The sequence below is a fragment of the Harpia harpyja genome, chromosome 3 (genome assembly GCF_026419915.1).
Source record: "Harpia harpyja isolate bHarHar1 chromosome 3, bHarHar1 primary haplotype, whole genome shotgun sequence".
NCBI lineage: Eukaryota > Metazoa > Chordata > Aves > Accipitriformes > Accipitridae > Harpia > Harpia harpyja.
In genome coordinates, this window is record NC_068942.1 from 76,630,982 (window position 1) to 76,752,877 (window position 121,896).

The following is a 121,896-nucleotide window of genomic DNA, read 5'->3' on the forward strand; positions in this document are numbered from 1 at the left end:
AGCCATTTCACTTCTCGTGTATGCCTTTGTCTGTCAACAGGATTACAAGACTTGGTTCCCCATGGAGGAAAGTTTAGCTCAGTGACCCAAGAAATACTTTCCAATTGAATGCTGTCTTTGCCCTGCTCTAAAAGGTGAGAGAGGAATTTCACATTACAGCCTGGAACTGAACCTGGCATGGGACAATCCTGGGGCAGGGATTTTGCTGCTGGGATAAGGCCAAGTTGAAGAGCTGAAGAGCATCGGTAGCAATTAGTTTGAGTCCGCCTTCTCCGAGAGATGTTTAAGTGACCAAGAGCAAAGGACTTGGGATAGAACTTCATTTCAGCCTCAGATTCAGGGGTGGTACAGTGATCTCTGAGCCAGTTTCTTGCTGAAACCTCCTGATCATGAAATACTGCCTAACTGTGCAAAAAGACAAATGCCATAACATACATTCCTTCAATAGACAGAGTCCTAAGTATCTAGTATCTCACATTTATACAAAAGATGGGGAAGTAGAAGGGAATTCTCCACTCCAGAGAACTATGTCAAAGTATGGCTTTGCTTCTTGTACAACAGGGAAGACCACTGCTGCCTCTTGGTCTCCCAAAGGTCCTCCCATCCAAGCAGGAATCAAATCGCTCCAGTCCCTGATGTCTGCTACGACTGGTAGGAATTCGGTAACTTCCAGGTAAAATAATGGTTAAACCTCCCTTTTTACATGGTTAAACTTTCACACTCCAAGGGAGTCCCATGCTCAGTCATCCCTCATCTAACACTGGAATTGATGGAGGCCGTGGGACAGTCAGAATGCGGGGAACTGTTCAGACAAAACTTCCTTGGACTGTGTGCAGAAGATGTCATGCAGATACAGATGCTCCCAGTAACTCTGCACTGCCTACCTGGGATGATGAAAGGAACTTCCATCACTTGCTAGATGAATTCTGCCAGCACTTCTGAAGCCCTAACACTACTAGCATTTAAAGGAACTTATAAATATTATGTATTATCTCTTTGGGAAACTTTTTATAGCTGAACCTCTGGGAACAGCCACCTTAATCCCCTGTTCGGTCACTAGAGACACGAGAGCTGTGAATGCCACTGCTACTGCTGAGGATGAGACCTTGAAGAGAATGGCCAAGGCAAGTAGGATGGACTATTATTGATCTCAGAAGCAGGTGGGATTTTGCTTGCAGGCTACATGATGGCAGCTCTGAGCGCACTGTGTAAAACCAGTTTTTAAGAGAATGCATGAAAGACCTTTAGACTATCTTCTCTCCAGATTTCCGGAGATGTATTTATACTGGCCTAAAATAAATGTAACATAGAGGAAGGGAGAACGGCTTGCTGCATATGCCACAATACAGATCAAGTCAAGCGAAAAAGCCAGTGTTGGTGGCACATGAAAAATTAGCTCCCTGAAGCAAAGTAGGCAACGACTTATTTATGCTGGCTGGAAAAACTGCTTGTTCCATACACTTGTTCTTCTCCTACCTATAGCTCTTCCCAAGTAAGGCTGACTAGCCTGGTGATTTTGCCTATCAGATCTTTTTATTAGACATAATAATGTCTGTAGATGCTGCCTAATGTAACATGTGTGAGTTAAAGCACTTGGCAGTGAATCATGGGTTAAGACATGTAACTCCATCCCCAATTATCCTCATTCTGATAAAGGGAGGAAAAGCAGTGATGAAATAATTGTGTACTCAAATGAAGGTTGTAAGGTCATGTTCTGATCCATATTTAGCAGTGTTAAATTGCAAAATAGCACAACGATGTCTGCTTACATTCAACAGAAAACTGGAGAAAAGTGTTTGCCCTAATGTCCAACCTCAGAGACCTGAGAAGGGTTGTACAGAAGAAGAGAAACAACTCAGTTCTTGTGTCTGTACCAATGCCAGGAGCTGGCCCGGCAGTGAACTGAGACTGAGATTAAAACACTAGAGCTGCTTTCAGCATACACAGTGAGTCTGGTAGGACCCCGGCCACTGCCTCTGCTTTGCCTTCTCCGTGGCTGAAGACTTTGTCCAACATGTAGACACGTGCATGACCCCCACCGAATGCTTCATGGCATCGCAGTGTGCAAAGACCCCATTCGAGACCCAAGGGCTGTGCAGAGGCAGGTGCGCTCCTTGCTGGGAAGACCAACTGGTTGGTTTGAAACCTGCAGAAAAGAACCGTAGGGTGAGGGGAGCGGGAGGGAAGGGTGAGTGCAGTTGGATGTGCAATCTCTGTGTCCCATTAAGGGAAAGCTAGCTGAATATTGCTAAAAATCACAGCTGGAAAAATGAATTTTAAACATCTTTATGTGAACTCACCTAATTAGCGCACTGTTTGTCTTATTGGTTGGAACGTCTCACTACTAACCAAATCATTTCTTGAGCTATTTTCTTGCTAACATATAATTACTCCCAGTTCAGATAAGCCCAAAGGTAACAAAACCCCATCCTTTCCACATTTTTTTTATTTTGATTCTCCAGAGATGAGGTCTTCTAAAGGTCATATCTTGACAGAATTCCTTTTTTACCCCCCTGTTGTGCTAAAATAGATCAGTATTATTGACCTTGACAACAATGCCTGAAAGGTTTAGTGACAATCTATTCTGTATCAATGAGCACATAAAACTGCTTTTATGGGCTGGGGCACTCTCCGTGCATTTGATAGCAGGCAGATCGGCTTTTCTTGACAAGGCATCGAGTAAAAAGATTTAATGTATCCATCTCAATGTGAATTGGATCGTACCCTCCTGACATGAGATCCCCAGCCCCAGGGAGAACCGTGCTCAGCGCTGTGTTGCTGCATTAGTCATTTGTAATGGCTACACGAAGAAACAGAGCATGACAAGAGCTAAATAATGTTGTGAGTGTGGAAATGTCCAGGTTTCCCCAGCCTTGCTGCTTTCCCAGACTTTTTAAACATGAAAAGCAATAGAATGCTTTTAAAGGGGGCTTATTTTTCTTTTGAAACTAGTCTTTTTTGAAGCAGGCTTTGTAAAGGTAGATGTTGCACGATGAATAAGGCAGCCGCGGGTCCCGTTAAGGATCTGACAAGAACTCTGCATTGGCTCTTTCAAGTGGCTTCAGATTTGGGGTGGTAAAGCAGCTGATCCACTAACGTTTAACTGCTCTCCTGTTGCTGACTCCGGTTTCGAAGGCGCCAGTCCTCAGCCTGTTGTATGCTCTAACACCTGCTCTGGGGCAATAGGTTCCTCTTAACTGAATTTTTCTTTTCTTCCAAATTCTTTTTTTCACTGATGCCCACTCCAAAATAATCAACAAAAATAGTTTAATCTCTGTATTTGGTGAAATTATGGCCCAAATGAAGGCAATGCAAATGTGCCAGTGGTGTGAGTGGGGGCAGGATTTCACTTGTTTAGTTAGAAACAGGTTTTGCCAGAATCCTGACTCTTTCCCCTTGAGTTATGGTGATTACTGGGGGAGAGGGGAAGGGGGAAGGGAGAGGGAAAAACTGTGATAGACATATAGATGAATAAAAAATCACACAGTGGGGAAATGTACAATGACTATTGTTATTCTGGTGTTTTATATTAAAATTTGAAAAACAAGGCACATGAAGAAAAGAAGACAAGATGGAAATTAAGAGCTTTGTTTCGGAATTTACATTTCTCTGGTTTAAGGGGTTATAAATAATCCTTCCTAATGGGCTGAGTTACCTCCCATCATTAGTCTTATCTCCACAATGCCTGTTCTATCATGTTGTTCATTTCAGGGTCAAAAAATTCACCTGGAAGAGCAGCAACACACAGCAGATTTCCCCGAACCCAAGCAGGGAAACTTGTTAACCAGCCCTTTCACTACTCCACTACTGGGAAGTCAACCAAAGCTTTGTGTATTTGGCTTCAGGGGGTCCTCCCCTGTATTACCGTGTCTAGAAGTGGCATGGAAGCATCATGGCAACTCTTCGTGATCTCTTCTGGAAATGCAGGATTGTTGTCCAAGGATCAACAGCTTCTGTATCAGTACAAAGGCAACTGGTATAATTGAAAACATTTGGAGACGAAAGGTGTAACTCACTGTGGCACAATCCTCAGGACCGGAGAAACACTGAGTACAGGTACACCATTCTTCCCACCTGTGTGGGGACAAGGGATGGAACTGGGATGAATGTTTGCCTGGGTGCACACACATTACTGAGCATCAGGGTTTATGCAGAGACCCCTAAAAATCCCATCCTCCTTTCCTTTTCAAAAGAAAGAGTACAGCATTTATCTCTCAAGAAAGGACGTTCCTGTATTTCATATTTGACCCATATGAGCATGTTTGATTTCCGCAGTGGCAGAAGGCACAGAGAATTGCCAAAAAAGAGCTTTGATCATGGTAAGCTCAGCTGCATTACACATCTCTGTGCATGTCAAGGACCACCACCACTGCTTACAACATCAGTTGAGTGCAGCACAGTTACTGCAGGTCTAAGAAATCCAGCTCAGATGGCTGGTAAAGCAAAGTCACTGGCATTCAGATTCCTGCTTCAATCATTTAAAGGGCAGTTTGCAGATCAAAGGGGTCTTGGAAAAAATGAAGACACAGGTTATTTGAAATACAATCTTAGTTGGAATAAGCCACCGTGGGGTTCCTTTCTGAAGGCAGCCCCTACCTCCAGGTGTTGCTCTGGGAATGAGAACAAAAGGGGGAGGTAGTGGAGGATGAACAAAACCCCGCAAAAGTCAAGGAAGGAATGAGGAGGAAAAGACAAAAGATTAATCGTTCCATCACCGGCAGACTCCTGAGCAGGTCATTTGTTCTTCCCACATGAAAAGTCCTTCCATTGCCATCCAAAACAATCACCTGGCATTTAGCTTGCCTTCAGCCCTTTTCCCCCATTTCAAGCACATAATTATTTACACCAGGTGCATTGCTTCAACCCATCTCTTATGACGTCCCCATTCACAAGTAAAGGATTGTAATTTGCCAGCCTTCACTGAAGTTTCTTTGTACAAGTCTCCTACCCTGGGTGTAACGTTACATTGACAAGCGGCACGGCACAATGGAAAGGGAAATAGAATTTACCCGGTGAACAAAGGGCATTAGTGCTCCCTGCCTCTAACCCCAGGTGACTGTACAGAGCTGACTGCAGGGTCTCTGGTGACAGAAGGCTTGGGTCATATAAAAACCCTGAGCGTGGCAGCAGTGCTGGCAGACAGCTACACCTGCGGCAGCCCACGGCTGCACGCAACCACGCTGCTTTGTGCCGTTACTTCGGGTAAATGCTGCCGGTCCTATTTAAATTAATGAAAGATTTTAGCTGGCAGGGTCCTCGGTGCTGATGGAGGGTATTCAACTCAAGCAGCGTTCACCCCCTCCCTTCCCAGCTGCTGACAGAAGATTGCCCCATCGCTGCTTGATTCACACTGCGTGGTCTGGCCTTTTGTGCACGGAGTTGCCCTGAACTCTGCTGATGGCTGCATTCAGGATCAGGTGCGGTAATAGAAATGCTGTGAAAACTCAGGTCTCGTGGCACCCGTGACGCTGCCTCTTTGTTTCACTGAAGCTCCCAGAATTTGCCTGTTGCACCCACACGGGGCAGGACCTGTCCCTTTGTGTGCGGCCAGGAACTCTCCCTGGCCAGGGCTGATCCATGACAGATGCCCCTGGGCTCTGCTGTACAACAAATAAACAGCGACAACAAAAATGAGGGGAAAAGTGAGAAGTGGGATTATTTTGGTTTGCAGCTCCTGTCCTTTGATTTGGTTTGATGTAGCAAGTCCAGGCATGGATGAACCCGGGAATGAAGGGAGTCTGAGTGCTCCCCACTTCGCCCTGGCTATGTAGCACACATGCCACTGCATGCAAGGCTGCTTGCAAGCACAATCCCTTTTCACCCATCTAAATCAAAGGTGTCTCCCATCTTTCCCTCCCAGAAAAATCCCAAGGTCATGGACCACACAGAGATGCAAATTATAATACTGAGACAATGATGCCAGATAAACACTGTCTCTCTCATCACTTCTCATTGCTTCTTCTCCCTGAAAAGCGTGCACAATAAGCTAAACGAGTCCTGGATGCTAGACAGGAGAAATTCCTGCTTGTTCAACTTCAGCCTACATCCCCCAGCCTCTGTGGTCTCATCCAGACTTAGAGTGGAGGCAGTGGGAGCCCCGGTCTCTTCTTTTCAGAAGCAATTCTGGTTCCCAATGAATATGCGGCGTACTCTGGCCATGCCTTCTTGTGATCCTGCCCAAATTTGCTCTTTTAAAAATGGCAGTCCACTGCTCCTAGTCTGGCCTCCAACCAGGAGGCTGGAGAAAGCTGCACTGGGGAAGGGTCACCACACCGTGACTCACATGTCGCGCCTGGAAAAGTGGTGTACCCCAGGGGTTGATGGAGGGGCCAATACTGTTTAACCTCTTCATTACTGACCTGGGTGAGAGGAAAGAGTGCTCCCTCAGCAGGTTTGAAAATGGTATAAAATTTGGAGGAGTGGTTGATACACCAGAGGTCTGTGCTGCTGTTCAGAGGGACCTTGACAGGATGGAGAAGCAGGTCAACAGCAATCTTATGAAGTTCAACAACTGGAAATGCAAAATCCTGCAGAGGGGATTAAAAAACCCGCATGCACCAGCACAGGCTGGGGACTGACTGGCTGGAAAGCAGCCTTGCACAGAAGTACCTGTGGGTCCTCTTGGACACCAGGTTGCCCATGGGCCAGGCGTGTACCCTCATGGCACAGAAGCCCAACAGCCTCCTGGGCTGCCTTAGGCAGAGCGTTGCCAGCAGGTCAAGGGTAGTGCCACCCATGAAAGGCTGGTAGAGTACGGGGAAATCTGTCTCGGACAGGTAGGCTCGCTGGGAGCTTTGTGGCAGTGGTGGCCCTGCCTCAGCAGAGAGCTCTCAGCTCTGCTGCCATACACACTGCGCAGACGCTTGAAGATTTCCAGTCCCGCCACAAAACCTCAGCCCTGCTGGCAGCTGCATGGCCATTAAACCAGAGGTTACAGGCAGCGCTGTAGGAAAGATACCCAGCAGGGGAAGGAAGGGTTGGGTGTGCTTCTGCACATGTAAAACCCCATTTTTAATAATTTTTCCATTTCTTTCACTTTCTAATCTGTTGCCAGATGCACAAAGAAAATTCAGGGGAAGGCAGCAGTACAGAAGTCGCTTCCTCTGAATGTCCCCAAAGCGGCAGCTTACAACAGACTTGGAGAACAGCATGCTGCTGGCTGCACCGGCAGGCAGCTTTGCCGAACTCAGCACAACCTTCTGCTAAGGCCCCTTCTGCTGTCTGACTTACCCTTACTAGACCACTGCTCCTTCTGACACGAGCGTGCCCGTCGCTGTGAAACACGCTACCGAGGCACCTTTCTGCTCTTCCTGCAGATGCTTCTGACTCGTGCTGATCTACCAAAGATTAGGGAATCCAGCTTTTGAAGTGCTCCGAGACATGTGCTTTGAAAGAAAGTAATTAATTGAAGCAACATTGGTCCAAGCCCTATCAAGGCAGAAATCAGACAGAGGCAGGAGGAATGTCCTTGAGCCTTTTTTTCGTGGCTTCCTCTGACCCGCAGGCTGGAGGAAGAAGTGGGCAGATGTTTCAAATGGAGACATTACATCACTGGGTTTTTATATCCTCCATCTGTATGAACTGTAAGACATAAGCGGGGCCAAGCATAAGTATTCCTAAAGAAATTAAGGCATGAGCAAGGCACGTGCACAGCCCCAGGGTGTAGCCTGCAATATGGGAGAAGTTTGGCTGCCCTCTGGGCCAAATGAAGATCTGTCCCTCCTTCCTATCACTTCCACCTTCTCCCTATAAACCTGCAGTTGCCTGTAGAGCTCCCAGGACATCTGGCCATGCCCAGGACCACCTGTGCCCTCACTGAAATTGGTGTTAGTGAGTTAAAACCAGGAACATTGGAAAATAATTTTCTCGAGGGACACTTCTCTTCTAGGGCATTTGAAATAACAGCCTCAGCCTTGCTGTTTGATGCAGTAGGTATTTCTCCCATGGACAAGTTATTTTAAATTGGAGAGAAATAGCATAAAAAAGTAATAAAACCTGCCTACCTCCAAACTGGACTTGATCCAAAGCACTGCAGAAAATGGGCCCACCAGTGGGATGAGGATCCTATTCAATATGCAAGCCCTCACCAGGCTTTTGCTTGCCTGTTTCTCCATGGTTTCCCCAGGTCACCCCACAACTACCCTTACAGGTTTTCCTCAGTTGCTGAAAAGAAGAGCACAGAAATGGGTGAGAGGCTGCACCGCAGCATTTTTGGAGTTTTCAGGTTCACTTGGGTCCCAGACATGACAACAGCACGTCTGTGTGTCCCACCCCACCACCTCTCACTGCCTGACTCTCCCAGAAGAGGAAGCGCTGTTTTACAGCTGAAGAGCAGAATCAGAGACATCCTCCTCTTGGAAAGGCTTTGACATCCCTAGGTGAAAGCTTTTGCTCAGTAAGAAGCATTGCAGACTGCAGGCGTAGGTTTACTATATTGCAACATCCTGATTTTTGAAGCACACTGCAAATGCAAGTTTTTTATCAGAGACTACAGATTTAGCCTGTAGATAAATAGGAGACCACCAGCTTTTGATTTTCTATTACCTTTTTATTAATTCTACTTGATTTTCTATTATCTTTTTATTAATTCTATTTGATTTTCTATTAACTTTCTATTAATTTTTCTATTTTGATTTTCTATTCCATTTCCTCTGCTATTTTTTCATCATTCTGCATTATAATTAGTTGAGATGAACAGACAGTTCTGGCCTCTTCCCATTCATTACATGGTATTGTTTTGGTTTTCATTAACTTCTTTCTCTCTCTGCTGCTTTTTGTTCTGGAAAGCATACCCTGCCTGCAAAGAGAAAGAGAAGGTGGGTGCAGCATTTTGACCCCCAAATTTTTGTCCAAATTTCTACTGCTGAGATGTCTGGACCTTGACTTCATACCGGCCGCATTTTCTACTGCTCAGTTCTGCAGCAGCCAGACTTGGTGGCAACAGCCCAGATCCAGCATTCACCACTAACCAGGAGAAAGAGGCCATCCTATTCTAGGACATCTCCCTGAGAACAGGCAGACAATTATTTGAAGCACAGGAGGAAAGGGGGTGAGAAAACTTCAGTAGTGACAGCCTATTTTACAAGCATCTACAAGTCTCATTTACAAAAAGGAGATTACTGCAGGAAAATTCAGTGTTCACAGCTGGCTGGAAAAATCCCTCAAATATAGTTTCCTTTGACTCTCCCTTCTGCAACAGTTGGGACTCGGTCTGAAATTCAAATTAACTTTCATACCCAGTCTACAATTCCATTTTGTGCCCCAAAGCAAAATTTCCTGCATAATTGTGTGTATTTAGGTCAGTTCTCCATTGTTCGCTTCTGCAAAGAAAATAGCTGATTTGCTAGTGGAGAAAATTCCTAATACAGTTTTCAAAAGCACTTTTGCAATTAGAGATTGTGCTCCTAAATGAGACTGGAACGTAGGCATGTATTTGCTTCGGTAATGTCTTGAGACTTTTTATGTCTGTTTTTGACAGCAGGGTGACTCCGTTTAAACACAGACCATTTTTGACATTTATACAGGAATAAGCTGGTTTGCCAAACTATATTTTAACTTCTATCAAATATTAACCATAAGTACGTGGTATGTGCAAATATTAATCTAACTAATTAACATTTAATCTAGAGAAATAACACTTACCATCTTTTCCTGTTAAAAGGTTCTTTTCACTGCAGATTTTCCCTACGCTTAATTTGTATGAATTTCTTTTGTTTCTAAATTTCTCCTGTGAGAAGTACTCTGTTAGTATCTTCTGTTTATGTTTGACTGTAAAGCACCAGCCACATGCATGGACAGATCCGTATAAACATTTTAACTCATGCGGGTATCAAACTAAAACAAAATATTCTGAGCTGAATGTAATGACTAAGAAAGCTCTCTTGAATGCTCAGTTAATTGGCTTAGACCACGGATCTACGCAAAGCGATGCCTTTATCTCTGTATCTTGCAATGAAGCAAGGAGCACGACTCAAAATGTGTATTTTCTCTACATCTTAGAGACCCATGGTCTGATTTTGTGGCTTCATAAATATTTTTGTGAACGTGCTGCCAGAACAGGTCTGAACAGTTTGAACACATCATGCAAAGGCCCCATCAGGGCTGTAATTCAGGGCAATGACACCAAAGGTCAGGTGGTGGAAAGCCAAAAACTGATGCTACATGTAGATTTCTAGGCATTAATTAAAAAATCAAATCAAATCTCTACCACCCCACCCCTCCAGACACTTGCGAGGGACAACAAAGCGTGGCAGATCTACCTCAGGATGCTGGGAGAGAGGGGAAAAAAGAATCAGGTCAAAGCACACAATATACAAATCCTTGGGATGCCGTAGGGCACAGTATGCAACGACCTCAGACTGTTTTGAAAATCGATTACAGAAGGCCTTCAGCTGAATGGAGTCAATGACCCTATCTATGCATGGCAAAAGGAAAACAGCTACATCTTCTCTGAGCTAATATGCACGAGGGTTCCTGGCCCAAGAACATGGTGGCTAGCAAAAGGAGACCTATGGAAACAGCTCCTCCCAGCTGTTCTTCTTCAGACCAGGAGAGGAAAACATTGGCTTTCTTTTCATAAAGATTTCATTTCCATGAGATCAAAATAGATGAACCCCAGCTTTCCTCCTCCCCTTCGAAAAAACATCACCAGCTGTGCTAAGGGTCACGATGTAATAGACAAAGAACGTGTGTAATTCAGGAACTGCAACTGCCTAATGAAATATATGTCAAAAGAGACAGCTGGCCTGAAGGCTTGGGCTGCCCACTGTCTTTGTCTTAAGGTTTTCTCTAGCTAGAAGTACAGGAGAATTAGGACTGGTGAAATGGGGTGAGTTTTATCCGGTATATCCAATTGCCAATGTCTCCTTTTTTGCACTTAAGCTTGCACCCTTCAGGATTTGTAACTACTGTCCAGTTAAAGCTGTTCTGCTTAGACAGCGTAAGCCATAACCAACACGTGAGAACGAAGGGTTTTGCTGCCGGTGAGCAGAGCATTCAAACACAGGAGCGAACCATTGAGTGTGATTTGGGTAGCAAAGAAGTGGCAACATTAAGACTCGTGATGCTCCAACAGACATAGAAAAATGAGTCTTATTGTGTTACTACTTGGGAAAGACTCTGCTTCTGATAGCTGTTTCCATCACCCTCATTACTGCAGGAGAACTAGTGAAGTTCTTCATTCGGTGACATGCATTGAGTCTGCACTCTCCATCAGCACTTAAAGTGCAAAAGATATTTATGCTAACTGTATAAAAACACTTTTAAACTGATAGATGAAAGAATTGTATCAGAAAAAGTGTGGCCAGCAGGACTAGGGAAGTGATCATCCCCCCCCGGACTCGGCACTGGTGAGACCTCACCTCGAATAGTGTGTTCAGTTTTGGGCCCCTCACTACAAGAAAGACATTGAGGTGTTGGAGGGTGTCCAAAGAAGAGCAGTGAAGCTGGTGAAGGGGCTAGAGAGGATGGTGAAGGCTCTTATGAGGAGCAGCTGAGGGAACTGGGACTGTTTAGTCTGAGGAAAAGGAGGTTGAGGAGCAGAGACCTTATCGCTCTCTACAACTACCTGAAAGGAGGTTGTGGCGAGTTGGGTGTTGGTTTCTTTTCCCAAGTACCAAGTGATAGGACAAGAGGAAATGGCCTCAAGTTGTGCCAGGAGAGGTTTAGATTGGATATTAGGAAAAATTTCTTCACTGAAAGGGTTGTCAAGCATTGGAACAGGCTGCCCAGGGAAGTGGTTGAGTCACCATCCCTGGAGGTATTTAAAAAATGTGTAGACATGGTGCTCAGGGACATGGTTTAGTGATGGAGTTGGCAGGTTCACAGTTGGACTTGATGACCTTAAGGGTCTTTTCCAACCTCAACGATTCTATGATTCTATGAATTGGGAATAAGGTTGGAGACCACTACTTCTAAAAAACTTGTAAATTGGAGCACAGGGATTACATCGCTTAAAAACATAGACTCTTCAAACACGGAGAACATGATACACCAGCACCAGTTCACTAGACTAAACACATTTTCCAAGCAATGGTGCAAAAACCTTTTGAAGTCAAGCAATACTGAAGTAAAAAAAATAAAAAAGGGTCAAAAGTAGCTCCATGAATTTTCTTTGCCTTAGCTAATGTAGACCGTACAATTGTGTGTTCCTTTGTTTCTCTTTCTTCTCTCAGAAAAGCCCATAGCAACAGTAGAGGAAATGAATTGTGGGTTTAGTGCCACAAAAACATACGAACGGACTTACTTTTAAGCACGCGAGCAGCTCACTGGCTTCAGCTGGGACTGAATGTTCAGCATATGCTGCAGGGCTCTGCCAACGTGGGACCTACCAAGTGGAAATGGACTAAATGTCTACGTGCGGTCAGATAAGCTGAGACAAGGTATTCACACTACAGCATAAGTTAGCTGCCTGTAGAGATGGTAGAAAGAATTTAGCTTTTTAGCAGTGCACCGAAAAGCCTCAAACCCTATTAGACCAGGTGGTGTAGAAAGAAAGTGCACACTATTCCTAATATGAGAAAATGTAGAAAATGCACACAGAAGATGCAAGAGGGACTATAACAACACCTAGAGGATTTGCAGACTTTTACAGAATAGTCTGGCAGCTTCAGGCCAAAAAGAGATGCTTAAGGAAGAAAAATCAAATAGATTGGGCGTATGTGAGAGGTGGCAGAAGGAATGCACTTCACTGCGTGCAAAGCAAGAACCAACCACAGAACAAGACCCAACTGATTTGTGTACATAGAAAATACAGAAATTAGGCTAAAGGTTACGGTCTACCTAGAAACAAGGTGATAAGGTGAGTACAGCCCCTTATCAAATTTTAATATGAAAGCTTTGCCTTAGCTATCAGATAATAAAAGCTAGGCTGTGGCCTGGAGCAGCTTTCTTCTAGCATTGAACTCATACCCATGCCAAGGTTTTCACGTGCCGGTCAATTGAGACCCTCACCCTCAGCTTAACATTTGAAACTGGGGCAAGGTTTAGCCTATTAGGATGGTCACCTATTAATGTTTCCTAACAGAACAATAAAGTTTTCATATTGAAATTCCTCTAAGTTTTAAGAGTGTAAAAGCATTAAGCTAATATATTTCTGCAAGTAAGTATTTACATTACTTTATTTCAATTCATGCTGTACATTTCATTGCTAATATTTTCAGTAAAAGCCTTCTAAAATCAGCCTTCTGGTTTTTTTGTTGGTTCCCCTCCCCTGCCCCGAAACTGATTCCTGATAACCTGCCAGTCTCCAGTTCATTACTGGGAGTCCACAACAACCAACTGGAGGGTGACTTCACTTACTTTCCTATTCCGATTGTATATAGTCTTCTAAGATAGCTGAAGGTAAGCATTAAAATCCCCCGGATAAACAAAACATTGCAACAACAGCAAAAAAAGGCCAAAACCACTCTGAAGTGTACACTTCAGGTTGCTTATAATATGAAGTAAAACATATTAGGATTAAGACTGATTTAGGTTGATTGTATCACAGACTCCCACTACATACATGCCAGGGGTGAGCACCACAAAAGCAATAAAGGACTCTTCTAAAGGAATACTTCAAAAGGCTTCTGGCCTTTTGGAAAAAGTAATTTGGGTAAGTAGGAAATGCAATAATGAAAAAAAAGCACAGCTACAAAAGACCTGGAGGCTAGCTATGTCCAAATACCCTATTTCTACTGTCTAGATCTTAGTCTAGGGACTCCACAGGTTATTTTAAAAACAGACCAGAAAAGCTTGTTTCCTTAAATGCCTTTTTTTTTTTTTCTTTCTGCATGCTTGTAACATACTTTGAATTATTTTGTTGAAGTAAATTATACATAGCTGTTTTATCCTGTACCTTCTTATAGTTTATGAGACAGGATTCAAGTTTCAGAGAAAGGTGACTGTTCTCACCAAGTTATACTTGGTATTCACAAATGAGCAGCAAACTCTGACATACTATGTCAGAGTAAAGGGGAAGAGGCATGATGCAGCTTCGGCAAGATGGTGCTTCCTAAAGAGAATCAGCAGGACACTGGACAGTGTCACAGACACTTCTACTACTAAGGAGTAGAGGTAAAGACAAGAAAACACATATAGCTAATTGTATTTACTTCATATCTGCTCTACTGTACAAATAAAGTCACTGGTTTAAATGTCTATACAGCAAACTTTTCATTCAAGACAAGCCTAAGTGATAGGTCACAGCAAAGTTTTCAGTCCTGTTTAATAGGATTAAAAACCTGGCTAGCAAATATTTTCTTAGACGATGAACACCAGAAAAAGTTGCTAATTGGGAAAAGCAAATAAATCTCTCACAGCTGTCACTCATAAGTAGGATCTTTGAAAGGTTGCAGCTAATTTTAAGCTCTCCCACTTTCTGTAAAAACATTGGAAAGCTTGCACTAAAATTGGTAAACACAAATTAATTTAATCAATATATGAATTCTCATTATACTGATGAACTTCCAGTCCTGCAAGCTCACAAATGAGAGCCATACACCAAGTTCACTCAACTCCCACAGACTCTCGTGTATGCATATTTGCAGGGATAGTTGTCTTAGTTACTTCTACCAGGAACTGTAAACAATTCTTCTCGCTACTCTTTGCCAAATTCACCTTCATTCCTTCGGAACATGACATTAGAATAAACTCTTATATTCTGAAAAATTGCTGAAATCTAAAATTGAAATGGTTAAATGATTTAACTGGGCTTCAGAGTTCTACCTCTTTTGAATTAGCCCACATAAATGTTGCTTGATCAAATTCAGCCACAATGGACACCTTAAGTTAGCTTAACCTTCCTATCTAAACAGCTCTGATGACATTCAGATTTATTATTACACATCAAGATTAAAAAAAAAAAATTAAATTAACTAATAATGCTATTCAGAAGTATAGTATTCTTTGGCTTTGAGAAAAAATACACTAAAATGTAAATTTCCAATTAGACAGAATAAAACATTCTTTTTATAAACTTTGAGCTGGAAAACAAAAGGGATATACTTTGTCTCCCATGTTTGCTCCATTAATGTGAACCAAGGCTAACAGTCAATCATATCATAGCAATTTCAGTTTTTTAATCCACAGAAAAGATTCCCTTATTTTGCTAGACAATGCAGTAGTTCTGATTTTTTTATCCTTAAAGAGACGGGGCTGAATCTTGAGAAAAGACAAGTTTGCTCCAGGTCCCGGGTGACGGCAGAACACCCTCCTGCCCGCTCCCCTGGTTTAATTTGTATATTCCATGTCAGAATCCTACCAGCTCTCTGTCTATAAAGATTTCCAGGGAACCAATAACATATAGGCTCATTTTCCCTCCAAATCATACAGGCTAAAACCAGTGTCAAGATTTATTTTAGCCTTTAGCATCCTTAAATGCTTAGAAATTATATTACAAAAGTCTATCCTGTATTTTACAGTACTGAATCGGGGCAAAAGATACAAATATATTTTGCTCCTGTGCGACTTGGTTTTCCAAAAGTTGGGCATCCTAATCAATCCCCAGCCCTCTTGAAAACCCCAGACCAGGTGGCCTCTGGGGAACACCGTGGCTGGAGCCAAGCGCACACTGCTTTATCTTGGAATTTCAACATGTAAGGGGGAAAACAGTGAAAAGGGGGATTTTTATTACTGTAACTAAAAATTATCAAAATCGGCACTCAATATTCCATTTTAATATAATTAGCTTGAATCAGAAAACTGAAGGAGGCCTGGTAAGTTTGTAAATTAGTGACAATAAAACAGATAGGAAAAACACTTTATAGCATACCACTCAAATACACACACACGATGTAATTGCCTGTTTTATTTAGTGGAATCACTTTTGTAGATCAGAAATATTTCCAATTCCCATTTACTCCAATGCAAGCCTCCACCATTGACAGGCATAATGCAGTTTGTTCAAATGATTCCAAAATAAAAAAAAAAAAGAGGAAAAAAAAAAGTACAATCTCAAAAGTTAAGTTAGAAACTAAGTTCACACATTTTCTTTGGGACCAGGAATCTGTACATAGTACAAAATATACATTTATTGAACTTTCTGTAAACACACAGTTTGAATTGTGTAAAACTGTAAATAGTGGGTGAACTACGTGGAGAATAATTTATTATATATTGTTATACATTCTACTTAAGGAAAATAGTTATGCTCTTGTATATTACTCTGTTAAATTTATAAATTCCATAATGAAGCTGTGTAATCTGCAAACATGCTTTTCAAGCTTAAATCTCTCCATTCGTAACACACATTTATACAGGTCATCAATGAAAAAAGTTACACTTTCCACAAAATAGATATAAAGAGGTCATGAATTTTCTAAAAAGACAGGCACAGCATGTCACTACAAACGAGACTCTTATGATACGATGTGGGGTCAATTCTGTGAGAAGACAGGTGAAAACTCTCTAATTCAGCATGTTTGTACATGGTCTTAGTAACAAGACAGATGCTAGAAACCAAAATCTCTGCTTTGAAAGATTTATAAAGCAGCCAGTTCTGGAAATCAAACCTTACACTTTTCAATATCCAGCATTCCCTGGTTAGGAGAATCTAGGCTTTTGTCTCATATTAACCCTTCGTCACTAGTAGTTTAGTTTTCTGAGTGGTGAACTACCCGGCACGATTTGCCAAGAACATTTGCATAATTCAGCACTTACTCCAAAAACTAGATTCCTGGCACCAAAGAGTTAGATCTGGTTAATAAATGCAACTTAACTCTTGGTACTCAAGGTCATCGTGAATCACACCATCAGCAATAAAACGAATGCTAGGAAATCCCAACCTCCAGCATCAAATGGTTGCACGGCATTAAGCCGCAGAACACGTATTGGCAGGTACTGCAGCACCTCATGTTCTGGGGACTCTGTTGTATAATGCCCAGTTTCCAATTTAAGAGTCTGGAAATTTCAGATTGTAGCAGACTTGCCAATCTAGCATCAAACACTCAGCAAGAACAAAAAGTTCCTGTGAAACCACCAAAAAAGCTCCTTTCAGTAGGTCCATCACTGGACACGGAAATAATGCTATGTAAATTCAGCACATTTATTCCTAGATTTTTAGGGTCTCATTGTTTTTCCATCCTGGGTAACTCATTTTGGGATTCATCCTTTCATTTATTCTCTACAGCTAAAAGCACTACATCAAAGGCCAAACCTCTTAAACTGTGCCCTTCTGATGTTTTAAAAGAAAAAAGTGCCAACTTACATGTTTAAAGAATTATGATATTGTTATCTCCAATTAGTCTAACATTTTGCTTTAATGTTACCACTTTCTTCCCTTTGGCTTTGAAAAGCTTTTTCCAAACCAAAACTGAATACAGGTTACATTTCTTTTTCAATCCAGCAAAAAGTGGGACAGTTAAGGCTCCAACAATACACATGTAAACTTTATGTATTGGGAGTGAAGCTCCATCAACATCAGCAGGATGTAAAGTTAAATACATGCCTGATTTTCCCAAGACTATCTTAATTTAATTTTCCCCTGTAGTTTGAACAAAAATACTGTGCTTCAGCCTGAAAACCCAACAGTGAAAATGAAATCAGCTACTCAGCATTGCCATTGCTCAGGCTGGGTTGAATTCAGTAACGCAAGTGAAATTAAACTCTGGACCTCAGTCTGTAGGCATTGACAGAAGTAAAAGCATGTAATGTTTTATGACCTGCCAGTCTGTTTTCTCATTTTTCTTCTCAAAGATATTTCTCAAAAGAAACAACAATGGTACCTCCTTCAACTCTGGAGGCTTACTCACAATACGTATGGAGAGCCCTGTCTACTTCAGCTGTAAAAAAACCATGCTCCCACCAGCTTTTCAGAGCCATACAGTTAATGGAAGCAAAAATGAATTTCAGTTTTAGCTCAATGTTACTGAGTGAGCTGAGAAGTGCAGATGTAGTGCTCTTAAAGGAGAATGTTACTATCTGACACAGCACTCACCCTTCCAAATAAATGGTTGGTTACATAGTGGTAAGGACCATTGGTTTTATTTCTCTTTTTTTAGGGGAAAAAAAAAAAGTAGATATCTAGCGATATTATAAAAAGCATTTGAGCAGGAATCAGTACAAGTTAAGCGTAAAAATCCAGCTAGGCATAAAACAATGTATAGTCTAGAGATCTGACCCGTCATCCCACCTCTACGGAAAGTTTTGACACTTTCAGTATAGAACCATTTCATTAATTCTATAAAAGGCATTTTTAAAGTTAAGCCCACTTCCCCAAATTTTGTGGTTGCAAAGGTCAGGGGTTTTGCTGTTGTTGCTGCATTTAAAGCAAGCCTCCCCCACAACCCTTTCCTAAGAGACTGTTATCACTCCTGTTCTCTTAGCTTGGAAGCAGACTTTAGAAGAGAGTCTACAGGGCGGGGGGGAATCTCGTTTACTGCTACTCAAAAGGAACATCAAATAAAAACATAGATAAAGCAAGGAATATGCATAGAGCCTAGGTCACTATAGGTCAACAAATCCAACACAATCAGAAGATTAAAGCTCCAGACATTTTTTTCACATATTAAGTAAATAGTAGAAATATTTGTAGTTTTTTCTGGAAACAAGTTTTCAGTGGGAGATAATGTAAACTCAACTTTTAGCATGTGTTATATTTTTTTTTTCTACTTGAAAGCATTTAGTGGTCCATGAGAATAAAGACAAGCTTTAGTTTTCCTACAGCTTCCTGGACTTCTGTGAACAAATGCCATGACCCAGGTGACTGCTCCCTCATTTACAAAGCCACATTATTAAGCAAAATAATGCTACAGAGTGCTTCAGAAGGTGCACACCTGGGTCTGCAGAGACATGCAGACTGTGCAAGCACTCCAGAGATTGCTTAGCAAGAGCTCACCAAAAGATCGGATTCTCTGACAGAGAGCCTCTTCGCAGACAGGTCAGCCAAAAAAAGTACTTAGCCCCAGATTGTTACTTTTAAATTTTGTTCCATTTTTACAATTTATAGCAGGAATCCCATTCATATTATGCACTACAGCATCCTAGAAATCCACACGTGGAGCCTCTTTTTACCACTTAAAGAGTTAAAAAAAACCTATCCAGCCAAGCAGAGACTTTACACCCTGTATTGGTATATGAAGACTCAGGTTATGATCTCAGACACACGCAGCAGTAGGAACAAGAAGCTATACTAGTTATCTAGGAGACATTATTTTCACACCTCATAAAGCTTGGCACAGAGTAACAATTCTATTTTCTACAGAAAAATGTAAGGTACAGCTCTATAGCTCTACAGTTTTGCCGTTTCTGAACCTAGGCAAGGTACATCAGGTTTGTATTAAAATATAGTATTTGCCAAATGATGAGGAAAAGGGTAACATTTTACTAAAGGTTAGCCCGCTTCAGACATGGCCAAGTTTAAATATCAAGAAATTTAAGCACACGAAGTCATTTGCACATAAAAGCAATTCAAGAAGATGCAGGTAGAGATGAAGGTGAACATCTCAGCATGAAATCCTGATGTACATTGAAATAAGGTAAACTGTAACAACCGTATCATTAACTTAATTGTGGCAGCCATGCTGTCTATCCCACAGCACAGAGCTACGTATGTCTAGAGAAAGCGAAAATATGTTTGTCAGCATGTAACTCATACACAAGATGACATTAAAACCAAAGTCTCACGATTCCAGTTTTAAGAAGAACGTTTACCAAAATGTTTGTCTTAATTATAGAGTGGAGAAAGATCTGCAAAGGCTTCGATACTCCCTACAGAGGTCAATCATTTATCTGTTTCGGGTGTAGTTTCCCAAACTGTTGCAGAAGGGGTGGTGCAACCATTCCCTTGCTCTCAGTCCTGTCTCCCCCGTCTGCATCTTGCCCTAGTACCGGCATCCCATAGCTGGATTATCAACTTACCCAGATGAAGCGTACAGATTTTTTTCCTTTCTCCTAACTGCACGGCCACATAAGCATGAGTGCTGGCACAAAAAGGGCAGCAGGGGCAAACTTATAGCAATAGTTTAGTCTTGATATTTGATCATGAAAGCACATCCTTAGTTCATAAATTACTAAAAAATGAAATGCAATAGGAAGTCTATCCTATCCCAGTGTATCAAATTAAGATGGGATTCTTACCAGGGAATCAATTGAAGTGAAATTTTGTTAAATCACCTTTTTAAGTTTCCAATTCTTGAACTGAGCAAAATGACTCAGAGTTTAACCTATATAGCTGAGACAGTACCAGCTTTGCAGTAATTTAATGGACGCTGAAGTCAGTTTATCGTAAGTACATGTTAAAATGATTACCTTTGGCACCTGCAGGAACTATCAAGGTAAGTGCTACCATTACTCATCTGCTGCTTAATATTCATCAGGCACCTTGCTAGTATGACACAACCTAGGGTTACTGCAATTCAGCATAGTTTAATGACAAGCAGATGAAATTTCTCTCTCTGATTCTGACTTTTGCTGGAAGATTAAAATGAATGATGGCCACACATCAAGGTCTTTGTGGGGCTGCTTCCCGGCTAGGTAAGAGCAAGCCAGCTGAAAGGCCCTGGCTTCACAACTTGCACAGGACCCCCACATTTCTGCCCTACCACGGGTACCGGGGACTCTATTGATACAACGGGTTTACAAAGCCTTGCAAATCTAGGACCCTACTTAATGTAATTGCATTTAGTTAACCTAACATTGGTTTTGAAACACATTTTAGAAGCCTCTGTCTTGAACATATTTCAATGCTGAATTAGTGAGAATTATTTGAAACACTTGTCTATAAAGCAGTACAGGTATTCTCCCAGAATGATCAGTGAAACATTTAATCTGACTATAACAAAACTCACAGAAACTGAAGCCAGTGAAGCTGTCAAATGTAGAAGGAAAACAAAGTCGCATGGCATACGAAGCAAAGTAGCTTTACAAATGTAATTTCCTTTTAAGAACAAGCAAATTGGGACCATCCTATTTGAACATGTATTTAAAAATACATCTTTTAACATCACACAATTTTCATTTTTGTCACACAGGAATCTTTTTCCAAGAGGGAAATAAATAGCACACAATACTTAAAAAAAAAAAATTGCTGCCTTGCCCCTGAGGTGCTCATGTTTTTTTAGCATTTAAAAAAAAGTTTCTGGTGCAAGAAGGAGATGCACAAAGGTGCAAAAGTGCCTTTTCCTTTTCAGAGCGGTGAAAAGTACAGCTTGCCTCTTTTCTAGGATGCTTTATATACTTAGTTCGCATATTTTGTAATCAAAATCTGTATCTAAAATGGCAGTGTTTATGCATACATAATAGATTCAGTGCTCTGACCTCATCAAAACGCTGAACATAGGCGGGAGAAAGAAAGGCCTGAAACGGGCTTTCTTCTGCTACCCTCAAACCTAGTTACATCGCCTGTAGCAATAGCAGAATTATGTTCTTTCTAACCTTTAGGAGACCTCGTAAGAAGAGGCTTCAAATATATCATTTGTCACTGAGACAGTTTAAGTGATTATGGTTTGAAGTATGGCTTTTCACACCACAGTTTTGCTTCCGATTTTTAAAGTTTAAAAAACTAAAAGGTTCCACAGTCCAGTTCAACGTTTTGCAGTTTCCAAAACTAAACTTTAGTCTCTATGAAAAAAGGACAGAACTTTATCTGCCTAGTCCTAAATTAAGTTTAGCTTTTTGCACTAATACGCCATGTATTATTAAATATGCTTGTTAATTAGGTGCCTGTGAAGCTATAACTTAACATTATTATAGTTTTGCACTCTACAACAAAATTAGACATTTTAAGCATTTATTCATAGGTAGGTAAGGAACTGGTTCTTAAAGCAAAAATTGCTATAAATTTATAAATACAAATAGTGCTTATGTTTTCTTCATTCATGCTTGAACAGATTACAAACTGAATACAATGAAGTTACGTTTAAGCACCCCACATAGACAAGAGGGATAAAAGAAAAGTTTGCTGGTATATACTATACTTAGTTCCAAGACACTATAAGTTACTTTTTCACTGTTCAGTGTTCCCTAACTCTGCATTAGTTTTAAGGCTATATATACAAATATGTATATTTCAAAGTTAGGGAAAGACAAATATAGCAAAATGCATTGTACTACATTTTCCTATCAAAAAGTAATTATACACCAAGTTTTGATTCTGTTTAACTGCAGTAAATGTTACAATCTACTTGTTTTACTGATCTTCCTTTTGGGGAATCTGCCTACTAAATGAGTAAACTACATATTAAATACAATATTCTCAACCAAAAAGACAATACAAGGTGCACAAAACAGCAGTTTTGCAAACACGACTGACTTGAACTTAATTTTTGTATGCTCAATGGGAGAAAGCTAAGCTTAAATCAAATTAGTTTATTATCTTATAAAATTTTAAATTAGAATTTTAAACAACGAACAGTTAAATATTGTCAACATGCTATATCTCAAATCACAAGTACTGTTTAACCACTAGTCTCTCATTCTAAGTAAGTGGGTCAATTAAAAACACACACCATAAAATGTTAAAGATTGTCAGGCTTTGACAAATGTATTTTTATCAAACAGTAGGCAAATTCAAACCAATGCACATCTTCAGTGGGGAGAAAAAAAAACACAACACCAAAAAGCCTGAAAAAACCCACACTTGTAAAAAATAGGGTAACGGATTAATCCCACATCATCCTCTAGCATATGGCTATGTCTTGGGCAATAATCAAAATCCTTCCCATTTTAAAAATGGGCTACCAATTAATAAAAATATTCTTCCACAAGTAAAATATCATTTACAATGGCACCAACATTTTAAAAGGCAGGAAAAAAGGAATTACACATTTATGGATAAATTTCTTGTTTGTTAAATCAAGCTTTATTGATAAAATGGAATTCAAAGTATTTTACTTGGAACAGCAGCAGACCCAGCCAATCAGGATTGTAAAAATGCTGCAGACTCCTACTGTATGTAGAAAGCTGCCTGTTCGTGCTCAGTGATTAGTAGTTTCAGGTAAGGGTTAATGAAAAAAGAGGTGCAAAGAATCAAGGCATTCTAATCCCAAGGTTCATACGTGTATGAACATGATACTATTAATAGGGCATGATTTAACTCCCACTGAAGTCAAAATCAGAACTCCCTTTAACTCAATGTGAGAGCAGGAGTGTGTCCAAGAAAACAATATACATTTGTTGAAGAATGTGCACTACTCTTAGTTATTTTTCCATTGCCAAGCAAATTCACACACTGTAATTTCTGGTAAGTTGCCCACAAGTTCAGCTTTCATATAAAACAAAAAGTTATCTTTACAGTTTTGTGCACCTCTTGAGCACCTAGCTGGCTAGGCTGCTGCTCCTTGCAATCCAAAACCACAACATGAATTTAAAGGGATATATATTGTTGCATCACACAAGCCAAACGTTTCTTCTAACCTTTATAGTGATTTAAAGCAGTTCATAATTAAATATGAGCATTTTGTACAAAGACAATTGCACTTTACAAAAACAAAATCATACAACATAAATTGCTGGAGTCTGATTTACAACATGAATTATGGTTTGAAATCACGTTTACAGAAGTCTGTTTTACAAAAAAGATCAGTTCCTGGGCTAGATGTCGTACTGCTGTAGTCAGTCTCACCAACACATCATATTCCCTTCTTTAATTAAGGATGAGGATGGATGTTAAGAAGGGTCACTGAGGTTGGGCTGCACTTTCATTTGAAGGATGAAACGTGAACTCCACAGCTAGATGAGCAGTTTTACCACATATCATCAGTTGAGGCAGAATCCTTAAAGAAAAAAGAAGGAACCCTTTAAAGTCTGGAGTGCCCACAGTTACAGCAGTTTCTGGATAATCCAGACTGAAAAGGGTAAAGACTTAAATCATTTTAGAAGTCTGTTTTCTCCCCCCTTTCAGAAATAGCATTTAAGAAGTATCTAAAATCCACATATGCTTAATTAATGAAGTATTAGTACCAAGACATTTCAAAATCTGACCAAGTGTTTTATAATAGCCTTATCAATCCTCAAAATAGTATCCTAGGAACATTATTCAAAATCATTCTCAGAGTAGTCAGAAGAAATACAAAATGGATACACTTACTACACAGGTGCATTAAAAGAGCAGGATGTGCCTCATGCCATTTGTTACTATCATTACCATCTTTTGTGATTTCAGCCCTCCCTCACTGCATAGGAAGATAGTCATCAACTGACACTGTGTTATAATTCAGATCAATTTTAACACTTGTAATTTAAGGTTAGAAAAGTGTAGTTTGGGCAACTGCAGGAAACCCTAATTTAGAATAGTAATAAAACCGCAAGGAGAAAAAAAAAATGTATATAAGAAAAAAATTGGAAGCAGAGACATGCCATGCTCTAAATCATAACCATATGGCCACACAACATGGTGTTAAACCATGCATCCAATACCTGAGTATCCCTAAAATTTGGTCCATTTAGGCCCACAGGCAACAGTGGATTTTGTGTAACTACCACACCCCTGAATAACGTTTAACTGATTCCTGCTATCAGGTAAAAAAAATCCTAGTACAAATCGAATATTTAATTCTAGTACATGTTTTTAACCCATTTGCCTTTGTGTCATGTCTGTTTCCATTTCCCTTGCTTAGATTGTTCTATATTCAGCTTTCTCTAACTCCTCATCAGTAGTTGGGTACATAGGTTAACACCACAACTAAGAAGGGGGACCACAGCTCGGTAGCTGAAGCAACAGCTAAATCAGTAGCACAGGCATCAGAGCAAACTGCTTCTGTACAGCAATCTTTGGTTGTTTCAGCATTGCCTGCTACCTCCCCCCCTAAGTAATTAAGGGCCATGATGGGCTTTAACAACAGTTTATGCTGGTGCTTCCACAGCTACACTTCTCTATCATTACTAGGACTGCAGGAGGCAGAAATATTACTCCTCCTTAAAAGCACTGCCTTACTGATTCCTTCGAGAGAAAAGAGGCTAAGTCTCCAGCAATGCCACATACGACAATTTCTTAGCACTAAAGTTCTGCACCCTTCATTCAAACTTGCACACAGAATTCCTTACAAACCATAAAGAAGAACAGTTGGCACGGAGGTATAGTAAAAAAAAAAACAAAAATGCAAATCACTAAAATTACCCTTTGCAAAAGCACCACCTCCAGTTTTTTTTTCAAGACCAGAAGTAGCAAAGGAGAGCAATTATATGAAAGACCAAAATGGTTGTGTTTGTTTCAAGTGCAAGGATGAAGAATAAAAGCAGTAGTGAGTAAAATAGTGAGCTGCGTGCCAACTATTCAGTATGCAGATTTCTGTATCCAAGTTGCCGACATCATCGCAAAACAAAGAAGTTTGTGTACTGTACATTTGTAGAACAGTAACATACTATAGAATGTATTTTGAAGGTGAAGCACCCTCTTTCAGCCACTGTTTAGGAATTTTTATGCTAAAGATATGAGAACTGCCAAATAAACTAGCACTCAGTTGTGAAGCCAATACACAATTCTTTAAGTCTGGATGCATTTCACTTATGTCACATCTAAGCATGTAAGTGATTTTTGCTGATAGGTAAAGGACCAATTTAACTACTTTATGAAGTACAGCACTTCCGGTGACAGAACATTGTTTCCAGTGATCTAACTGCAACTGGGATCAGTGTTCATATTTTAGAGTTTTGCGGTGGTTTTCCCTGCTGACAGTGGCTTCATGTCACTGCTCACTGACATACAAGAACCTAAACTGTATGCTTGCTGTAAGATGCTCTACGCTTAAGAATAAAAGTGCTTATGCAGTCCACTTGTAAAGTTAATATATCCTTAAAGCTGACAGTTACAAATCTGTTTATCCTACAAGTATAGCCTTCTTGATATTTGGGGAAAAATGTCTCCCGTAAAAGGGGAAAAAAAAAATATACATGACTCCACTGCACCACTGGGCAGGAAAGAATTTGGAAAACCAGGCAGGATTCAAATAATGAAATTCCACGGGACAAATGAATCAACCATACTGGAGTTTTGAGACTATGATCAGCAGAAGGCAGCAGAAAACAATTCCAAAACATAGTCCAAAGAGCACAACGTTGCTATTGCTTCTTTGTGGGAAACTGTCTTTTAACAAGAACTAGCAATATGTTTCTTTACAAAACAGCTAAAATAATTGGGGTGGGGGGAAAGATAATGTAAGAGAAAGGATACTTACAGTATCATCATTCCTGTAGGGGTTCAGTCTGTTATAAACAGCTTCAATCACACTCCGTCTAGAGAAAAAAAAAACCAAACCCACAAGACTTTAAGGTTGTGTCTTTTTTTAAGTCAAATTCCCTAAGCATAATTTTAATTTAAAATGCAAACTTTAAAAGGTTTTAAATTCACAGAACCAAGTTTACTGCAAGTTATCACTAAGTGTCATTAAACATTGAACACAGCTACTGTATCCTTTAAAACCTTTAAGTTCAAGATTAACAAAGCTGAATACCACTCAGAGTTCAGCAGGACGGAGAGCACAATCTGGCATTCAGATGAGGCTGCAATGCTGCTTGGTGCTACGTCTCCTGACTTTGAAAAAGGGTGTCAGAAAACTTGATGGACATTGAACGCCCTGGTTATTTGTGTGTCTGATGAACACTGCAGTAGTACTTCATGTATTATGGCACTTGCATAGGGGAATAGAGTTTTTTTTATTTTCCGGATGCACAAAAATTGCATTCTGAAGTACATTTTTGTTCGTGTTCTATTCTGAAATGTACTTTCCATATGCAAACCTGGAAAAATTATTTCTGAAGCAATACCCTTTTAACAATAATATACGTCCAATACTCTCCTGCAACTTTTCTCAAAAAAATTTAAACTGCAAATAGCAGTCCTACATATCCTATCTTTAGACTGAGAAGAATTTTGTCTGGTAAAAAAATATTAAAAAACTAATTCAAGCATCTTTAGAGTTTCCTCCTTTAAAAAAATGTGCTTAGCATATTTAAGATAGCTTATAATTAACTTTTATCTCTGGAATTCTCTGCTTTTCTAATATCAATGGAAAACACTGATACAATATTAATAGAAAAATTGCAAACAACATGTAAATGAGCAACATGGGGGGTGTTTGTGGTTTTGTGTTGGGGTTTTTTTTGTTGTTGGTTTTTTGGTTTGTTTGGTTGGTTGGTTGGGTTTTTTGGGGGGGGGGGGGGGTGTTTCTTTTACACCAGGTGGAATGGTTTTCTTGAAAACTGATACTCAAACCAATGTGAGCCTGAAGGAAGAGGAAGCCTTTGCCTTACCCAGCATATAAGGAAACAACTTTGGAGGGGGAGCAGGAAGGAAAGAGGGGAGTAAAAGACAGGAATTATAGATTGGACTTTAAAAGCAACTTTCTTCCAGATCCCCTTCTGCAGAACCAAGTATGACGAAGTAGCAGACCACAATTGTGATACAAAACAAACTTCAAAGAACAACCTTTTAACTGCTCATGAATGCATGCAGAGCAATCACAAAGGAGTGCATTAGAAGAAAAAAAGCAGATGATAGGCTTCATAATCGTCCCATAACACTGAAAAGTCAGGAACTAACATGCAGCAGTATAAACATCATAGTGAACTAGTGAATGATTATAGGGCATGGAAGAGGCTGAATTTAAAGCGATAAAAACAAGCAATTACACACAAAGTACATTGCACATATGAACTGGAAAATTTCCCTGATCCTTCAAGAAATAGGTATCTTTGATTCTAAATTAACACAGGTTTCTTGAAAAGCATTATTTTCCTTCCAAATTGGCAGTAGTGCTTTGAGTTACACTAACATCCAATTAAATCCATACTTCTATCAACCCCTATTCAAACTAGCATCACTAAGACACGAAATCCCACATAAGTCAGTCACTTCAGCATTTCCTCATAACCATGATGCTACTGCTAGCCAAAGGAGATTGAGAAAAATCAGTTTGTATGCCGTATTTCATGAGTAACTGACTCATTGATACTTCAAGACTACAGCAACACATCCTAAATAGATGCTGCTATTACATATAAAATGGGCATCTCTTCTTTTCCTAGTCAAACAGTTCGTGTAAGAACAATTTTGTTTTGCAGAAGTCATCTACATTCATTTACATACCTAGCGTCTTCATGTTCTGGTGTAACAATACAAAAACCATACTCTGAAGGGTTAAAAATATAGTCTGTGCCATATGTGCCCAATCCATTTTAACACAGCGCAGGTTCACGATCAATCTTTTGAACCAAAACGCACTTGGTTTGCTGTGCAAACGAGCTAAGCACATTGCTTCCTTTAAGACTGAACATCAATTTGAGAAGCCACAGAGCATCAACAGAACTCTTGAAGGACAAAGCCAGACTATATAAAGCTGTACATTTAACTTTCAGCTTTTGTTTTTTGATAGACTTCTATCTAGTTTTCAGATTTGTCACAAGCAGACAGATAGAGAAGCAAACTTTGAAGCAATTACAACATTGCTTTAGCTACAGACAAGAAAAGAAAGCTGCCAAGCAAAACATCATGTACATATCACTTCTTGTCAAAGTGCAGAACTACATATCCAAGTAACTACTAAAGTCAGGGCATTATTTTGGCATCTTCAAATGTAACCTCCCACCCAGAAAACCCAGTTAATTACAAAAAAACAGACACACTCAGGCCACCCTTAAAAACCCTCAGTCCTTCCCAAAACTACAGTTTGACATTTAATTTTAGTAGTGATTCAATTAACTCTGTTCTTATGCTTTTCCTTTTCATTCAGAACAACTGAGTAATAAAAATCAGAAAACAGATCACCACCTTTTGTCCTGTACCCCTCTTCCCTCCCCCCCACTTTTAAGAGTGGCCTTACAGTTAAGTTTTGATTTAAATCAAAAACCACATTTACACTGATGAGAACTCACTTGCTTGCCAATTCACCCCCTGGCGGGAGGTTTGGGATGCTCTCAGTTGCTAACGTACGCATCACGTGGACTAAGTCTGGGACTCCTTCACCCTGCTTCTTTATGATCTCTGGGAATCAGAAGTACTTTTTTTGTAAGTGCAGTCCAAATTTAACTTAAAAAGATTGAAACACTCAGTTTTATAAAAAGGTAGCTTAACTTCTCTTAATATATATATATACAAAAAAAAAATGACAGACCATATTCAACACGGTAAATGTTAACTTTGGTTCCATAAGAAAAAGAACCTGTAACAGATTTGCCAAAGACATACTGCTAACTGTTAACATGCACACTGGTTTTAGAAATACACAGCTACCTAATAGAAGTGGGAAAAAATTCTTTAATGGCTTTCCTGCTATACATTAGATATAATAGAAGATGTAATATCTTCCCAACAAAAATCCCTGGGCATGAGGCATATTATCATCAGCTTTATCGCTGCAACAGAAGATAAAAGGTTATCGCCATCATAGAAAGCATAATATTTTCAAGAAACAAAAGGTTAGACACATTAAAAATAACTCCCATGGCTGTATGTATATTAGCCAATACTTGTACCTTACTGCATTACAGCAACATGCACATTTTAAGAACTATTACATACAAATTAAAAGCCAGGGACATTACATCTAAAAGACAGTTCCACCCTCAACTCGCTTAAGGGATATGTGGATATTGGGCAGTTACTTAAAGCTGATCCACTCCAACTTCTGGGTGAAAAGAATCTGTACTGTAGCCACAGTCACGTTTGCTAAGAAATTCATTCTTTAACTTTACTCTTAGGCCATGGTTTTTTTTAATTTTATTTTTGTTTGGTTTTTTTTTCTTCCAAGTCATAAGCACACAATTTTATTTGAACTCAAGAGATTTCAGACCATACCACCCCTGAAGAGTCACTCTTTAAATAGGGATTTTATGAAATTTCAAGAACAAGCACATTTTTTAAAATGCATCTCATTGATTTCTCTGTAAACATGAGCTCTTAGAAATTGTAAGAGATAAGAATTATTAAGACCTGGCACTGTTGATCTTCAAGTGAATACTGCAGCACACATACAATAACGTGTACATATGTGCATATATATATAATATATACATCCACATATGTACATGTACACTATTCTTCATGTAATAAAGCATTTACGCAGCTTGAAGAGTAGCTGGAATTCATCAGTACCACTTTTGAAAAATACTCTAGCATTCAGTTTTTGCCCTAAATGATAATTCCAGAAAAGCATACCAAGTTTCCATTTTATAATTTCATTAGCAAGATAAGGCACATTAAAACCTTTTAAAGCCAACATGGATCCAGTCCTTTCTAGTTAAAAAATTAAAACCAACAATTGTAAATTACTTTTTGTGCATGTAATAGTTTTTCAGGGCTGTGTGTGTTTACAAAAAGCATCAGCTCTATTTTGCAGTCAGGCCATGTAAATTCTTTGCAAGGTACAGTGGAAGCACTGTCTAGCCCTTAACCAATGTCAAACTCTGCAACACAAAGCTTTAAGCTGTTTACTTCAAAGCCTACATTTTAAATACATGACACCACACACCATAGACACCTCAAAAACTTGCCATTTCCTCAAAATCTATAGCCAAAATTCATTTTACCATCTAGTATTTAGTAAATAATCTAACACTCTTAAATCTGAATAAGAAGCAAAGATCTCAGATTTGGTTTGCCAAGTTCCTTTATTGTGCAATTTTGAACATCTAGTATATTCTACATTGTGCTAGTGCTAAAGTTCTGCTGTACAAAAATAAGGAATTTATAGTTTACCTATACTACACAGTTTCACAACCTGTAACTGCAGTACATTTAACATACAGTCTCCACTAAATGAATACATTTATATTTTGATAAAACTATAGATACAGACTGAATGAACACTGAAGACACAACAAATGGAGTCGGCCTGCTAGCTGTGTTTAATTTATTGGAATTATCCTCTTTCAATACATCTTACAACCCTGCCCCCAACCTTTAATTTACTTTTAAACCTTCTACACATTTTCATGGCATCAAGTACTGGAAAAATGTACTTACAACCCTAAAATAAAGGATTCAAAACATATCTGTTTTTTCATATTCTGAATGGGAATTCCACACAAAGTTTAAAAAAAAGCCAGAGCTTTGATTTTGTGAAAACATGGGAAGGAACATGTAACAGCTAACTTAAAATTATTTATCTCTATCTAGGTATAAATATTGCAAGGCTTATCTATTACGGAATGTTTTTATGTAAAAAAACTGAGAACAGAAAAAAAGCTTAGACAAGTTTCTTTTTAGAGTCAACACATCAATAACACATATTAGTGCAAATAACAGCAACACATTTTGGAATGACTGATTACTTCTATCATGAAGTTCACATGACATTTTAGGAGTAACACTGATTTATTGCAAGTAATGGCCCAGAGATGCTTCTCCACACTTGCTTCTTCTTCCACTATTACTTACTGTAGCTATGAATCTGGACCACAAACACATCAAAATTAGTAAAAGGTGTGTCCTACGTGGCATGGTAAGCAGAAAACTTTCTACATTTTTTAAAATCTGAATCGCCTCTCCTTATTCAAGATGACCATAAGTACTACACCCTAGTCAGTCTTAAAGTTTGCACTTCTTAACTACTTCTTAATATATCTTAAGGTATATTCTGGGCTGAGGGAATAAATGTACAACCAGAAAAAAATGCACATTAGTAAGCATTAAATCTTATTACTTGTTGGACTACAATGAGTACTGAAGTGCATAAAAATACATAATATGCATTTTCACCAAGTTCCCATTTTAATGAATTTTAACTTTAAATTGATATTACAGATTAGTAAGATCATTCTAAAAGTACTCTTTACATTTTCTAGTTACTTCAGCTGAAGATTAGGCTTTTAAAGTTAAGCACTACTATTCTTAAAGTATCCTAGGATAACAGCAAGATTATTCACTGTAGTGTTGTTAATGAAGTTAAATGTAACAAAGTTAATCAACTTCTGTTCTTGAAGTTCTCCTTCAGTTCAGCCTCTCAACTTCCCTCATGAGTAAGGCCAAATTCTGCACACAGCTGATACAAATCACTGCTGGGTTGAATAGTGTTTACTACATATTCATTAATTTAAATAATATCTTTGTGCAACAATAGACAAAAGATTGAGGACAACTCTAAAAAAGAAGCAAAGACCCTTGAGGGGAAGTACAATGTATTTCCTGAAGTTGTTCAGACATCATCCCATTAAATTAGTATTAAAGTGCTTTATAACTACATACAGAACCCTTCTGCCTCTATGCAAGTATGACACTTAGCTCATTCCTGAAATTTTGTATTTGTATAAATGCAAAGTACTGGCAGCCAAATTCATTGTATGTACCATAACAACATGCAGTTCCAGTGTTTAGGTTCTTCATTTATAAAATGAAGTGTCTGTACAAAAATGTCACCTTTCCTCATTGTAATATTCCTGGGGTACAACGAGGCCAGCCTTAACTTGAACATATTTTCATATTCTAGGTCATGGGTTTGTCTGAACTCAGACAAAGTATCTAAGATACAAAGGTAATACTTGCCCAAATTAGGAGAGTTAGCATGCTGTAAATTAATGTGTGAATTTACAGCATACTTGTTCTTCACCAATTCTGTGAGTGGACATACACAGTAAGCTCTTCAAAAGCCTGGTGCAAAACTGCTCACTGCTTTGACATGCAGAAAGCCATCTGACATTTAACTCATGCAGTGTTACCATGCACTTGGATATTCCTGCTATGCTGTCAAAAAGATTCACAGTATTGCTTACTGTGTACCAACTTCGCCTATTAGGCAAGTGTTAGATTAAAACACGGAAATGTCTGTCAGGACGTTTGTTCAGGGGCAGAACAGATGTAGTTTGCCAAGACCTTGCGAATGAGGCCTTTCAAAAAGGTGCTACTTTCTGAAGGAGCACCTACACGGGTAGTAAGTGCTTTAAAATTGCACATTAATTTGCCTGAACTCAGAATTCCCATGTAGGCAAGTTCTCTGTGAAATTTCTGAAGCTGCACTGTGTTATCTTCATGCAAGTTAAGGAGGAAAAAAAGTGCACAATATATTCCTCTAACTTACTAATCACTGATACCACAGTTCTGAATAACTCTGTGTATCGTGCCCTGTGTGCTATTAAGGATTCTTGGGAGTATATACACATAACTAGACTTGTAACATATAGGTCTAGAGGAGCCCACTTCAAAAATAGACTTAACCTATGCAAACAATGCATACAGCATGTCTTATGTTTCATAAACAAACTCCAAGCTGTGGTTGTTTTTAAATACCAAAAGGCACTATAAATCCAGTTTTAATGATAAATCTTTTAAAGCAAATTGATTTCAAATATCATTTTTAGTTAGGTGACCCAAAATGCCTAAGACTTGCAGTTTCAGTCTAAAGTTAAAGAACTCCCAAAATACAAATTTAAAGCAAAATTTTTAAAGTAAGATGACCTCCCAGCTTTTGTTCATCATGAATGCTTAAAGATAAGCTTTGACAAATTTCTGATGTACTTTCAAATAAGTAAATATGTTAGCAGGTGCCTTAAAGATGGCAGTAATCAAACTGTAACCCTACCATAATTGGATAACAAAATATTATGGCTAAGTAATTTGTACATAACTACATAGAAAAATGGCACTCAAACTACCATCTTCACAGACATTTTGCAAGATATTCTGATTATTTCATTTAACTCCATATAACAGGAACCAGGATTTACTGGTCAGAAGTTTGCACCGTCAGCGGACTCATGAAGAACACTGAGCACAAATGAATTATTTCTCTGCCACCTGAATAATTTTCAGGGCTATAGGCTGCTGCAGTTTCACAGCCGAATTTTTTCAGGACATACAGCAGGACTATATGAGTGCCTTTTGCAGAGATGTACACTAGATGGCCAAGGGCACTTGAAGGTCTATTAAAAAGCCTGTATGTGTTAAGAGTTTAGTTGTTGCAAGGGGAAGGGGGCCAGGGGGTCTGTTTAGAAACAAAGTTACTTATTTTTTTTTAAATGATCCACCTTCTACTCTGCTTTCCAGGTACTTGTCCAACTCTGCCTCTCTTTTCACCGCCTCTGGCGATACCTTTGGTGCATTCGGAAAACAGATCAATATCACACTCATGTTGTCTCGACTTCCCTGGTGGAAAAGAAAAAGTGATTTGAGAATGTATACACACCAGGCTAAATACACATCAAAGCATTTTACGCACAAAAATTCACAAATCATATGGTATTAGAATACAACTTTTACTACTATGGATTAATATTATCATTAGCCTTAACTTCCCCCCACACCCTTAGAGAATTCCAGAAGTCTGCCCATTCATTCAGTACAACTTTTAAGTCACTTTGTTCTTCCCTCTTTCATGGTCTAAAGACTATATGGAGCCAATTACAGACAGCCCATTGTCTCTTAAAAACTGACATTACTAACAAGCAACGTGTAATTACAAAGTTGTGTTCCATCTTGTTTTAAGTACTATCTAGTAATTTTGGGAAAACAGCTGAATATTAGATGGGTAAACAAAACCATTACTGCTTAAAAGCACTAAGTAGGGAGGTGTTGAATTCAGACAGTGCTTCCACCTAAAATCACAGCTATTAGGGGTTTTTTTCCCCCCCTTTTTTTTTTAAAGAAGAAAAGTTACAAGTGAGAGAATGTGTTAAAAGACCAGCTGGAAGGGGCCCAGGCCTTTACAAAAGCATTCTTTGAAATGGAAACATTTAAAAACTCCAACTAAACAGAACCCTAATACTTGAATACCTTAAAATACAAACACATTCCGCTTATGAAAAGTAACTGTTTAGCTTACTTTCAATACCCTTGTGCTCTGGTCTACAAACACGCATGCACATGCTTAACTTTTAACACCAATTAAATCCACTGAAGTAAGCTAGATCAAGAACAAGCCAGTGTTTAAAACAAGAGTATATGGGCACATGGGGAGGTGCTGACAGTGGGCTACTGCAAAGCTTACAGCATCCACAAGCCACTATTCCTTCCCTGGTATTTGTTTTCAGGACTACCAGACAAAAATTGTAAGCAAAAATATATGCATTATCAATCTGCCAAAGTGTTGGAAAGCAATTACATTTTTCCAATAGGGAAACAATGACCTTGTTAGTCATGTGGCAAGAGCAGAGATGCTGTCTTGTCTCTTTAGTATCAAAAATGTTGGCTTTTTTACATTATGACTTATAGCTTGCCTTTGGAAAATTAAGTGTCAAGCTATGAAACTCAATAGTTCAAATCTTATCCATAACCTTACCATCCTACAACTTACTAATACAAAGTAGAAGTTATTGTAGACAAAATTACACAGATTTGTTAAACAAAACAGTCCCATCTTCTTCTACTTGAGCTAGTTTCAGAGCTGTATCACACAACACTGAATAAGAAATACAGTAATTAAACCAGAATAAAAACTAACTTAGGAAGTCAGATCTTCGTGTAGTCAAGAAGAAATTTTAAACTGCAAAATATGAAGTCAAGGTTCATTCATTCTGCATTTATCTTGGTGTAATTATGACAGTTATGTTACTACTATATGCCCAAGAAAGCATAGGCAGATTAGGAAGGGAAAGAATATTCTCTAGCTTGATTTAAGTCTTAAGAGTTAAGGTTTTGTAAAGTATGTTGTGAAACAGAAAAGGGCAGTTACTGTCCTTGGCTTGCCCATAAATTCCCATCAGCTTCTAGTTTCCCAATGATCACAACGTATCTGTACATGATTTTAAACTCTTCATTAACCGAAACCACCCACAAAGCCATACTGTTTCTGTTGTGTGTTTGTTCCCCCTCTATCACCATTTTTGTGGGAATCATGGTAATGACTGTCAAAGTCATGCTAACATAAACCATTGGATACTTATAGACTGGAATCAAAACTTATTCTTAACTTGTTCATAAACTTCTAATAGTGAAAACACAGTAAACTTCTTCTCTCAAGTCTGGCTACCTTGTACAAGCAGGTGTCAACTATCTCATTGCAAACTTTCTCAAGGTCATCAGTGACTTCAAGTCTGGATCTTACAAAGTCACACAGCTCTTCATTTCCCATAACATCCCAGATACCGTCACAGGCCAGTATGATGAACTGATCATCATCTTCTGATCTCTCAATTTCATAAACTTCAGGCTCAGGTGAGACTAGCTGTTCTGTAGGACCTTTCCCATGGACACATTTGTAATCAAAGTCCCCAAGTGCCCTTGAAACAGCAAGAGAGCCATTCACACGCTGAATCATTACAGAGCCACCTGCATTCTGTATACGCTCTTTCTCCAGTGGATTACTTGGTTTGTGATCCTGTGTGAAGAAGTGAACCTTCCTGTTTCTACAAAGTAAACCTCTCGAGTCTCCACAGTTGATGAAGTATGTATGTTGGGGAGAAATCATGACACCCACAGCTGTTGACCCACTTCTGTCTGCACCATGTTTCTTCTCGGAGATGACTCTCATGTGTTCATCAATTTGCAGAAAACCTGTTCTGATGCCACTCTTTACACTTTCCACAGATGGTGGCCCATCTGGCCCTTTAAAATCCTGGTTGCTCGTGATGTGATCTAATAAATGCTCACAGCAGTACTTGGCAACCTGTGATCCAGCGTGCCCATCATATACAGCAAAAAATGACCATCCATCAAGTCCATTTGGCAAACCAATCACAGCCGTATGTGCATCCTCCATTTCAACTCGCCAGCCTTGCATACTACTCAGACCATAACGAAGCCCATTCCCTTGCCCCTGGGCATTATGCTTCTCCATCTTTGGCTTGTCTAAGAATGCTCCCATGATGACACTCCTTCAGTTCTAAAAAGAAAAAAAAAGATTATTAAGATATTTCTTAAACATCTCTTGTTTAAACATCCTATTGGAAACTATTAAATAATAGCCCAAATAATGTTAAGATGACAAATATACACAGATATAAAGCTGACTTTTCTGTGTCTCAAGCCAAATTTGCATTGCTTTCATCTAATTTAAACAAGGACACTGCTACTAGCTGAACTGCACTTTTCATATTTTTGTTAGTATCTTCAGCTGTTTTACTTGAAGAACTTATATTCCACTATCATTCATGGTTCTGAGAAAAGCCTCTAGTATAAGTATGTACGAAATCAGTTTGAAACATGACTTGTTAACTGGCACACATCTGAATAGCTATGTTCCTTGCGATTACTGAGCCAATGAAAGAGTTCAATGTTTGCAGGTCAGTGGCATTCCCTAGATCCCTACCTGCTGGCCACAAAGTCCTGCTCATACTCTGCTTTTCCAATGGCGATGGGGAAACGAAAGCAAACTGATTAGGTTTTCTTTTGGGGTAGGAGGTTCGGGGGTTTTTCTTTGGTTGGTGGTGTTTTGTTTTGTTTTTTTAAACAGATAAAGTTATCTGAATGATCAAGATGATGCCAGAGTCTGCATAAAAGAAGAGGCAACAGTGGATAACTAGGAGCAGGACTCAGAAGAAACACAGCAGCTGTCCCTTTAGGCATCAGCAAGCCATTAGTTTGGCTCAGCCATCTTGTGAAAGCTCATCCTTAGATTTTTCAGTTAAATTACGGAGCAAGCTTCTCAGATGTCTGTGCTGCAGATTTACTTAAAACCTTAATGTATTCATGCTTCACTGAAAGACAACTGCCCCTGACAAGTCTAAGGAAATCTGTTTGGAAATAAAATCACACATATTGTAAATTCATGCTTCCTTACTCAAGTCAGACCGATATACTGCACACCCTATCCTCCTCCACCTCCCATCACTGGGATGTGATGCATGCTTAAGAGAGTAAGAATTGTATTTGCAGCCAGTGTAAACTGACTGGTTTATCTTCATGGCTTTCACACCCTAACCATCCAACCCGCCCTGCTAATCCACATCAGTTTATTTGTGCATTCATTATTTAAAAAAATCATACAAAATAGGTCACACATTTTACATATTTGCAAATTCTGCCCTGGGAAGCATCAAAGAGTGTGCAAATCACTGTTATACAATACAAGGTAATGGAACAAGACTACGAGCTTTTGTATTTGAAGACAGTGGACAAAAATTAACTGAGTCTCTGAAACAGATTTTACGTGAGGCCCCAATTAAGCAGCTGCACTAGCAGAAAAGTTAGTACAATAGGGATTTTAGAAGGTTTTAACTTGTGGAATACATTTGATCAGTTTTCTAAGTGATAACATCACTTTTTGATAACATGCTTTTATTGAAATACAGCTCCAGCTATAAGTGACACTATATATCCAACAAAGCTTTTCAGATTGTCTCTTCCAGCCACTATCAACCTTTCTAAAACATCTGTACTTGTTAGAATAAACTGTCAAGAAATATTTATATTTGATCTCACCACAACAGTGATTCAAATGTGAGGCACACGGACTGGATATACATGCTTTGGCTCACATGCTTTGTTAACAAAAACAAAAGCCACACATACTTCAGCTGTATGGAGACAGATGTCAGCAGCAGTACACCTCTGCTTCCTCTCACCCCAACCCCTGCTCTTAAGTTCTGTCTCTTCTCAAGTGAACACAAAATATGCCCACGCAAACTATAACTAGCCAACAAAATATATAGCGTACACTGACTGGTCTTGTATCCTAAGCACATGCACGAGGTTCACATTACTGCAGTTGCTAGGAAAAAAATATGACTTAAGACTTTATCTTCACATGCAACTCTAGTGAAGTCAGAGTGATCAAAATAATTACAGAATGCTGCCATAAATCAAATGGGGAGTTATTTGTAGAATAATACTTTTTATTCATTCCATGATAGCAGCAGAGTTTAAACTAACACTTAACACTTTCTTATTGTCAAAGAGATCATAAAATAGAATGCAGATATTTAATTATTTCACCTTAATTTAGAGCACAAAAAGCAGAAACTGCCCTGGCAAATGCCACATTTTTGTGAAGTATTTTACATTATTACTGTGTTAAAACAGAAAAGCATTAAGAACAGGATACAGTTAAACTGACCACAAGCACTGTCAGATTTGGACTAAAAAAAGGCAGTTTTCCTTCTAATCTCTCACATTACTAGGCACACAATATTCAGAGTTGTGCTTTGTAAGCTGTTCGTCCCTCTCAGTAGTTTGTCATGTAAACCACAATTAAAAATACATACAGACAGGTCGTATGCAGTTCTAGCAACTCATACAGAACTGGTATAACACTTCAAAAATTAACAAATCCACTCTCCATTTAAAATCAAGTTGCTTTATCCCTCCCTAGAAGGTAAATTGAAAGCTGTTGCTATTCTAAATTAAGCCTTGTAGGTGAGATGTTGACACATGATTCTTCAAGGGTGCAAGCTACCCACCATAGAGGCGAATGCAACCAGACAGAAGGATAACCACAACGTGGTCACATAACAGCTTCTTAGGAAATTATTCACAGCCCATAGCATAAAGTAATCACCTTCCGAAAACTGCAATAACAAACTGCAGTTTCCTTCCTTGCAACACTCTAGCTAATCATACTTTCACCAGAATGCCAGTCTAAACCTGTAGGAGAATAGGCCAAGTTTTCAAAATCCTCACTGTATCTGAAGGGAAAGCATAGTTTACTTGTGGATAGGATGAATATGCCAAGCTTGGGCAGGTTTCAATTTTTGTTCAGAAAAATTTGTGTTTAATATGACCAGTCTGTGAATTCTTATGAATCGGAGGCTACCTGCTACTTCTGCCCCCACACCCTTATGTGTGGCTAAAACCTGAAGAATTTAAAAAGTCTTAGTTATAAGAAAAAAATATCTTATTTTTAAAAGGGACACACACACACAAAAAGACTAACATACGTGCCTCCTTCCTACTAAAAATACCTTTTAGACCTGTTTTTGAGTCCATGTCTACGGAAACATCTTTCACACATCAGTGCCTACCTAAATGACGAGTACATTCTTCATTCTTTCATGAGGTGGTTTGAGCACTATACTGATTAAGTTGGAATGACACCTTTAGTTAAGCATATAACTCTGCATGCAAATCAGATTAACCTATAGCAGTGCAAGCGCCCAAGTTACAGCACGACTTTGTTATGTAATAACACTAAAGAGAGAAGTCAGACCCAGAACAGTCTGCATGCATGATGTGCAATAAAGCAACAGATCCTGAACATGGTTTAACTTAGCCCTCTCTTATATTTCTTTAGTCATCTTCCTGAACAGGAGTCCTCATCTTATGACCCTTATTCTCCAAATAATTTTACTACCCTTCCCCTTGCCTTTCTTAACCCAGCCACACATTTCTGTAATGATGTTAGAAAACTGCAGTCTCATAGCGGGAGGCAGAACCAGTCCTCTACTCTGGAAGCCTCAATTTTTCAGGATACTTGAATGATGCACATGGGTGCTAAAGGAGACCGACATTCTTCCTATTCCCATTAAAACCAGAGTAAGAGAAAATGCACTTTAATCATGAAGTTCAGTGGCAAATGTACACCACACTTTTTTTTCTTAGTGAAGGGCAATTCTGAACAGTACTATAGTAGCAGTGCCCTGTAAAAAGATCAGAGGTGCAACATTTTCTTCAGAAATGCTAACTCTAAAACATCATCTGGCACTGCAACTGCCACAAAGATTAGTCCAGCAAACTTCAGTTTTAAGCTAAGATGATTCTTGGTTCACCATGTCCGTATCGGTGACTTCCATTAGTTTCTCCTAAAAGAGAAGAGCTTTCTGCAGTCAAAGTTCCTGGGTTTTGGCTCTGAAGAATAGAGAAGGTTCTGAACAAAACTAAAAGTGAAAATGGACCCCTATGCATAAAAACGAACATGCAGGGGACATATCTATGCATCTGCGAGTGCATCTAAACCATGACTTCTGAAATGCTGATTTTGTGGAGGTCAAACTGAAGGACAGCCTCTACAGCAAGTGCACAAAAAAAAAAAAAAATCAAAAAACCCCAAACCTCTCAAGTTGCAGTTTGCAGACAGAAAAGCAAGAATACCGTACAGGGCCTAGAAAAATCAACACAAGTAACAAGATCTTGGATAAAACACAAGAGTGCCAAAATTCAAAGGACTGCAGCATTAGAAACAAAACTGAAATAATGAATGGAGCATGCTGAAGAGTCACTAGCTAAACTCCTTGAAAATAGATGCAAATGGAGAACAGAGTGGCAAAGAAAAGGAGGGTAATTAGTATACCGGACCATGGACAACCATGGACAACCACAGATACATCACTGGAATGCATGAAATCTCTTTGCCCCTTCATTTGTCCCTCAAATTGTGCTATCCAGACAGCACAACTGTAACGCCTTCTGATACACAGGAAAATAAATTTTACTGTTTTGCTATTTGCTTATTCATTTGCTTGAAGGTTCAAATGAAGGTAAGTCTTAAACTGTTCACAAAGGACAGTTAATGTAACTCCATGTACCCCTGTAAAAAGACAATTTCTTTTTCCAAGGAATTCAGACAAGGATTTGATCACCTTGTCCAAGAAAACCAACCACCACCATCTGAAACTTGTACTTTAACAGTATGTAATTTAATAATCCTTTTCAAACAATGTTCAAGTTGTATTCCTTCCACTAGGATAAGCTGCTTACATGAACCACACTGAAGTCATAGGCACTTGTTCAAACTAAGCTGAGAAACGACCCCATACTCCAATTTCCTGGAACAATTCTCTAAATGACATTACGCCCTGTGTGTTGTAATGAGCACCATAAAGAAAGATTACAACCTTTACTTGAACTACGGGACACAGAGCAAGTCACCAAATTATACAGACTGCTACTGAATAGAAAAAGGGCATCTGATCACTTCAAGTCCAATCTGATCCGTGGTACTTTGCCCCCTGCCTTAAGCAGGCTGGATGCAGTAACGAGTCAACATGTAATTGTGCAAATGTGGACACATATTCAGAAGTCAGTGCCTGTTGAATGAAAAACTGACAGTACATTCTGGATGCCCCAAATCAATTAATGTTAACAAACAAAGTGTCAGAGATCATCCCAGGGATCGGAAGAATGACTAAAATAAAACAGAACACGCAGATGAGGAGACATAATTACACCACAGTCATGGGCTGAATGAAGTCATGAAAAAGCTTCTTGCCAATGAAACTATTTAAAAACTATTGGAGGCTATATGACTGAGTTTTGGCACTCACAGTTCAACAACATCAATAAAGTACTGAAAATTACAGTTGATGTTTCTGAATGTGTACTTTCAGACACAGGCACACATGGCCAACTAGGAGACATGAATTGTCTATGAAAAATAAGAAATAAAATACAGAAATGGCACTATTTTAATAAACATGGACTAACACACAATTTCCCCATCAGAATACTTGCTTCTTGGAGATGCAACTGTAGCCTGCATTATATTTCAGTAGGACAACTGCAAATAGAAGAACATAAGAAGAAATTACCCACAGGGGTAAGAAAGTTTGTAATAATAATACCAATTTTTTGGTTTAGGACAGATGTAGGAGCTATGGCATGTGGCAGATAAAGGGAACAGGAAAAAGTAGACAGCTGGAAACATTAGTTTAAAGAAAGTAAGGAGAAATATCAAAGCTCTCAGAAACAGGCCGTCAGACAGGCAAGAACGTCTATACATGGATGCAGGTGAGAGACAGGGCAAAAAAAAACCCCAAACATAAGCAAATTAATGACTCTGTGTGTACAAGGGAAAGTATGAACTGTTTCAACCTTTCCCCACTTACCCTCCCTCTCTCCCTGTAATATGCAACAGTGATTACAATTACAACTTCATACCACAGCAGAAAATCACTAAATCACTGCACCTCTGATACAGACACCTATGAGCTCTGACCTCTTGATAGCTGGTCCACAGGCACTGCCTTTTGCTGAGCTACATTGTTTAGTGAGTTTTCGTTTTTAAATGTAACTTCTCTTCTGCTTAAAATCCTTTCTCCTTGCTAGGAGCTGACAGCCTTTCTGAATGCCTCCCCATACTAAGCAGCAAAGTATTTTAGCCCACTTGTTTTCCTATGTCAATTTATTTTTCGTGTGTGTGTGTACGGCAGGGTAGGTAGGATTTTGGACAGGATTGCTAGAGCCTCCAAAAGTCTTCTGGAACACAGAAGGTAACCATTTCTAAGTTAACACCCTCCCCCCAGCAACATGTTACAGCTTTTTCTTAAAACACCTTTTTCTGCTCCTACCTACCTACCTTTCCTGCAGACAACTAAACCTGTTTCAAGGTTAAACTAGGAGCTGCTATTCTTGATATGAATGTACTTTGGCTGAGGTTCAAACTCTCTCCAAAGGAGATGTATGTAATCTGATTTTTGAAAAAGAAAGCCCTGGACATTGAAAAAGATAATTCATCTCTCTAACAAATTGTTCCTGCAGAAATCTGAAAGATGGTGGTGTAGTTTCAAGATTTCTTTATGGAGTTGTTTTCCTTTTGCTCTGTGGTCAGTTACTGAAGAAAATAACTTCCTTCCAGAATCACTAGGACCACTGCTGGGAATAGAAAAATCACTACATTGATTTTGAGAGGAGATAGAACTTGCATCCACAAGTACCAGTCACTCATCAGGATCCCATCATGACTGGCACCCTCAGAACACAATTAAGGTAATACTTCTTAGCCCAGATGAAATGCTTGTTTCTTTCTAAATATTTGTACTACAAATCACAAGTGGGAAAGCATAAGAAAAAAAAACACTAGGCAGCAGTATCAAAGTACAAGCAGCCCAATCACTATGAAAAACTGTAGACAACCAAAATAGCATTAAGAAGTACTATGAAAATCAATGAGGTAGCTCTGCATAAATTCATATGCTGCTGTCTGAACAGTAAGAGAATGAAAAAGCCAAGGTCCTTGCTTGAAAGCATTAATAAGCAGGAAACATGTCCATGCTGGTGTTCAGTTCAGCACCCTTCTGGTTCTACTTCATTTTCCAAAGATTTCTTACTTAAAAGTGTTGGAAGATAAAAAAAAGACACCCATTTTAGACATAGAGATTAGACAACTGCTTTGTTAATAGCACACAAACTCCTGCAGACTCCAGCCAAAATTCAAAGCCCCATTGAAGCAAGCACTGTAAAAAGGAACTGGAAGATCCAAGGAAGCTGCTGTCTATGTAGACAGAAGTCAGGAGAAAGAAAGGCCTTGCTTCATTTTATATATCAATGAGATACATTAAGATTCAATTTTTTTGAAAGAGCAAGGCAAACAAGTGAAAATAAGAATTCCAACCAAACTGTTCGTATCAGAAAGAGTATACAGTGCTATGCAGCTATTCCAACAGAACTATGCACAGCAATAGTTTCACCAGAAAGAAAATATGGGCGAAAAGGAAACAGAAAAAGACAACACAGAAGAATGGAGTTATAGTAAGTCATAAAAGCTGAATTACCATTTTTTTCCCCAGTATTTGTAATACCAAGGGTGCTCTGCCACTGCCATCTACCATCATAACAGAATATTACCCCACTTCTGGACATCATGGGCCTAATTGACAATTCTTACTTGAGTACAAGCCACTGAAAGTCCAAGAATTGAACAGATCTGAACATATCAAATGCTTCAAGCAATAGCTAAAAAATCCCGTTCTTTAAATTTCATTTTTTGGATCTCTCATTTACAGCTTGAAGCCTCAGCAACTTCGTTCACTGCTAGTACTATCAATCAATCAATACCTACCATTAAAAAAACAAAAAAGTTGATGATTCATAGAGGAATGCTTTCTTTAGTGGACGAATCACACTATTCCACTGCTATTTCTGTGTCAGAAAGAAAAAAAAAACCCAACCAACCAACCAAAAAGCATTTGCTTTTTTATCAAGTTCAGCTAAACCTATTCAGAAAAATCAAGACAGAACTGGAGTCCTAGCCCATCCTGCCACTACCCAAAAAAGAAAGTGAAGTTACTGGGTAAAGAGCCTCTAGACCAGACTGACTTATTAGAATGTCCAGGACTGTTCAGGTTGTTCAAAAGCCACTGGAGTGAAGTCAAGCTACCATCAATTTGTCTTTGTCAGTGTTTTAGCTGAAGTGTTAAAATAAACTAGGAAAAAGATGCTACATGGAAAAAGGTCGCAATGGGATTATTCACTGAGACTCCAAAAACAAAGGGATGCTTGAACTACAGTAATATAAAAAAATCAACAGAACACCAGGTGCATTAATTGAACCATTCCTGAAATACGGCAAAAAAATTACACTCGCACACACTCTCATCTGTGGTGATGAAGTTCAGGAAACTGCCACTTTTTTACAGTTAACTTAACTTGGTATTGTCGCCTGTGGTAATATGTATGAATTCTTACAGAATCCCACCATCCTTCTGTCATACTGCTTCACTGATAATCTCCCCACAAACATCTTAAAATCTAAGTTAATACAGTCCTATAAACCTTAAAGAAAATTGAACACATGGAATCATCACACTACCTCCTCTTTAGTTTTTAGACTTTGTGTCTCCAGTTGCCCACCATGGCCACTCATCTTCCTTTAAAATAACTATTTAAAGCTTTCGAACTTCAGATCTTCCTAACTTCAACAATAAGCATCAGCCACCTATTTCTGATTTGTCTTAGGAGTAATTTATTTATCAATATAGAAAAATAAAAGACAAGTGAAAATAAAGTTTATACAGACAGTGCTTGGGAGTAAAATAAACTATTTAGAGAAAATGCAACCAGTATGCATGCTCCCAATGATGAGAAAATCATGTTTGCATGAAGGCCCCAAAATTTCCTGTTTAGCCAAGTACTCAATATTATGAAATAATTCAAAGAAACATACATAAGCAACTTCCCAGTCCCTTCATTTTACGTGAAAATATTTGTGGGGTTCTAATCTCAGGAACATGACCACTATTCTGGTGAGGATATAGGAAAAGCAGCATAGAGGAGACTTAAAACCTGATGACTAGACATGAGAATAAAATGGGAATAAAATAGGAAATGTTCTGAAGTGTACAGCTGTAACCTGGCTTTGCTTGCAAGGAAATGACATCAAAACTATGCCAGAAGCACATTAAGACCTGGAAGTCAAATCCTCAAAGCTTAGGAAAAGCCGGAGTTTGTTCATTTGTACACACACAGAGCTTTTATTTACAAATCTATTTTGCCCTCACATCCCCAGCATTCCTATCTCATTAAAAGAACAAGGATAGAGCATGGCTGCTGCAATAAAGTAGATTTTTCCCCCAAGACTACATAAAAATATAAAAAAAGAAACCAAGGGAAAAACCCTATTGTTTTAGCCTTTTATGCAGACAATAACTTTCAGGACAGAAGGCTTTCCTCTGAGGGTCACACTGATTACCAAGTTTACTTCTGTCACTATCAGTGCAGAGCTGACAGATTAGCTTATGATGAACAAGGCAGTAAGGTGCTCCGAGTCCAAACGTGAGTTCATTGCAGCTCTAAATAATCTGGTCACTGAATGAGGGCATTGTCGAATTCACCTGTTCTTCAAAATATAAGCTACGAATGCCAGCATTTCCTAAGCTTACAGGGCCTCATTCTGCAGCCTCAGAATGGTTCTTTACAGAGGGAAGCAGTACTAGATTTTTAAGAAGGGTCTGTCCAAACACTTACTCTAAGTGTTTGGGGGAACCAGAAAAGTATTTACTGAAACTGATTCCTTCTTCTTGAAATGCTCCTATAATTTAATACTAACCACTTACCTGCCCGCATTTTTCTACATTCTGCACCCCTTTCCAAAGATTGGGTTTTACTTAACTTAGTGGACAGCTGGAGAATTCCTTAAACTCATCCCCAAACACAAAGAGCTTAGGCACAGTTTACACAGTTCTCGTGGCTATTGCATTTTAGGGTATTGCGCAAGTAAAAAATACAACGGAATTTTATGCACAAATAGCTGTGATATATGGTCAAGAAGAATACAGACTACCATTCAAATTCCAGATTGAAAGTACAGCTGGCAGTTAAAGTGAATTGTATGCACAGATACAGAAAATCCTTAAAAGTTACAGCTGAGACCCAAACATGAAAGCACATTTCATCCTCTAGGTCACAATCTGGCAAGGCATTTAAGCATGAGAGCAACATCATACATCTGAGTAGTCCCACATAATTCAGTTGCATGTGGAGCATCAGCGTAAGCACATTTTAAGTGCTTTATTTAAACTGCAGTTATCAGAATACAAGTAATGTTACACTTGAGTTTCTTGGGTTTGTAAACTATTATCTTAGAAGACTTTAGACACCTTTTTATCTATTAAAATATTCTTACCTGAACTGAGAACTAAGATGTTAGCAATAAAGTGGCTAATGTACTTTTTCCTCTATGTGTAAACTGCTAGCATTTCTCTACATTTCAAAATTGAAACCTGATGAGCCAGTTTTGTTTTTTCCTTGGTATCACTCTTAGATGCTCTTTTGCTAGTATACTGCTATAAAGTTTACACTCTAAACAGTAGAAGTGTACTTCATTGGAACTATCTGTAGATGAAGGAAGTTTTTATTCTGTTTAGTAACACATAAACACCTTTTCAGAAGAGCTGTTAAAAAAATCTGAGCAACTGTTTCACATTTTTATAAACACACACTGTTTTGTAGGCTTCAGTAGCAAGCTGAAATATCCATTAGTTAATTTTACCAGTATGTGAAAACAAAAAAATGAAAACGAACACCCAGTAAGACAAAGGCTTGTTCAGGTTAAACAAAAATTAAAAAAAAAAAGATAGAGACTTGACAGACATCTGTAACTTAGTATGTGGTTTAACACAGAGCAGAGTTTAGCAGATAGAAATATAGAAAAGCAGACCTTATAGCATTGGTTTAACACCAGAAACACTCAGCCGGATACTACTATCTAGGAACAAAAATCAGTCTACTCACTCCCATGGTATCACACTTGCTTTCTTCTCCTGCCCCGATTACAAATTCCTTGGTCTAAACATCCTTCCTAGTCTTCAGATTTAAATGATTTACTCTAGCAATATTAAATCTTAGTAAATCCTAAATTGTTCCTTCACAGACAGAGAACAACAGGAGCAACATAAAGCAGCTACAAGGAGATACTGCTATCACTGTGATCCACACCACATCATGGCTCAAATACAGGCATCCTTCTTAAACAACATTTTTATGCACTGGTTAACCGAATGTACATAAAATACCATAAAAATCACATTTTATGTACACTCCCTGGTTCTTCTAAATATCCTAAGAACACTGGCATTTTTTCAGGGATTACATATTTTTTTTTACACGGACTTTACACTTTGCAATTTGCCATTCCTTCAATATAGAGCATTGTAGTTAAGCACGTTTAAAATTTAAAGAAGTTTATTTCTTATCCTAGTACTTCTAACTGAAATTTGGATCATGTGACTAAAACTACAGAAATCAGTAAGAATTTAGCAACAAAGCAGTATCCAAAAAGTGCTTAATTTTCTAAAGAACAAATGAGACTACAGGTTGCATCATTTAAAACCAGTTACTGATGATACACCAACGTTTCAAAAAAATGTAAAAGTGAGGTACGATGAGAAAAGAGGAGCAAAAATTACAAAGGGCCACACGCAACAGTAAGAATAAATATTGTTTGGCTCAGGTGTAGCTATGCTGAGCCACTATTGTCTTGACTTCAAACACTGTTACTATTCAAGTCTTTAAAATGAGTTGCAGGTTTGCAGAGATAAAATTCATACAATTATTTTACAGTACTTCCCATTCCAAAACTTGCTTATTTAATAGCACTACCTGCATTATTCAATCACTTAATTGCAATGCAGTTCTGCTTAGCCAATTACGTAAAAAAGTATTTTTATATCAGAATAGACTGGAACATGTAAAAATTAAGTCAATAGTAACGTCAGTATTTTAGTAAGAAATATGTTATTGTTAAGTGACTTATATTGAGGTCATCTTGTGGAATCAGCTGCTTTATATTCCCCAGTTCCACTAAAAAGGAAAAGTGCAATAAGATCTCTTATTGACAGCTGCATTCAAAAACATACCAGTTACATAAGTTTGCAAATTATACTGTGCCAGAGTTAAATATCTAAGCATTTTAACGACAGTTCTTAAAATGCTATCTCAGCAAGAATGACTCAACTTCACTGCATAAGCTGCACTCCAGATAAGAAGCAACCAGCCTGATTTTATAGAAAAAACTTTTTTGTATGCTTTAATTCCAATTGCACTGAGTTCTGCTTGTTTAGACCTGCAAGCTTCACCAGTCATTTGGCATTTCCATCTCTCCTCAGTTTCAACAAAAGTATCTCAAGCTTACCTACAGACAGTTAAGTAAATACTTGGAAAACAGGTAGAGTTTTCTACTGTACCTCAAGGGGAGAGATTTACCAGACAACCACCAACCAAGGGACTAAACCTATAAACCAGAGCTGGGCCTTGTCCACATATGAGAAAAAACATGGCTATGCCAGAAGAGCGTGAGAGTACTGACCAGCTCTTTCCAGTACAAACTACATTTATCAGAGAGTTTTATCAGATATCTGCGTCTTGAGGAAAATATTAATAACTGACATGATGCATCAGCAAGTCTTTCACTCTTAGCCCAGTCTCACATACAAAAGGTAGACCCAGAAAGGCCTGGGAGGGAAAACTTCAGGAGCAGCTGTCCCTACCCCAGTGAAAAATGCTGGTACACCCACCGAAAGTGCTTTCCTTCAACACCTTTCCTTTGATTGCTACTTTGATTGGATACGTAAAATGTAAAACTTCCCCGACCGATGTTTCCCCCCATCCCGTCTCTGATGTTATTCATAGAAAAACTATGAATAGTAACAGAAGGGAAGCTACCAGAGAAGAAATGCGGGTAGAACTTTCACAATTTTTGGTCATTTGGCAATTCATGCAGGGTCCTGAGTAACAGTGGCTGCCTTGCTTTAATTTCACTAGTGCTTCACGAATCCTGCTTCAGCCACCTAACCACTGAAACAGTACATGTACAGGCTCAGGAAAGTGCCACATGGGCTCATATTTAGAAAGTAATTTCCTAGAATCACAAGAGTTAGAACTTCTACTTTATAGAATGAGTCTAGTTATTCTGATGTTAAACATCACAACATACGGAAAACGTATCACCTACCTTCAAACCTACTACTTTCAGGTTCTAAAACTGCCTTCTGCTTAAAAAAATAAAAATAAAAATTTCCATTGTATGACATACAGGGCCTTAAACCTTAAGGTTACCACACAGACCATCCGAATGACCAGCACTTTCTCATTTGACAAAAGGTACAACTCAAAAAAACCCCTAGTTCCTCACAAGTACTACTGTAAACTTAAACGTTGGTTTTGCAACAACAAAATTTTGCCATACACATGGCAACACTGAAATACTTTAATTGTATTAAATAAATACAAATACATATTGAACAGACATCTACAAAATCAATTCTTCTGAAACTATTAACCTGCAGCCAGTCTTAAAGCTGTACGATATCTACTATAATACAAGCTATATAATGAAAAGGTTAGACGTATGCTCAGAACCTCTGGCATTTAACACGCAAGCCCAATTACCCAGTACATCACTGGACAACTTTTTAATCGAGGACAGCATTTTCTTCTTTTCTTCTGCTTTTAACATGCACACTATGACAGATCACAGAAGATCATCGTAACCTCTGCTCATGACATTGTTTTCAAAGGCAGCGAAATCTCTCTGAAACTTTAAATGCCTGAAAGGCGTTGGCAAAGGAAAACCGCCCGCTGCATAATAATGTCACTATTTGGGGAGTGCTTGATGCTCCGACCCTCACTAGGGTGGAGTGCTTTATAAATAGATGCGTTCGTTTTATTTTTTTTTTTTTTTTCTCCAGTGCCGTGCCCCAAGCGTTTGGGTGGCGATGGGAGAGGAGGCTGTTTATAGCCACTATTAAATGAACTCTGAATCGGCCAAGAAAAGGCGCGGGGGGGGGGGGGGGGGGAAGAGAAAAGGAAAGCTGCTGCTGCTGCTACCTGAGCCAGGCCCAAACCCCTCCGCTCACCCTCCTCCTCCTCCCTTTCTTTCCCCATGCCCAGCCCCAAGGGGGCTGCCGTGCCACCCCCCACCCTTTTGCAAAGGCGCCTGCAATGCAGGGGCTGCGCAGCGGAGCCCCGCGGCCCGGCCACCTTCAGCCCTGGGGTGGAGGGGAGAGGGATGGGGGGGGGGAAGGGAAAGCTCCTGGCAGCAGCATCCCAAGCAGACTCGCACCCGCGCCGCCCCCCTTCCCATTTCCCTCCCTCTCACCGAGCCGGTACCAGCTGCTGCCGCCGGGGATGGCGCCTCGCTCCTCACCCGGGCTGCGGGAGGAACGACCCCCCCCCACACACACACCACCACCGGCCCTCCCCCTCTCCCACAGAGCCGAGAGGGAGAGCGGCCCCCGCGCAGGCCACCCCCCGGCTTGTTTACAGGCCCCGCGGCCCAGGCGGCGGCCGCGGCCCTCCCCGCCGCCACCCCCTCAGCCCGGCCCGCCGAAGGCCCCGCACTGCGCAGCGCCACTTACCCCCCCGGCCGCGGCGGACGGCGCCGGTTGTAGCGGGCAGGGCCGCGTTCCCGAAGGTGCGTGGGGGCAGGGAGGCCGGGGGCAGGCGGGGACGTCCGCGGTGGGGCCGGCGGGCGGGCGGGCCGGGGGAGAAGGGGAAGGAGGGGGAGAAGGAGGAGGAGGAGAAGGGGGGGGGGGGCACCCGGCTGGCGGCCTCGCCTCAGTTCATTCACAGGCGGCGGCTGCGGAGGGCGGCTCTCTGCCCAGGGGGAGCCCAGCGCTCATCTCGCCTCCGCTCCTCTCCCCCCTCCTCGCTCGCCGCTGCTCGGCGGCGGCCGCCGCCGCTCGGCCGGCCGCCCCCCCCCCCCCTTCCCCGGCCCCCTCCCGCCCGCCCGCCTGAGCTCCGCGCCCACTCGCGCAGCGCCGCGGAGCGTCGTCCGTCCACCCCACCCCCCCCCCCCGCCGCCGCCTCTCTCGCGCAGACACACACACACACACGCACTGCGCCGCCGCCGCCGCCTCCTCCTCCTCCTCCTCCTCCTCCTCCGCCTGCTCCGCGCAGGCGCGCCACCGCGCGCCTAGCCTGCCGCCGCTCCCCTCCCCCGCCGCGGCCGCGCGCCGCAGGGGGAAAGGGAAGAGGGGGGGGGCGGGAGCCAGGGCGGGCGCGCGCGCGCCCCCCCTCGCGCCCTCTCCCCTCCTCACCGCGGGGCGCGTGCGCAAGCGCCGGCCGCCCCTTCCCCCCCCCCCCTTATTAAAAGAAAAGGAAAAAAACCCAACAAAACACCACACACAAAAAAACCACCAAAACGCGACAAGCGCCTCTTTTCAGAGAAAAAACCCGCCTCTGCCGTAGCGGGCGGGGTACCCGGATGTTGGGTTTGGGGGAACTGCAAAGGCCGAGGGGGGGGCGGGAACGGAGCGAGGCCGTTAAAGGTATTACATCACCCTCCGTCCCGTGTCCCGCCCCCCCTCCCGAGCTGGGCCGCACTGAGCATGCGCGGGGCGCGTGGGAGAGGCAGGAGCTCGGGCGGGGTTGGGGGGGCGAAGACGTCATCGGCACCGCCCCCCTTCCCTGAGGGGAGAGGCTGAGGCGAGGGCGGGCGGCTCCTGCGCCGGGTCCCGGTCCCGGTCCCGGTCCCGGTCCCGGTCCCGGTCCCGGTCCCGGTCCCGGTCCCGGTCCCGGTCCCGGTCCCGGTCCCGGTCCCGGTCCCGTAGCGGCGGCAGCAGCAGCAGCAGCAGCTCACGCTCGCTGCTCGCCAGAGGCCGAGGGAGCGGGCAGCGGGGCCCTGGCGGGATCAGCCGCAGCGGCGTCCTCGCCTCCCTGAGGAGGCGCCGGGCGTGGGGAGCAGCGCCTCAGGCTCCTCGGCGGGGACGGGCTGAGGAAAAGCCGCCCTGCTCGTGCCCCGTCCCCAAAGCCGCGGGCAGGCGCACGGCCGCAGGGACGCGCTGGGATATCCTCTCAGCCGCCTGAACCGGAGCCCTGCAGGCTTCCCCGCTGAAAGCACGACCGCTGGCAAAATCAGCAGCGGATTACCAGTAATGAACGCATAATGGGCTTAATAATCCCATGATTTCCAGCTACCCTTTGATGAAGGCTGGCCTGTTGACAAAAGGGACGGGAGTATGTTCAGGGAGCAACTCCCCCCGCCAGTCTGCAGGGAACAAATTTAGAGGACAAGCTATTAGACAAACCTCTGTTTTGTCTCATGGGGGGGGGGGGGAGGCGAATGCGGCGGCGCTGTGGGGGAGGATGCTCAAGGAGGCTGCGGTGGGAGAGGGGCCTGGCCGGGAGAGGGGTGACTCGGGGGGGGGGGGGAACGCTCCGTGCGGCTAATTCCAGCAAGGCAGGGTTAAATCACGGGGCTGGGGGTCTTTGAGGTGGAGTGGACGCGAGGAGGAGTGCTTTTAAGGGGAGGATTAGGCATGCATAGTAGTTTTGAGGCTGTGAAGAAGGAATTGACTACGGGGGGAGAGGTGAGGTGGGTACTTAGTTAAAGAATCAGGAAGGTTGTCCGCTTTAGATAGTTCCCATCTTTAACAGCAATCAGAGCAGAGCCGTCTGTTAAGGTTTCCCTAAACTGAATGTTTGGAAAGCCCTCAAACTGCTGGTAATGTTCCCGTAGCCATTGTAGATAACAATCAGTGCAGCTTCATCCCGAGTGTGCCAACGACTGAAGGCAGTTAATTGAGGGCTCTTGCGCAGATAAGACCTACAAAACCAGCAAAGCCCTACCCGGAGACAGCTAAAAAAGCTGTAACAAATGTAACAAAACCTCATCGTTGTAGGGCTTTCCTGTAATAGATAAACTGACTGTGTTTCAGCGTGATTACAAAATCTCCAGTTTCCATTGCTGACTGTGACTGAATGGTATGTTTGGACCCGATCTCGCTGTATTCATCCTAATCGTGTTTGTTAGCATGATACTGAACGCCACTCAGTAGTGCTCAATGTTAACTATTTCAGGCCTTTGCATTGTAGTTAAATGCAAGCCTTTAGGGAGATTTAAATGCAAAATATTCTGAAAATGTGTTGCGGGGGGAGCAGAATATATGCAGGGTATTCCACAATGAAAGAGAGATTTTGGAAGGTCATGGAGTAATTCCCATAATCTTCATCAATGCTGTTTTGAATTTCCTCTTGGTATCCAAAGATAATTGGTTACAATTTTGATGCAGTTCAGATTTTTAAAACTGCATGTTTTTTCTTTTTTCTTTTTTTTCCCCCCAAAACTTCTACAAGGTAGAGGTTATGCAGAATTGTTCCTGCAGGCATGTGCCATGCTGCTTTAACCTCTACACTTAAACAAGGCCAGGTTGGATGGGGCTTTGAGCAACCTGGGCTCATGGAAGGTGTCCCTGCCCATGGCAGGGGGGTTGGAACTAGATGATCTTTAAGGTCCCTTCCAACCCAAACCATTCTATGATTCTATGAAACATAAACTCCACTTTAATAAATCTCTCCTAACACTTTGAATTATATACAGTTGTGGATTTTATTCAGATTCTGTTACCTACAGCTGTGGTTTTGTGTGGGTTTTTCTTTTGAAACAAAAGTGAACGAAAACATGGCCCAGCTTTTTTTGTGATGCCCTAGTTTTAAGCTGCAGGAATGTAATGACAGCAGAGAGTTTGCTGCTGTCATTTTCTATTTATATGTTTTTCTTGGGAAATTGGATGGAGTCAAATTACCACAGTATTTTCTTAAAGTGTAACTTTTATTTAGTTTGCTAGTTTTGCCTGGCCTGTTGTACTGACAATGGTAATAAATATTTACAAGAAATTCAAACATCACATTTAATTAGGATAAAACAGCTGTGTGTAACGTATGCCTCTACTATGCATATTTGTAGCTGATGAGACTACATCTCCCAGCATACAACTCTTTATTTTCTCTTTAGCTGTAGATCAAGTTGGGATATGGATGATTGGGACCTGTAGTCACTAGAGTCATTAGCACCACAGTCAAGGAGGCAGTAATAAGAACCGTTGCAAAAATCTTTCAACACTGCATCACAAACCATAACTGAATTATTGAGAAGAATCATATTTCAGTCTTTGGAACAAGAAATCTCTAATAGCATAATAAGGCATATTTAAAAGGATGTGCTGTTCCACAGTATATTTTTAGATAATATTATTTTTAGAGATTTTTTTTCTGCTTCCTGTTACAGCTTTTAAAAAGCCCTTAGGTGGATTGTATTTGTATTTCTAAAGAAAATCTATGTATCTAAATAAATAGATATGTACCACCTATGCACACTTGGTTATTGCAGGCAGGAGGATGATTTTGTCCAATGTATTCATTACAACTGTCAATTTAGAAAATTCCACACTTTGCCTGATGAAGCTGTTCCCAATGACATAATTTCCCATAAAAAGAGAATATGGGACTGTAGTTGCTACTGGGATCACATGGCAACTTAACTGCATTTTGGAATCAGTTTCCGTCGTAATGGCCATATTCTGTATGAGTCTGCCGTAATCTCTGTGTGTTGATATTGCCCAATGCTCCTTTTAACTCATTCAGTTTTAATATCAGTTGGTTAAACTTCTTTTATTATAAGGTATATCATGAGGTATCGGAATTTTGTCTGTATGTTCCTTAAACAGGGCACATTTAGTACAAATATTAACTGTTGTGTTGCACAATTTAGATTTCTTGATCCCTAAGTGAAAAAGCTGTACTTCTTTCAGTGTCTCACATGTAGTTTATTCAAAAGGTCAGAAAAAACAGGGACTTGGTTTCAGCTTCCCTTACTTATCATCCCTGTTTCTCCTCTCTTACGTTGTCTGCTATGAATATCTGATGTAGGTGGGAAATAATACATCTGAAGTTACTCAGCAGCCTAAAAAGCTGATTGACTGTGGGGGTTTGTTTTGTTTGGAACAGGATTTGTATCACCTAATAATACTCTTCTAAATATTAGGTGTATAATCACGCTGTTGTCCAGGCTGTCTTGGTTCAGTGGAAGGAGACAGGCACCTTCAGATCATCATTACTGCCGTGCTTACATTGGTGTCTGAAGCAGGTTGGGTGAGTTGCCTTCTGAAGGTGACTTTTTCTCTCCTGTAGTTTCTGTGACTACAGAAGAAGCTGAGATAACCACCTAGACTAGACCCTTAATTTTTAGATGGCTAAAATTAATTAATTACCTGTGGTGCTTAGAGGTTATCTAATAGAAATCTTCATACTAATGGTGTGTGTGGCCAGTGATAGTGTGATCATGAACTTGCCAGAAATTTATACTTGGCTTGTGAAGTACTGATGCCCTGTCCCATCTCTTCTCCAGTGGGCTGTACCTATTTTTGGAATCTAAAAGCCAGCTGGATGACTATGCTGCAGGCTTTAGGTCTTCTTGGTACTATGCCTGCAACATCCTGGTGTGATGACATCTGTAGGTATCTGCTAAGGCAGCTGTGCCATTGGGAACTCCATAAAATGCCAGCACTGTATCTATGATTAATAATCACATGATGTTTAAATCATCAAAAGCGCACACCTAGGGTGTGTCCTGTATCCAAACTGAATTTATCTGAAAGATGTCACAAAGACTTTGGTCTTTTGAAGAACATCATATGCAGACGTCCCACATTCTCGAAATGCAGCAGTTCTGATATAATTCACTTTCTGCTAGAGTCTTGAAAAGTGCTACGCAAACTGCCACACTTTGACTCCTCTGAGACGAGATTTATTCTCTCCTGATAGCTTTTTAAAACAACATTCAAACAACTAGGGCATTTGTTAAAAAGCAAATGCTAGTGATTTTCGGTCTACAAAATTAGGTACAAAATCGTTAGGGCATCACAATGTGGTTTTCTTATTCTAGCTGTAAGAGAAAGAAAACAATGCTCAGTCATGAGTTTTATTCTTCCGGTGAGAATTTGCTGATGGAAGTAACCTGCAATTCAGGAAAGTCAGCAAAAGCAAAGTACAGTAAAGACCAAAATATCAACAGAGGGAAAATCCTTTTATGCTGAAAATTAATATAAAGCTTTATTCTAGAATATTGTTATTGTTTTTGTCTTTCCATTTTTCTCCTACTTTTTTGTATGTGAAATATGGGAAAAGCATGGCACCTCCCAATTTCTTCAAAATCCCAAGTAGGGTGACAAAAATTCAGGCAGCTCAGGAAGATAAATGCAGTTTGTCAAGGTTTTCAGAGCTCGTCTGCAAATCACCTGCATTTTACATGGTTCCTTCTATCTGTAGCAAAATTTCACTGAAGACCTGGTGGCCAGGAAAATTTGCTTTTCATGTGAAATGGGGAAATTAAAGAAGAACGTCAGTATAGTCTACGAGCATTTTAAAGAAAATGAAAAATGAGGGGAAAAAGAGAACCATTCAAATACTGATTCTTTTTCCCCTCCCTTTAGAACCTCAGCTGCCTCAGTAGTTGAAATGGAAAAGTCTTGCTAGAAAGCTTGTGTGTCTTGAACCTGTTATATAAAAAGGGACAAAATAGACCTGTTTGATGTCTGAAGAAGTGCTGGCATGGCATCCCAGGGTATGCCAATTCATTTTGGCCTCTGTGCTATCTACCAGATTCATGAGGGTACGATGCAAATGGTCTCATTGAGACCATCTGCATTACTCTTCAATGCAAGAACCATGAATCAGCTTAAAGCAACATTAGTAGAAAACGTAAGTTGATTTGAAGTATTCTAAAGGCTGGGTCGAATTCACACATGACAGGACTCCAGGACAGATACCTTTCTATGGTTCTTTCCAACCTGAGGGGGATACACTTTATTGAATCTTCATCTGTCAGTGCTGAATGCTTATGACGACTTTGTGTTCAATTGCTGAATGTTTCATTTTCTTGACAAGATCTTTTTTTGCTATAAGACAAACTGTGAAGTAGAGAACAACCAGAATATTTTATCAGCTAGGCTTTAGCCGATTCCGTTCATTAGATGGTTCTCCTGTTTTAAAAATGCCAGGGTATATGTAAGTTGCTGTTTCCATTTGCTATTAGTAGTCTGTGCATGAAGGCCTGTATCCTCACTGAAGTCAGTGACAAAGCTTCCATTGACCTCAGCGTTGCAGGATCAAACCCTTAGTCATTAGCATGTTGTTAAAACGGCTGTTATCCCAGCCAATTTTAATGGGCCTGCCTACAATTGTCAGTTGTTTAACCTAAAAATTAGCTTAGCAATCACAGCTAAAATTACATGTCAGACTGTTGATGCATAAGAATACTTCATACTGAGTCATCAAGAGTCTTACGATGCTCTTAGAGTTTTATAATTATTAACATTCAAGCAAGAGATTCTGAAATTTTAAAAAGACTGGAATTTCCAGATGTCAAGGAGATTAGTTCTGATGAGAGGATAAGATTTATATTCTGTAAACTCCGGTTTTTGTGTTACTAGTCCTTTTCTTCTTTAAATAGCCGGATTGAGTCGCCTTCTTTGTACAACCAAATACAACTTACTTTTTGCTACATTCATTTATATGTATCTGTTGAATCAGTTGTCTCTTTTAACAAGCCTGTTAGCTGGGATACAGCTGAGGAGATAAATTTTTGTGTGTCAATTAAACTAAAAGCAACATGTCAGAGTCAAATAGCCAAGCTGTGGAGGTATTTGAAATCTGAACATTGCTTAGTATTTTGCAAAATAGGTTTTCTCAGGACCAAGGATTCTGGAGTGTCCAGGATTTAAAGAATAATCCTGTTCTGGAGCTGGATTTTGCCACTTAGGCCTTTTTTAGTTGACAACATAACTGAATTTTAAATTTAGTTTCATTACATAGATGCTGATGTGGTATGACTGTAAGAAGTAAAGACATTGTTTCATGTTTGCTGGCATAAGGGACACGATAAAAATGGATACGAGATCACAAACTATATGTGATGGTTTTCTCAGGAAATCAAAACAAGTAGTAATTTGAATTTTTAGCATTTTTTTGACAACCCTCGCCCTCCCCCCCCAACAGTGTTGTGTTTCTTTGGGCATGGTGCAGAACAAAATATTAGCAAAGCAATAAGGGCCATTATGAAAAGAAACTGCTTGTTGTGCAGTTCAAGCTCAGAGTTTCAGGAGGAGGAACCTATCAGGAAAAGAAAATCTCATATTGCAGGACACATTAGCATAAGTTCTTTTGTAGAACATTTAAGTGCAAGTAATGTGGCGCAGCTTAATATCAGACTATTACTCAGAACATGGATGCTACTTGGAGATAATCTAAGTCTCCACCCTAAACAGAAAGGTATCCTTCCTTCTCAGGAAATTTCAGTTAATCCAATGGATTAGGAGTCCAAGTACTTCTTGAGTGATTTGGGAATGTGATTTCTTTTAAGGATTTGAAATATGCTTGTTTTCTTGCTTGTTTTCAATCATTGTAGTATATCACTCATGTATTTATTAGGATAAATCTATGTTTCCATTGTATTTGTGTGTGTAAAGGCATACATTTTTACAATTACATTATATTATTACAAACATGCTTCTTTTTTGCATTTTTTAACCTTTATAGGAATAATCAAAATAATTGACTAGTACTTGACATTTATCATGTCATATTCTAATTATTCCCTTGTGTTGTTTTACTCTGTTTTATGTTCAAAATAAATAATGTAATCCCTTGTAAAAGACACAATAAGGAAGAGGAAAAAAGCTTGTCTTACGAAGATGAGAAAAACGATTAGGTGAAAAAAGGGAAAGCACTGGCGATGTTAATTCACAGCAGCCTGCTGAAAACGGGATTGGAATCATTAGCTCACTCTACCAAGGTCACAAGATTGCCATTCTATGACATAAATTTCAATTAATATAGACAGTGTCTCAACATGAAAGTAGCAGTTGACCTGAGCTGAACCCAAGTTAGACGAGAAGCTCATTACCAATAACAGTTAGCAAACAGGAATTATCCTGCAAGTGCAAACTGAAAAGCAAAGTTACATACCTTCAGAGCACTGAGCAAACATGTCATTCTGCTGCTAGCTCTCTAGGTAGAATATGTGAATACTCAAAGACAGCGGTTGTGGAATGCTTTGTTCTCATCTCACTGCAAAAGCAACCTACTGAGAAACCCACAGTAAAAACCAAGACCATTCCAATGCAATTTCTAGTGCTGTCTACAAAAAATTTGGGATCTTTTCTGAACACAAATCCTAAAAGTGTTGATCCAGTGCCTTTCAAGTTAAACTCAAGATTCCCACTGACTTCAGAGAGTCTGGATTAGGTTTAAATTTCTTATTTGCTCGGGGAAGCATTAGTACTGTCAAAATAACTTTCATCAGTTTAAGCTGGATTAATGATACAGTAGTCATTTTCCATAAAATCATAGAATAATCTTGGTTGGAAGGGACTTCTGGAGGTCATCTAGTTCAACCCATGGCTCAAAGCAGGTCCAATGAGATGGAGTTGCTTAGGTCTTTGTCCAGCTGGGTTTTGAATATCTTTGAGGATGGAAATTCCACCTCTCTGGGCACCTGTTCCTGTGTTTCCAGTCAGAATTTCCTGTGTTGCAATTTGTGTCCATTGTCTCTTGTCTTATTGCTACATACCTCTGAAAAGAGTCTATGGTTGAAGACAGCGATAAAAACTTCCCTTATCCTTCTCCTCTTACAGCTGAACAAAGATGGTTCTCTAAATCCCTCTTCATCTTGGTGGCCCTCTGCTACACTTTCTCCAGTATGATGAAGAATTTACTTACCCAGGAAAAGTGACAGGAGGCTATTTACATAGCTTAGATTTAAATACTTGTGGCTAGTATCTTGCCAGTTGCTGTGACATATAAAATGCTTTTTAACACAATTTAAAAACTCAGCTATGCAAAATAAAACATTACTACCTTTTGCGACTCTCCTGAACCTCTCTGGGTTGACACCTGTGCTACCATACACAGAAAGATGATGCATCCTCAACAAAGCACTCGGTTGCTTTCACTGAGGCTTAATGTCAAGTAAAAGTTGACTTCAGAAAGTGGAATAGGCAAAATGCTCATGAAATCATGTACACATCTTGGATCTGTGTTCCTGTAGATGTTAAACAAAACTTCTTGCAGCATACCATCCTGTATACCTCAGAAGAGGGACAGGGCCACCATCCTGACAGACCCACATCTGCCTGATCCTGGGCAGTGCAGGAAACTTCTTTAGATGTTGGTAGTAGTTAGAGCAGTCTTAGAGCTACTTTTTCTTGGTTTTGGTTACCAGAAAGGGACTGTTGGAGTACCAGGTGCACCAAACTTACCCTCTCCCAACACGAGCACGGCTATCCATCAGCTAATTAAGAGAGTACTATGCTCGCTCTTACTTCTCTGACACCCAGGGATTTTCCCAAATGAATAATTAAATCAGCTCTCTGTTTATTGTGTTGCTCGAATGGAAGCTAATATTTAGCTGGTGTATCTCCTTATCTCTCTACCTCCTTAAAATACATACTATCTAAGCAGGACTACAGCTTATGACTTTCCTTAACTCAGATACACAGAAAAAACCCCCATCCCCATAAGCGTATGCTTATAGAGCTCCTTACATAATATCTTCATTAAAATGCCAATTACAGGATTCTGCTAAGAGCCAGGTCAGACTGTGATCAGCTTTTTAGGCCATATTCACTTTTGGACTTCTTGTCTGAGAAATTCCACAGGTTCACATGCTTGATTATGCGATTATTTTCTTGAATTCATTAAAAAACTCCCCCCATGCTCAGTTTACAGCCCCAAAGCTGATCTTCCTCATAATTTATATTCTGATAGTAAAAGGTTTAGAAACAGAAATCTCCATTTTTCTCTTAAAGACGTTGGTTGTTAATGAAAATTCTCCGATATTTTGTGTTTTGCTTTGGGAAGACCAGCAGAGGGTGCCTGAGCTAGAGAGCAAACCCCATCCCAGATTTGTGTTGGAATTGTTAACAATATTAGTGTAAAAAAAGAAATAAACTTTAATTTAGTTCTCTATTAAAACCAAAGAGGAATACATTAATGAAAATTAAGGGAAACTAACTGTTTTAGGAAAACTGCACTATTAACAGGCTGTCAAGAAAGTCGGACTAAAATTAAGGAAAAAAAATAATTTGGGGATTAGGAAAGGAATTTTATTTACCTGATTCTGTCATTGGCTAACAGTTACTAAAGGACTGGTTCCCTGAAGCATCTTTTCATGTGTTTTGGGAGACATTCCCTCCATAAGCTACTCCCTAAGCTACTTCTGTGTAAGGAGACGGAGGAAGAGAAAATCTTTTAGTGCAGGATTCAGAACAGGTTCCTAATTTATGTTCCCTGGCCACCCCCATGATGGAGTTTGTTTCTGCTGACTATAGCGGGTGCTCAGGGAGACGAAGCTCTGCAGAATCAGCCTTTTGGACACCAGCTTTTCCTCCTCCTGTCCCTCGCTTAATATTAAATGTTGCAAGAGAGAAAGTTTTCACTAGTTCCCTGCATGAGTAGTCTTTTCAGCACTAGTGCAATGAGAGAGCCCACGCAGAAAGAAACCTTTCTAGCTTCATCACAACAGATTTAAATAAAATAAATATTGTTTTATATATCTAGATAGGTATTTGGAAAATTCCAGATGTGCAAAGGGGGCGCAAATCTTTCCATTGACTTTGGTGACCTTGAAACCCAGCCCAGGATGATAGATGCAGAACAGGGATCTAAGAATCAAACTGTAAATATCAATGAAAATGTCTGCCTCTTCTTCACCATCAGAAGAGGTTTGTTCTATATCGAGAAAGCAAGAAAGCTTTTTTTTTTTAAAGAAAAACATGAAATACTTGCTTTCCCTCACTTATCCAGATATGATATATTCGTATGACATTGTATGTTCAGATATGTTCTAGCCTTACCTATAGCTATTTTTCTGAGGAAAAGTCCTTCATATATTTGTATCTTGACTTCTTCTAATATTTCATGTGATTAATCATGAAGAACTACATAGTACTAATGTCACACAAGCAAAATGGCATTATCATCAAATGGAGTTTTGTTCAGTTCACCTGAAGGTGTTCTGTATTTCTGTTATTTATATAAACACAGGTGATTTAGTCATACCCCTTAATGTAAACTAAAGAAAGTGTGTTATGAAAAGGAAATGGATAGTACAACTTAAGGACTCTGGGTTTCATCACTGTCCCATGATACTAAACAAATCTTACCATCATATAAATGGCCCATCTCCTGCAGAAAAGGTTGGAGTTTTTCTGGATTTCTCTTTTTATTATTTCTCTGAGTAAACGTGCTTTTAATGTCAATAAACAGGAAGCAAAGTCAAAGTAGTGTGGTCTAGAGGAATGAGCAGAGCTCAGGCAGGCAGTCCTGAATAAAATTCACCCTTATGTGAAGGGCACATCGGAACACATAAGTCACATTCAAATATCCAGTTAGGTCAGCCAGGGAGACTTGATGTGCAGGAGCTCTTTGTCTGGAGGCAAATGTTGTCCTTTAAAGAGTAACATGCCGCTTTTAAACAGATACAGTTAATGTAGGTGTCAGTAAAATCATGCCGAGCACTTTGCAAAAAAAACCAAAGCCAAGCGGTTTATAATCTAATTGAAAAGTCATGGATGTGAAATTTGGAAGAAGGGCAGGGCCGAGTGTAGCTGCAGGTGGCTGGGATCACTGCAGAGTTTTACAGCTTCCAACACAAGTGTGACACTGGGTAGAGGGTAGAAATTGGCTCTCGCTTCTTATATTGAGGAAATCCTTCCCAGGGGATGCCACAAAAAGTCACCGACCGACAACCAGCAGTCATCAACTTCTGTGTCTGAAGATGCTTCCTATATTTGTCCTGGCTGTCTGAATAAGAATAGTCTTGCCTCTGTGTATTTTTATATTACTATTTTGTGTTCTTCTGTGGTGCTCTGTTGTTATGTGATGTTTTTCCATATATTTTTTTTCTGAGGGAGGAAACAGTGAGCTGTAGGGAGGGGAGAGGAGGACAGAATGATTTACTCACAGTTACACCACTTCAACGTAGGGTTTTCTTAACTGAACAGTTGCAAAGACTTGTGTAACCATCTCTGCCATGTCTTTTTTAGTAAGTAAAACAATCTGTGGACTTTCTAGTCCTGAGACCAACTGGCCTGACCTGGCTTGTGTCTGTAGCTGATGCCCCTCAGACATATGGCACATTCCCTGGGACAGTGTTTGTGGGCAAAGCCTTACCATGAACCACGATAACAGTTTAAAAGTATGGATGATCAGGTGCCAGTGTATGACTCCACTCCTTGGCCCTGTTTGACTTACTGGTGTAGATGTAGCTTACTCTAGCAAGCAATTTCTCTGGCTTACCTTCTATTGCTTGGGAACAGGTTGTACTAAACTGTAATGCAGTGGCCAGGAAGGCAGTACCAACAGTTTCATTTACTGTTTTAAAAATGGATAGATGACACAGTAGTTCAACTTGCCCTAATTGGAACTAGACTTGAAGTTTTAAATTGATGGGAACTCACACTCAAAACCTTAACTAAACAGACTGAAATTAAATGGATGCAAGGTGTAAGTAAAATTAAGGAAAGATTTGAAGGAAGAAAAGATGGAGGTTATTTCCTTCAAGTCTCTCTTTAAGTGGCCTGAGTAAGGAGGCAGGCAGAAGGGGCTATGTGTGAAAAAACATGAAGATGGAACAACATGCTAAAAGCTGAAATGAGAAGAGATTAGGGTAGCTAGGAATGCAGAGGCTTAAGTGCACTAAAACTCAGAGGCTTGAACTCAAGAAGATAATTCTGATGCAGAAAGCAGACAGCTTGTGGTCTTTGTAAGCAACAGGAAAAATTTCACTGACATAGCAACAGCAGAATTGTACCTCAAATCAGTGTCAGATCAAAATGATTCCCGCATTTAAAAGGCTCAAACGGATGTCCCTTACCTAGGATAAATTTTTAAGTTTTCAGTAAATGTTATTACAAGAGAGGCAACATTTTCTTAAATAATAATTTGCAGTTAAACCAGATATAAATAAAAACTATAGAAAGAAGGTATGTATGCAGTGTCTGATCAGATTTATGTAAGAAGTATTTTTGGCACTCTGTTACATTTACATGGGACTGTCTTTGCCTGGATGTGTGTTTGTTCATCTCCTTTTCTAGCAACACTAAACCATATGGCATAGGTAACGTTCTGAAGCAGATAGCATGGAGTCATGGCCTTACTTCACTTGCACTCATTTTATGGCAGATTCTCCCTAAAATTTTGTTTTCTTAAAAGCAAAGAGCTTTTCTCCTTAGAAGCTGTTCTGTTTTGCTCACAGTGGAAGAGGAAAAACAGGAAAATGGAATGTAGTGCTGCTCTACTTATTGCTATTCATTTTAATGTTATTGTACCTGCATAAATAATTTAGGGAAGGAAGAGCATTTTTCAAATCTATGTTTTACGCAGGCACTGAAATAAGCTCAGATAATTGCACTGGAGCTTTATTTACTCTAATATGGATCAAAGAAAGTGCATCACAGTACTGTGGAAAATATTCACACCTGTGCTCTCACAGTTTTATTACCAGGGCTGGCATCAAGTCATCTGAGCCCCCCTTGTGAACATCCAAAGAGGAAGCACTTCACCCAGAAATCTGAAAATTTTATAGAATCATAGAATCACAGAATGGTTTGGGTTGGAAGGGACCTTAAAGATCATCTAGTTCCAACCCCGCTGCCATGGGCAGGGACACCTTCCACTAGCCCAGGTTGCTCAAAGCCCCATCCAACCTGGCCTTGAACACTTCCAGGGATGGGGCATCCACAACCTCTCTGGGCAGAACCTCTGTTCCAGTGCCTCACCACCCTCACAGCGAAGAACTTCTTCCTTATACCCAAACTAAATCTACCGACTTTCAGTTTAAAACTGTTCCCCCTTGTCCTGTCACTACAGGCCCTGGTAAAAAGTCTGACTCTGTGTTTCTTATAAGCCCCCTTCATATATTAAAAGGCAATAATAAGGTCTCCCCAGCACCTTCTCTTCTCCAGGCTGAACAACCACAACTCTCTCAGCCTTTCTTCACAGGAGAGGTGCTCCAGCCCTCTGACCATTTTCACCGCCCTGCTCTGAACTGCTCTGACAGGTCCATGTCTTTTTTGTACTGGGTGCCCCAAAGCTGGACACAGTACTTCAGGTGGGGTCTCACCTGAGCAGAGTAGAGGGGGAGAATGTGGGCTGCAAGCGCACATTGCTGGCTCATGTCCAATTTTTCATCCACCAGTATCCCCAAGTCTTGCTCCGCAGGACAGCTCTCAATCCATTCATCCCCCAGTTCCACTGTGCTATTGCACTTTTGCACAAGGTCTTCTCAATACTGCACAACTGGAGAAAAAAATAAATATATAGAAACAGCAATCTAATCAAACATTTATTTCTGCCTTATTGCCTTGGAGACAGAATGCAGCTTATCTTGCTTTTATTTACATTAAGTGTGTCAGTATAATTTGTGTAACTCTTAAGAATTAAGGCACGTTATCATGTTATGTGCTGAGTTTAATTGATCTGTTATCTGCTGCCACAGAGTCAACAGGGGAACCTCAGCAAGGTTCACAACAGGGTGTGGAGCAAGACTGTGACCTCCCACGTTGGGAACTATTTCTCATGTTGTTTTCAGAGCCTTGCACTTCAGCTTTACATTGGCTCTTGCATTTCACAGCCAGCCTCAGTTAAGTATAGATATCAGAATATGTTTGCTGAACTCCAAAGTGCAGTCTGCCTCAATCACAGGACAAAGTGCAACAGAACTGTCATTCATTCTGTTGATGTTCGGGTTGACTTTGGTTGACTTTTAAAAACTGTTAGCAGTAATGGCCTCTTCAGAAAGTGAAAATTAGCTTCTCATGGAAACTAAGTTCAGGCATTAGGAGGAGAAATATTTTTGGTATTCCTCGGGAATTCAGATGTTGGTCAAATCCAAGGGCTTTGTTATGTGATCCTTTAAGAGATGTTTCACTTTGCTTTGGTACTTTGACAAACAGCTCTTCTTTAAGTAGCTGCTGGCTCTGAAGCAACAAAAAGAGTGTATGTTACTGTCAACACTCGAAGTTGTACTTGCAGCAAGGAAAGTCAGAGCACTGCTGGCCATCAAGGTTGGACTGGAAGTGGCAACCCTGGACTCCCATCAATCTTTTGCCAATTGCTTTGGGATTGAGAAGAAATCTCACAGTCTGGCATGATTTGGAAGGTTTACAGGAGCCATATGTAAAAGCTGCAGCCTGTGGTAGCTTTACTGCTTTTTAGCTGGTGGGGATCTCAAAAGAAATCTTTTTAATAGAGTCGGGTGTGTATGATTAGGATAATTCCTTAAGTATATTTATCTATCATTAAGATAATACTAATGAGATGAGCGTATTTACTTTTTATAAGTTGGAAAACAGCAAGAATGGACACTACCTTGTAAAGGACCTTGTTACTTTTTCCAGTGCTCTCCTTCCCATGCTCAGTCTGACGCTGAGCATGCCTTCATGCACTGAGCAGGCACTTCATGCCTATCTTTGTTGTCTTGGGGATAGGCAGTAAAATCCCCACTGATGGTGACTGTGCAGCTGTACAAATGCACAAGAACTCTGTAACTGAACCTTTTTTTTTAACAGGAGAAGTCTATTTTACTCAGTTTTGTTGTAAAAGAGGGTTGAAGCACAGAGTTAACAGAATAAATTGTCACCACACATCAGTCACAGGATGCTGGGACCTCGTGAGCTTCTCCTACGCATCCTTTCTGTGCTCAGCCCGAGCTGCTGCATACCTGCCTCTTTGGGGATAGCCAGGAAAATCCCCACTGGGAATATACTGTGCAGGTGCAGTGTACGTCCTCTTCCAACTTTGTACTGCCTGTTCTGGTGTGTTGTGGTGCAAAGCTCCACAATCATGTGTGCACCACCTGCACTTAGCACAAGGAGGAAATAAGACCCAGAAAATACTTTCAATTACTTGCTATTTATTTATATATGTTTTGTGTGGCATTAAGTTTCCATTACACTATGCATTGCACTAACACAAAATAAATAATTCTCAACTCAGTAAAACAGGAGAAAACAGGGAAATATAAAGAATAGCTGTAACCTATAGCTGTATAACTGTGAACAGTCATAGTTCCTGTGATAGTCTTCCTTCATAACCTCCAAAGGCCTGTTTCTATTCTAAAACACCACAACTATTTAATTAACAATGATTGGTTTGGACACAGTTGAGGATTGGTGCTATTTACAGAAACAAAGTATATTGGCGGTACATTTTTATTTTTCTGTCACCTTTCCCTTGCTGTATGAATTACGTTCTGACTGATTTTTCAGCAAGTCAGTCAGATCCTTAAAGGTAGACCATGGCTGTATTTTGCCTCAGAAAGCTGTAATGCAAATTTTGTGGCAATTCAGGAGTTGATTCATGAATCCTTTGGTCATCGGTGGAGCTGGGACAGACCAGGCAGCTGCGTGTGGTAAACATGGCCATCCCGTGCTAAGTCTGCTGAGAGATGAAGGGCCTTAGCCTGTGAGATTTTGGGAACAGGCTGTGTGTCCCTTTCTGAACTACTATGCAGCTCTGCTTGCAGTTGTGTCAAGCGTCTGGCAAGGAAGCAGGAATTATTACGGGTTCCCCTTTCATATCTGTACCTCCTCCTGTGAAAGACAGAAACATCAAGGTAGTAAGAACAGGGTTTTTTGCCTCTGCACATAAACACTAGCAAATCTATGGTGAAGAGCTCTAGATTAGAGTGATGCGATGTCCAGAAATGCCGCAGCCCCTCCGTTTTTAGCGCTTGTGGGTATCCAGCACCACGAATTTTGGAGCCCAGGGTTTAAACCCAAGGTCTGGAACGCGGGCCAGAGCGGGCGTATGCAAGAACTGGGTTTGCCTCAGCAGGCAGCGCAGCGGCAGGCATGTCCAAAGGCAGCAATGCTGCAGGAACCCGGGCGGGAAAGGCTTCCACACTGCGAGACGGGCTGCTGCCTCCCGCGACAGGGATGCAGCAGTATGGTCTGTGAGAGGGCCGGGGAGCTCCAGCGGGGAGAGGAATCGCCGGTGTCCCCGAGGGCCAGCCGTGAGGCTCTCCTCAGGAAGACGGGCGCTGCCTTTTGATCTCTAAACGCCGATTTTTGATCTCCAAACACCGAAGCCAAACCGCCCTGGACACCCGCCAGCGCCCGAGGACGTGCCGCGTTGTTTACGAGCAGGAAAAGGCCGGGCAGCCCTCCTCTCCCCTCGGGGGCACGTCGAGGAGGCAAAATAAAAAAACAGGGCCCCGCTCCCAGAAACCGACCTTCACCCCCTGTCACATGCACGGCCTCTCCCCCACAAACCCAGCGCTTTATCGCCCCAGCCTTGACTGCGCCAGCCCCCCGGGGCCGCGTTACCCACCGGCCCCGGCCGCCGCGGGGTTGCCGCCGGGGACCGCCTCAGGGCCGAGCCGGGGGCGGGGGGGGGACGGGGGGACGTGGGGCAGGCAGCGGTACGGAGCGAAGCCGCCCAGCGGGGGAAAGGGGGTAGAAGGGGAGGCGGGAGGCGGGGAGGAGGCCGGCGCTGCGCTGCCGTGGAGCAGGCGCTGGCTTCAGGCAACGGGGGCGGCTCCCGCAGCGTCGCGGCCCTGATAAAGGGGCACGGCGGGCCGCGGCGGCAGCGGCGGGAGGCCATGGCGTGGGGCTGCGCGCTGTGCCTGGCGCTGGCGGGCGGTGCCCTCCTGGCCCTGCTGGTGCAGCTGCTCCGCTGGCTGCGGGCCGACGGCGACCTCACGCTGCTGTGGGCCGAGTGGCGGGGGAAGAAGCCAGGTAAAACCGCCCGCCAGCAGCCGCCGACCGCCGGGAGGGGACCGGGGGGGTGGTTGGTGGTGGGCGCGGTGTGACCGGGGACGGGTTTGGGGCCCTCCGTGAGGGGAAAGGGGATGGCGGCGTGTGGGGAGGAGAGGGCTCCCCAGGGACGGGGCTGGAGTCGCCTCAGCTCGGTGGAACCAACCCCCGGCAGCTGCCCCAGGGGTTTGTCCATAAAAATAACCCCCAAAAGCGTAATTTTCCCGCCCTTATCCAGCGAGGGGTGTGGTGCCCCTCACGCCAATAAAGTAGCTCTCTAAAAGCAGCTTCACAGCAACAGAGAGCTCCAGCAGATCTGTGGCGAGGGCTGGCTCCTTTGGCCCAAAAATGGTTGTTTTGCACTGTTTCTGGGCAGATAATCCGGTTCTGGCATCGGCATGCGGAGTAACCGAGGTTGCCTGGGGAGCGCGTGGTTCAGGGCCAGTGTCGAAGGAAGGGTTGGTAAGAAAAGAGGATGCTTGGCGCCCGTGGCCAGGATGAGTTGCTTTGTAGTCAGTTTAGCTTCTGTTTCAGTTTGGTTTGACATCTTCAAGCAGATCTCGGTTTCACAGTAGTGCTGAAAGTGTTTACAGTGACATAAACATGAATATTAATGTTTGGATTAAATGGGCTTCCTCTTCTGAAGGGCATAAGGGAACACCACACGATTGCTCTCTGTGGCTTTACACCACTTTTTTGTAAGGTGCTGCTTTCGACACCTGTGGGTACAAAAGTTCAATAAAATGCTGTCAGGGATTTTCAATTCTTGCTCGTGTTGACCTTTCTAATCTGACTGTAATTCTGCCTTCTTCTGGACAAAGATCTTTACATATAATACGTTTTATTTGCTTAGTAGAGACTTTTGATCAAGAAAGCCACAAATCTCTGAATATCCCCCTCAGCTTAGCCAGCACTGGTGATTTGGGGCTGCTTTGAGCCATGTTGGGCATGGGTGGTTGAGGCAACAGTGGGAAGCTGGTTGCATCTCATCCATTGGGGGAAGAAGCTGATCTGAAAGAAGATGGGACAAGGGACACTATAAGCCTGTCCCATCTATGAAATGAAACTGGATGTAAGGTTGAGATCTGGAGATAAGACTGTATGGAATGAAGGCAGATCAGGAATGTGTGCCTGGGGGAGAACAGTGGGGTAAGGGTTTGGGCTTGAGACCATGATTCGGTTGGGATGGTGGCACAGGTGAAGGTTGGCATTAGGAAGGGCTTGAGAGAATAGTAGGACAAACTTGTTGAGACACCTCTGTCTTCCGCTTTCAGTAGAAGCTTACTGCTAAAGTGCTAGTCCATGTAATGGACAAGAGAACAGAAAAGCATGCATGAGTAATAAAGCTCTAAGAAATAATAAATTTAAATGTGTGTGAGCAATCTTCTGTAACTCTTTGGATATGCAGCCCAAAGTTTTATAGTAACTCCATCAGGTTGTTCCCTTACTATAAGAAAACTACAAAAAAAGCTTCGTGTGTGGACTTTGCAAAGATCACAGAAAGACTCAGGGCAGAGAAACAAGATAAATCTTGACTAATACAAACAGAATTGAAGCTTTGTCTTGAGGGATCTATGTGCAATGCACATCAAGATGTAGGAGCTCTCAGGTAGACATAGCGTTATTTGAATGTAGCCTTCAGTCTTATTGGAAGCCTGGAAACCTTTTAACTAGTCTCTAAAAGTTCACATATAAAGAGCAATGTAGTCATTTTCTGATGTAGTTGTTTCAACATGTAATGTAGGAAGAATCAGGCAGAATTTTGTCAACATTAGGTCCTTTGCTCTGCGAAGAGGTGAGCTGTGTCTTACCCTACCCTATCTCCCAGCCTCAGTGCTTGTAATTAACTAAAACATGTAGCTGAAATGGTAGCATTTTAAGTGTCATTTTGCTGATAGTTCAGCCATATACCTGTGGCATAGTGGTGCCACAGTGCTGATCCTAACTGTTCAGGTGGGAAAACAGAAGGGACAAACGCTACAAAAGATGTTTCTTTAAATATGTTCTCCCTTTTCCTCCTCCCGATATTGTGCACATAATGTAGCATGCCTAGGTAAGTAACATGTGGATCCCATGGAAAAAACCCTTGATTTTTATTTAAAGCTGTTATTGGAGCTGTCACTCTTGCAGTAGTTACATTGTGTTATCACTTCTGCAACACTATTATGGATGTCAAAGCTTTTGGAGATAAAAATATGAGAAAGCAGACTGATCTCCTATGTTTCCTTCTCTTGTGCTGTAAACTATAGTTATGAAGAAAGGCCTTAATATAGGTAAGACTGCTTCCATGTCAATGATTCAATTCTGTAGGTTTAATTCACTTCTGGATTTTGTCCTTGGCAGGTGCTGGATTGCTTCCCATCTTCTAAATATTTGTGTGGTCTGGAGACAAGGGTTACTGCGTACCTGATGACTTTCCTTATGAGTTGTGTTTCATTAGCTGAACAGCAGTCACTCTAAAAGGTGTGCTTTTCACAGGCAGTATAATATCAAGCTAAGGAGGATCCTTTTACATATGAAAGCCTGTGTATCTGAAAGCCTACCTACTCTTAAAGCTGGGAACAATGGTATGATTCTTTAGGGCTGTGGGGAGGATGTTTTGCTTTAAAACTCCTCATACCAGATTTTTTTCATGAATGAAATGACATGGCAACCTTGTGCTACAGGAGCTATAAAATTTTGGAAAAAGCCTTAAACAGCTACAAAAGCACTTCTTGGATTATTTGCAGTACTACTTTGTTCAACTTCTCATTTGTTATGCCTTGTAACACAGTAGCTAATGGTTAGTAATAGTATAATCTGCTTTTATTTTTTAATTTGTCATGGTTAATTTTTAAACTTATTTCCAGTATCAGCAGGACATTTATTCTAGAGCAAGCTGGTGGTTTGATACTTGTTCTACAACGGCATTTGAGCTAGGTTTTCCATTATGTTAACTCCCAGTAGCTCAGTGCTTGGTAACTATCAGCACTGGGGAATCAGTGGAAAACTTTCCTTATCTCAGTTAATTATTCTGTTCACAGAACAAGATCCTGAATAACTGCAGTGAAGCTGCCCAAGACAGGTTGAGAACAGGGAAACTGAGTAGTAGGAGGAAGCGGATTTGTTTTCAGTAGCAAGAGGAGATGAGTGTGGTAAGCAGGGTTGAAAGTGTATCCATGTGTTGTTTTGTTCACGTAGTGTTTGTCTGCACGGGTTTTCTGCCAAAAAAAAATGTAATAGGACAGGTGAACCCCCATGTTTCTTGTGGTTAATTCAATGAATTGGTAATGTACTAGAATAAAACTGTTGGAAGAGAGTGTCAATAAGATTTATAGACAGCAGCCATTTGGTATAATGATTAATACAGTGGTTATTCCTACAACTTCAGCAACACCTCTTTCCACCTCCCAAGTTCATAACCTTAGAATACATCTCTGCTTTGGAAAGTGACTGTTGTTGCTGTTGTTACTGTTTTTAAAAGCAAACAAAAACCCCCAAACCACCAAAGCTTGGTTTTAGGAGGGATTTTTCTTTGGCTAAAATGCAGTCAGCTTAAAAAAAGACAAATAATACTCACTGCCAGTCCCACAAACTCAAGCTGAGCTCCAATATTCAGTCTTGAGTGCTCTCTGCTCTTGTCTGAAGGGTAGAAGGTTTTGGTGCTGATCTCTTCATAGGATTTATGTCATTAAGACTCTGAAAGTAGAAATTTGAAGCACAGTGTGGTGTAGAACCAGGAACTGATTACTGAAGTAAGCAGGAAGTAAAAGCAGTCCCAGCCACCTACTGCAGTGAAAAAGAAGTACTTTTGCTAAATTAAACGAGTGGCTAAGTTTCAGTGAGCTGAAAAATGCTATTCTGGCCTATTTTAGACTAGAACTGGCTTGGGAACTGCATTTGGCTCTGCTATTTGAATTATACCATGAAATCTTTCTTGGTTGGCTAGACATTGTTGGAATACTCTTCTGTACAAACCTGAGAAATAGAAGGAAGAGCTCCTGTCAGCAGTGCTCTGAGTACTTGAGTCAGATTTTGACTAAGACTAATCTTGAAGAACACATACAAGTGTTAGGCCATGCTACATTCTGGAAGGTGCTCTGATATTGGTGATCATTTGTCCTTAAATCATGTTCTGGAATTAAATGGGTGATTTTCATCCATCTGTTGTATTTGATGATTTTGGATATATGTCTGTAAAGATAAGCCTTTTCCCAGTACCCAGGTGTATCATGGAGTGGGAATAATTGCAAACAAGAGAGAACAGTCATATAAGCAAAGGAGTAAAAGGAGTGAGATGCTATTATTTTTACTACAGGTTAAAAAAGCATGCCTGGGCAGGAACTATGAGTACCCGGGAAATTCACACGTGAGCTTTCACATTGGTAGCTCTGTGTACTGTACTCTGCCAATGCAGGAATTAACCTGCATCAGATACAAAACAGACTGGATGAACACCCATTTGGTTTGTTATGATTAGCTGTCTTTGTTCAGAGAATTCCCTTCTGTCGACAATTACTTAGGAACATTTTTGAGGTAGAACATTATTGGGAAAGGTTTGCTTAGGCTTTTGTTTCGATTTGCAATACAGTAACTGTTTCCTGTCATTTCCAAGAATTCTCCCTTTTCCTCTGAAGCTCTTTTTGATGAAGTTAGTGGAAATGCTATGTGTGGATGGCTTGCAGAAATACAATCAAATTTCTTCCATCAGATAGATAATCAGTGTTTATTCAGATTAGCCTTGGAACAAAGTTCAAGTGTCAACAGAACAGCTATGAACAGTTTCACAACTGCATGTGACCAAAAAATAAGAAGTCAGGATTTTGTAATAGCCAAAAAAATTGAGCATATTTCTTAAAAACAGTATCAGATTATACCCCTGCAGTGACTTAAATGACTTATCCTAGCACTGGCAATGTGTGAACTATGTTCTTGATTCTTTTGTTAGAAAATGAACTGCGTGGCAAGGTTGTCTGGGTGACAGGAGCTTCCAGTGGAATTGGAGAAGAATTGGCTTACCAGCTATCAAGGATAGGATCCTTGCTTGCCATCTCAGCAAGAAGAGAGGATGAGCTGGAAAGAGTGAAAAAGAAATGCCTTCGTAAGTACAACTTGCTACTTCAAGGGAGCAGTTGGACTCTTGCTGTGATGGAGTTGCCACAGAAATACTAACCCACATATCACAGGAATAAATTTCATTATGAAAGAAAACTTTATATATAGCTTCACTGTACGTTTGAAGATGGTATTTTCTTTTTGTGACTGAGAAGCCTTTGTATAGACTTGCATTATGAGTTCCTTCATAAGCCAATGTTACCTAAAAATCTCATTATCAGTTGCAAGTGGTCTTGTAAGATACTAGATTAAGAAAAGGAATAAATGCTGTGGAGAATGGAGGAAACAATCTGAGGGGTATCATCCTATTAAGAACCAAACCATGTAGCTGCATGCTACTAAGAAGTCTTCTTCCTTCAGGTTTGTGCGTGTTACAGGCAGACTGACAACTGACTTTCCTCTTTGGAAAAGGAATGAATAGAAATGTTCAGAAAAAGTTGTTCTGAGCAAGTGGAAGAAAGAGGATCTCCTGTAGATCAAGAGGAACAAATGTGAAGTGGAATATTCAACTATTCCAGTTATCTTTCATATACCTGCTGAGTCAATAGTCTGGCTTCATTCCTCCTGTTTCTCTTTTTCCCTCCTGTTTTCTGGCTTGACAGCAAGCAGGATAGACAGTTAATTCGTGTTGATAAATAGAAGTTTTGAACATGATTAACATGTCTTTTCAGACTATATATCCTCTGTAGCTCAGTACACAGTATTTTATACTAAGTATATTATGACACTGACAGTTCATTCCTGGTAATGTTGACAGAATGTCCACAGTTTACTTGGAATGAGTGCTGGTGAATAAGGAAACATTTGTCTTGGATTAGCACCTAAGCATTTCTAGAAATCTAAAAGTTGCAGTGGGCTGCTATGAAAATCTGTCAAGGAGCTTCAAAAATGCACAACTCCTTATTTCTATTTTCTGATGCTTCAAAAAAGCAGTCGCTTAAATAGATATCTTCAAAAGGAAGCAAGGGATGTAAGATGACAGTGTGGTTAAGTGGTAACCATGGCAAAATTCCAATGGTATATGATGCAATGTTTAGCAGTCAGTAAAACTATGCAACTGTATTTGCGTCTGTGGCTGTTTGTTGTCATTGCAAAACTGATAACACTAGGTAGGCTGGCAGGAGCCATAATCCTGGATGTCCATTTTCAGGCAACACTTGTATGAGAGTGTGATGTGCTAAGGAGTATTCAGAAAGATTATTTCAATTGGCGTGAACCAAGAGTACAGATTTATGTATGAATTTCTGCCTCTGCCAACTTGAGGTAACCCTGTGAATGTCTTAGCTGTGGTATATACTAGCGTTAAAGTCTTATGTAGCCATGTGTTTTGCAAATATACACTGCTGAACTTTATTTTAACTATAGGTCAGATTAGTAGGAATATTGGAAACTCTTCAGGAGTATAGTTACTCCATATTTTCTGTTGCCAGCCTTGAAGTAGTGGAAGAGAGTAATTGGGTCCCCTTCCCCTCTTACCCTTCTTTTCTCAAGGCTATATAAACCCAGCTTTCCACCCCTTTCCTTCATAATCATGTGTGCTAGACCCCCTAACCATCTTAATGGCCCTATGCTATGCTATCTCCAGTTTATCAGTATTTGTCTTGAACTAGGGGGGTCCAAAATTGGACACAGTACTCTAGATGCAGTTTTTAAGTGCAGGGACTTAAAAGTCACTTCCCTCAGTCTGCTCTTGCTAGTGCAGTCCACTAGCATTTGTAATTGCCAGAGCTCATTGCTGATTTATGTTCAACTTGCTATTGTCCTTCCATCAGGACCTCAGCTCTTGTTTGGAGAGCTGGTACATAGCCATTTGGACATTTGCCGGCAGTACTGCATGGCATTATTCTGTCCCAGGTGTGAAATTCTGCATTTGACTTTGTTGAGCTTAATGAGGTTTGTCAGACCGTTCTTACAGCTTGTTAAGATGCCTCTGAATGGCAGTCCTCCCCTCCAGCATAGCAGCTGTTCCTTTGAACTTGATGTTAACTGAAGAATTGCTGAAAACCTATGTTTTGCCCCATCATCTGAGTCATTAATGAAGATATTAAAAGACACTGATCATGGAAGGATACCACTTCTAACTGGTCACCAGTTAGACTTTGAACAGTTGGTTGCTATTCTTCGGGCCCGGTGATCCAGCCTGTTTTTCACTTGCATTGTAATCCACTCATCTAGACCCCTCATATTTCCCCAATATAGCTTCAAGGATGCTATGGAAGACAATATAGAAAGCTACATAGTCAAGGTAAACAACATCCACTGCTCTCCCCTTGTCCACAGAGCCAGTCATCTCATCGCAAAAAGCAGTTAAGTTGGTCAAGCAGTATTATGTCCATGCTAAATCTATGCTGGCTTTTCCCAGTCACTTTCTTGTCCTTCATGTACTTGGAAATTGCTTTCAGGAGAAATTGCCACAGAATTTTCCCAAGGACTGAGGTTAGGCTGTGTGGCATTTGGTTTTCTCCAGTCACTGTGGAGCTACTCCACTTAACCAAGTACCTTCCAAAGATGAGTGCCATTGGTCAGCTCTTGTAAATCTTGGATGTATATATTGCCCTGCTTATATGTGCAGTTTGTCCCTAACTTGGTCTTCCTCTGATGTTGGTAGTATTTCTTTCCCCCAGAGTCTAGCCTCAGGAGTGCGGGAGACCTGAGAGGAGATCTTGCCAGTGAAGACTAAGGCAAAGAAGGCAATGAGTACCTCATGTTTTTCTGTGCGCTTCGTCACTTCGTCGCCATCCCTATTCAGCAGTGAGCTCACTCTGTCTTTGGTCTTCCTTTTGTTGGTGCTGTACCTGTGAAGCCCGTGTTGCCTTTCGCATTCCTCACCAGTTTCAAATCCGTCTGAGCGTTGATCTTCCTGATTCCATCCCCGCATGCTTGGGCAGTGGGTCCATGTGCTTCCTGGGTAGCTTGTTTTGCATGTTTTCTTTTTGTAATTGAGTTCAAGAGTATTCTGTGAGGTTTGAGTAGCGTGGGATGGATTAAGATTGAGCTGCAACATGTAACAGCAGCTTGAATTTTACTGATTTATATGGCATAATTGGAGCTAATAGGCTTTAACATGCCAGGTGTAGATGCTATACACAGCAGCAACCTAACTAGATAATTTTCATATTAATGTCAGAAGCAAGCACACTTATCTTGTTCAAAATTCAGAGACACCACCCTATGATACACGTTTATGCATTCTACACTGCTTAAAGGCTGAAGGAGAGAGAGAGAAGGAAACTACCATAAAAGCTATGGTAATACCTGTTCAGTCATGCATATGCCAACTCAACATTTCTCTGCAGGAGGGAGGGAAAGCAACTTGTATAACTTGCATGGTTCCTGCAAATGGCTTCTGTATTTCCTCCAGCCACTCTCTGAAACATGAGTTGAATTTCACCAGTAATTTTGGAGGCTGTTTCTCTCAAAAGCCCTAAAAAGGAAAAAAAAAAAAAAGTAGATGGGGGTGTGTTTCTTGGTTTGACAAAGCTCAAACATGGTTAAATATAGATAGGCCAAATGAATGACAGGCAATCTATAAATTATAGAATTAGACAGTAACTGAGGTTGGAATGGATGTCAGGAGGTCATGTTGTTCAGCCTCTGCTAAAAGCTCATGTTCTGTTAAAGGACATTATACAAGATAGAAATAAAAGATAGAAGAAGAAGTGCTGAAGAGCTGGGAAATAAAGGATCCATGCTGAGTAATAGCACTTACTGTGTTACGAGAAACTGCTATCTTGGATTAACATGTATTGAAGAGAATTGTTGATCTGAAATCCTCTAGGTGATGGTAGGGGAAGGAGGTGTACACCTGGTGTCATAAAAAAATACTATTCTAAGTCAGCATTACTTATGCCGCTGTCTTTCAAAAAACAAGTTGGCTTTGGGTGACTAACCATGTTTTAGTTAAAAAGTAGCTAGAACTTAATGAACCATCAACAGGGAAGAGGCAGCCCATGATTGCTTGATAGGAAAATGTCAGTCAGAAGACCTGCTGCTTGGTGGTTGGACAGTTTGATCCCAACCAGAAGCCATGTAGTCGTAAAGCTGCTATGTAAGGAGACTTTAAATGACCTCCAGAAAATACCGTGCACTAGAAGTGCACAGTTTCACAGCTGTGTGAAAGTGGCCTTTGTTCTGGGTAGACTGAGCTTTGAGCGCTCAGTTTCAGATACATTGCATCTGAAAGCTGGTGGCCATGTGCAGTTCAGTTTGCAGCTGGAGACGCTTCACTAAAGGATGTTAACTAATGTATGTTAGCATTTGTGTAAAACAATGAACTCTAAAGTAAGGTCTCCCACTTGGGAGCAAGTGTTCTTCTGGGTTATCATAATTGTTCCCTTAAAAACATCAATTTGGTAGTAGGCAAAAAACGGAAGTGGAATATTAGGTGTTACTGGTAAAAGGAATGGAGAACATCATTCTGACAGTGTATAAACTGGAACATGTACATGCCTTCAATACCATGCACAGTTCTGGTCATCTGCCAGAAAAACAGTGGAAGGAGTGGACAGTAGAAGAAGTTTAGAAGAAGGGTAACAAGAATGTTTGAAGTTTTCTAAAAGCTGTCTATGAGGAGTGACTAGAGCAAGGATTCCTCACCGTAGAAAAGAAGTAAGGAAGCTGGTAGAGATATATGGTCTGAATGCTTTGGGGGGTGAAAATCAGACTGGACTATAAATTGCTCCAAAATAAGAGCTAAGATTCTGGTTTGCTATTTCCTGAAGTCAGAAGTTTCTTACATCATATAAAAGAGCACTTCCTTCCTTATCAGCAGTCTGTGTCTCTTCCTCTGCTTTTTTCTTTTCCCCGCTGTGTAGCTTTCTTGGCTGGGTTGACTGTGTGGTCTTGTTAATCCACAGCAGAAACACTCCACATCCCAGTACGTTTCAGCTGTGCAAATCATCTTGAGGAGGGAGCATGAGCTAGAGGTGTGTCTCCAAGAGGGTAGTTTAAACTACATGGCTTTTACTACTGTGTTTCTGGAAGAAATGGAGGGGGAAATGCACATGGAGGGAGCAATAAATGGAAATACTGGTAGCTTTAAACCAGACAGATGGGTTTATTTTAACCAGTAGCCTAAATGCTAGTGACTTTTGGACTAAGGCTACTTATGGTTTTAAGTAACCTCCTTATTTGTACATCACTGTAAAGACAGTTCAACCTTACCCGTGTATGCAAAAAGTAGTAAATAAAAATTCAGAGCCTTAGGCCCTCCAAAGAGCGCAGCTGGTTAAAGGGGAGCAGGTACACTTTGTTGTGGCTAGGAATCAATGTAGAAACAAAAATAGCACTATCAAACTAATATAAATAAAGTAAAGAAATCATGTTATATGTAGTTAAAAAAACCTGGAAGGATTAACATTGAAGATTTTATTTTTGTGATTCATCTGCCCCAAAACCCCAGGGTAACAAGTCACTGCTCACAAAATACTTTCTATGGAAAAGGTCAGTTGTTCTGAAGAGGCAGTGGTAGAAACACTCAACATGAAGGCTTGAACTTGATGACAGCTGACTTTTATTTCAGGAGATGGATATATTAAAAGCTGTCAGTTAAACAAAAACCTCCTTCTACCTCCTCCAATAATCTAGCTTCTCTAGACTTTGCCTCATAGCTGCTCATGTATATATGTTCTGTTTTGGGTCTAAATTGTACTAGTCCTATTGTCAGGAATAAACATGCTTGACCAGTTAACATACAAGCAAAGTGTCAAGGCTGCCAATATGCCGTGCTTCTGAATGACTCAGTGAAAAGTTTCAACATCGGATAATCCTGTTGCATGTTACTCCCAACTATAGCAATTTATTTGGAGAAGTGAATTGTCTATGTTGTGCTGCACAAGCCTGTTTATTAAAGTCAGGCTTTTCACAAGCAAAATCATAATGATGAGGAAAGAAAGACTTGGTAGGAACAGATTAAAAATGGATTCTATGAGGAGATGAAAATGAAAAAAAGCAAGCATTTTATTTCTAACAATGTTATGGTTTCTTCATGTCTTTTTAGTGAAAATGTGGTGTTTAAAAGCAGATTACCTTTCCCATGATTGTTATGTCAGCAATCTTATTGGTTCCCATTCACATTATGGTTGTTTTTAGAGATTAGCAACTTGAGTGACAAAGATATCCTTGTTCTGCGCCTTGACTTGACTGACAGAAGCTCTCATGAAGCTGCAACCAACAGTGTTCTTAAGCATTTTGGCAAGGTAAGGTGTGCTTCAGGGGTTAAACTTCTTTTTCTTCTCTATCTCCTATCCCTGCATGTATGTTTGTATTTCACTTTTCTATCGTGTGGTAAATTCACCAGTGTCTACATCTTTCTTCAGTTTCAATATTAAACTTGACCAAAAGTACCTGAATTTTCATCCCTTCTGTTGCTTGCTCCTGGGTTTCAGCAGGCTTTACAGAGATGCAGCAATGAACAAATAATCAGTGGTCATTACCAAGAACTAAAAATTCCCTTGCTTGATGTCACTGAATTTCTGCACCAACTGAAACAATCCTCAGCTGTATATTTAGGGCTTAAAATTGTGTATGAAAGTCAGAACCTTTATTTTGTAGTTTCAGTAATGCATGTAACTTGAGTTCAGAGCCATATGGGACAAAACTGGACACCAGTTGTTTTTCTTGTTTTGTGCAGTTTTCTAGATTGCTAGTCCAGAGTATGGAGTTAAGAAAACAGCAGTCAGGTGTAACTAATGTTAAGTACAAGCTAGGCCTTTAGTCCATTGATATTTTGTTTTCACAGTGAAATTATTGATAACAGATTTGTTTCTTCTGTTCTTTACTCTAGTTGTTTTCTGGTTTTGCACAAAACGTATTTTCAGAGGTCACCTTGCAGGACCTGAGCATTAAGTATTATTTGCTACAGTGCAGTAGGGTTAAAAAATGTTGTGTGGAAAACAACTTTCCAGCTGCCAGTGTTCCTGTACTAGGAGTTAACCTTGTTTGGCATCAGATGCTGTAATCCTGTTCTGTTGACCCAGCTCAAAATTAGCCAGCCCTCAATTCAAGGGGAAAGTCTAGTGGGTGAGAGCAACTACTGGAGCTTCTTCAGCAGCTGATACATCTTAATTGTGTATGGCAGAGACAACAGTAGAGGGAGGAAATAGTCACTTAACAATTACCTGAGGAAGTGCCAATATATGTGTTATATGAATTTATCGTGTATCTTTCCTGAGATTGATGTTTTGGTCAACAATGGTGGACGTTCCCAACGCTCTTTGTTTGTGGATACAAACCTGGATGTCTACAGTGCCATAATGGAACTCAACTACCTAGGTACAATCTCTTTAACAAAACATGTCCTGAATCACATGATACAAAGGAAAAAAGGAAAGATTGTTACTGTGAGCAGTGTGATGGGTATCATGGGAGCTCCTCTTGCCTCTGGGTACTGTGCCAGCAAGCATGCTCTGCAGGTAAGTTAAATTTCTGATATTAATTAAGTCTTGTTGTGTAGTAGACCAGCATCAGTTAGTACTGTAGCAGAGGACTTCATTCTGTGCAGAAAACACAAGTCTCGCCTGAAATTGCACACAGTGTATGTAGCTTTCTCAGGTTTTGAAAGTCCTTTACAATGAATTTGCTCTGAAATGTGAAATATCTCAGCTCCCAGTGTAGATTTATTTTCCTGGCTAAAATTCAAATGTCATCTTAGTTGGTCCTAACCACTACGTAGTTAAATTCCAATGTGAAACACAAGACCTTAGCTGCTGGCCTCCATCTGAAAGAATACCTAAATCAGAGGATTATTCTGTTGCATATAGAAGCCCTAATGTTCTCATCTTAATTCAGTTAGGGAGGAAATGTCACTGGTGAGAGTTTTAAGACTACAAGAAATCTTTAGGACAGTAAAGTGAGAGCAGTGAGTGGTAAAGCAGACTACTTGGAGAAATGAGAATTCCTGATCTAGCTGGGAACATCTGAACAAATCTTCCTAACAGTTCTGAATCTTGCTGTGGTGTGAAGAACTGGCAGCTCATAGTGTCTTAGGAAGTTATCTTCTGCATAACACTTAACTTTCAATATTGCTTGGAAAGAGTTTTTGAAAGTAGTCTTACTTATGTAGAAAAACATAAAAGAAGAGCTCAGAAAAGTATCTGGGGAAAAAAGAAAGCCTGTATCATTGAGGAATAATTTGTTTAACTAGTAAATTTATTTAGACATATTTGTCTTTCACCACTGTTTGACTTCCTGCTAATGTACATTTTGCTCTCAGTAAAATAAACTTCAGCTGTGCTTAGTGCTGATTTAAAAAACTGGCACCTTCCTACTCCCTGCTGGATTTAAGCACATAAACAGAGTAAATAACTCTGTTTAAGCTGTGGGATCAGTATCTTTTTGACAATTTGACTAACAACAACAAAAATGTAACAAGCGGCTGACACTGCAAAGCCGCTATACACTTGAAAGAATGAAGATGTAGAAGACGGTGACAGGCCTCTGCTAATAAAAACTTTTCAGTTAGTGATGGGGAGAGATCTGCTGCTCTTCATTTGAGTGGCAGCGATGAAATTGCCCATTAGAGGCCAGCTTTTGGTTTAAATCTAGTAGATATTTAAATCAGAAGAATGCAGTGAGCAGAAGCATGAATCCTTAATGCTCCTTTATTTAAAGTGTTCTTTCAGTTGAGTTGTCTTTTGGGTGTGGTGTAGTTGGTCTAAGCATGGCTAATTAGTTGCAGAGCATAAGGAATTCACATGTTGCTTTAAAAATTCAGAACTCTGAATCTCATGTTAAGATAGAGAACACGGAAGAAGCTTTAAAGAGATAGTTTACTAAAATTTCTGGATTAATTAAAAATAAGCTAACTGAACTGCTTATATCTTTGTTAGCTTCTACCTCTGCTCAATAACCAGGCCAGACTCCAAGCCTCCTTTCTTGTTTCTTTCACAGTAACTCTGCAAATAGTAATTGCAGATGTTAAAACAAGATTTGCAATATAGATTTTGAAAAGACTCTGTCTGAGAGTCTCTTATCAGTCTGGAGTTATGGCTAGATGTGGGCATGAAACCCCCAAAAACTAGAAAAGCTTTTTTGAAATATCAAACTTACCAGCACAGTTCAGGTAAAGGAAGTCTGTAGGAATGGCAGTCCTCTTCAGATAGCCCAGTAGCCCATCTCTGACAATGACCAAGAAGAAATAGCTAGAGAGAGGGTAAGGGAAAAATGAGACGAAGCATAAAGTGGTGCTTTTCCTGTTGTGTTTTCCCAGCGTGTATTGACCTGTATTCTAAGATCTTGAAATGAAGGTTGCATATAGGCTCACATATTTAATAACTGGTGGCCAATCTGACTTGAATTTATTACGTTTGCTTTTTTTTTTTTAAATTCATGTCTTGGAGTCTACCACAGCTGACACAGTTAATGCTGCAATCTTAATTAGGCCTTTTTTTAAAAAGTCCCTCCTTTTGTTCTGAGTGTGTGTGTTTTGGTTTGGGTTTGTTGTTGTTGTTGGGGCTTTTTTTTTTTTACATTTCTTTTAAATGGCAGTTGGAGGAGGAAGGAAGGAAGGAATTCTGCTAAGAATTAAAATTTGTTCTTGAAACAATCACACTTTGATTCATGCCAACTGGAATTCTTCATAACAACGTTCTACTGATGAAATTACCCTTCATTTCAGTTCTGGGAGTGCTGTAAGAGCATGAGTCAAGTCCACGGGAGTCTGCATCTGACTGATGCAGTTTCTCTCCTAGTGTGAGGCTCATGGAAATCATGTGCCATTCATCTAGGTGTAATTCATATAACCGGTGGCATTTGGAGTGGATCGGAAATGGTGGCCTTCAAAATGTTCCTTAATCAGGAACTTGTCTAATAAGCACATGTACTGCACTGAGCAGCAACCGCTATTCTCTTTGTGCAGTCTCTGGTCATTAGGGGAATTTCTAAATGTTTCTGTCATAGTAGAAGTCAGTTCAGCCTTGCCTTCTTCAGCATCTTCTAGGATTTGGTCACTAAGCTAGAAAGGCCCAGAGATGGCTTAAAGCAGTTCCTGTTCCAGACCCCCTGTGTCTCCATGTCAGAGCTGGCTTCAGTCTGGGCTTGCAGGAGATGCTCAGATTCTTCCTCTTGCACTTGAGTTCCTTACTGCTCCCAAATCTGGGTCTGTGCCTGCCTGAATTTAAAGAAAAGAGAGCACTTTCTTTTCTTTCTTAGGAATTTTAAGCTTCTTTTCTGGGAGGAAGTGGAAGAATTTCATACCACCTACCTTCGGATATCTAAGATAAGTGCTGGAATTAGAGAACCTGTATATACTGTAGATAGAGCCTCCAGAGGGGACTGAGAGTGAGATTCTGGTCTTCAAGAGGTTCTGCTGAGTGCATATCGGCCAGGACTTCAGCTGAGTAAGTGTCCTGGCCATCCTGTGTTCCCGGTGAAGACTATGCCTCTTCCATGGTGTAAAAACTTGGAACTGCAGTACAAAGGAAGGAGGGGCCACACAAACCCCTTGAAATGGAGGGGCATAGCAGAATGGCCACAGAGCAGAAACAGGAGCTTGCTGTGATTTCTGGCTACGGGCATTTCATGTTTACAGCCTGTGCAACCCATTAATGAAATAGCATGAAGTTGACAGTGCTACTTAAACAGCACTCTGAAAAAAGCCTCAGCAGCCCTACGCTTGGCTACTGTGTGGACAGGATCTCCAAAGATAACATAAGCTCACTGGGCCAGTGCTCAGCTTTTGGTATCTTGCAACTTGCTCAGGTCAGCAAGGCTCCTTTTGTAATAATACTTGGAGAGAAGCAGCAATCTGAGTGGAGTGTGCCAGAGCTGGTGCTCTCTACAGGAAGGTGTCTGAAGTTGCCTACAGAGGTGGCTACTGCCATGTGCCTCTGTGGCTACTCAGGACTGTGGGCAGGTGCCCATTTATAGGTAGAACTTGGATCCCAGAAGCCTACCAGCATTTGAGCAGGTGTAGGTGCTTTGGCACAAGTGACCGAGCAATGTTTCTGGCTTCCTTTTTATCATAGACACCCACCATTCCACCTCCTTGACTCTTGGAAGTACATCTTGAGCTTGTCTCCTTCAGGCAAAATGGCAGTCAATTCTGTTCCTCACCATCCCAAATTGTCAGGCAGTGATAAGGGAGTGTGGGCTGGGAGAGCTCTTGCTTAGTCCTGCTCATGCAGTTCAGTGTTGGTGGAATAACTCACGACTGCCCAAAGAAGGGAAGATGGCTGCATAGGCTACTGTTTAGGCTGTGTTTCTAGGAGAGCCTGGGCTTCCCATCACTGCTGCGGTGACTAGGATACAAAGCACTTCTGAACAAGGAGCAGTACCACATCTTCCCCTCACGCAGGTGGCCATGCTCAAGACACATGCCACCTCCTTTCCCCTTTGGGGTCTAGTGTCTTGTTACTTTTTCCTCAGCTGGACCGATGGCACAACTTTTGTGACAGGACTGCACGACTTGGGGGGTTAAGGGGCCTTTCTGAGATAGGTGGGCTCAGGACTCCTCAGGGAAAGAAGGGGATATGGAAAGTGTGGGTCAGGGCTGTAGCATTAGCCCGGAGTGGTGGATAAAGCACAGCTGTATTGGTGCCACATCTGAAGGTGTGCACAGGGGGTGGAGGAGGCTCCTCTTAGGGCAGGAGGTAATCTATGGGAGGCCCAGGTTTTTAATCCAAAATGACAGGGTGGTTGGCAGGTGTGAGATGCTTTCTGATGTGTAGAGAAGCAGACTTCTGGGCGTATGAGTGTCTTTAGTGTTAGAATTAATCCTCTAGAAGTTACACATCTCCAGGCTTTGATAACATGCTCTGAAGATCTGATACTAGATATGGGGCCTGCAGGTACTTGTAACTTTAAATACATGGTCAGCGTTTTTACAGAACCTAACTGAAAAGTGTGTATGCAATCTATAAGCTGGAATGAGTCACCAGCAATTGGGAAATTAGAACCCGTGTTCTTGGTCATAGGTGTGCACTGGTGTGCAACTCATTGCCTAGATTTAGTGGATTGCCCAGCTGACTACTTCTGGGTCATCACAGGAGCATAGCTGACTGATTTTAGCCCTGTGTTGCAATTTAATGAAGAGCTCTGGGTCAACCTGCCTTCTTCCCAAGCTGGATGGGAGTACAAATTACAAATTTTTACTGCAGTGGGAGAAGTTTATCAGCTTGTGCTCACTCTCTGTCTCTATTGTGACACAACAGTTCCCTGTATTTATTCTAACACATAGTTTTATTAACCAGCTCAAAGATAAGACATGATGTGGTGTTTGCTAAATCATAGCTCTACACTGCTTGACCAGCAACTTTGGTAGGAAGCACCTTCCTGAATTGGTCATATTCCACATAATAGTTGCTGTCTAAATGTGAATTGCTACAGAGATTAAGAAAACTTGTGTCCTGTTAGCTTAAAGAAAACACATACTTGCAGCTTTTGTAATTATAGTTTAACTTAGATACACTGGTATCATATTCCTGAGCTGAAATAAAATTTATATCTATGTGGATGCAAATTTCAAACTCTGCATTGAATTCAGTGGTACAGAGTTACCCCCTAAAATACTAGTATGCACCTTTGACTTAATATGCTGTAAAGATTTCCTCCTTCTCTTATATAAAACCAGTGCCACTTACTCAATAGAAACAATTTAAAATCTTTGATCTCGCCACAAAGAGCAATTCACCTGCAAAAGACAATTTCCACAATATTGCAGTTCTTGCGATTGGTGGCACTTCCACTACCAAAACAGTGAGGCTCATCCTCAGTACAGGGACAGCAGAATCTGGCTGTAGTTTAGAGAAATTACTGTGGTTTTGAGAAGTCAAGGATAGATTCCTCAGTGATTTATATATCAATGTCTATAATTGCAGATAAAATGTTAAATTAGCCATTGAACATGAAAAGTCAAAGAAAGTAGTAGGAATTGCTTTTAGTGGAATACTGTTATCGTTACAACATTAGTATGAAGATACATAGTTAAACCTTGCTACATGCGGAAACACAGCAAAGGAAGCTTACATTATAGTCTTTTCTTCTAGGGTTTTTTTAATTCTCTTCGGACTGAGCTGACTGACTACCCTGAGATAAGTATCATCAACATATGCCCAGGACCTGTACAGTCCAAGATTATACAAAATGTCTTTACAGAGAATCTTGCAAAGGTAAGGACTCAGTTCTGGTGTGATTTTTTTTTCTTTTCTTTTCTTTTTCTCCTCCTAGCAAACACTAACATCTTCTTACCAAGAAGTGCTTTGATTGGTGCAGAACTATGCGTAGGCTTGTAATTCTTTGTGGTATCAAGTCCGTATCAAATGAAAATAAAGTTTGATAATTGTTATGCCTTCTCTCTTCCAACACATACAATCCAAGTCTAGTAAAATTTACTGTACAGCCACCCTGCTGCAGTTTTGGGGGAAAGGCCAGGATTTTCTGGACACTATTCTGCATGCAGAATACTATCCTTTCTGCACAGGTAGCTTTTTGTTTGTCCTAGTCACGATGTTCCCTGTTTGGTTGATGCTGTTGTTGGCAAAGCCACTAGAGTCAGCTGATGCAAGGCTCGCATTCTTTTCCTGTTAGTGATTGTTCAAGGAGAAAAAGCAAAACCTTCCAACTGCACAATTGCTTTTAGTAAAGGCTGTCTAACAAAGTAGCTGGCAAAAATTGCTGCTATGATACATCAAAATGTAATCTATCCTAAATTCAATCAGTTTAAAGCTTGGGATAACCTACCGATGGGTGGGGGTGGAGAATCTCCCGTTGTTGAATTGAGTTCTGAAAGGATTTTTGGCTTGCAAAACTTCATACTTTTGTGAAAGAAAAGATGTACTTTTTGAGCAATCTGGAAAGCACGCAAAACAAATTCCTCAGATTTCAGCATGGCAAAAGTCCTAGGAGGAAGATTGAATCTAGACCAGAATTGCTTTTGCTCTGGGAAATAGAAGAACAGATTGATAGAGCAATCTGTTATTGCTGGAGTGAAATGTATATAAATTCACAGGGCTGTGGCTTACATTCACTAAGTGATACAAGTGGACAAGATTTCAAGTAAGACATCCCTGCCACTGAAGAAGCCTCTGGCTTTTCTCTTGTTTGAGATGACTGCCCACAGAGCAGGGCTGGCAGGAATATTTAAGTTAATGGGGAATGTGGCCTCATCTACTAACTTGGTTACTGAGTAACTTGTAGCATGTAATGGGGTAGGCAGCTGGGAACAGGAAGGTTCCCCTTTCTCAGAGCCCTCAGCTGCAGAATGGGTTACCTGTTCCAATAGATCTATTTCACGATAAAGCAGAAGCCATGCTGAAGCAGGACAGAGTTTGGAGATCCACCTTTTTTAACCTTTGACCCATCAGTCGAGGCATTAATTAAAAGGGTGCTTTATTTAAGCATGTGTGCTAAAGGAAGGTGGGAAGTGTTCCTACACTGAAAACTAGAGGATAGCGAGGGATGGGTTCCCCAGCCCCAGCTGCTGCTGTACTGGCTGGGTTGTTCTACGTGTGCACAGTGCAGGAACTGGGAGGAGTATGTCTGTTGCACAGAGCCTGGCCGTTTCTCTCCCTCTGTTGCTCACAAACAGAAATCCAGTTCTAATCCCTCCTCGCTCGCTCTCCCTTCCAGTCGATAGAGAACAGCGGTGATCAGTCCCACAAGATGCCAACTGACCGCTGTGTCCGGCTCACCCTGGTGAGCACAGCCAACGACCTGAAGGAGGCTTGGATCAGCGACCACCCCTATCTGGCTGTTTGCTACCTCTGGCAGTATGCACCCACTTGGGCTTGGTGGCTGATGAACAGAATGGGCAAGAGGAGGATACAGAACTTCAAGAGCGGAGTGGTAAGTTTATTCCTCTCTCTCCTCTGCTTGCTTGCTTCCTTTTTTTACTCTGCTGACAGACTCTTTAGCCATGGGAATGTTGGGATTGCATTTTGGATCTGTTTCTTTTTTCCTCTCCTCACTTCCCTAGCAGCTGATGCCAGGCCAGACTCCATCGCTGCATGCCTGGTAGTCTAGAATTACTGCAGTGTGGCCACATCACAGAACAGTGAAGTCAGGGTGCCTTGTAGTGCCAAAGGTCTTGCTCTGATCTTCGTCACACGGGCTGCAAGTTCAGATCTCACCATTAACGCAGAGCTGAGCTAGAAGTCACTAGCATAAATTATTTAATGCAACTTGGAATTAAGACTGTTGAAAATCTGTCCCTTGGTTGTGTCTAGTTTTTATATCAGGCACATAATCTGAGCTCCTCCCAGGAGTACCTTAAGCAATACTGCTGTCTGTCAGGGCTCTTCACTCACACTTACATCCCCGAAGACAGCTGTGCGGTGCAGTGTTCTGTTCTTGCAATACTGCTTGGCAGATGGTATTTTTCCTATTGTGTTTTTGTTGAACTTAGTACAAAAAACCCCATGTCAAAGTACTCCAAAAGCAGGAAATGCAAAAATAAGTGTGGCACATGCAACTTAAAACTTCCTACTTCCACACTGTAACTGCCCACTTGTCACAAGCTGTTTCAAGCAAAATAACAGTGTGGGTGAAGGGCTTCAATAAGGGGGGGAAATATTGATTTAATGTACTCTCACTCCAGGACGCTGATGCCTCTTACTCAAGAAAGAAGAAATAAGGACAAATGTGTACAAAATCCTGCTTGTGCTAAGGCTGAGAAACTTTTTTCGTACTGCGTGGCTGCAAACAAAAGCTGTTTTTTATCTGTTGCACCTTTGTCATCATGTAACTTCACAAATCTATCGAGGTATACACACTTGACTAAATAAAAATCTCTTTCTAAACATACCTGTTTCATATTAAACACCCATAGGCTGAACTTTTAAGCTTACAAGAATTGAGACAGAAGAGGGTCAGGCAGCATTATGTTGTTTTTCTGCTGCTATGGCAGTAGTAAATACTTGGTGAGCAGGCTAAGAATTGTATACCCACAGGATCCTGTTTCTCTCACTCTCCTTCCTAATGGATGTTGAACAAAAAAACCCCCAACCCCACAAGTAGAAGCTTGCGATATAAAGGGTAAGGATGTATAGTTTGCGTTTGTGAAGTGTTCCTTTGGGAAAAGGAGATTATATTTCATCTTTGGTGTACAGGTGGTCTGAAAGCAAAATGTGTATGTAGGGCTAAATCCCTGATGGTGTGGCACAACATTTAGAAGTGCTTAATCTTTAGGTCTCTTAGCACCACTGCAGAGTCTGCAGTCCTCAGTCTTCTGGTTGTTCTGTGAAGTCCGAGTGTATAGAGAAGCAGCGGAGAAGGGCGAGAGTGATGGTGTAAGTGTAACCCCTGTCACAGGCGGTACTCAGCCTTGCTCTGAACCTGGCACATGTTAAATTTATAGAGCATCAGGGAGCAAGGAGCAGGGGAAGGTCCGGTAGCAGAACAGCCTCTAGCTGCAAGAGGGGGCACGGTATTAATGAGAAATCCTTTTCACAGCAGATTGCTTACAGCCAAGACACCAGTGCTAGTGTCAGAGCTGAATTAGGGCAGACATTGCTTTATAGGTAATTTAAGCATGAAATAGAAGCTGAGGTCGCAGCTCAGTCAGAAACAGGCTCTTCCATACAAAGCAGAGGCCAATCTCAATAGTACAGGTGGTGTACTGGACAGCAACAGCTGTGAGGAACTGAGGGCTGTACTTTTTAATTACCATCCCATTGCCACCCAATTCAGCTGTTAGCTAGAAGTACCTCTGTAGTGGTAACCCACCTGTACTTACAAGCTTGGTGACCTTCCTGCTGCCAAAGTCCTCAGAAATGTTTGGATGTACTTCAGGCCACACACTATCCAGGTAAGAAAAATTCTTATATCATCTTACATCATAAAAGAGTAACAACCCATTTATAAATTATTGAAACTTCCCAGCCATGGCTTATTCTTTGCGAAGAGTGACATTTTTAACATGGCATTTAACAAAGATGGAAACTACTGTCTAGGGAAAAAAAAAAAAAGACTAGTTAAATGACAAGCGTCTCCTCTCATGCTGTCCTGGAAGAACGGAAGGTTCATTTCACTTGCTAACGCATCAGTTCCCATACTGCGGTTTGTGAAACGTGCTAAAGAGGCAGCAGTAAGTCTGCATGACAAAATGCAGCAACTCGTAATACAACACATGTGCAGATGATGTTCACAGGATGCTTTAGCTTCCATCCTCTAATCCACAGAAGATTTGGCAGTATTGTACACAGCAGAAGGCTTGCTCTCAATTTACACACAGGTTTCTCTGCTTTTTCTCTACCAAAAAAAGTGTAAGCCTTTGCTCAAAGAGGAGTTCACTGCTCTTGCTTGAGATAAGGACAGTTGCTGCTAGATGTGTAAACGCGGACCCACTTTCATGGGAGCATGAGAAGGAACAGCATGGAAGGATTCACAGTAGAGATGACAAGGACCAGGTGATGACGAAATCGCCTCTTGCGGAGAGGAAGCTGATGTTCAAGAAAAATGGCAAAAGCAGCAGCTTTCCAAAAAGGACAAAGCATTTGCTATTTGAAAACTTCACTTCCCTAATGCCTTGTTCCATTAAACCGATTCCTGTATGGGACATGAATGGGACAGAGGCAGCCTCCAGGACTTAATATTTGGTAAATGCTCAGAAAAAGGGGTTGGAAATCCTCTAGTAAGGATTTAAAACTCTTTAAAACTGATCTCGTTAAATAAAGGTTCTCCAAAGCCACGATGAAGGTGTCTTATGCTTACCTTTGTGATGAACATCGCAATCTGTAAAGCAAGTGGGTGTTGGTAAGAATTAAGTAAAGCGGATGCACGTACCTGGTTAGAAAACAGAGCAGTTCTCAGTGGTCACACGGGAAAATGGTGGGGTGGCCTGTCGTAAGCTCAGTCCTAGATACTCTGTCTGGTACTAGTACTCCATCAGTAATCCAAATAGCAGCATGTATTCTATGCTTATGAGAGCTGCAGACAAGACCAGGCTGGAAGGTGCTCTAAATTCCTGATAAATCAGAGAAATGCTCCAAAACAAACAGGACACAGTTCAAGAGCATGCAAACAAAACAACACACTTAACAGGGGCACTCGGCTGCACAAATTTGTGATACAGAACAAGAGGCTGTAACTCATGTTTCTGCCAAAAAAAGAATCTAAAGAGGGTTACAGAAAATCATAACGTGAATCGGGGTCATACCGTTGCAAAACATACTGGAACGTACAGTGAACTGGCTCTGTATATGAATGAATAAGAGGCTGTAGGACATGCTGCCTGCGATAGCAGGGGACAGGATGTTACAGCGCGTTAGAGCCCAACTCCACATTCCTGTGCACAAACAGGAATTCTGCACATCACTAATTCTGTTCCTCCATCTGGTACCAATCGGGATCTCTGCTGGAACACCAGGGCCAGTTACCAGCAACCCTTTTCAAGGCAGCTGGGTACCAGATGGAGAGAACCAGAGGAAAGCAAGAGAAAAGGATCACAGCTCTCTTCCGTTTTTTCTCAACTAGTTTATTCAGTTTACAGAAGACAAAGAACGAGGGCAGAAATTACAGCCATCTTCAAATAAAAGACTGCTGCTGCAAGAAAAAGGTAATAAAGTTTTCTGTAGACAGAAGACAAGTAGTAAGAGGCTTACAATGAGGCAGGAAGGTTTGATTAGATTTAGGAAAAACCCCAACTTTCCAACTGCTGCAAGGACAGCAGAGAACTGGAGCAAACTACTTGACAAGTTCATGATACTCCTGGTATTGAAAGTTTTAAAGCAGATTAAACATTTGCCAGGAGTGGTTCCTTTTGAGAGGGAGCTGAAATAGGTGCTCTCTAAAAGCCCTTCCAGATCTGTTCCCGTGACTCTGTACTTCCAGATGCAGTTCATGGCCAAGCAAGGCGATTTTAGGTTATCAGCACTTTGTTATTTATGCTCCTGCACACCAAACCACCCCCTTCTAAAAGGTGCTTCCATTAATGTTCTGCATGAATTTCATCCTGCATGTTAGAGTGTTATACCGTGGAGTTTGACAGGTGTTTCCTTACCACTTCCAAATTCCACTACAAGGTTTGCATATTTCTTTAAAATCATTATGATCACAGATCAAAAGAAACAGTTAATAGCCAAGTACACAGTACGCAGTCCTGTGACAAATTTTACCTAATACAAAAAGGTCTTAGAGGAGTAAAAGTAGTAAACATGCTCCAAGTTATACAACACTGGGTGTTCTAAACCAGTACTAATTCAGTTATGGAGCAGATCTCATTTAAATTGATTCTGCAGGTTAAAGACAGACAATTACCTACACCCTGCTCGGCATATGCCAGCAGTAACTACACTGTAAGTACTGCTCTACAGAGAAAACACGTTTATGTGCTCAGGACTGGTGGTAACGAACAAGATAAACAAGCCACTGGAGAGATGACCCAGACCTGTTTTCAAGGAGACCTGTAATATTACAAACCAATTGCCAAATTTTGTTCTAACCTGTGGTAAGGTTAAAAAAACCCATAAATTACTTCTGGCACAGACAGCTGGATTTCTGCCCCCCCCCTCCCCATCAAGCTCTCACTGTATTTATGGAAGACTGGTTAGTGATGTGGACATAAGTTGCAAACAACATATATAGATATATAAAAAAATACATGGATAGTGGAAGAAGGAGATAAAATTAATCCATTTGGACTCAAATTCCTTCTCTCCCCTAATTACATGTTTACTTCTTTCATCAGGAGGTCACACAGGTTATTAATGTGTCAGAATGCACACTGTTTTATATAAATTCTCTTTGCCCCCAAAACAAGTATTTTGGTAAAAATCATCCCTTACAACTTACTTTGTTAAAGCATAGCCGATAACTTACTACAACTAAGGAAGATCAGTGAAAGTCATGTATTATAACAAATGCTAAAACTGAACTCAGTCCAATACAAAATGGCCAGAATAAAAAAAATTCATATAAATAGTCATATGTACACTTTGGTTACCAACTCTGCGGTTGACGGTACTACAGTGAGCTGTAACCTGACTGTCAGTGCAAGTCACCTGTCCAAGAAAAAAAAAAAAAAAAAATCAGAATGCACCAAAACCAGTTAATGATCAGAATTCTGCTGCTCTTCTCTAAACTGGAGAAGAGAATTTCAGCATCTCCTGGCTCATCAGCCACACAGGCAATGGTGTCCCACATGTTCCAGCAGCAAGAAAACAGTTCAAAACTTCCTGCCTGCTGAAGGTTCTGGCTAGCACCATTTCTGTGCAAATTACGTACGCTGGCTTGGCACTGCCATCCAACGTCATTTTGAGAGTAAAATCTTATTGGTAGTGTATAAATGTAGCATGAACATTTGATTCCAAACATACAGATGGAAAGTACAAAACACCCCCCAAAAAACAGTGCTACCGACATTCTAGAACAAAGGCAGATGCAGAAGTTCAGATGAATAAACGGGGTAGCCAAGAGGTGGGTCCGCAGCTTGCACAGTAAGGTTTCGCAGAAGAACAGGGTGTGCCTGGATGCTGTAGCGTTCTTCATCATCATTTGTAGCGTACAGCAGCTCCCAGGACAGATTCGCCCACTGACCTCGGACAGCTTCGTCATTAAGTTTTCCCACTTGTACTAACAATTCCTGAAGAGTGAGGACTCGCCCAGTGTAAATTCCCTTTAAGAACAAACAGATCAAAATGTTCAGTACATTCTCCAAGAAGATACACAAGCATTTGGTTACAAAGCGCTAAATGGGGCTACATACTATGACTGTCATCCCTTTAAAAATGGCAAAGTGTATAAACTAGTCTCAGTTCAATTCTTCCTTCTAGGAAGATAATTAGGAAATATTGCTGTATCTGAAGAACAATGCAGTGTGATTTTCAACAACAGTGATGTCGGCTCCTCTCTAGCATAAATGTAAACTTTGTTTGCACAACCTTCATGTTTTGGAACACAATTAAAAGGAAAAAAAAAAAAACCCAACAGTGGAAAAGAAAACCAAACTTTGACCTTGCTTACTAGTAATTTTTCTTCTTACCATGTTTGGGTCATGCCCCAGGGAAAAAAGGTATGGCTTTTCCTGAAGAACTGCTTGCTGCCACTCAAGATCTGATACCAGTCCAATGTACCAATCATTTTCATATTCTTCCAGGTAGTTAACCAGCTCTTTGAAGTTCTCAACTGGACCCAGGCTTGCTTTGTCAACCATAAGTTTAAAAGTGTACCTGAAAGGTACAAAAAGCCATACAGTAACTAGTGCAGTGAAAGACAGGAGGAAGAAAGCCTCTTCAGGCTACAGAAGGCAGGAAGGCACCATGAAATGTTATCAAGAACTAGCAACTTTGTAAGTTACTGCTTGTCAGCTGAGTCACTAGAAGTTAGTACAGGTATGCTTTTAGCTCACCCAGATGTAAAACACATTAGCTTAAACATCCTTCATTCACCTCAAACACTGCTCATGCTGCCTGCTAATGGAAAGTGCCAAACATCTAACTCCATCACAATTCTCTTTGATTATGGGGACAATGAAAATGGGTTGTTTTTTCCCTACTTAACACAGCAGATTGCCAGTGCTGGAGGCAGCTGCTGTGGAGAAGGGAAGAAGGAAGGAATCTTCGTATCACCCTCTTCACTGCCTGGGGTTACAGGCAATATTTATGTAGGAAGAAGCTACAAATATATTTAACTGGTAAGGTTTTAACATGAACTACTCTTAGTGAAGCGATACTTACTTTCAAAGCACAGGACTCTCTATATCATTTTTATAATCTGAGGGAATGTTTTTCTTTTACCTGAATGCTTTTAATGCAAGTTGGAATAGCTCTGGTTTGCTGTTTAGCCAGTCCAAACCAACAGACCATGGAATACCACCAGTGTACGCTCTAAACACATGGCTCGGGGCAGGCACGGTGTTATCCAGTCCAAACAGACCAAAACAACACGACAATACTCCATGGATGTATAAGTCTTTCAAAGCTTTATCTTTCATAAGGTCTTCAAGTAAGTTGGAAGGCTTTTCTTTCAGATGAAAAAAGTCCAGTTGACTCAAAATGAAGTGGTACCATTCTTCTGGAAACCTCTGCCTCATTTCATTGACTTTGGAAGAAGGCACTGGGGCTGTTCTCCATTCTTCAGGGATGCTCAATAGCTCTGAGTAAGAGCAACTAAATTCAACCTGAGGTAAAACTTCTTGCTGTTTCCCTTTGTCTACTGCGGGAAGCCCAAGCACAACAGCCCTGTATAATTTATCTTCTGGTGACATTTCTTGTGGGACTTCTTGGCTCTGTGTTTCTACAGATCCTGGAATAGACAGATGTACTTTTGGTGTAGTTCCCAACTGCCCAGGTTCCTTTCTGTCTTTCATTCTGCCACTGGGTTCAAGATCAAAAATGTCACTATCATCAGTCCAGTCCTCAATTGTATCAACACTAAAGCTATCTTCTTCCCTCAGAGGCCTGGATCTTTCTACTGCACTGCTATGCTGATTTTCTGGAAATGATCTTTTTTTGTTCATGTTGGCATTGCCTGGGCTTTCCCAAGTTTTTGATTTTTTATAACAATACTGGACAAGCATCCATACAAGCACTTTAATGAAATCATCTTTCAGATGCTTTAAATTCTCATGAGAGTCAATTATTCCAGATAACACGTTTCTGGCATCAGAATACAGCCGTACAGGTAGAACAGTACAAGGAGTCAAAATGTGTCCAAAATGGTGATTAGGAGAGAGAATCTTTGTGTGCTCCTGATGTTCGAAGGCCATTTCAAAAAGTTCATCAACTCTGTGAGCTTCAGCAGCATGACAGGATGTTTCCTGCAATTCTAGCCCCTAAAGCATAAATGAAAACAATTTGGGCTTAGTCTTCCCCAGCACATATCCTTAAATGCTAGCAAGCTGTTTTCTTGCAACAAAATTTTTCTGAACAAATAAAGATATGTTCCATTGTCAAGAATTCCACAACTGAACCTATAAATCTAACTGGAGATAATAGTAATAGCAAAGCACACACTACAACATTAGACACAGATCAATGTCTTAAACAAAAAAAACAAACAAACAAAATCTTTACCTCATACAGATCTTATTAGCCAGCTTATTAAAGATGTTGTGTCACAAGCTAGATGATAAAAAAATTTCACACCTGCTACATGTCAGTTGCAAGACTAGTTAATATAGTAATAACACTCATCTTAAAAAATTGACTGTAATATCAGGTAAATTAGTTACATTGCCAAAATGTTACACAGCAAAATGTTTGCATGAGTTCAAAACATTAACGTCAGTCCTCAGCATGCAGTTACCTTAATGTTAACACCACAGTAAGTGAAGCCTTTTTCTAGCACCAATATCCACATCAGTCTGTCCTGAAAACGGCACAAGTAATGTGATCCAGGTAGAGAGAGACCTAGACATGAAAAAAAAACCAAAACAAAACCGATGGTATTACTGTAGTATTATATTGATGAAAACATTTTCTACATGCCAACTGAGGAATTCAACTGCAAACATAAAATATTTCTGCATTGGCATCAAAATCAGTCAAAACTAGCTAACTAGTACCCTAGAATTTTAAAGAAACTATCTGGAAATCTAGATATTGAAATTGTAGTGCTATCTTTGAAAAAGCTGTGGAAAACTGGGAAACCCTCACAAAACTGCAGGACTACAATATTCATACTGGACCAGGGTTAAGCAACCCCACCCTCAATTCCCTTTGTAGAGACAACTTTCATTATTAAAGATCATCTTTGGCTGCATTTCCAACTGCACAGTTCCCACTGATGTCACCTGGAGATCTAAAATTCTTATGACTGCCGAATACATTAAAGAATCATCATGTAGCACATGAGTATCTTAATGGCCCTGTTTGCTGTGGAGTACAAAGTTTATTTGTTATGGGAGAAATAAAAATGTAACTCAACAGGACTTATTACCTACGCTACCAGTTCCTAAATTGACTTGTCTGTATTCCAGAATGGTTAGAAAATATCCCTCTAGGATGTGAAATCCAGAGTGTAAATGTTTCTGCTCCAGTGTCAGCTTACCAATTACATAATCACACCCATTTTACAGATACATAAATAGAGGCAGAGCAAGAGCACCTGCTCGTCTTTAAAGATTTGTGAATCAGTATCATATGCATTAAACATTAACAGTAGATACAGTGGAAATCATCTGTAGTCTTCCTGAAATACCTCTGCATGTCTGTGAGGGGGGAATAAATCTGATCCCACTGCATTAAGTTTGACATCACAAAAACAAAGCCACACAAAATAAACTGGAATTTGAAAATCAAGTCGCGAACAACTTCAGATCACACATCAAAGTAATTAGTGCTCAAAAATCACACAATCTGGCTCTCACTGTAAAAATTAGATAACACGTGTGTCCCCCCCTAAAAAAAGGTACTTCTTCGCTTTTCTACCTATTTCAATAAAAAGTGAAATGCCAAACTGCCTAGCAACTGGTGGTTATACTATATTTCTTTTAAGTTATAGCCTACTGTCAACTTCTCCAATACAATGGTGCTGTTCTTTAGCATGACTTTGGCTGCCAGTTTATGACCTGCTTCTGCTGTCACTCACATCCAAGTGACTACTTACTTGCACAGAGAATTTTAGTTTTAGAATGTTGTAAGATGAAATCAGTGAAACCAACCATTAAGCTGTAGTTAAAATTTAAGTAACCTTTTCTATCCCACTGAGCTAATGAAGTGCATTTTCTTGCTAACATTTTGCAAAGATTTTAATTTTTTTCTTGCTAGCTGTTAAAGCTACTAAAACTCCTTTACACAGAAAAAAGTATGGTTTTAAATTAAAATAGAGACACACAAAGTGGTACCTCTTCATTTTGAAGTCATCTGAGAACATCACATTTTTTCTTGCTTGAAGACATTCATTCACAGATTTTCCCATTAAAGAGGAGACTTTTCTCCCCCTCAAGACTAGTGTTTTAAATTATTTAATCTGAGGCATACATGCCACCACAGTCATGATGGCAATGGGGAAACATATGTATAATATGTATAGATATAAAAGAGATAGATACAACAGATATATATCAGATAGATATATTTATATTATATAATATATGTTTATTATATATATAAAACATACATAGGCTGAATGCAGTAGACAAACTGAAGTGTCTCTCCTTTAGAGGAAAAAAAGCTTCCTAGTTTTATTTTTTTAATACCTCTCTCTACACCAGTACTAAAAGTGCAGCAAATGTTTCCTAGTAAAGCACTTGCATATAGTTTTCAGAAAAGTGTGATTAAGATTAACTTCCACTGTCTTTAAATATTAGCCCATTTTTTCTAGTCATAAGCTATTTTCTAACAGGCTTATGTAAATATTTGCCTCTTGTCTAAGGGCAACGGTCTTGATTATTTAGGTTACACAAAGACTGCTTCTCAAGAAAACAAGCTTGCAATTTTAACAGTTATTCTGTCTCCAGCTGGGAAAAAGACTTGGCATTTCTTCACCTCTGTTTATATAATTCTGTGAAATACCCATCATGATGTCTTTCACAGGTTTTAAGACCACAAGCCCTGTTACAACCCTACCCTAACTACCTACACAAGATACGCCGTTAAGTCTTATCAGCTGGTTCTGTTCTCAACTGTTTACTGCTAGTTAGGCTATATCAAGTATTTTACAAACATCCAGTCCATATTCACCATACCTAATTAACATAGCCAAATTAGCAAACTCACCTTCTGGATCCTGAGTAATGGGATTGATGCAGAGAAAGACACATACATATACAACCACAAAGAGCAGTTTGACGCACCTCCTTCTCCCCACTGACTGTCAAGAGAACTCCTCAATTTATTGCTTCCAGTTAGGTGGGCTGAATGCATACCATCCTTTTTTGTGCAGTATAAAAAGATTAGGATTGATACTGTTTCATCACCATTTAGTTTCTCCTTATTTTAAAGATAACAAACCAGAATTATTTTCTTAAAAGAACATAAGAAGTAGAGATGTAAGAGAAGGATAAAAGTAATCACTTTTCCCTTAATTGAACAATCTCTGAATATCAGATTTAACCTACGTCGTGAAAGATGGTTTAAATCAGATGCTATGATTCTCCTGTTCTCCAGCAAAATCATGTTTCCTAAACCATTTAGCTACATTCCTTCACCGTACCTACCTAGGCTACCGGCTGCTAGTGCAGACTGCAGAGCAAGAGCCAGACTTGGAACCATCTGCTGGTAGTACACGGTATCGGAGCAAACACACGCTGTAGCGCCCACAGGTCCTGGCCAGCTTCGGACAGGTCTGGGAAACCCAATCAAAAATACCGGTAGCGTGAAGAGCGGCAGCAAGGGAGAAGAAAGGAGCGCAGAGATGGCGATGAAGGTCAGCAGGATTGGGAAGAAAACGACATTGAGTGTGATTAAGGTTGTGGTAGATTTACGACGTTGTTTTTTCTCTGTCCACGATGTCAAAAGAATAGCTATGGCAAACTGCAACTTTGAGACAAACTGAAGCACTCGATCACGTAGGATACCAACCTGCAAGATACATACAACAAGCACGTTTATTTGTATCCTGTATCATATCATATTCAGCACTGCCAAAGCTGCCTTATCTACAAGGATTTTAAGAAAATGAAGTGTGATTATCACTGACTGGTATTAGAGTGTATATCTTAGTACACAGTTTTTTAGCTTCTATTTGCTAGGTCCTTGGACTCTAATTCTCTAATAGGGGAGGGCAAGGAAACAAAGACTTTAAGTGACAACTATCTGCTTAAATTTACATTATGATAATTACCAGCAAGAGTCTGATCCCTGTATCAAGGCTCCTGTTCCACCAGAGGTCTGGATTAAACACCAACATTTGTGCTATTGACACAACCACTATGTCCAGTAGGGCATTTTCTGTATTCTGCCAGACCTAAAATAGAGATATGTTAGACATACATTTAAAAATGTGTTTATCCATCTCTGCTTTCATGACCTGGAATATTTCTTCCAAGTCACCTTAATACTTAAATCATGTAGAAGAGAGTTTCTTAGGCTAACATATTTAAAATTCAAATTACCATCCTAAATATTCTTGTGAATCCAATGCAAACAGACACAGAATGAAGATTTTGTAGTGAACGGTCTAGTGACAGGAATGCTATCATAGCAAACGGAGACACTGTAATTGAAATAAAAGAAACATTGATTTCCTTTCAAAAACATAATTAAAGTCTACAGAGGTAAGCAGTCTTATTGCAGAATGGAAATTTTGGAGTAAAAGGAGAACTCTTCCCTTCATTATTACAAACTCCTCTTTGTATTACACTTTCAGGATATCAAACAGTGTATTTGCAGTAATGGCCCAAGATGGCAAACATTTATGTCGATGCTTAGTTGTTATTTGCTATTACTTTTTTGTTGTCTGTTTATCTCCCCAAGAGAATGGGAATACTCAAATAAGAAAAAATAAACATGGGAATAGCACTCATCAATCCACTTCCCCAAACTGATGCTTCTTTACAAAATTAAATAATTTAGATCAAATTTTGGTTCCCCCAAAGTAGATATATTTGTCCCTAACCTACCAGAAAGGAGACTGTTCCCTTCACTAGCAAGTTGTAAGAACAAATATTTAGTCACCCTGAAGACTCTCAACTCACTTTTGTTTCCGAGTACCTTTTAAAAAAATCTACAAGAGCCATTTTTTCCAAAAGTGAGTACTGATGTTATAACTAAAATCCTTTAAAAGGCCTTGCTTTCTGAGCTCAACTTTTTAGGTTTACCCTTAAAAAAGAAATAAAATCACTAATCACTTTCAAATATTCTGAACCAGTAATTTTGACCTCAATGCACAGTTTAGCAAAACATAACAAATATTTCCAACTACTTGTTTTTTCTTGGTTCATTCATGGAATCTTGCACATACAGTAATTCTAGTGTTCTTTCAATCTTCCTACAAGCATCATCTAACAAACAACAGACAGTGCGTATTCCTACCTAGTGTTAGTAAAATCCTCCTGACAACACCAACTTTCATTAGCCTTCTTTGCTTCTCCATGAACACAGTCACAGTCCTGACATCCTTTGGATAAAAGGGGTTTCGGAAGACTCCAAACAAGTACACTCTCTGAATCTCTCTAAGAATCCACATAGTCATAAGTAATATGATCAGAATGTAACTCACTATAGCCTGTGGACTGGCCTTGGAAAATGATGAAAAGCCTGCAAATTGATGCAGCAGGCTAGCTTCTATGAGAGCAAATGTCAACACAGTCAAATAAAAAATAAATTCCCTCCACCCAAATTGTATTCTAAGACCTCTGTGCATATTTTTTGATTTGCTGGAGGCTAAATGGCTGATCATGGTGTGTTTGAAGGCAAAACCAATCTCGCTTAGGTTAAGACTCAGTATGAACCCAAATCCAGTCATGAAGAGGATCACACCGAGAGTGCTGGGAATGAAATACGATGCTATTGCTGTTCCAGCAGAAATGAGAAACATTACTAATAACCTGTGAAGGAGAAAATAAAAAAGATTTGCTTGAAAAGAAAAAGGTTATAAACAATATTGATACATTTTACAATTATATAAACAACATTTACTTTGTGTTACTTGACATAGGTGAACCTCCTAGTCCAAACTCCAACAGTTGCTCCATTCCCCATAGAAAAAGTGCGTCAAGCGGGGGCAGAATTCCCATTGCCCATAAGAATGGCAGAAAAAGAAATATGATGTGCAAAATCTGGTTTGTCTGTTCTAGAATGGGTGTGTTGACAGCAAACCTGGATAAAAGAAGAAATGTATTTGAATTCTGCGAAGGAAAAAATAACTGATGTGTGGGAAGACTTTTTGTTTAACTACTACAGCAATTCCAGAAGTATAAACATTACATATTCAATCTACAAAACCTCAACTAGTATCTTTTAAAAGGAAAAATAAGGACATACATTTATGCTTGGGGCAGTAACACACTAATTAGAACATCAGAACACAGGCTAATTTTTCATTCAAAAGATTTGAAGCCTTCAAATTACACAGATGAGTCAAGTGATATAGGTATGCTAATTGTTTTGATACTGTTGTGATAATACACTCAAGAAATACTTGTGCAAAAAGAAAGGCCCACAGGCTCTAAGACCTCAACCATTTAACAAAAAATGCTAAGTATTTTCTCAGAATTAGAAAAGCGAAACTTTATGCAAGTCCAAGACCCAAGACGTAAGCCTTAACACTGAAAGAATGCTTGTACACCAAGAGATAAACTCTCTTTAGGAATATAAAATGTTATTTTCTACATAAAAGTATTAAAATCTTCCTGTAAAAAATACAAAGATCAATATTAGAAATCTGCATAAATTCTAAGTCATATATAGTTCACCAGTTAGCTAATTAAGTTAAAGGTGGACTGCTAAGATATTTGGTTTCTCTTTACTTCTTAATAAATAAGTAAGCCTCAAAGGAATTTTGTCAGGAATTTAAAGAATGTCTGAATTTTCTCCTCAGGAAATTACATAGAAGAATTTGGGGTCCAATACCATGTGTATAATTCTCATATCATAACTGAAGAGGCAACTAGGGTAAATCATTAACAAAGACATCTCCAAGTGCAAAACTAGTAAAATCAAACATGCTTTTTTTTTTTAATGCATTTGAAGTAGCCCAACCATAAAATACATACATGTGACAAAGTGATATAAATATCACCCAACAGGGAGAAAGAATGCATAGAGTAAATCTAAAACCATCTTGCTTTAAGAGATTCTACAAATCCTTTAGCTAAGACGCTTGTCTGAAAAGTGGAAATATAAAAGTCTTCTACTTGTAGACTGGCATAGTTCTTTTGTATTACAAAAGCATTTAAAAATCCAAGTTCAAAATCCATGTAATAAAGATATAGTAATGTTCACATTTGCTTATCCATTCATTAAAACCAAATTCATAGTCCTTTTTTGCCTGTAGTTTAAAACCCGCTGCAATCACTTTGCAGACATTAAATTGGAAAATAGTCCAGGATGAAATCTGGATATAAATCCAGCACTCCTGGAGTTTGCAGTGTTTACATCTATGATTCCAGGTCAGGAACATGTGTTTTCAAAACACATCCTTTAAAAGGATGTTGATGCAAATGCTCTTGTACAAAAATACTGAAACTGACATGGTAGAAGATAATTTTAGCTGTCTCTTACTTAGAAACTGCTCTAACCGCTCTTCCTAATTTATGTGGAACGCTATAAAAATTTAAGAACAACCTTTTATGCACAGGGTAGAGCCTCAGTTTTTACCATTCTAGCTTCTTTCTTTAGAGTTCCTACCGTTGATTAAAATATCAAAATAAAATTTCCTCAGAAGAATAATTTCACCTTTCTCATCAAAAATACAGAGAATAACCATTACTTTAATTAGCTAAATGCTGTTTTAGGTTTACCTGTGTGCAAGATCCACTGCCATAAAGACAAAAATATAGAAAGGTCTCATCAGAGCAGTGATTTCGTAAGTATCCAGTGCTTGGAAAGTAGCTGTTTCGGTAGCTGTATTTATGATTAATGAATACTCTCCTATACATATAGTCACCCATCCAAATACAAAGATCATAACAGTTCCTCCAATGTTGCTATATAGCAAGGTTATTCTGTTTGGCAGCAAATACCAAGTTCCCAACCCACACAATACCCCTGCCAGAAGGGAATGAAACACAGTGTTGATTATATACTTCTTGCCAGGAATAATAAATTTTACTGTCTCTGAACCTACACAGCTGGAAAATTCAAACTCATCTTCATCTGTTAGGGTATTCTGAATTTGCATTCTTTCTACTGTCACTGTTTTCTGCTTTGCATATAGATTTGTCATCTGAAGAATAAGTGCAGTAACAAACATCAGTCCTCCTGAAAGTGCTGCAGTATAGTAGTCTTTCATAACACCTAATTGGTACAAAAGTGTTCCTACTCCTCCCCAAACCCATGGCATCAAGAAAAGAATAATCTGATTCACATATACGTAAGGAGGGGCACAATAGCCTAATTTAAACCGGGGACCTCCCAGCAGAGTCTGTGGAAAGCGCTTCAAGAAGAACTCCTGTTTGTACTCATTCAGCAGAGGTACATCTGGACCCATTCTTATTACTCAGGAATGCTGGATGAATATCATTTTTCCTGTAAGAGAACAGAAAGAAAAAGAAGGAAACATTACTGAATCTGGAACTCAGAACTTAACCAGGGAATTCTTTTGTCCTGTTTTCATTTACCAAGTTATAGCAGAATTCTGACATGTTAGTATTAGTAGACATCATCCTAAAGCACTCACAGAATGTGCTAGAATACAACTACTAAGCAAACACCTAAAATGGAAAAAGCTATCTATTTTAAAATGTAAACATATTCTTTAATCTGAAGCTTTAGGCAACAAATAAAACGTATAGTCTGTTCTTGGGAGATGATAAAACCAACTCATCTCCACACCAGAACACCTTCCTAAAACTGATTTTTTTTTTCCATCCAATCTGATTCCAATCACATCTTGCCACAGGCCTCTAATTCCAATTAACCCTGTTATGGATCTCCATATACAAACAGAATAGTCAGTGATTTCAGTGAATAGCCACGTAAGTGCAAGGATACAGTCACACCGAGGTCCCTGTAAAAATCAAAGCCTTATGAAATAAACTAACTATAAAAAAATATTAGTAGAAGCACTAAAAATTGTTTCCCACATCAGCATTTTTACTGTCCTCCCTACACAGCCTAGTTGCAGAACAAGATCTCACTGTACTAAGCACTACACAAAACATAAAATAAACAGTTCACTTTCTGCTTCCTAAAACATATAAAATAAGAAAAATAAACACAATACTTGTAAGTTGTAGCAGAATCGGTACATATTCTTCTATATGTCAATGGAGAAAGCTGAAAAAAGGAAAAAAGATACCTGTAACATTTACAATGAATCATCAGATAGAAATCAGGTAGGAATACTCATTTAGAGAGGATCAGACAACGTAGAAATAATGAATGTAAGATGGTAACTACGATATTCAAATACAATTTTATGCTACTAGTCACGAAAGCAAGAATCGATGAATGACAGGTAGAAATATTCAAGCTAAGAAACAGGGTGAAAAAACAGCATAAAAATGCAGTGCTAAAGCAATTCATTAATAATAATTCTTTAAAAAGAGACATTGGTGTGCATTAGGAGATGTGCAATTACTGAAATTCTGACTTATTTCTACTGGACCTATATAATCTGATGAATACCCATTAGCCATCATTGCTGATATATTAAAAATGAAACACTCGGCTGCCATAGAGTTTACAAACTACTGTGATCCCTTCTTTCTACAAGCCAAATGCTTTTAGTCGCTTCCAAGAACTATTTACTCCTTACATTTAAACAGATATCACTTAACTGTAGGCAGATACTGGTCATCACGGGACTAAGTTAGAAACAGTGCAAATGAGAGAGATTAAAGGCCATTCATACACATTATCACAACTGGAAATTTGCGTTCAGGGTCCACTAAGTCAATACACTCCACAATGAAAAGCAAGACCCCACAGGCTCTGTAACTACTCTCCATGTAGGCCGTGGAATTTATTTTTTTTTGTTTTTTTTAAATAGAAATTCCAGTTTGGAATATTGAACACGGAATATTGAAAGCATAGAGGGGTGTTGGTCATACTATTTCAAGCCATTGAAAGTTTCTTAAAGGAAGGAGAAGGCAGCAGTCAGTCTTAATGGGAAAGACACATGTTGACTATGTAGAGGGGAATTCATCGCAGTCAGCTCAGGAATTTGAAAATGTAACAGGGACACACCCAACTAAAAACAAATTTCAAATGTAACAAAAAAAAAAATAATCACAATTCAGCCAATCTTGTTTAGAAAAGAAACACTGTTTAGAAGGCTACATAGGCATGAAACCAAGTTGCTGTGAAAGTTACATGCAGTAGATTTATATGCACATAAATGATACAAGCTGAGTTTTAAAAGAAACGCAGAACCAAAAGGTGCATAGTTTTCCTTGAAAAACAGTTTTCAGGCAGCGTGTTTTTCTGCTCTAAGGGCGGCTATTTTTGTTTCAAGTTCTAGTCTGCATTTGTGTTTGTCAGTTTATATTGCTAACAAAACGTTAACAAAAGATTCCTCTTACAGTTTCTGTGTAAACAATAGACATCTTTGTGTGAGACAAAAATCTAAGCACATAAACAATATAGTTCTACTTGGCTATACTCCAAAGTGAGCCATAAAAAGATGTGAATTTATTTATAAATGAAAATCCCAAGACTGAAGCTCACAAACTATGGAAACGATACCCTCGACTATCCATCTGGCTTCCAAATAGTCAGGTAGCACATTAGGACTTCAAAGAGGCACTCATGCGTGTCTCGTTATTTCTGTGCAAAGCCCTAGCAACAAGACTCCACACATTAGTGGGTGTTTACAGGACCTGGCTTCAATATACATTCCTAACATACAGGCCTGGCTTGACTTTGACAACTTGCCTGGTTACCCAAACAATCTGCACCACAACAATTTGTCATCACCAGCAGGGATCCATGCAACTTTGATACTATCGTAACAAGGATAGTAAAAGAACTTTAACACCATAAGGTCATTTAACAAGTTCCCTCCTGCAATATCCTCTCTATGGCCTTATTACAAAAGGAAAGAAAGCAAATCTTGCTTGAATTCAGGCAGAAATTCACAGGAGGGCAGGAATTTTTGCCTAAATGAACATCATCCTTCACATCCACTGAATGGTGGATCAGCTCAGTGTCGTTTGGTTTTATTTCAAGCAGATTACAGGAGAACACGTGTACAGCTCTCAGCCACCTAAACCACTGAAGCACATAAGCCTTAAAAATACTTACCTCTGAGGTCTTCCAGGTCTTTTCATGTGAGACTAAGTAACAGTTATAAACCCCCCACTAGCACAGGAGGGAGGAATGCCAGTGTGGGAGGTGCAGGGGGAGCCGGGGAAACCCCTGTCCAGGCAAATCCACCTGTGTGCCCAGACACCTGCACCTCTACTCCACAGTTAAAGATCCGGCTGTGCTGCAGGCCGGCTTCCAACCCAGGAGCCAGAGGGAGCAGACTGGGGGCCTCTCCTCAACAGCATCGACGCCGTCCCCCAGTGAGACCGGGGATGCAGCGTTTTAGGCCAACACGCTCCATCCAGTCATGGGAAGAGCATCCCGGGACTACCTTTGGGAAGGGCCAGACCACCTCCTTCCCGAGACACCTCTGCACCTGACCAGACGGCCTCCCACCAGAGCCGCCACACTTCCTCCCCAGCCCTCTCTCCCTCAAATCTTCCGCAGGAACGGAAATTAAAATAACCAAGCGACCAAAAATAAAGCCTCTGCTGTTTTCAACTCCGGAGGGGAAGGGAAGCCACGCAGCCACCGGGCCCGCCGAGGCAAGGCCGGTGGGCAAACCCAGGGGAGGGCAACGCCGGTCAGGCAGAGCCAGATGGGACGGGCTGCCTCCCCCGACCGACCCCCGGGCTGTGCCCGCACCGCCGCCTCCTCGGGGAGGCCCTGGCGCCTCTGCCTGCTCCAGTGAAGGGCCCCACGGCGCCCGGGGAAAGCGGGCAGGTGGGTGCCTGCACCCCTGCGGCGAACGGCCGGGGCCGGCGAAAGGCAGCCGCGGTAAAAGAGCCTCTGCGAGACGGGCACCTACCTCTGGCCCGGACTCGGAGCAGGTCAGGGGCTTTGCGGGGCGGGGGAAGAAGGGGAACGGGGGCTGAGCCTGCGGCGGGAGGAGGCAGGAGGAGGGAGGATGGCGGAGCGCTCCCCCCCCCGCCCCAAGGCTTGTTCTGAGGAGGGAGCGCGAACGGCGCAGGCCGCGGCCGGGCGCTCCTCCCCGCCGGCGGTGCCCCTCCGCCCCGGTGCTGCTGCTTTTGCTGCTGCCGCTGCTGCTACTGAGGACGGCGGGGAGGTGGAAGGTGGAGACGGCGGCGGTGAGGCCCGGCCTCGCCGCGGCGGCCCCCTCCCCTTCCCGCCCCCTCTTCCCTCCCCTCGGCTACCGCCGCCATTTTGCCCGCCTGAGGCAGCCGGTGGCGGCGAGGCGTCGCGGGGGTCCGTGCTGCCTGCGGGAAATGGCCCCGGCCCGCCGGGTGGCGGCGGGGGGGCTTCTCCCGGGCGTCTTCTTGGCGGGGTCGGTACAAGAGCTGCGAGGGACGGCGAAGGCGAGGGGCTGATCGCCTTCCCGCTCCACGGCGGCGGGTCTTGCCCCCGCGGCGGGCTGGTGCCCCGAGCCCGGCGGCTACCTGCCGCCCTGCCCGCCCGCGTTTCCCTCAGCAGTACGGGTTTTCACAGCTCTGCTTTCCACACATAACCGTCGTCCTTCTGTTGTAAAATTAGGCGTGAGGCATCTCTCTAGCTGTGGCCTGCCAGCAGCTTCCCGAAGCGAAGAGAAAGGTGAAGAAAATCCCTCAGTCCGCAGAGGAGCCGTGGCAAGGCAGGCAGGGGCTGGTCCCTCTCTAGCTGATGAATCTGTCACCCAGGCAGCTTCGGTTTCCTCAAGTTTCTTTCCGTCCCTCTCAGAGCTGGCATGGAAATGTCAGAGGCTGTTTTTTTCATCACTTTTTTAGTCGTTTTCATAATCTTCCCACATTAACAAAAGTGCAAAACCAACCAAATTAGTCTGTTTCTTTAATTATCACAACATTCAACACGCAACATTCTAATATTAAAACATTAAGCACAAATACTCAATCCACAGCATACTCTTTAAACGTTTCCTTAATCTTGAATGTTAATGGTCTTTCTCTGTTTATGTATAACTTATTCAAGATGAGAACACTGGTTCTAGCCTCAGGTAGAGGAAAATGCATGCTGAGTTCTTCTAGGTTAAATAAACTTGAGCATTCACTGGCAAATTGAAATGTAAATCCAAATACTGCAATACTACTTACCACTTCAAATTACACCCATTAAACATTGAGAATATTTAATAGAGTGAGCATGCTTAATATAATTTATATCTAATAATACTAAAATGTATAAGTCACTGTATTCATTAGAACACCAAGGCATGCATGTCTACCTTAATATCTATGTTATAACAATCACCATATAAATACTTAGAAACAGTTATATCTGTTTTAATCTGAATCCCTAATTTAACACACAGGCATACGCTTAGAATTTTAGGTAGACTAACGGGTTCACTGTAATCAATTCTTATCAGAAGCATCATAACCTTTTTGTAGGTCTGTTAATCTTTATTCTTCAGAGATAATAAAAAGGCAGTTAGATTGTGGTATCCAGTGTAAAACCTTGGAAACACTACCAAAGAAAAATGCTCATTTACCTTTACTGAATTTCTTTTAAATGAAGTTCAATGGTACAAATGATACTAGAGTCCAGCCTCCTAGAAGACAAATATAAGTATCTAAAAAAAACCCCAACCACCTGAGTTTTTTTTCCAGGATCCTTGACTTAAGATTTATTTACCCTGTCCTTCAAATATATCTGTTGCAATCCTATTAAAATTAAATGTTTGTATGTCTCACAGATATTCCAAGGTAAATAGCATCTCTGTACAATTCACTAACGGTCTGTAGCAGGTTCATCCTGTCCCACTTTAACCAATTCAGTTATGGTTTTGTAAAGTTGATGATTCTGTTCTGGAGTATGTAAATCTTAAACAGCAATTGCAGGGGGGAAGCAGACATTAGATTTATTTCCTTGCAAGCTCTGCTGCTTGTGTTTCAATACTCAGAGAAGGCTTCTTGCCTGTCCTCATTTCCTGTGATTTCTCCATTGCTCAAAAGAATAAATCAGAATTTCAGTCAGTGCAAACTCCAAGCTATTTACTGGAGAAGGGACCATACTAATTTATTTCTCTTAAGAGTTCTAAGAATTTTCTTGGTCATATAAGATAAAACCTGCTAACAGAGTAAACTGTTCTAGGTAAATTCTGCCAACCTCCAGCTGTCTTTTGCACAGATTATCGCACAATGTGTAACTGCAAGCATGTGAACAATCCCACTGAAATTAGTAGGACTCCTCATCTGCTTAAAATTAAGATACACATAAACTATTTGCAGACTTGGGACTTGGGTTTTGGCATTCTTTTTAGTTTGTGAAAGGGCTATTAGTCCCAACTCCCCAGATAATCATTTCGCATATTTCCATATTTTTAATGTTTACTTTGTTTAGAATGATGCATGCAGTAGCAAATATTTTTCTTATTGACCTTTCTCATCTTTAAAGATCAGCCAAAACAGTAATTTTTGTTCTGGAATGCATCTTTATATACAGCTATAAGGGTAGGAGAAACAGATGCTTTCTTGCATTTCCTGACTATTAAGGAAGACAGAGCTTGTAGGAAATTATTCTTTTAAAAAGAATTAGTGCTAGGTAAAAAAAAGGTTACTTTCAAATCAGATCATAGAAGTTATTTATTCTTTTTTTCCTGATGCCCAAAGTTAATCATTGGTATATTGAGATCTGTAAGCTGGCATTCCCAAATAGAAGATGTCAGAGTGAAATCTGACTCCTCATTTTACTCAGTCTTTTTGTTCTGCATCCCATAGGAGACCCATCTTGTGTTTATCTGTGTAGCTTTCTGGAAAGCTGCATATGCTGGATGTATGTTATCCATGACTACTTTTCTATGGCTCCCTTGGAAGTAATGCCTTTCGACAACAATAGGCTGGCAGGAAAACATACTAAGGAGCTTGCTTCTTTCTGGATGCCTTCATCCCTTTGAAAAAAACTTTACAAAAAAGTACTCCATTCCTACATGTGAAAGATACCTATGTTTTCCTGAAGGCAAGGGCTTTTGATTACATTTCTGAGCTACCATTAAGAGTTCAAGGGTAACAGTCATCCATGTAATGAGTTTTATCAACTGAAGTATCAGCTCCCATTCAGCCACCCTTCCTATATGGTGGCTAAGCATATGCTTCAAGTAATTTCAGAATTTATATCTAGCTATTTATTATGACATTAAAGCAATATGAAAGTGTTTTTTATTGATTTAGTTTTGTGTATAATGTGGTTTGGATTGTATGAGACCCGTATTCTTCCAATATTGCTCGCAGCAAAGGATAAAACAGTCTGAGTTTGAAGATTTCATTTTAGTTTGTGCGGGATATTCTTAAAATCAGGAGCTGTGAGCTGAATTCTTTTTGTTGTTTGACAAAGCAAGGTTTTCCTTTTTTTTCCTCCTTGCATTTAATGCCAAAAATGTCTTGATTATGGAAGCAATCTAGTTAAATATTTTATGTTTTGGGAAAGACTCACTTGCCTTGGAAGTCTCTTTCAATTGCTGTGTTTTGAGAATCTATCACTGATCTGAGGAGAAAGGGACAGAGAAAGAATTACAAATTGCAAATTTGTGTACTCCTAGAATTGTAAGTGACAACCCAGGATTGACTATGGGATATTCTGCATCTTTAGTTTGACAGGGTGCAACAGTCCTGTGGCCATGCAGACTTCACAGTTGTCATTTATACCACAGTCCGTGGCCACACAGATGTTGTGGTTATAAATGGAGACAGTTCGTGTGCAAGACACTCCACTCCAGCGACACACAACCTTTTACTGCTAGAGCTTAAGGACAATTTGTAGCTGCCATAACAGTATTAAAGTTTGTATCATCTACGTGCAAGGCAGTGTATCCTATGTCCTTGAGCATTTCACCCAATTAAGAATGGTCACATTCACATGCGCTAGTTGTTAAAGACTAGGTTCAGATTGCTGCCATCCAGCACCCAACTTTGCAACGACTTAAAAAAATATTCTTGACCCCCAAAATTAATTCAGAGATCTAAGTGAGACATTTGGACTTCGTGCAAGATTGGGAACAGGGTGAAGTAGGTGTCTCTGGAGGATAGTTCCATGCTCACTAAGTGGAGAGCTGCTGATGTTAGCCATTAGCAAACATCCCTCCAGGAGCAGGTCTGAGCTGCTGTCTCAGTGCACCTAATCTGTGGTTGTGCACAAAGTGCCTCGATCCGCTCGGAGCAGTGATGCCCCCTGCCACGGCTGGTGCCTGCTTAAGAAGGACTAAAAGGCAGTGGTATGGTGCCAGGAACTGCCTTCCATGAAGTAGGCTAGTGGCTGCCTGCCCCAAGAGGAAGGAGGCCAAGGACCTTCTTAGCCTGAAAGAGTCCAACTCACGGTGTCACTCTGTAAAAGAGGCTACAGATAAGGCTATGGAAGAGCCATTATCTGCTATTCTAGTAAGATCAGAATAGAGAGGGAGCCTGATCCCATCACCCAAGGACGAGCATTTCCCTTTCGTGCCCAACTTAAAATATTAATTAGTCCTTACCTGTTGCTTCTAATTATGTCTTCAAAAAAGCAGACCAGCGAGGGAGGATCTCAGTGTGAAGATTCTCATGTGAAATTCCCACAATATTGAGGAGTTCAGCTATGGTGTCTTTGGTATACACCAGAATCATCACTTGCTCCTACAGCATTACAGACTATTAGGTCTGCTGATGAATCTCCCACATGGAGAAGAGATTCACTGCCAGCCATCAAAATGCTTCCCAGGAGCAGAGCTGGCCCTTTAGAGCTCTTTCGAGTGGCAGTATTGAATAGTATGCTTAGACAGCAGAGGAACATCTTGGGTGAACTGGTTGCTCTTGAGAAGAGCTTGTGAGCATGCCTCTGTTTAAGCCTGTCCTAAGTAGTAAAACAATATATATAGACACAAATGGTAAAGTACTGTTCTGTGCTGGTGCTCAGCACACTGCAATACTGTTAATTAAGCTTTGTTAGTTTGATGTCCAGTTTTTCTGACATGGGTTTTGATCTAATCTTGCAGAATTCTAAAACTCTGCCGTTTTTCATGTGCAAGTACATTTTAAAAAGATTTTCATAATTTCTTTGTGTCCAGCTTCTCTAATAAGGTTGGACAGATTCTCACAGTTTCTGTTGCTAATATGATTCCTGGCAAATAGAGCAGAAGGTTCAGGAGAACAAAAGAAATGATCTAATTTTAGTAATGGTGCAGACTGAGTCTGTCATTTTTCTCTCTCTTTTATCCTCCTACCCTTTCTGAATGTCAGAACCTCTCCCAGCACTGCCTGTTTTCAGTTTGAATTGAATTCTTGTTCTTCGTCAAGGACTGGGCATGATGAGTTTTTAGATACTCCTCTGGACAGAAGCTGGAGTATTTGAGAGGCTTATCAGTGAAATTCTGACTTGTGACAGGTCATTTGCTAAGAACGAACCACTTCCCAGCGAAGCTGTTTTTGCAAATTAGAAAACCTTATATCTGAAATTTCACTTAGTATGTATGTCATATTTCTATTATCCATTTGAAATCTTAAATTGAAGTTTGAGTCTACTACAGTGTAAAGACAATAAAGGAATTTAGTTTCTGAAAGACAAAGAGGGCTGCATTTTAGTGTAGTAGGTCTGCTCAGCTTGCAAGGTGCTCAGACCTCTATCCAGTGAAGTTCTTTAGCCTGTGCCTAATTGAAGTATGAGAATTTCTGTAGAAGCCTTAACATAAAAGGTATTCTTTCAAAGGCAATGGAAATACTAACATATTTTAAATTAAATGTATGCTTACCAACTTTGCTAGGTTTGGATCTTGGGGGATTGTTCTAGTGAACAACAATTACACTTGTCTTAGTCAACCTTTATTCTTATTCTTGTGCTCCTGTTTTGGATGTGAGAAATAAACAGGCTGTATTTGCCATTTGGAGGATGGCAGTTACAGACATCTGATGTGCAGAAATGGACAAGAAAGCAAAGATTAAAGAATAACATGGTTTGAAGTGAAAATTGCTAGAGCAGTAACAAAACGCAGAGGATGTCCTTTCTCGGATGGTAATTTATTGAGTGTACAAGAAAAACACTGGTATGGTTAGAAATAAATTATAGTTCAACATTTAGAGACATAATATATTACAAAATGAAAAATAAAGCTAGCCCAAAGATTAATTTTGTTCCTGAACAGGTCTACTTAAATAACCATGTCAAACTTGATTAAAAAGGTGGAATCATTTTTCAGAATAAATCATTCCTAAGTATCTATCTCCAGTTTGTTTCATTTCATGTCATCTATATAGAAGGGGGCAGGCAAGCATTGCAATTAAGTCTGTAAAACCTACAACCATATTCACGTTAAAATAACTTCCTGTGATTGATGTAACAGACCACACTATTAGGCCTAAAATTGGGCTTTGGAATACAGTTGATATACATCAGAATAGTATTTTCATCTGCAAATTCTCAGTAAATAATTAGGCAGACCTCCTCCCCTAACTTACGTGAAGGACTTAAAAACTAGGCTGAACGATTTTGAGATGGGAGGAGTATTGCTTCTCAGCTTTGTGTCTTTAGGAATTATATTTACATTGCTTTTTCTGAAATCATTAGGCCTGAAAAAACGAAAGCTTAAATGTATTCCAGGAACTGGAGCTTAAAAAAGCCCTCTGCCAAATAGGCAAGGTTTGCAATGAAATCTCCCTTATCTCGACCAAGCAGCTCATCATTTAACCAGGAAATGGAAGGGAAGGACCATTCTCTCTCCATTCCTGTTTTCCATGCCTGAAGGGGTTTGGATGGTTCCACCCCAAGGCTCAGCCGAATGCAGTGTTCAGGCTGGGACAATGTCCTGTGCCAGCCTGCGGGGCTGGACGTGGTGGGTTGAATGGTGGTGGGGAACGGCTACACGGCAGTGTGGCTGTCCCCCATGACACAGTCCTCCCTGCCCCTTGCACCACGCAGTGTTAACAAGAGTCAACTGCCCCCTTCGTCCTCTCCCTCTCCTGCCACAGTAAATATACGCATGGCTGCCAGCCCACCCCTTCCCAGCAGTGTTCAGTCTTGCTTATCCCTTACCTCTTTCTGCTCTGGTGCCTGGCCATTACTCCCATTCCACCTACAGTCACGGAATAGCACAATATTTCTGTTTACATGAATGTTCGTGAAACGCTTCTCGTCCAGGGGCTGGGTGGAAGACTAGAAATGGACAGGAGAATCTGGGGGTTGCTGACAGTTTTCCCCAGAGTACAAGAAGGTCAGTTCTCCCAGGCCTCTCTGTTGGGTGCTCTGTAACCATCTTCATAGTTCTTTCCTGTATCTGGCACATGTTTGTCACTGGATGATTTTCTGGCCGGCCTAAGGCATCTGTAGCCCTTTTCATGCAGCAGAGCCTGTGGCACAGGCTCAATCACCATTCCAGCCAGCCCCTCCCATTGCTATCACATGCAGCTCTTATCAGGATGCTGATACTGTGGCTAACGATGTCTAAGTTCTTGAGGCACATTAAGAAATCTGGCAAATAGCCCACGGCTAGAGCTCAGATTCTGCAACAATAATGTTTACGTTGGCAGGCCTTCGAACAGAAACTCACATTCACGCCAGCTGGCTGGTGTGATTCTAGCAATTAATTCAGCTTTTCCAGTGGCAAGAGTTTGTTGATACAGCTTGTTGCTCTTCCTGTTGCAAAACACATCAATAACTTGGAAAAAAACAGGCTAGGCAGTCAAAGAATCACAGAAGCGTTGAGGTTGGAAGGGAACTTCGGAGGTCGTCTAGTCCCAGTGCTGCTCAGAGCAGGGTCAACTACAGCAGGTTGCTCAGGGCTGTGTCCTGTCAGATTTTGAATATCTCCAAGGATGGAGACTCCACAACCTTCCTGGTGACCTGTTCCAGTGTATGACCTCCCTCCCAGTAAAAACTTTTTTATGTTTAAATGGAGTTTCCTGTATGTCAGTGTGTTCGTTGCCTCTTGTCCTCTCACTGGGCACCACTGAAAAGAGCCTGGCTCTATCTTACTTCTTCACATCAGGTGTTTATATACATTGATAAGATTCTCCTGAGCTTCTCCAGACTAAACAGTCCCAGCTCCTTCAATCTCTCCTCATATGACAGGTTCTCCAGTCCCTTAACCATCATTGTGGCCCTTTGCTGGACTCCTTCCAGTATGTCCGTGTCTCTTTTGTACTGGAGAGCCCAGGACTGGACCCAGCACTGCAGATGTGACCTCACCAGTGCTGAAGAGAGGAGAAGGATCACTTCCCTTGACCTGCTGGAGATACCTTTCCTAATGCAGCCCTGGAGGCTGTTGGCCTTCTTTGCTGCAAGGTCACCTTGCTGGCTCATGGTCAGCTTGTTGTCCACCAGGACCCCCAGGGCCTTTCTTGCAAAGCTGATTTCCAACTGGTTGGCCTCAGCCTGTATTGGTGCTTGGGGTTGTTCATCTCTGGGTGCAGGACTTTGCAATTCTCTTGGTTGAACCTGATGAGATTGCTGTTTGCCTGTTGTAAGTCTCTATAAAGGACCACTTGGGATAGAGATGGAGAGACGGAGGTTTAAGTATCTGAGGTTCCCATAAAATCCACACATTGTTAGTTGTCTAATTTTTTAACTCACGACCCTCACATCTATAAGACCATGTCATCATCCTGAGCTCTGGAGACTGTCAGAAATCTGAAACAAGGACAAAAGCACTCCATACAATGATTAGCTTTGTAAGTCTATACAGAAAAGAGGAACTGCAGGTATTTATTTCTCCATGTTGTAATTTGAGTCCTAAAATTTTGTATTTATAGCATTTCTGTTTTAATGACAGCAATTCTGCCCCAAAATAAATGTGTGTGAATGGAATCCTCTTGGTTATGAATGAACCACTTATTTTCTGTATATTTATATAACTGAAATTCATAGTTTCCTCTGTATACTATGTTTTTTCTTCAAGGTTGTTCTTTCCAACAACAAGGCCTCACCGCCTCTGCCCTCAGCTCACCTATGGTGAGGAAGCAGAGTGTCCATGTTGTTTCCTGAGTATACAAAATACAGCGAAATACTGGCTGTGAAATGTCACTGACTGGAATCGCCATCAGATTGCCAAATGTCCTGAATATGTCAAATTTTTTTTTTGCCTTTATCGTGTTGCCTGTTATTTTGGGGGTAGAAAAGACCTAGAGCCTCATGGAGCAGTCTGATAGAGCTCATGGTTTCTTCCTTTACCTTTGCCATTCACATTGGACAGTCATCGATCATGACATGGATTTACACCCAACTGTGAAGATTTGTTACTTTGGGCCCTACCTTGAATCCAGACTTTCCGGTCTGTAATGGATGGCTCAGACAGTGCAGTAAGGACATCAGGAGTATAATCCCGGTTTCTGGGGAGTCAATAATGAATATGCCTTTGTGCTGGAGGCAGCCTCTATTTTCATCCTATTTGGAGGTCAGGAGTACCTAGGCCTGTTCTTTTACCCACACTGACAAATTTAAGCACAATCGAAACCCTCTAGCTACCTTTCTTTACCCAAACTCACTGAGTAATTTTTAACAGATAAACATAGTTTACTTACTTGTTAAATTTACTTATTTGGTTTGAAATTTCTTTGGTTTCCTCCAGGTTTTATGCTGCAAATCTATCAATAGCACCAAAAATTAGATTTGTCAAGAAGGTGTGCAACCAGAATAACAACATTATAGAGTGGATGTAGCAAAGAAAGGAAGTAGAAATGTTGCTAAAGTTCATTTAGAATATTTACAATTAACCTGCTTGCTCCTAACTTCACTGTTGGAGCAGGTCAGGGCATAGCGTCTTCATGGCATGGTAGTATGAATCTCTTTGGGTTCACAGAGATCTGGGCTGCAGATATTAACCCCTCAGCTCCATTCCTTGCGTGGCTCGACGTGTAGCCCAGTGCCTTGCCTGGGGCTGCCTTGCTGTCCGCACGCCCTGCAAGTGCAGTGCCCTGCGCCTCCCCGCTGGGACGCTTCCATTTGGACGGTGGAAGAATGGCCTTGTGTTTAAGTTACTGGATTGAGATGCTTCCAGGCTAAAAAGGTGGAAAATTGTTTTCTTTAAACAAATGTGGTTTCATCTGAGCTTCAGTAAATCTGCTAACTTCAGCTTTCCCCCTGCAAATTAGGTACTGTCAGGCTAAGTTGGTTGGATACCAGGTGGTAGGAAGGAAAACATAATTTAAAAAAAAAAAGCAAACAAATCTTGCTTCATAGACAGAGCTCATCTCTTGTAAGTAGGTCAGAGTTGTTACAGAAAATGTAGCGGTAGTCACACTAACGGTAGGCTCTGGTTTGTTTAATAGGTCCTGTTAACATTTAAAACTTTTTTTTCCCCTTTTAAAATTTCCGTTTTGAATTCAGATGATTCATGGCAATACGTTTTGCCTTTTGCAGTTAACACGTTGACCCGACATATTGGCAGCGGCACTGGGAAGCTGTGGTGGTGAATCCAGGTCCTCAGGTCTCTGAAGGAAGCCCCCATGAACGGGTCCCTGGGATTAAGGAGGAAGCTGAGGTTTTAATGAAGCGGACTCCATTCTTCGGAGGGGTGAAGGGAGGTAAGGGAAGCTCCTGTTGCTTATGTGATTATTGCTAATTACTGTAATTGAACATCCTCATGACAGGAATATTTGGTGCCTGAGGTAAAGCTTGTTTGCTTCCATTCCTTTTTTTTGACTGTCTCGTGGTGCCCTCTCGAGGTAGGAGAGCAGCCTGTTTTATTTGCTATTTTACGGCAGCTGGAACACGAACTGGAAACGCAGACCCTGGTGAAGCAGCTGAGAAATTGCTGTTTGCTTTGAAAAACAAAATAAATTTCCTATAACTCGGTGCAAAGGCAATGTTTTTTGGATTCCCGTTTAAAAAAGCACGCCAATCCCTTTGCCTCCAGCTTTTCCACTAGAAAGGACGCAAAAAGCACGGGGGATGCTTCTTGGCAGTGCCCTGAGGCCACAAAGGTGCATTTCCCGGGAGTGCGAGCCAGCGGATCATTGCAAGGTTAAAGGCCGGCTGTTTCCACGCAGGAAGGGAACACATTTCGCACAACATGCTCTTGTGCCCTTGAAGTTTAGCACAAAATGCATCAGGAAATGCTGACATGTTTGGGTACTAAAGCAGACTAGGAAACCTTGACGTACTAGGAAGGACGGCCTCAGGGCTCGAGTCAGATAGAGGGTATTATGCTTGTGGGGAAGGTCTGTGCGCGAGGTGCCTATCCCTCCTGGTTGGGGGGAAGCCAAATGCCTGGGATGGGATCACCACCTTACTGTGAAGGACTGCAAGCTGTAGGTTTCTCTTTAAAAGTGACCATTAGATGCTTGGTCTTGAAATATCTCTTGCCAGGTGACAGCAGATTGTCTTTCCAAAAATGCCTCACCTTAAATCCAACAAGGAGCAAGGACTGGCAATATGGTGGGTCCTCAAGAGTCAGTGAATTAATCACTTTTGTTTTGGACTGGGATAGGGTTGATGCTGAGTGTTGGGGGCAAGGACAGCCTGTTTGAGAGATAAGCATGCTATGGGTGCATGCTGATTTATTGGTAGTTTCCCTTAGAGCTGAGTAGGATATATTTAACCTCACTGTGCAGCCTCTGCTGTCACCTTTTCACAGGATCCTACCGAGTCGCTCCAGGCTGTTTCTATCTCATCCCATTCAATGCTGGTATGGGGGTTTCAGGAGGACAGGCACAGGAGCCAATTGCTGGTTGTATTTTGTTAAAGTCTGAGTCCTTTCAGACCTCCTGCCCCTTCCAGGTTCCCCAACAGCAAGAGGCACTGTGGAGTCTGCTATGTCTGTTTGACCAAAACCTCTGTTTCTTTGTTTCCTATGTACCCTTCACACTAGCTGAGCACAGAGAGCTTGGTACGGACTTACGTTCAGACCGGGGAGCAGCAGAAGCTATGGCATGCCATGGAGGCAATTGCACCCAGAGCCTGTGCACCCACGAGGCCCACCAACATGGTGGGGTGATGAATGTGACTCGGTTGTCATAGCAAGCGGTGTGATACCTTTTCTCCTCCTGATAGCATGACAGCTGTGATTTTCTGAGACACCTGAACCAGTAGGCACCTGGGGAGCAAGATTTTCTCAATGAAGGGTTTTTTGCTCTGATTTTCCTCTGCTGCTATTGCAGACTGGGGACTTCATGAACTACAGCCCCTCCTCCATCCCGTCTTTTATGTGCAGCACAGTCTTGGAGTTCAGAAGGCTTTTCATGTGTTGATTTTGTGCCCATATTGGATACATTTTAAAAATACTTCTTTTTTTAAATGTCTCTGCTTCTCACAGATAACTTTTGATGGGGACATTTGGAAATAAATGTAAACAAATGCTGAACAACATGCTGAATCTGGAGGCATAAACACCCTCCACAGAGCTGCAAATTGAAGACTCGAAGCTCCTGTTGTGTTGAAAAGGGGGACTCTTGGGCCCGACAAGGGGTAAGATGTTAATAAAACCTTTGTTCACTGTTACAATAGGGAACAGCTAAGTGTGGTTTGGGGTTTCTGCCAAGTTAACCCTGACTTATTCCCATTGTCACAAGTACTGCTAAGAAACCCCTTAACATGTTATTAAAGATAAAGAATGAAAAACAGTTAATACTTTTGATTTTGAATGCTGTATTTAAAGCAAAAGCTTTCATTTTAAAAACATCCTTTATTCCCTTTCCCTGTTGCTAGACTAGGGGCTTTGAAGAAAATTCACATTTTATGTGTCATTAAATTTCTTTTTGTGGGGAAAAACCAA

The 121,896-nt window shown here is 40.8% G+C and overlaps 3 protein-coding genes and 1 long non-coding RNA gene across 10 annotated transcripts; 2 read left to right on the forward strand and 2 right to left on the reverse strand.

Moving 5' to 3' along the window:
- Positions 1-20,725: 20,725 nt before the first annotated feature.
- PPM1A (protein phosphatase, Mg2+/Mn2+ dependent 1A) lies at positions 20,726-51,632 on the reverse strand. Of its 3 annotated transcripts, none has more exons than XM_052783480.1 (6): positions 51,283-51,630; positions 35,811-36,662; positions 33,871-33,988; positions 28,786-28,894; positions 26,091-26,148; positions 20,726-23,690 (listed from the first exon to the last, which is right to left on the reverse strand). In XM_052783480.1, exons 2-6 carry the CDS (start codon positions 36,642-36,644, stop codon positions 23,661-23,663), a joined length of 1,149 nt encoding a protein of 382 aa, XP_052639440.1. In that variant the 5' UTR covers positions 36,645-36,662; positions 51,283-51,630; the 3' UTR covers positions 20,726-23,660. The 3 variants fall into 3 exon arrangements, with proteins under 3 accessions (XP_052639440.1, XP_052639441.1, XP_052639442.1); XM_052783481.1 differs by lacking the exon at positions 51,283-51,630 and adding an exon at positions 51,024-51,137; XM_052783482.1 differs by lacking the exon at positions 28,786-28,894 and having other exon boundaries at positions 51,283-51,632.
- DHRS7 (dehydrogenase/reductase 7) lies at positions 51,030-90,291 on the forward strand. Of its 2 annotated transcripts, none has more exons than XM_052783478.1 (7): positions 51,030-51,338; positions 74,387-74,539; positions 80,644-80,750; positions 81,726-81,965; positions 87,537-87,659; positions 89,119-89,334; positions 90,086-90,291. In XM_052783478.1, exons 1-7 carry the CDS (start codon positions 51,053-51,055, stop codon positions 90,119-90,121), a joined length of 1,161 nt encoding a protein of 386 aa, XP_052639438.1. In that variant the 5' UTR covers positions 51,030-51,052; the 3' UTR covers positions 90,122-90,291. The 2 variants fall into 2 exon arrangements, with proteins under 2 accessions (XP_052639438.1, XP_052639439.1); XM_052783479.1 differs by lacking the exon at positions 51,030-51,338 and adding an exon at positions 69,272-69,441.
- A 2,636-nt stretch (positions 90,292-92,927) lies between these two features.
- Positions 92,928-109,311, reverse strand: PCNX4 (pecanex 4). Of its 4 annotated transcripts, none has more exons than XM_052783472.1 (12): positions 109,087-109,304; positions 106,255-106,307; positions 104,831-105,557; positions 103,008-103,187; positions 102,402-102,916; positions 101,483-101,583; positions 101,212-101,334; positions 100,586-100,949; positions 97,732-97,835; positions 96,222-97,258; positions 95,468-95,654; positions 92,928-95,101 (listed from the first exon to the last, which is right to left on the reverse strand). In XM_052783472.1, the coding sequence occupies exons 3-12, from the start codon at positions 105,517-105,519 to the stop codon at positions 94,850-94,852; spliced, it is 3,552 nt and encodes a 1,183-aa protein (XP_052639432.1). In that variant the 5' UTR covers positions 105,520-105,557; positions 106,255-106,307; positions 109,087-109,304; the 3' UTR covers positions 92,928-94,849. The 4 variants fall into 4 exon arrangements, with proteins under 4 accessions (XP_052639432.1, XP_052639436.1, XP_052639435.1 ...); XM_052783476.1 differs by lacking the exon at positions 109,087-109,304 and adding an exon at positions 108,276-108,852; XM_052783475.1 differs by lacking the exon at positions 106,255-106,307.
- Positions 108,852-121,583, forward strand: LOC128140076 (uncharacterized). Its single transcript, XR_008234608.1, has 3 exons — positions 108,852-109,108; positions 119,544-119,707; positions 121,438-121,583. It is a non-coding gene; the product is annotated as an uncharacterized LOC128140076 (long non-coding RNA).
- Positions 121,584-121,896: the final 313 nt, after the last annotated feature.

Excerpts from the sequence above, each read along its gene's own strand:
- DHRS7 (XM_052783478.1), top strand. The coding sequence starts at position 51,053 with ATGGCGCCTCGCTCCTCACCCGGGCTGCGGGAGGAACGACCCCCCCCC. Across the intron at positions 87,660-89,118 it reads TTACAGAGAATCTTGCAAAG|TCGATAGAGAACAGCGGTGA; the intron begins GTAAGGACTCAG and ends TCTCCCTTCCAG. Across the intron at positions 89,335-90,085 it reads AGAACTTCAAGAGCGGAGTG|GACGCTGATGCCTCTTACTC; the intron begins GTAAGTTTATTC and ends CTCTCACTCCAG.
- PCNX4 (XM_052783475.1), bottom strand. The coding sequence starts at position 105,519 with ATGGGTCCAGATGTACCTCTGCTGAATGAGTACAAACAGGAGTTCTTC. Across the intron at positions 102,917-103,007 it reads CCTATGTCAAGTAACACAAA|GTTATTAGTAATGTTTCTCA; the intron begins GTAAATGTTGTT and ends TCTCCTTCACAG. Across the intron at positions 101,335-101,482 it reads TCACAAGAATATTTAGGATG|GTCTGGCAGAATACAGAAAA; the intron begins GTAATTTGAATT and ends TCTCTATTTTAG.
- PPM1A (XM_052783480.1), bottom strand. The coding sequence starts at position 36,644 with ATGGGAGCATTCTTAGACAAGCCAAAGATGGAGAAGCATAATGCCCAG. Across the intron at positions 33,989-35,810 it reads TTGACACCTGCTTGTACAAG|GGAAGTCGAGACAACATGAG; the intron begins GTAGCCAGACTT and ends CTTTTCCACCAG. Across the intron at positions 28,895-33,870 it reads CCTGGAAAGCAGAGTAGAAG|AGATCATAAAGAAGCAGGGT; the intron begins GTGGATCATTTA and ends TCTGATTCCCAG.